This window comes from Apus apus, chromosome 3 (assembly GCF_020740795.1).
Source record: "Apus apus isolate bApuApu2 chromosome 3, bApuApu2.pri.cur, whole genome shotgun sequence".
NCBI lineage: Eukaryota > Metazoa > Chordata > Aves > Apodiformes > Apodidae > Apus > Apus apus.
Window position 1 is genome coordinate 24,425,461 of NC_067284.1, and position 141,140 is coordinate 24,566,600.

At 41.6% G+C, this 141,140-nt stretch overlaps 7 protein-coding genes and 1 long non-coding RNA gene across 24 annotated transcripts; 6 read left to right on the forward strand and 2 right to left on the reverse strand.

Annotated features, from left to right (window-relative positions):
* Positions 1-7,480: 7,480 nt before the first annotated feature.
* FBXO9 (F-box protein 9) lies at positions 7,481-24,489 on the reverse strand. Of its 3 annotated transcripts, XM_051616294.1 has the most exons (14): positions 24,275-24,489; positions 20,143-20,220; positions 18,962-19,120; positions 18,477-18,534; positions 15,597-15,696; positions 15,118-15,248; positions 14,148-14,262; positions 13,351-13,469; positions 12,976-13,066; positions 11,889-11,984; positions 11,036-11,129; positions 10,154-10,308; positions 8,719-8,867; positions 7,481-8,275 (listed from the first exon to the last, which is right to left on the reverse strand). In XM_051616294.1, the coding sequence occupies exons 1-13, from the start codon at positions 24,275-24,277 to the stop codon at positions 8,759-8,761; spliced, it is 1,308 nt and encodes a 435-aa protein (XP_051472254.1). In that variant the 5' UTR covers positions 24,278-24,489; the 3' UTR covers positions 7,481-8,275; positions 8,719-8,758. The 3 variants fall into 3 exon arrangements, with proteins under 3 accessions (XP_051472254.1, XP_051472253.1, XP_051472256.1); XM_051616293.1 differs by having other exon boundaries at positions 7,481-8,867; XM_051616296.1 differs by having other exon boundaries at positions 7,481-8,867; positions 20,143-20,216; positions 24,275-24,464.
* LOC127383403 (uncharacterized) lies at positions 11,984-13,065 on the forward strand. The gene is made up of 2 exons (XR_007889184.1): positions 11,984-12,206; positions 12,452-13,065. It is a non-coding gene; the product is annotated as an uncharacterized LOC127383403 (long non-coding RNA).
* Positions 24,490-25,814: 1,325 nt separating the features above from the next.
* On the forward strand, positions 25,815-51,095 carry CILK1 (ciliogenesis associated kinase 1). Of its 12 annotated transcripts, none has more exons than XM_051614441.1 (14): positions 25,815-25,954; positions 29,290-29,468; positions 31,362-31,416; positions 32,897-33,018; positions 34,434-34,513; positions 36,127-36,259; positions 37,567-37,738; positions 38,293-38,460; positions 40,782-41,078; positions 42,153-42,346; positions 43,242-43,393; positions 44,243-44,371; positions 46,144-46,251; positions 46,687-51,095. In XM_051614441.1, the coding sequence occupies exons 2-14, from the start codon at positions 29,368-29,370 to the stop codon at positions 46,839-46,841; spliced, it is 1,866 nt and encodes a 621-aa protein (XP_051470401.1). In that variant the 5' UTR covers positions 25,815-25,954; positions 29,290-29,367; the 3' UTR covers positions 46,842-51,095. The 12 variants fall into 12 exon arrangements, 10 of the variants coding, with proteins under 10 accessions (XP_051470401.1, XP_051470399.1, XP_051470400.1 ...); XM_051614439.1 differs by lacking the exon at positions 25,815-25,954 and adding an exon at positions 26,312-26,468 and having other exon boundaries at positions 29,211-29,468; XM_051614440.1 differs by lacking the exon at positions 25,815-25,954 and adding an exon at positions 26,312-26,468.
* A 2,053-nt stretch (positions 51,096-53,148) lies between these two features.
* LOC127382141 (glutathione S-transferase 3) lies at positions 53,149-62,402 on the forward strand. Of its 2 annotated transcripts, none has more exons than XM_051613341.1 (7): positions 53,149-53,259; positions 55,567-55,673; positions 56,210-56,261; positions 58,145-58,277; positions 59,794-59,935; positions 61,036-61,167; positions 61,616-62,402. In XM_051613341.1, exons 2-7 carry the CDS (start codon positions 55,587-55,589, stop codon positions 61,757-61,759), a joined length of 690 nt encoding a protein of 229 aa, XP_051469301.1. In that variant the 5' UTR covers positions 53,149-53,259; positions 55,567-55,586; the 3' UTR covers positions 61,760-62,402. The 2 variants fall into 2 exon arrangements, with proteins under 2 accessions (XP_051469301.1, XP_051469300.1); XM_051613340.1 differs by having other exon boundaries at positions 53,151-53,278.
* Positions 62,403-72,925: 10,523 nt separating this feature from the next.
* LOC127382139 (glutathione S-transferase A4-like) lies at positions 72,926-84,910 on the forward strand. The gene is made up of 7 exons (XM_051613337.1): positions 72,926-73,020; positions 77,013-77,119; positions 77,833-77,884; positions 81,873-82,005; positions 82,350-82,491; positions 83,523-83,654; positions 84,603-84,910. Exons 2-7 carry the CDS (start codon positions 77,033-77,035, stop codon positions 84,723-84,725), a joined length of 669 nt encoding a protein of 222 aa, XP_051469297.1. The 5' UTR covers positions 72,926-73,020; positions 77,013-77,032; the 3' UTR covers positions 84,726-84,910.
* A 9,324-nt stretch (positions 84,911-94,234) lies between these two features.
* LOC127382140 (glutathione S-transferase-like) lies at positions 94,235-100,171 on the forward strand. Its single transcript, XM_051613339.1, has 7 exons — positions 94,235-94,325; positions 95,422-95,535; positions 96,308-96,359; positions 97,409-97,541; positions 98,300-98,441; positions 99,313-99,444; positions 99,771-100,171. The coding sequence occupies exons 2-7, from the start codon at positions 95,449-95,451 to the stop codon at positions 99,888-99,890; spliced, it is 666 nt and encodes a 221-aa protein (XP_051469299.1). The 5' UTR covers positions 94,235-94,325; positions 95,422-95,448; the 3' UTR covers positions 99,891-100,171.
* A 996-nt stretch (positions 100,172-101,167) lies between these two features.
* LOC127382534 (glutathione S-transferase-like) lies at positions 101,168-110,992 on the forward strand. 2 transcript variants are annotated; one of them, XM_051614284.1, is made up of 7 exons: positions 101,168-101,247; positions 104,542-104,670; positions 105,673-105,724; positions 105,960-106,092; positions 107,189-107,330; positions 109,638-109,769; positions 110,647-110,992. In XM_051614284.1, exons 2-7 carry the CDS (start codon positions 104,584-104,586, stop codon positions 110,767-110,769), a joined length of 669 nt encoding a protein of 222 aa, XP_051470244.1. In that variant the 5' UTR covers positions 101,168-101,247; positions 104,542-104,583; the 3' UTR covers positions 110,770-110,992. The 2 variants fall into 2 exon arrangements, with proteins under 2 accessions (XP_051470244.1, XP_051470245.1); XM_051614285.1 differs by having other exon boundaries at positions 101,216-101,247; positions 104,564-104,670.
* A 1,626-nt stretch (positions 110,993-112,618) lies between these two features.
* Positions 112,619-121,792, reverse strand: TMEM14A (transmembrane protein 14A). Of its 2 annotated transcripts, none has more exons than XM_051614286.1 (5): positions 121,762-121,792; positions 119,932-120,017; positions 117,978-118,079; positions 114,234-114,321; positions 112,619-113,231 (listed from the first exon to the last, which is right to left on the reverse strand). In XM_051614286.1, the coding sequence occupies exons 2-5, from the start codon at positions 120,005-120,007 to the stop codon at positions 113,192-113,194; spliced, it is 306 nt and encodes a 101-aa protein (XP_051470246.1). In that variant the 5' UTR covers positions 120,008-120,017; positions 121,762-121,792; the 3' UTR covers positions 112,619-113,191. The 2 variants fall into 2 exon arrangements, with proteins under 2 accessions (XP_051470246.1, XP_051470247.1); XM_051614287.1 differs by lacking the exon at positions 121,762-121,792 and adding an exon at positions 120,756-120,809.
* Between the last annotated feature and the right edge of the window lie 19,348 nt (positions 121,793-141,140).

Genomic DNA, 141,140 nt, shown 5'->3' on the forward strand with positions numbered 1-141,140 from the left:
TTTTTTGGACCTGCTCTGGCAGGGGGGTTGGACTCAGTGATCTTCAGAGGTCCCTTCCAATCCCTAATATTCCATGATTCTGTGATTCCCTGCTCTTGCCTATGTGATTTGCTCTTCCCTGGAAAAATAATGCTTTCTCAAAAGGTCCCTCCCAGGCACCAAGGGAGTGCTTTGGTATTTTTAAATGGTTGGCTTCTCAGAAGCCCTATTCCAGTAAGAGAAGCAAATCTCTTTATGCAGCAAGGAGCTTCAAGTTTTTCTAAGCAGATATTTTTAACGCTGTCAGTGGGTTTTTCTTGGCCAACCCATCTTCTCAGGCAGAACATGGCTACTCTCCTCCAAGGCTGATCACTCCTTCATTCTGGGAACATGGTGTCTTGAACTCCAGATTCCTCCTTCACTCTTGTCCTTGCACAGAGTGGATCTACATTTTTTCACACTTACTCCTGGAGATTAATTTTACTTAAAAAAATAATTAAGTACTTCTACCTACTTGATTAAAACCATGGTAGTAAATGGCAGAAATTGTGAAGCTGAAGCTTGGCTTCCTCTGCCACTCTCTCTCATCAATTCTTTGGGGTCTAATAATGCAACATTGTAAAAATCTATTAAAGTACTATAAAGATCATTTGTGACGATATAAAAACTGTAAATAGACATCATCTGGCAGACTTTCTCTCCATGGAGATACTGGCAGTGTCTCTTTCCATCCATCACCTACTTTCATCCATCACACATGTCGGAAATTGGTATTTAGTGAGCACAGACTTGTAGGAACTTGGAGCTACCTCCATGGAGCTCAGTTCCTACACGTGATCTTCTCTACCTAACAATAACATAACTCCTCCTCCAGTTTGTCAGCTAAAGTCCTTCTAGCTGTCTGGCCCTTGCCTGTTCAGGGAATCAAGCCTGCTCCAGGCTTGGGCTTTGGGAAAACTTGAGAGCAAAATGAGAGAAAGTTTAAGCTCACACACATCTTTGTGCAAAGATCACTTCTACTTCTATGTGGGTGGTTTGGGCATAGCTACATTTAGGACTGCCTGGCCCAGTTCTCTTATCATTAATCCTAAATGCCTTTGAGGAGGGCACACAGCCAGGGCCAGGGAGATGGGTCAGCCAGTGTCCTCCCAAGAATGGTCCCAGACTCTTGCACAGCAAGAGAATGAGCCCCACTGTTCGGGCTGTCCCCACAACTGAGTGGCTGCTCTGTCCCCAGGGCAAGAAGTGTAGAAACACATAGTTTGCATCACCATGCTTCAGCCCACCCTGCATTTAGCCATACTAAACGCCTGTCCAAACCAGCAGGTGAAACAGAAGGGCTCCTGAAACACTTGCAGACTCCTGCTTTTATCCACATTTTCAACCTTTCATCACTCTAATACCTCTGTATTTTAGTAGTCTTGAAGTACTATGGCAGGGCAAAGAGCACTGAATTGAAGGAGAGCACAGCAACTGGTTCTCTTAGATCTTTTCAAAAACCTTAACCCAGGCTTGACTGCAAAACTGGTTAACAGTCTTTTCTCTGTTCATATGCCTTAAGTTCAAACTATAGCAAACAATCTTCCAGGCCTGATGAGAAGCAGAAATGCCATTTTAGCATACAATGATCAGGAATGCTGCTGTGCTGAAGCCCAGTGATTGCCAGCTGATCAGCCGTGCATCCCATCGTTCCTGTTTTTCTGTGAACAGTACCCCCATGCTGACCACACACTGGATGATCTGGGTCTGAGAAAAGACTCTTAAGTCCTACAAGAGGAAAGAAGAAAAACTTGATTCACTGTGTTGCACATACCCAGACAAATATTCATCTTATCATCAGACTACTTTTCGTGGTAGTTTTTCAGGTTCTACAGACTTTGGTGGGTTTTATGTGAAATGTTTAAAAAGGCACACTTCTTAAAGGGAGCAAGTTCCAAACAAAACTGCTGGCAACTGTTTTGTTGGCTGCTATGAAAGTTAACCCTCCCCCCCCCAGTCTTCCCACTTTATTACCACTGGGAAATAAAGCTGACTTTAATATCTGTAAGTTTATTTTTCCCAGACTTTACTTTCCAGATCACCATCTGTCTAGACACTGTCAATTACTAATATGTGTACTCAAGGTGAGTTTAAGGGTACTCAATATTTTCTTCTCCTTGTCATTACATTTCCAGGCAGCACTGAACCAACCCACTATATTCACATTTGTCATTTAAGGCAGATGTCACATTATCCAAAATAAATTAAAGATCTTTTCATTGATTTTTACTGAAACCAAAGCACAGAAGTTGTGGAAAGTACCCCGAATTTTAAAGGTCTTCCTGAAGGTTATACAATAGGAACAATCTTTTCCTTGAGGATCCTCCCCACACCCCAAAAAAAGAGTCAATGAGATGCGGGAAGGATTCGGCTGAAATGAGTTGTGAGTTAACACTGCTTGCTATAAGGAGAATACAGAAAAGCTTTTGAGAAACATCAGATTGATTGTATCTACCCCTGTATTAATCTGTACAGGGAACAATTTGGCTGTGCTGGGAAAAGAACAATTACCTTTGGCTTAAATACAGTTTCTGCTAAGTAGCTTCTAGTGCAGTTGGCCCTTTCTGCAGATGCAGGTTACCAAGTACAGGTCAGCCAATCTCAACAGGTGCAGAGCCACCTCTGGGCATCAGGTAGCCCAGAACCAACCATTCTCATTCTGCACACTATGTCAGACACAGTGGCAAAAAGATTAAGCACTGTCTATATTTTGATGGAGCATTGCTGCTCTCTGAGAAGATTACACATCCATTGGGATAGATCAGCTAGGAAAAAAACAACAACCAACCCTTAAAGCCCCTGATACATATAGTCTTAATGAAACCTGACCATAAGAGACCAGTATTTTCAAACATGTTTATTGAATTTCCCTTATAATATTAAGAGATTTGTGCCTTTTCCTCTACACTAAGCCACTGAAACCTATTCCCCACCAGCCCTGAGGTGTCTTAAAAGCAAAGTGCCAGCTGTTTCTGTGACCATAGTTCAAGTCAGGAGGCAAGGACACTGGGCTTTAGGGAAAAGAGTGGAAAAAGTACCAGTATTTTGTACTTATTGTTTTTTTTCTTTAAATGTGCAACTGAGAGCTGATAAAATTTAATGTCCCTATATACAAACATATCTTAATTGGCCAATCCAGGTTAACCAACACTGAAGTGTCAAGTACTAACCGTAAACCAAATTTCTTAGCAGTGTAGGAAGGAGCTTCCTGAACTCCCCTTGCACTGAGACACCACTTAGGAATCCTCCTAAAAATATGAGAAAGGTTTGCTCCTTCTTGCTTCCCAAAGACAGCTGGCAATGCAACATCAGAATCTGGGGGTGACCCACATAGCAGCTAAACACACTTTCAGCTCAGTGGTTCACCTCTGTCCTCTAGATGAGGTGATCCATTCACATCCATGTTTACCAGTTTTATAGGTGTGCTGGGTTTGGCTGGGATAGACTTAATTTTCTTCACAGCAGCTGGTATGGGGCAGTGGTTTGGATTTGTGCTGAAAACAGTGTTGATAACACAGGGATGTTTCAGCTGTTGCTGAGCAGCACTTACACACAGTCAAGGTCAAGGCCTTTTCTGCACCTCGTACCACCCCACCAGCGAGTAGGCTGGGGGTGCACAAGGAGCTGGGAGGGGACAGAGCTGGGAAAACTGACCAAAGGGGTATCCCATACCATTTGACGTCATGCTCAGTTTATAAAGCTGGAGGGGAGGATGTTGAAAGGGATGGTGTTTTTCTTCCCAAGTAATGGATATGTGTGATGGAGCCCTGCTTTCTTGGGGACGGCTGAATACCTGCCTGCTGATGGGAAGTAGTGAATTAATTCTTTGTTTTGCTTTTCTTGTGTGCACAGATTTTGCTTTACCTGTTAAACTGTCTTTATCTCAACCCATGAGTTTTCTCACTTTTACCCTTCTGAGCGGGTGGTCACATGGTGCTTAGTTGCCAGCTGAGGTTAAACCATGACAACAGGGTTTCCAGGGAGACAATTCAGTCTTTCTTATTAAAGCTGTTCTATAACAAATAGATTCATTATACATACTGCAGGACAAGATGACTAACATCTCCCAAAAGCATGTCTGCCTGTCCCTGTCTAGGGCCAATGACCTTGCCCTAGCAAACTTGGACCCTGAATGGAGATGTTTGGAGCAGAATAGGGACTGAGATGATGACTGCTGCTTCGGGAACATACGCCCTCTGAGTGGCAGAGGTTAAGACACAATTCTTCTCAGTGCATCATCCTTTGTCATAACATACAAGGATGTTCCCACTTCACAGATTGGCTGCTTCAGATACCATTTGAAGGCCATCCTCCTAGAGCTTGGGAAGAAAACTCAGGTCTGAAGGCTCCACTCTGAGATTCAGATACTTAAAAATCCCTCTGAAGAACTTGTCCTTTTGCTTATTCCCATTCTGTTGTGTTATTGTGGATGTCTTACTAGTGCAGAAACCTAAGGAGCTGAACCCTTGGCAGGCTAAACATAATGTTAAACTATTGCTTGGTGCATTTTCTCTGTTTTTTTTCTGGAATGTTCTCAAACTTTAAATAAACTGGAGGGAAAAATTGATATACTTAGTACGAAAGAAAACTTCAAACTGTGGCATGCCACCTAATGGCAGAACAGCAACATTGTGTATTGCTACTAGTAAACACGTCAGGAAGCAGCATCCCAAAGCTCTTGCGTATTACCAAGCAGCAACAACCTACTGGATGAGAGATACTTGGGGGGTGGGGGAATCAAATTCCTTTGCAAAAAAATATGTGCAAACTAAACCAGGCAGAACTTTTGTTTTAGCAACTTCTGTTCTAGAACCTTTAGTAATCTCTTACCATCATGGAAATAGAATTAATAAAAATAAATTTACTTCAGGTGTAACTTTATCGTGAAACATGTAGGGGTCACAGTGCTTGTTAATGTATCTTCTTAAGGGAAAACTTGTTCATTCAGAAATAAAATATGTAGAAAAAATGTCCACTCATCTTGGTTTTCCAAGTTAAAGAATAACTTAATTTGGCAGGATTTACTAGTCTTATTTTTCTCAGCTCTGCATAACATCCAGCTATTTCTCATAGAGCACACCAAGGCTAAATTAACATATGTGCTACAGACATCTTCAAAAGATGTCAGGGTACCTGCAGTTGCCAAGATAGGAAGGTTATCAATTCCAAAAGATGCAGGAATATTGTCTTCAGATGCAGTCATGTTTCATTATTTTTTTCTATTCATACTCCTGAGTTCCATAAAAATCAGGCCATACTATAATTTTAACACCTGTCTCTTATTGTCTCGAATGATAGGTACATGTCAGCGTAATGCACTGGGACCCTTTCAAATGGGCTATGCTACCAGAGGTGAAAGCAGTTTTAGCTAAGAGAGAATGCCACTTGTATACATCCAAGAAAGTTCCATTCAGCAACAGCCTCTAGTTGCTCTTCCAAATCCCGTGTTTCAGCCTACTCTTCCAAATCCTGTGTTTCAGCCAACATTGTCTAGGACTTGTGGTTTTAAGAATTCTTGTAAGGACTTGGGAACGATACTCTGGACAAGACAGAGGTAAAGCAAAGCACTAACTATTCCTTTTAAGCAAACAATTATGCAAGTCATTTTACTAAGAAAGCTGCTAGTTTTAGCATAAAGGACAAAGCTTGAATCCAAACTATCAAATGGAAGTTTTTGATTTCCTTTTGATTATGCTATTAATACTAACATATGTAGTATGAATTTCTGAAATCCAAACTGTTTTGCAAATCTATATAAGCTTTTATATTTTTCTCATCTTGAACAGTAGAAAAGACAAAATGGAAAAGCACCTGAATAGTTCAGCCATTTTAACGTCAACAAGAGTTTCCAAATACACTGACACACATTCCAGGGAAATTTTCTTGGATTAAAAAAAATTAGAATGGATTCTATTGTTTTCTTTCTTTAAACAAAAAACCTTGTGTAAACACCATGTGTTTCGGCCCATGGTTACCGAGTGAATCAGGAACTGAACTTAGCAGCTGGGAAGTGTCAATTGCTGGTCCTTTGCTCAGGGCCCTCAATCACACCATCTCCCCATCTACAGCCCAGCATGACACACAAAGGGTTAACTGGTGCTAAACTCCAATTAGACTGAGCCAAATCAGTGTAACATTTGATCATCTGAGCATCCTCCCTCCACACTTCTGCTGTCTTTAATCCAATGCATAGATCTGCAGCCCCAAGAACCATGTTTCTGTCACCTCTTGTAGCCCTCCTTCCATTTTTATGAGTGAATTTGTCCCAGGTCATACAATAAACTATTGGAAAAAAAGGACTGCATGAGGGTATATACCTTATTCTTTTTTTCAAGTTACTGATTCAATTAGTAAAGAGCAATTTCCCAGCAGCAAACTATTTATACCAACTAATGTCTTTATATCGTAATTAAAAGGACAATAATACTAAATTACAAGAACAGAGAGCCTCTAGCAATTAGAGCCTTGGACTACAGAAAATCGCTAGAAGGAATAAAAGAAGAGCAACTAGTCACTCAATCACTTTCTGAAATAAGTACTATTTTAATAGCTACATGTGAACGTACAGGTAACACTATCTGCTGATAAACCATTTCAGAAAATGAAACCTGCTCAACTTCCTTGTATCCCTAAGTGTAGGGCAGCAAGCATATTAATCACAGCTGAGTCTCACAGATAGAAGGCTTACATAATTTTTTCACTGAAAGAGTATTTCATATAGTCTTAAAATAATCACTGCCTGAGATTTCTGTTGAATCAACGTCTCAGTTTAAAACAGGACATTAGCTAGCTTTTCCTACAACCACAGTATATTTCAAACAAATAGCCAAGGTAAGAAAAACAAAAGCTCAGAAGCAGAGAAGTATGAAACGAGCTTGGATTTTAAACACTCTTCTATTACACCCAACTTGGTTACTGGACAAAACTCTATCTAAACAAATAACTGTTATAATCTCCAGGTTCCTGGGACAAAAACTTTTTGACATTTCTCAGCAAACAGAATCAGATATCTATCCTTCATCCTCAGCAAAAGTGTAGGTAACTAACTTCTTTCCATTTGCAGACCTGGCCATATTTCAAAACATGAAGTTTATATTCTAAGCAATTCTTTTTCCCTCCAGCAATGAGAATATAATACACTCCTTACTAAATGTTCTGTTGTATGAAGTAATAGTGCAACTGCAGCCCAAGAACACAGGCCAAAGAAGGGTTGTAGAGGGAGTCTCATTAGACTAGATATAAAAAGCACGTTTCAGATGTACACATCCTAATTCAGAACTCATGTACCTGAAAGCTTCTCTGCTTTTCTCTGATAACCTGTAAGTTGTATAATTAAAAGTCATTAAAAGGCTAATTCTATCTGTTGATCTTGCCTAGCACGTAGTTTATGCATGGTAACCCCTAACTAACCATCTTTAACTGTAGGAAAATATTTATTGGCAAAATAAGAAATTGCAAGGGATTGCATGTTCAAAATAATGATTTATTGATGTATTTTTAATCATGTAGCTCCTTGCAAAGATACACTTTATAAATTATGGAACAAGTATAGTTCTTTCCACAGCTTTCACATTTTATTCCTCAAGTCCAGGTCAGCATTCTGAAATGAGATGCTCAAAGGTAAATTATGCAAAATGGCTTAAAAAAACTACACAAAAAAGCTTCAGCTCTTTCAGAATCCAAGATACATATATAATAAGCAGCATTACAGTGTCTGCACTACACCCCCAAGCGCTATATGCAGAAGAAGCAGCGTACAGTACCTGCACCAGACCTCAAGGTACACTTCATGAGTAGCAGTACACAGCACCTGAACTTCTACAGCAGCCTCAAAATTTATCTTAGTACAACAAATGCTCAAAGGGTTTACAGCTTCTGTAGCAAGGTTAGACGGAGGGTTATAACACATTGCAATCACTTCCAAGTGAGCCCTGCTGACCTGTGCATTCAGAGCTGGCCAATGCACAATCAGTACACACCAGCATTTCCACTGTGCACTGTGACATTTCCTAAGCAGAGACACGTACCTGCAAACTGGTCCTACAGTACAAGAGAACAACTCCATGTGCCTCTCCTGTTTGTGCCCATCCTGTCAAGAAGGCAGGCTGCACTAACTTCTGACAAGATCAAATTACATTTATGACCAATTGATACCACTGCAGTGGCAGGGACGTACCTCTGGGGTTAAATTTTATGCTTCAGGCTTGCTTACCCGTGACAGTTTTTTCTTAAGGTTGATGTTGACAAAATGCCAGATCTTAAAGGCAAACAAAATAGGTTTAATTTAAAGAAAACATTTATTTGAAGTTCTTTTAAGTCACACAGTTTAAAAGATGTAAGACAACTTTCTCCCCTTCATGTTTGAAGCCTTCACCTGAGATTACGCACACTGTCCCATGGACAGCAAGATTCTCCTGTAATTGTTTTTGGACAAACTAGTGTCCAGGCAGATGAAGATCCACATTTTAAGCAAATTTATTTTAAAAAATCTGTTTTAAAACAATCAAACCAAAAGATAAATCTTTGTTATCAAATTCTTGTCACAAAGTAAAGGTGTTTAATACTCAAGAGACTGATCTCAAAACAAAGCCTCAGTCATTCAAAACCAAATAGAATATACCACCTTCCCAACATTCCCCAGAATTTAAAAATGTTCCAAATATATACACATTTATAACTTAAGTGCTTATTAGCTACAACCTTGTATACATGCAAGACTTGTGAGAGGAAAAGGTGTTTCTCAGAGCGGCTTTTCTGAAAATGCAGTAAAACTCTTCACTCGTGCAAAGAACAAAGGGGTGTACATTTTGTCAATGTCGAAAGTAGTAACAGCTGTCTCACCAGTCGATCTGCAAAGAGCATCGTAAGGGTTAAATTACATACCAGTTTCTGTTTAAGTCCCTCAATAATGCAATCACCTTCCACAGTACAATACGTGCACCGAACTACAGCTGGGATGTAAGCGTCTTTCAGGCTGACTTGTTCTGAAAGCATCTGAATGTTGGCCAAATCACACCATATAGAATGTACCTTTATTTCAATATCAAAGAAACCACTTTCCCTTTCCACTCTTACTATTAGCTCCAAGATGTGAAACAGCACAGAATGTCACTCAAGTCACCATATTAATATTCAAGTAAAAAATCCCCTTTCATTTGTTTCACTTAGAACCCTGAATTCAGAACACAGAGTGACAGCAAAAACTTGTATGTTCACAAAACTCTGCAGAGAAGAAACTCAAGTATATCTGAGTATCACTGACAAAAAGCATTTGTCTTGCTAGCTGTGTTTTATACTCATCTGTATTCTTGTTTCAAAAGGACACCATCACACTGACAGGCATAGCAGAACCTGAGCAGTACAGAAACTTCATGCTGAAAAGAATGTCTGTGAGACTACCATTTCTTCATAAAAAAGTACAAAAATATTTGGGTTTATAAAATCAAATTTTCTGTTTATTTTCTGTTTTACTTCAAACCACCAGTAGTTCCTAGATTTTACTGACTTCCAGCATAATAGCTGATCTATGTCCCTATAAAAGCACTGAATACAGAGATTAAGATGACTGGAAAACAATGTCCAACCCACCCCAAATGACAATATCAAACCCCTGGACAGTATCAGGTGAAAGAACCATGGCTCTTGCTTGATTAGCCACCGAAAGAGTTGGTCAAATGCCCATACTTGGCACTGCTGGATTATATAGTTTGTAAGCGTTACAGTTTTCTCATGCTGGAGGCCAACATATCTAGCTTGCACATCCACAGAGGAAAGGAAATATATCTTCATGAATGTATGTTTTCCACACCCCTTTACTAGCACCACACTAAGTCAATTTGACCCTGACTCTGAAATAATTCAAAGACTGTGCATAAATCCTTTAAATGCCTAAAATACTTCAGTTTTGCTACTTAGGAAAATTCCCATACCACTATAAAAAGTTACTAAAATCTTAGGATTTCTTAGAGTAAAAGTTCATTATGATCTATCAAATCAGGACCAGTTACTGTTTTCACGACATTTTGTTAAAGCCTCGCAGGCTTTACATCTTCTGTACTTAGTACTGGACAAATTAATGTCATCTGTGTTTCTACAGTTAACTATCCTTCTTTGCCGTTACTCTCAATTTACTTACTTGTAAGTTATGTGACAAGAATGATGTATCCAGACAAGTTTGTTGAACCTCTGGCGCCCACTGGAGCACAACTGTAGTCCTACATGAAAACTGTGATCTGTTTCTTGTGTAGGGACACGGCGGAAATACCTGTATTTGTGGTAATCAATTGGTTTCTGTACAAAGAGGAAAGAAGTTTCATGACCTACAAAGAACACATTGTACAACTATGCATCCTGAGGCCTAAGTAACTGTCAGGACAGATTATTACACTCTCATATTTAAAAGCAAGTATTGGTATTCCTTGAAAATACATTGATTTAGATGTTAATTATGGAAGAAGTTTTTGCAGAAAGTAAGGTAAGCGTGGAGGACACCATACAAACTATGCAAACTCACTGCAAAGCAAGGTAACAGTTCAAACTCTTCACAACTTTCTCCTGACATTTTGTTAAACAGAAAATCCTGTGATGCAAATAAACGGACCAAATAATTCAGAGTTCAACTAATGAGTACTGCTTATTTAGCTTTACTTAATGCTGTGGAACATAATTGCACACGGTCAAAACTGATCTCAGAAAATGACCCTTCACAATGTTAACAAACTAGCTAATAGCACCACACATGGTGATTAAGTCTAAGGGGAGAACCCTTGCTCAAAAGGGAAGCAGATATTTACCTGCCTTAATAACATTATTATTCCACATTTTGGGGAAAAAGGTAAGATAAATCACCATGAGTATTTATATTCTATTTTTAAACCATTTTAAAAATGACATTTATTTTTTAGTCCTCTGGTGTAAAGGAAATCTTCAGGGGCCTTCAAATGTTCAGTCTGAGGAAAAACTTATTTAAAAAGCCCTCTCCTTAACTATTTTTCATTTATTCTATTTTGCTACTCACGTCTTCCTTTTTCTTTGTTATTACAGCAAATACTTTGGTTTGATTGTCCGTTTCCTGGGAAAGGCGATAATGACCAAGCAAGATTGCATCCGTTCTGGAAGGTTAAGAGGGGGATAGTGTCAGGGACTTAAAAATATTCTGTCTCAAAACATCAATGTACTTAAAACATGAATATCAGGGATGAACAGAAGACTGTGTAACATAATAAAGGAAAAGATTTTTTTATTGCCATTTAGAAAAGTACAAGGCTCACTGAAATCTGAAATGATACCATTTTGGAAGGTTGCTTCTAATTTTCCCAGATAGGACATTAAAGATAAGTTAGTCAGTTTTGCCTAGCTTACTGCTAAATATTTTCAGACATCTGGTGAACTGCTCAAAACCTGTTCTGAAGTTGCAAATGAATTTCTACGTTTTTAACAAGTTTGTGCAAACATAAAAAAAAGAAATCAAACATTAACTCAGACACATCCCATCAAAATCTTCACTTTCCTTCAGTCAAGGAAATGTGAGAAAGCAGTCAATAACAAAATAGTATCTTTAAAACTATTCTAAAACAACCAAGCTAATAGCATGTATTCTTCCATCTTCCTTTAAAAGTTTAAAATCACATAACTCACAAAGGAAATCCAATTACAGTATCAGGACTTTGAAATTAAAGACATCTTTACATAAAGACCATTTTTTGTACTTCTCAGACGATAACTATAAAGATCCATAACACAATATAAATATCATTGTATTTTTACTCATTTTGCTAAGCCAGTATACAGAATCTGAGGCAAACATAGATGGAAATTGCCAGGTAAAAGCAAGATGAAAACTGTAGAGCCAAATATTTTATTTCAACAACCTTGTATTTTTAGTCCGTAAGCGAGGAACTATAGATTGAGGATCTTCAGGAGTTGTTAGCATCATAACTTGACCATCTGGAAAGAATCTCAAATACCTGCAAAAAATATAATTAAACAATATAAACCTAGAAAACATATCATTTTTCAGTTTTGTTGGATTGCTTTTTTGTTGTTTTTTTTCCAGAAAGATACAGCACTCAATATGTAACGGGATTTGAAAACATATTTCTTCACACGTGATGTAACAGAAAAAAGAGATCAGGAATCAAAAGAATTTTGAACATTAAAATATCAAGTTATGAAGAGTTATGACAGAGGTAAGAAGTTCAGGGCAACAAGGCAACCCTGGAATCAAAACTGACTTCACATAAGTTTCTCCATTCCTAGCACTGACTGAAACAAATGCAACAAAATCTTAATTAAAGTACCATACAGAATAGACAATGTCATACAGACTTTTTCAGGTTCCAGGATCTCATCAATTTTTGCAATACTTGGATACCATGCTAATGTTTGTAAGCCTATAGAAATAGCCATGAGATTCAATTATTTCTACTATCAGTTTCCAGGCTCAGAAGGGACAGCAGAATGGAACAATAAATGCTGGGAACAGTGAGATGAAGAACAGCAGAAAACCAGGCTGGGGAAACAAATGTCAGGGTATTTACAGCAAGTTGAGAAAGCCCAGCCTCTTGATTATTTACAATTGGTTACAAATAAGTTAAAAGACAATTCTCGTATAATCACTTATTTTTCCTTTGCTGAAAACAATTTTTTTATCAGAAATGTAAAGCAGAAGTGATCCAGGGAAAGAAATCTGTGGACAAGTATTACTGTTGTCACTGTTTAAGTTTTACCCCCTTGAAATTGTATAACTGAGGACAAAATGTGTTTCTAAGCCCATCTCTAATTACGATAATAAATTCAGTTTCTTAAGACCTATTCTCAGAAAATATACATAATTTTACACACCACAGTAGTTCTACAGAGTTTTACAGAATGATTAATGTCTGTAACATCAAGAGGTGGATTTTAAGAACTTAAGAGAGAGAAACATTTCACTCACTCATTGTACTACAGTTCTACCTGTAATATTCCACTTGGTGCCACGCTCTATAGAAACCATCAAGAGACTGCTCTCCTTGTCGTATGTATTTTGTCTTGCTGATATATACACCTACAGGAAAGGAAAATGTAAGTATACAAAAAAATAATTAAGTACATAAAATATTTAAGATGAAAAAAACATTAATCTAAAACTTTTGAGTTTACTTCTGTTACTTAAATACATGAAAGTTTTTATTTTTGTCCCCCGTAAACTTCTCTTTACAGATGTTTTACAGATTCAAAAGCCCAAACAAAGTAAGATTAGGTCTAAAAATGCCATAAACATCAAACGCACCTGATTGCTTCTGTCATGGTTACATGCAGTAAAAAACTGTTTGCAAAAGTACACCTTACCATCAAATCGAACGCGAGGCCTTTCCAAAAACATTTCCCTCCAAGAGGTATATGGAACAAGTTTATTGCAGCTCCTGCCCCATATTTTCAAACAGACTTGATGCCAGATTTCAGGATCTCTAGTGAAAATGAGAAAAAAGGCAAATCCTGTAACTTGTTTAGCTTTTATATATCAAAGTAACACACTCCATCATTTAGTTTGGATGCAACTGAGATGAACTTTCTTGAAGAACAGGTCATAATTTAAAATTATTGACTAACTGACTTACTCCTGGAGCATTTAAAAGCCACTTCCTCCAGTGAAGTTCAAGAACACAATGCCATTTTCAGCCACAAACAGAACCACAACATTGCAGCACCCTGGCAATGCTCTGTGTGGCCATACGAGGATGACAAGCCAGGAGACATTTTGGAGACATTGCAACTCTAACTTTCAAACAAGGTAGAGCAAGTAAGACTTTCAGCAATAGTTTTTATTACAGTGAAGTCATCTATCTAACATCCCATTTAGTGATGTAGTCAAAAACTGACTGGCACTGAAAGGAGAATAACATGACAACTGCCCTGGGAAGAAAAAGCAGGACATAGTCCTACGTGTAGGATTTAGCAGCCCAAAAGCAAACAAACCAAAACAAAACCAACAAAAAACCCCACCACCTTTCCAATACAGGCTATTTTGCTCTGTAGTTTTATTATCCACCTCTACATACTGTTTACATATGCCTGAGTGTAAAAAAGCCTTTTTTGCTCCCTTAGAGCAGAGAGAAGCTTCAATCTAGATAACTCATCTACAATACCTGGCGCAAATGTAAAATCCCCGACAAACAAGAGATAATTGCTCCAATGATCTTAGGTCTAAGTCACTTGAAACCACCCATCGGAAAATGTACATTAGTACTTCCATAGGCAACACTGCAAAGGGAAACAAAATCTTTGTTAGGTGGTAACCTGTAACTCAATCACTTACTTAAAATTCCTGGTTTGACCATTACTTAAGTTCTGACTTCCCATTAAAAAAATCCTACTTTTTCACATTGTAGCCAGATGCCAGAAAACAAAGGAAAAATATATCTTTAATTTTAAAAGTTGCTATGTATTAGAAAAAAAGTCATGAAAGAACAAAAATCAGGGGTTGAAAGTGCATTATAGTAAGATAATAGGATAGAAGCAGATTTAGACTACAAATATCCACAACTGTAAGGTGTTATACCAAAAAATCCACAAATACATTGCATATCCACAACCCTGCAAAGCAGTATTTTCTTCCAACTGACCTAGCATGTAACACTTACCTCAAAGCATACTGCTTTTGCATGGCAACCTAAATAAGCTCAGGTCAGGTTTAGTATTGGATAGGAGGTCCTAAGAACAACCTATCCACTACAAACAAGTAATATGTCACCCTGTATTTTGTGGTACAGGCCCAGCAATTGAAAATGGTATCACACAGTATTGTTATGATGAAAGACCTTTTCTAATGTAATACAAGATAATGACAGAATCCTCATCAAAGCACCACAAGAACACATAATAATAATTTTCCTAGCATTAGAAGTCCAGTGAGAAAGCCCCTGGAAATTAAGCCAAAATTGTTTCTAACAACTTTCTGGCTCCCTAAGTTTTCCTGGGGCTGCTGAGTCTGTGATTATTGTATTACTGTGATGACCAGGAGGGATCCTTTCCAGCCCACTAACATCTGAAGCTGACAGAATGACTTCAACAGTTTTCACTCTGCTCTGAAGTCTTTTTGTGTTTCTCATCTCCTACCTGAGATATGGGTCTGGCTGACATCCACCTCAGGCTGACAGAGTTTCACTGAAGAATCCTCAAGAGTTAACTGCTGCTGGAAATCTGACAGGAGATCTGCCATTTTGTCATCCTCTGTGTTATCCTCAACACTAGAAAAGTAGGAACACCAACACTATGACATTGGACAAAACACACTAACAGATGTTCTTATCTTGGCATCAATCTGCTGTCTTACCCTCCTTCAATATAGTTGTTACTTGTATGTTTTTAAAGCAATCGCATTTCATCAGATGATAAAACTACTGCAATCCTATCAAATTAATTTAGATTTTAGTGGAACCCACTGGACAGTAACAACCTTCTTTTTTTTTCTCATTTATTTCCAATTTTAGTTTCTTTTGGGATTTGAGAGGTCACTTTTTAGTGACATCACTGAAGAAACAAAATGTCAAGTCTCAGTACCCCTATGCACTTAACTAACAGATTTTCATACTTACCACCTTTTTCCAACTCCGTCTCCATCTGGGGACCGTGTATAGGTGATCTTGAACTCTATGTCAGGTACAAGCTGCATGGCTAGACGATAAAACTTGATGGCTGAAAAGAAAGATTTTTAAAGCTTTCTCAACAAGCCAAAAAGATTTTAGGCATTACATTCAGAAGTAACCATGAGGAATATTAAAGACAATTTGAAAGATTATGCAGCTATTCAGTTAAGTACATACAGTCCTTCAGACATACATAACATTAAAAAGGTGAAAAGGATAAATAAAATATTGGTGTGCTTCTGAAACATAAACACTAGACACAAACCAAGTAAATTTTACTGCCCCAAAATTCTGGGAACTACAGAAGATGCAGAAGCAAGCCACTCAAAATGCTGAGGGTGAGCAACTTGAATGGAGGAAAGAAGCCTTTTCAAAAAGCTATGTAGCAAAGAAAAGATTATCAGGTATGAAGGAAAAACTGACAGATCAGGCTTCTTATAGGATGCAGATAAAGTACTTCTGTCTTTAACACCCCTAAGATGCTACAAACACTGAACAGAGAAGCAGGCCCTGGAATTTCACTGTGGGAATGAGTGATTATTTAGGCTGCAGAATGTCCTTCTTCTGAGTTAACTCTGTGCACCCTTCTTAATTTAAAGTGGATTCATTGTATGTATATTCAGTCTGTTTTAATATCACTATTAAGATCACATATGTATTTATATATCTCTTTGTATTTTCACATCGTGGTACCAAGACCGGAGGGCCGCTCTCCCTCAGCCAAAACCCAAAATAAAATACCAGTGACTTTGGAGCTCAGAATTTGACACACTAATGAGTCTGAGAAGCCTGAGTTTGGGGCAAGTATGTGTCCCTGTTTCCTTGAGTTCACGTGAGGGTCAGTGCCTGACAACTTAGTACCCTTTGTCTGGTGAGTAGGAATACCAGCAGCCAGCTAACAAAGAGATCGGTCTCAGCTTTTGCATTTAATCTTGCAGCAAGGCCTGTACTGTACTTAAACATGAACATGCTGCTGCACATAACTGTCTCACAAGCGTCATGTATCAGCAGATTTCAGCAGCAGGCTGAAATGCTAATTGGATTCTGGTGACCTTGGCCAGGACAGCAGATAAAAAAGTGTGGTCTGAAACCAGATGCCCCAACATGTGCTCAGTAATATCTCTGTGCCTGGTATAGGACCATATCTCTAAGGTCTCACACAGATGTGTAAAAACAGTTTTGTTTTGTTTCCGTAAGCCTCAAATCAAATTCAACTGAAAATTAATTAATTAATATTCATGAAATACAGATGCCTAAAACACTCTTGTGAATGCAACTGTCAGATGCTACTACTTCTCTGCTGCTGTATTCAAACATACAATGAGTACACTCAAACAGATGAAGCTACAGCTTTCATTATACATATAAAATGGCTAAATAGATGGCTTTCCTCATATATTTTTTTTTATTGACATGGAAACTGTTGGTATTAAAGAACCTTCACAATCTAGTGTATGTTTTACTAAATGGTAGATTATATGTTAGATTTAGTTCTGAAATCTTTTTACTGCACATTTACTTCTATACCCAACACATAAAACACCTTAGCCTAAAGTAATTTTGCCCCTTAAAAACATGTACTAAATTAGAAACTGAACCAAATAATTTTATTACCTATTGGGAATTCGTATTTCTCCCAGTTCATTTGAGATCAGGAAAAACAACCAGAAATCCCTTGCAAGGGAAGGAAAACTCCCATGGTGGAGATGAAATTTTTTATTCAATGGGTAGCTGAGGTCAGCAAGGTGGGTGTTGGTCTCCTCTCCCAAGTAAAACGCAATAGAACAAGAGGAAATGGCCTCAAGTTGTGCCAGGGGAGGTTTAAACTGGATATTAAGAAAAACTTTTTTATTACTGAAAGTCTTGTCATGCACTGAATAGGCTGCTCAGGAATGTACTGGTCAATATCCCTGGAGGTATTTAAAAGATGTTTAGATGTGGTGTTTAGGGACATTGTTCAGTGGTGGACTTGGCAGTGCTCGGTTCACAGTTGGACCTGATGACCTTAAAGGTCTTTTCCAAGCAAAATTACCTGATGGTTCTGTATTTTGCACCTGTACTTTTAAGAAAGGTGGCCAAAGCTTCTAGTGAATCAGCAGGATGGCACATACATTCTGTGTTCCTTATTTTTAAAAAAGAAAAAAAAACTCAGTGTTATAACAGAGTCATCAGTTGGTGCCTGGTATCTCCACTACTTATCCAGTTGCAAGAGACCTTAAAGATCATCTAATTTCAACCCTCCTGCATGGGCAGGGACACCTCCCACTAAACCAGGTTGCTCAAAGCCCTGTCCAATCTGACCTTGAACACTTGCAGGGAGGGGGCATCCACAACCTTCCTGAGCTTTCACTTCAGGAATTCTTAAAGAAGCTACCTTAGCATGCTGTGTCAATTAAAAAACAACCACAAAAACTAAACAACACCAAAACAAAAATCAAACAACAAAACATTCCATGGGTTAAGAAGTTCTGTTGAAAGTGGAATTAAGAAACACAGTATATTGCCTTGTCTAATTACTGTTATCAAAGTCACATAAAGAAGCATGCTGTATGAAGAGGCAATCCAGTGCTTCATTCAATTCTTAGACTTCAAAATACTGTCGTTTTGTCTGAAAGTTAGAAATTTTTCCCTTGATTTTAGCTTCATCTGAACCTTAGAACTGTGATATGTTGGTTCCTTTTATAGCACATTTGCTTATCTGAATAAATGAACTCTCAAATTACTATTAGCCTGCACTTTAAGTTCACTTAACAGTGAACAGTCCTGCACCTAAATCAGAGTGTTAGATTCCTCTGCAACAAGGATGTTAATTGTAGACTTCCATATTACCTTCATAAAGGGCCCCATTTTGTTCTTCTTCCACTGCCTTCAGGAAAAGTTCTTTTGCCTGCACAATAAATTACACAGAAGAATTTTTAATTTCCTTTCAATACAAGCATATTGCCACTTGACTTAGAATTACTTTTCATCTTACCTATTGCACCTCATGAAAGAGATGAATAAAATAATTCAATAAATACAGCGAGAAGACATTTCCATGTGCTACAAGCTTTAACTGAAATTCCCACCAATCCATGTTCCTGCTGCTCACCTCTCACTTACAGTCTTTCAGAAAGCAGACTGGCAATGTGATGCAAAGCCAAGCATAAAAACTAGAAAAATCAGTGTAGGATTATGGAAAGCCTTTAGTATGGAGACAACAGGTTAATCACTCCTGTTATTTCTCTAGATTTAATTCAGCATTGGCTTTTAGAATAGTTATACTACAATACTAACACACAAACCCCACAAAAATATAGATCTATTTTTTGTACCTTTTCCTCTTTCGCTATCTCCTGCTTCCCTCTGGCATCTACAGACTTTACTCCAGGTCCTCTTGAAGATGCTCTGCATGGCAGAGGTTCCAACCCACTAGAACTCATACCTGGGGCAAGCTCAAACATCCACTGAGCTCTGAACATCTGCAGCTCTGCCTAAAAAAAAAAGCAAAACAAAACAGATTAATTCTTATTTAGTATCACATATTCAGACAGTACATCTCCTGAGGAGAAATTATAAAATACACAAACACAAAAAAGGAATTTCAAATTATGCTTTATGCCTCCAAGTCTGAAATAGTTTCAGTGAGTTCAGACACAGAGTTAGCAATTGTTTTATAGTGAATTATTAAGAAAGAGTGCACAAGTACTTGTTTAATATCACTCAATAACTTAAGTGCTGTTACCTGGACTGTTCACCATAGAAGAAAAAATGATGTTTCAGGAAGTGGTTGTTAGTACTATGGTTTTGAACTAACACTCCATAAAAAAGTATTCTTTCTAAACATGGTGTTTGTTCTTGTTTATGCAAAGTTATCTTAAAAAAGAAGTTGTTGTTGTTTATGTAAAGTTGTCTTAAAAAATAAGTCAATTTGCTCTTGAAATTAAAATTTAGAAAACCTAATTTTTGTACACAAGCACAGTAAGCTTTATGAAAATCATGGCTGTCATTTGTAAAATATACACATAAAAACTTAATGTTCCTTTCTCTTCTCAAAAGAAAGGACTGTGCTCTGTGAAACAAGACAAGTTGTAATTCTTGCCGTGCATTTTTTTCAGCATCTTTGAAGTTACACTTTACACATCTCTTGCAATCATCACAACTTCTTGGGAGCCAACTACACAGAAATCTAGTATCATAAGAGAACACACTCTGTCAGACTGCTTTTATCAACTTTGTGCTTTAAAATGGAGTGACTCACTGGAGTTTGATCCATACAGAAATTTCTACAGTTCTTCAGAAAAATTCCAAATCTGCCACAATATCTACACAGATCACTGAAGACTGAATGTTGACACTTGGAACACAATGTAAAATTTATCTATTTCACTTTTGGAGGGGCAGATTAAGCATTTGCTAGATCAAAAAATGTGCGGTAACTAAATAAGCATAAGTAATGCAGCTTAAATCACAGCAATGCTGTATTTGTAAAAAAACACCAGCATGAGAGACATACCTGAAGATTTGCTTCACCGGATCTTTCATTGTCATCGGTTCTTACCAAATCAGAGTGACAATCTTCTTCAGCTTCTGCCTAGTAGAAAGCAGCCAGACGTTATTTTAGAGCCTGCAAAAATCCCTCCAGCACATGCACAAAGCACAGCTGTCATGGACACTCAGTAAAAAAAAGAATTAAGCTTACTCCTTTTTTTCCCCATCCTGCCCAGCTACTCCCTGGATCAATCTTAACTGATTATAAAAATTAATCTCAAAATTATTGGTATTGTTTGCACTTCCCTATTGATGTAGTGAAGCTGGGTTCTGCACTTCAGTCACATCAATTCAATACAGATTAGTTATGTATCACTTGAAGGCTCACATGCATCAGCACACTGCCATAATACCTAAATAAATATACTAACCATCTAAGTCAACGCATAAAACCAAAGCTTCAGTATTAAACAGTAGTGTTTGTCATACAAGAAATTAAAATTTAATCACCATAATGTAATTGTAAAGATAACTGGTAGTTTTCATCTGATTAGTATTCACAAAAGCACAAGAAGACTAGTGTTTTAAGTAACAACAGGTACTTGATGAAAATTATGGGACAATGCAGGCAATCTAAAAAACTACATTAAGCTAAACAAGAAGTGCATTGTAAAAGAAAATAAAAAGCTAGCATGAGAGCTTGACAGCTGGCTTTATTTACAGTACTGCTGTGAAACAGGTTAAACAAACAAGACCTTAAATAAGATCTTTAACTAAACAGGGTTTTACATAGCAGTTAGAAGGCTAGTTTAAGAGCAAAACTTAGAAAGACAGAAATAGATTCTCACTGTGAAACATACTGAAATGTATAGAATCTACTCCGAAACATAACTAATTTTGAGCATCAGTGACAAGCTACTACAATGACAACAGCAGCAAGATGCCAGTAAGGGAAAAAAAAACAAAACCCTCAACAAAGATTAAGACATTTGTTATTTGTGTAAAGTTCTTTTTGCAGCTCAAGTTTTTCTACTGTTTTGCAATGAAATTCACATCTATAGTTCTGACAGTACATAATGCAAAGTGGGATTATAAGAAGGTAAACCTGGCATCAAGATTAGCACAGCTATTTACAGAAGTCTAGTTCCCCTACTGTAGACAGTGCTCAAAGACTCCAAGTGACATTCTGTCAAGTGAGATTCTTCCAAGTTCTCATGAAGAAATCTCCATATCCCACACAATCAAAATGCAGAAATCAAAGCATTCTTGTATTAAGAAAAGTTATTAAATGAATATAGCATCTAGAAGTTCATGATCAAACTACAGAATAGTGGCAAACCTGATGGGAAGGCAATGTTAAGCTCTGTCTTGGTTACAAGCACACTCCTGGAGTTCAGTTCCCTACCCAAAAGACTACAAAGTTACCGCCTTGTCATCTGTAAAGGTGCTTTCACAGATGTCTCAGTCAATTTATCTTTACGAATTGATAATGAAGACAGTGTTGGTTGGTTAAACAGATACTGCATCTTCTTCTATGCTTATTTTAAGTCTATACATTTTTAATTTCTTGGTGGGTAACACAGGTAAGCTAGAGTGCTCCAAAACACTAGCAGCATTGAATCTGAGCAAGGAGTAAATAACATTTTCACGGGTTATGATTCCAGAATTTAATTGCAGGCAGTGAATGTCCTGTGAGTTAAAGCAGTCCTATAACATTATTCTAGCATCCAGGGATTACATCCATGGTGGCCAAACAAAGATAGCCTAGAAACAAGCTGGTAATTAAATTCCTGTCTTGTAAGTGCATTAGTGTGGCACTGGGCTGACACAAATAAGGCCTACCACTGCCTGAGCTTCCGGTTTACAGCTGAATTATGTCCAGTCAGCTCTCAGACTGGGCAGAATAAGCCTGGTTTTATCTACAAAATGCAGAGACCAGTAACGTTATTTCTAAACTAAATCAACATGCTATCTTCTTGTGCATAAGGGCACGCCCATTAAAATCTTTAACTCATGGAGTCTGTAAATAAACTAATTTAAGAGTTGAAAATACTTAGAAGGTTATGAAGTGGGCTGAAGTTTATTTATTGTTTCAGTAACCCTGTCAAGAGTCTTAATTTTCCTCCCTTGATCTCTGTTCAACTGCCCTACTTCTCCATTTCTGAGTCAGAGTCAGTCACCATTCTGGACCAAATGCTTCCAAAATGTCATTCAATGCTCTTTAAAACTCAAATGTGCTCTTGATCCAAACAAAAAATACACCATGCTATGAAGTCCACAGCCAACAAGCTGTCAAAAAACATCACGAAGTTGATTGCAACTAAAGTTTTGACTTTCGTCATTACCTACTCCGTAACGAGTGCACGTGTGATCTGAAGTCTCTTGTATCAAAGGTTTGTCTTCTGGCAGCAGCGGCAGCATAAGTGACCATCCCTCTAAATTTACCAGGAAATCAATTCATTCACATTGCTACTGCATGGCTTCCTGGCCTGGAAAACTGATCTCTGCGAACAATCGTTCTGCTACTTATCTACGATTTTGCTACAATAAATGAGTAAACAGAGGTATGGATGAAGTAAGCATCTTCCCTAGCTCATGAGATCACACCTAACGCAGGCTGTAACTTGTAAAAACTGGATCCTTGTCCCCGCTCTGACAACACTTGAATTGCAGTTACAGTTTCTGAAGTTCACAGAACATTGTACTGTAACCATTACTCAGTGGATCAATCTAGCTTGTACATCTTTATACTGTTGGCCCTCCTTCTGGTACAAGTCAGCTGTCATATGGAACAGTGACTTTACCCTGCTTGAAAGTGAGATATCCTTCCTGAGTACTCATCAGCTGAAGTGATTTTCTGTGAGAAAAGCGGTAGCCAGTCAAACCACCAAACAGTCAACCTGTAAAATGTACATATCTGAATTATGACTGCGACCTGTGAAAAGAAGTCAGCTGAGTTGACTGGATTTTTATCTGTTTGCAAAGCTTTAGAAACCATTTGCCAAATGCAAAAACATTTTATTTGCACAGCTTAGTTTAACTGTTTTGCAATCAGTAATTGCATGCTGATTTCCTCAGAGCACAACACTTACTAAACTGTCTGTAATGTCAAGTCCTTTAATAGCTCAGATCTTTGTTTCAGCAAAACAAAGCCAAGATCACCAACACTTCAGAGGTAACTGCCACCACTGAACTGTACAGAACTAAGGACAAGCAAGCATGACATAGCAAAACAGTGACCAACAGTCTATATTCTTCTTGGTTATAAAAGAAAATGAGAAAGTTGCTCCATTTTTCTGTTGCTGTGGTAGAAGCAACACTGTTCAAACCTAAGCTTTAATCATGCCAGCAGTGAGTTTTAAGAGCTGCTGAATTATATTAATGGTTTAACCTAGAACGATCAGGTTCCCGTCACAAATACTTGAATCCATACTGAGGTGCAGTCAGAAAAGCAATACTGAAACAAACAGTGTTTCTGATACCATAGAATGCCAGGTTGGAAGGGACCTTAAGGATCATCTCGTCCAACCCTTCTAGGCAGGAACATGTTTAGATGACATGGCCCAGCACCTTGTCAAGCAGAGTCTTAAAAGTACCCAGTGTGTTAAATTACAAACTCAAACTACATTAGTTGAGTGCGTGGCACAAGGAGCCCTTTAAATTACCAAGTGACTTTAGGCCATGTTTTTTGGAGGCAGAACAAGAAAGAGAGGGCTCGTTCATCTGGAATGACACAGTGATTTGTTCAGGTATGTCTACCGATAGCCAGATCGGTCTTCGATCAAGCAGCCCCACTCCTCAGCACTAAATCCTCTGCCGTATCTCCTCGCGGCGCAGCTATACGGGCTGGGATCGCGGCCAGGACGATCACGACCATTTTCCCGGCGGCGTCACCCCGCGCCCGCGGGCGGACAGCGCCGGGCCGGGCCGGGCAGGGCAGGGCGCGGGGGCCGCTCCTCCCGCCCCCGGGAACACACCCCTCGCCGCCGCCGCTGCCCCCCTCGGCCTGGCCCGGAGGCGGGGAAGGGCTGGGCCGCCCTCCGCCCGCACCTGCGGCGGAACCCCCGACACCTGCCCGCGGGTGCCCGGTGCCTCACCCCGGCCCCGCTCGCCCCAGGCCGCCCGGAGCCGCGCACGGCCGGCCCGGAACCGCTCACCATGCTGCCAACGCTCGGGCGGCGCTGTCCCGTCCCGGGGGTCTCTGCCCCCCCGCTCGGTCCGTGTGTCCTCCCCGCGGGGGGAAATTAGCAGAGTTCTCGGTCGGAGAAGCGCACCACGCAGCGGGAGTAACTGCGGGCCCTGCGTACGGCAGCCATCTTCCCGGCGAGTGAGGGGCCGGCGGGCGGGAGCGGCGGAGACACCCGGCCGGACGAGCCCGCAAGGTCAGAGCGCCGCCTGACGCACGGGCCGCTCTGAGGCGCGGGTGCCCGCCACACGGACTACCCGTCCCAGTGCGCCCCGCGCCCCGCAGCGGCTCTCCGGCTGCAGCCGTGCGGCGCGCTGCCTGCTGGGAAACGTAGTCCCCGGGCGACACCCCGGTGTCGTGGCCGTGCCCTTTCCCGCCCCGCCTGGGAGCAGAGGCTGCTGGGAAGTGTAGTCCTCCTGGGCGGCGATCCCGGCAGACGGCGCTGCCGCTCCAGACCACTTGGCGGGGACGCCGGGGGCTCCGCCGCTGTGTGATTCCCGGCCCAGCAATTCCTCGCTGCCGCTCCGGTACGGGAGCCGAGGGAACGCGGCGATGTCCAGGGCCCCCGGGGCGACCTCCTGGCCCCTCGGCCCTGCCTCTCATCACGGTCTCGGCCGGAGCAGGGCTCCATGCGGGAGCAGCCCTTTCCACCCGGTCAGACCGGGGCCCTTGTTCCTGAGAGACTAAAACGCGGGCGGCTGGTGCTGCGGCTGTACGGATCATAATGTTGCCTAGGTCGCGTGAACGTCCCCCGTCCTTTGCCCATCCATGTCTGTGAACAGGCACTACGTGCCTTTTCTGCGCCTCACCAGGCTTTCTGAAACGGAACTAAAACAACTTCTAACAGCCGTATCACAACGCCTTTTTTTTTTCCAGAAGAAAACTCGGTGTGCGGGTCTTTACGTGTGACCTGTGCCCCGTGCCCTGTCTCCGCAGCCCTGCGCGTTGCAGGACATAGCTGTTTATGGATGTGACATGTAACAGGGATGGCCTAAAGCAGAAATGTCTTTTGAATAAGTGTGCACAGCTTGCACTGGCTTCACGGAGAGGCACCTGTGTCCGTGGGAGGGAATTTAACTTTTTTTTTTTTTTTTCAGTCTAAGAAATATAAATGTTCCAAATTTTAAAAAATGTTCCAAAGACCAGCATCTCTTTAGATGGGGGTGGGGGCAGGATGACATCCAGAAGTGTTTGGAGTTCCTTCACACCGTTTTTAGCAAGCGGATGTCCTGTCGAATCTCGGGGTATTTCACTGTAGGTTTCACTGATGTGAAATCCTCCCGATGGGAGGAGCTGGGTGCTCTACGCTCCTGAACCTCCCTATCAGCTCACCCTCACTGGAAAATGACGCTGAACTTTTACAACGTACATGAAGTAGTCTAAAAAGAAGTTAAGACCTACTGAATCATTATTACAGTCGGATCTGATCATCAGGTGCTCGAGGCCAATTTTTTTGGGTTTCCCTTTTTCTGCTTCCCCTTGCCGTGACCTGACCGTGCCCTGGAGCCAGCAGAGCTCCTGGCTCTCCCGTGGGGAGGGCTCAGGCCCTTCAGCAGCGGCGGAAACCTCGATATTCTCGCCACGTGTCCACAATTTGGTATTTCTGCCTTCCCGTTTTGTTATTTAAACGCCTCTTGTAGGTGCAAGACAGGTCAGTCGTCAGGGCTTTTACTTGATTTATTTGTTTTTAATTACGTTAAACCCCATCTCCGCGGCAGCCCCTCCCGGGGCGGTGGTGCCGGGGCCGCTCCGCCGCCCCCTGCCCGCCCCCGCCCGCTTTCGGGGGGCCACGAAGACCCTCCCTGCGGCTCAGGCCTCGCCAGGGAGGCCCCACCGCTGCCTTCCTCCGGGAGGGACCGGCCGGGCGGCTCTGACGGGCCCCGTCGCCGTGGGGCGGGATCCCCCCGCGGGGCCCCCCGCCGCCGCCGGGCGGAGAGCGCCAGGGGCCGGGGCGGGAGGCGCGACTGGCCGCGCCATGGGCTCGGCGGCCGCCGGCGCCCGGAGCGAGGTCCTGGGCCGCCCTGGGCCGCAGCTCGTCCGGGGCGGCGCGGGCGGCTCCAGAGGGCGGCGGTGGCAGCCGCCGGGGGCAGCGGAGCCCGAGCGCCGCCATTAGGGGCTTCCCATCGGCGTTCGCAGGCCGGGGCTCGGCGGGAGGCGGCAGCGCCGTGAGTAGCGCGGGGATCGCCCGCGGCGGGACCCGCTCCGGCCGCGGGGCAGCGGGGCGGGCGGAGCGGTGTGCGGACAGGCCGAGCGCAGCGGGGCGGGCAGGCGGGGGCCGCCGCGGCGCGGGGGCCGGGCGGGAGCCGCGGCACGGCCTGTGGCGGAGCCTGGCGCAGGGCCCGCCGCTCGGCCCCCGGTGCCCCGGGCCTCCTGCTGCCGAGCCGGGACGCCGCCCCTGCTCCTGCTCCTCGGTTCTCACCGCACGGGGCACCCCCAGAGCCTTCGGCAGCGAACATAAACAGAGGCTGCGGAGATAAGATCCGTCGAGAGCCGCGGCTTTAAACCACGCCTCGCTCTGTGCATCCTGCTAGTAACGCCTTCAGGTCACTGCCAAAGCAGAGAACAAGTGTTAAAAGGCAATTGCTGACTATTTACTGTTAGCGCGTCTCCGCTTCGGCAGAGTGAGCCAGTTTCACTTTCAGTTCCCGGCGCTGCAGCCCTTCAAACGGGAGAGGGTACTTCTTTGGAGCGTACATCAGCAAAGTAGTAAGCTTGAGGTACATTGAGAGTCAGGAAGTAGTCCTGATGCATAAAGCCAGGTTTGCTTTTAAAGGAGCTTTCTTTTCTTTTTAAAGAAAAAATGCTTGTAGGCGAGGTGGATTCAGAATGTGGTGTTACACTGTGGAAAAATAAGGCTTTTATTTTGTTTAGTATCATCACACACTTTTACTCCAAGACAGTTTTGCAGTTTGTATTTAAATCCTCTAACGATATGAATTTGCCTAGATTGTAATGGTAGACTAGAACTTGGACTAGACTGTAGCTCTGCAAACTACTTGTCAGAGATCTGTGCTCTTTTCAGTGATTTCAGTGGGACTGTACCGAGGGGAAGCATTCTGCATGCTAAAGTTTAGTCAGTTCCCATAGCAGAAGCAGTGTTATGCATCTGTTGGTTTGCTGTGGTTATCAAACATAAGGCAAAGATGCTCCTCCAGTCTGCAGTCACAGTCCCCTGGAGAGGGATATGTGAATGGTAAGCCAGGGTCCATGAATTGGAAGCCATCACATCTGCTATGGTTACCTTTTCAGAACTCTTGTCATTAGCAGAGTATGTGCTGAAAAACGCACAAGTCCCATCTGTTTCAGTTTTAAGTTACTGTATAAAATCTTTTAGGATACTAATAAATATTACATTTGCAGACTAGAAGACTATGCAAGGCTTTGTTGATTGAAATTTTTGCCAAGACCTGAATAAAGGCCTGGGTGCCAAGGCTTCTGAGTCGTCACCCAGTCATTGATCAGACGGAGTAACCAAGGCTTTTTTAACTGGATGCAGAATACCACCTAAACATAGCTTTATGTTATGCAGGTGCACAGCCTGAAAACCAGCCAAAAAGAAACTGGTGCTCCAAAGTGCCATTTGTACAGACAGGCTCTGTCTTTTTTGGCAAAAATTACAAAATATGAGATTAGGTCTCTAAGGTCTTCAGTCATGGTTCTCAGTACAATGTGTGTGGAGAGAGATGAGTACTGCTGGAGAGCAGTTCCTCCTGCCTGTCTGAGATAGCACCTAGGATAAGTGTCAGAGACATGCTGGTTCTTTTTCATACATGATGTGTAAAATTGTCCAATGGTATATTAATACGTAATTTCCTAATGTTTGCTTGTTTGTTCCTGTGTCAGTGTTAGTGGGACTAACAAGCTTAGAGGACTTGAAAACAAAGGATTTCCACAGTGTTTTGTATCTACAGGATTGTGGCTCTGCACTGGTGTCAGTTCAGATTTGAAGCAACATAATCCCATTACTTTTAAAATCATAATTTGGCTTTGTGAAATAAGGCACGATGGAGGAGAGATTTAAGGCTGCTACCAAAAAAAGTGTGAAAATGTAGTTTAAATGCAGTTTACAGAAGACAAAACTCATCAGCCATGAATATTGCTGTCCTAGAGTTGGAGAAAAAGAGAATGCAGGGTCCAAACCCTCATTGCAGGGAAGTTCTGTTCTATTACAAATCTATGGCTAATTTACATAGACTAGATCACATTAGTTCTAGACTAACGTGTAGGAAGTACTGTGAACAATTAGACTAAATGAGGGAGTAATAACCTCTTTTGCTTTACTGTCTAGCATTCTGTTGTTCATCCAGTGTCAGGACAAAAGGTCAGATGGATAATCTGATGTAGCCACTACTTCTGGAGACTTATGCATGCTTATGGCTACTGTAGTCAAATGCATTTGGTTTTATCTGACATAAATACAAAAGTCTTCCCCTGAAGACTTTGTTTAAGGGAATACATATCATTATGTCTCTAGTCTAGACCCCGTGGAATGTCAATAAATTGGTTTGTTTTAACTGATGGCAATACAACTTGTGAGATGGTGACTTACATATCTGATAATTTGGCTAGAATAAATTCCCTGGTATCTTACTGTAATTCTCCGTTTCTCTGATAGCAAACTTTTTTCTCCAAGCTATGAGACCTTGTCTTCTGCTTTTAGAGATAATTTCTCTCATTAGGTCTGCCTGCAAGGTTGTTGTAAAGTACCTCTAGCTTTAGTGTCAGAGTGGGTTTGGGGAACATGCCAAGGTATGTCCAGATGTCCAGGCTGGCCCTTCCTTGTGAGAGACCTAGACAAGTGTTTGCATGTAGCTTACAAGGAGTATCTGTTGGAGGAAACTAGAGTCTGCAAACAAGCCATCTCAGAAGGGTACAGAAATAAAACTTACCATGTTCTGTGCTTTCAGACCAAAGGCTAAGTCTTGAAAAAATGATTCCTGCAACTGTTCACACTGTCCTGAGTGCTTTATATTTATGCTGCCACAGAGAGAACTGGGTACACTCGGAGGAGAAGCACAAGAAACACTAAGGACTGAAATGCCTTGCAGCTAAAGTATCCTCATCATGAATAGGTACACAACTATCAGACAGCTTGGTGATGGGACTTACGGCTCTGTCCTCCTAGGGAGAAGCATTGAATCTGGAGAGCTAATAGCCATTAAAAAGTAAGTATTTTCTTTTGTTACTTAACAGTGGATGGTCCTGGGTTTTCCATTCTGGGGTCAGCATCCCTTGGTTATTCTGATGGAGTACTTCACATTCCACACAACATTTTTTTTAAAGTTGTATTGGGGCAGCATGAAAAGCTCAGGTTCCTTATATCCTCCAAAGCCCCAGCAGAAGATAAAGAGGGTGAGATAGGTAGGCTTATTGTAGCAGTGCTTTGCTACTATGTGCAGTCAAACGTGTATTATGTATATTATTTAGAGTATTCTGCAATGCTGCTTTGGAATCTTCAGCCCCTTCCCTGCTGTTTATGTGGAACATACGTTTAATGGTCTGATCTCCAGTGTGGTTAACACTGCAGTCATAATTAACACAGGGGATCTCATTGTCTATTATCTGTATCTTTGTATGCTATTATGTATTGGTCTTTTCAGCTTAAGATTTTCTTAAAATTCCTTGAGAAATCCGCTTGATGTTCACTGCCTCTTTGGCAGTGACCTCAGTTTGTAAATAGCTTAGTTGTCCTAGTTATGGTAAGAGCACAATGCTGTAAAGGGTTGTAGGCACCTTCCTGAAATACCGACCATGACCCAGGGACGTACTCATCAAAAGAGCTTTCAGTACAATGCTGTTTTGTGTGAACAGTCAATAGCTGGCTTTAGCAACGTTACACATCCTCTGTGCTGAGGGTATTTTTCCTGTATCAAACCTTGCCAGAAGCACATTGGATTTTCATTTTGCAATATGATAGAAACTCTGAAGTTTCAGAACAAACCAGAAGATAGGACCCGCTTAGCCTACATGTTAATGCCAATGCATTGTTAGGAGCATAAGTGGCCTGGTGGCTGAACGCACAAGACAGCAACCACAGAAACACTGTTTAAATAAAAAAAGAAATCCAGACCCCTTCACAACATGAAGGGCTTGTAGTTCTTAAAACTATTCTAATTGTAAGAGCAGGTTTCAAACTGGAACCTTACTACAATAATAAGTAATACTGAAATATTATTGAAGTCTGACAAAGACTCAGATCTTCAAAGGGTGCCTAACTCCCTCTGAATCCAGACTCTAAGCAACTGAGTATTTTTGTAAATTTAATATGGGCTCTTAGTTTGTGTGTACCTATGAGCCTTCATCCTCTTGGTCCTAAAGCATAGAGTTATGTGTGAAAGAGCTTAGTTGTAATCAAATTCATATGAACAAATAGGACCATACATTACATGCAGATATTATGTTCAGAGTTATATTCAGGCTTAGGAGAAAACAGATATGCCACACAGTTTGTTTCTGGTAGAGCAGAATTGATTGCAAGCTGGAAAGGAAAGGCAGAATTTGAAAAGCAGTTGGCATGATAGGTGCAACTCACACAGGAGTGAAAAGCATGAGGAGCAGTGGACACTGAAAATGAAGAAATACAACTTAGAGGGGAAAGACATTGCAATTACAGAGAAATCAAAATATAGAGGAGCAAGAAGAATATAATAAAAGTTGAGACCCAGTGAAGTGATTTAATTTGGTCTTCGTTAGACTTGCTTCAAAACTTATCTCAGTTGTTGACAGCTGTCATAACCCTTGTCCTTTTTACAGTTAGACTCTACTCCACCACTTTGGGTGCTGGAAGGAAAAATAGCATGCTCTGACTTGTTGAAGGCTCTGAATTTTTTTTTTGCAGCAAGATAAATATATGAAAAAGGCAATCCTGTGTAATAGTAATGCTTTGAAATTCTGTTAGAGTACACCCTTCTAGAGGCAAAAAGTTTCTTGACAAAGGAGATAACACATCGTATTTTCATGGAAGAACTAAATTGTTAAGATGTAATGAGACTTACAGGTCTAAGACCAGTTGATGTTGACCATGTATTAATTGGGGTTTTTTTGCTCTACTATTGTAGAATGAAGAGAAAGTTTTATTCCTGGGAGGAATGTATGAACCTTCGAGAGGTTAAGGTACTTGTGTCATTGACTTAAAATTAGATGATCCCTGTGACATTTTGGGGTAACATAAAATTCTTTCCACTCGTTTTATCAAAAACTGCCCCCAACATAAGCTGTGACATATGGCATGACAGCCGTATTTCCTGCCTCTGCATATGAATTGGGTATCTGTAGTCTTACAAAAAATCATACTAAAATCCTGTAGTCTTATTAAAAAATCATTTGGTTGTAGACAGATGCTTCTTCCTTTCAGTGAGTGGTGAGTGAGTAAGAGAGCTTTCCCATCTCAAAAACTGAAGTTGATTTGTGTTTCAGCGCTTGAGAACACACACCTGTTGCTCAGTAGTAATCTCTATAATGCTGTTGTTTCTGGGTAGTTGGTTTAGAGACAAACATTTATGATGAAATGCTGACACTAGCAAAGCTTTAGGAGTATGTTCTAAGGACCTCCCTTAGTTTCTAGTCCTTGCTGTCAGTGTTGGAAACATGCAGAAAACCTAGGTCACTTTTCTTACAGTATTGGTACTGTGTTACTACAGCAAGAATGACTGTAGAATACATGGAAAAATCTAAAAAGTAGGGGGATTGAATACGTGGTTTTCTCTGGAATAAAGTTAATTTTCTTCCTGGGTGCTTGTATGGGTCTGTATTTTGGATTTGTAACGTGGATAGTGTTGATAACAGAGGGTTGTTGAGCAGTGCTTGCAGAGCCTCAAGCCTCCACTGTTTCTTATGCTGCCCCACCAGTGAGTAGGCTGAGGTTGGGCAAGAGGCTGGGAGGGGACACAGCCAGGACAGCTGTCCCAAGGGGTGTTCCATACAACATTGTGTTCAACAGTAAAAGCTGGTTTAGGAGGAGGAAGAGGGATGCTCAGAGTTGATGGCATTTGTCTTCCCAAATAACCATTACATGTGATAGAGCCCTGCTTTCCTGGAAATGGCCTAGCACCTGCCTGCTGATGGGAAGCACTGAACAAATTCCTTATTTTGCTTTCCTTGTGTGCACAGCTTTTGCTTTACCTATTAAACTGTCTTTGTCTCAACCCACAGATTTTCTCATTTTCTGCCCTTGAGATTCTCTTCCCCATCCCACTGTGGGGGATGAATGAGCTCAACTGCCCACCAGAGTTAATCCACAATATCAAGGAAGAATTTCCAGGGTTATATTTAGTCCTGGGTCTAACCTGACTATGGCCAGTGCAAGTACAAGGAGAGTGTCAGGAAGTTACTTATGGAGAAAATGCAGTTATTCTGGTGCCTGCTGTGATGTCAGATAGCTGGCTTTCAAACGGACCAAATCATTAAATTGATATGTATGCAGTATATGTATCTGGTAATACTTAGAGATCTGGTCTTTGTTCTGAGCTGCCTGATTATTTAAAATATTGAAGAAATCTTGAAGCCAAGTCTTCAGCATCAGTGGAATAGTGTTTTTTTATTTTTCGTTAGAGTAAGACCCTTGTAAAATCCTGATTGTATTTTCTGTTTCTAGTCTTTGAAGAAATTAAACCATGCCAATGTAGTAAAGCTGAAAGAAGTTATCAGGGAAAATGATCATCTGTATTTTGTGTTTGAATATATGAAGGAAAATCTTTATCAGTTAATGAAAGAAAGGTATGTAACAGCATTACCCAATCCTGATACAAATTAATTACATTGCACAATGTGCTTCTAACATCCGTGTTACTTTTCAAAGGACTTTGGATTGTTTGTGTAGGCTTAGATCACTATGGCTTTAAACTGTGTTTCAGTAGGAGCTGCGGCTGTCACCTTTGAGCATATCCCTAACAGTGTAGTTAGAGTTGTGGCTCTTCCTAAATGAGCTTGGCAGACAAGCAGGGCACTCTTCTGAGAGTTAGGAACCATGGACTTTTAACAGCCCTCATACTGAGGGGGCACTGAACCTAGAACTTCTGATTTCTAGGTAGGTACTCCAACTAGCAGTGTTTTTTCTGTTAGAGTGTGGTATCACCACCTCTTCTGCTATGTGTTCCTCAAATAAATTAATAAAGTATTTAAAACTGTAATCACGAGGAATCAAATTTCAAAATATTCTCTATGGTTTATCTAGGCCTTGAACTGGTTAGGCATTGTATACATCAAACTTTTAAGTATGGGATTTATTTGTTAAAATAAAATATTTGTCTTAGTTAAAATTGCTATTTTTGCTGGAAGGGACTCTAGAGGAAGTATGTAATTAAATAAATGAAAAATAAAACCAAAGAAACAAATATAAAAAGCTGACTCTAGTAGCTGATCTCATTCTGAAATAGGTAATGCTCAGGTTTTTTTGAGAGAGATCAAGCTCAGGAAATCAAATAAAACCCAGGCCATCTTCTTCATTTGCTGTTAGGTTCTTTCGGAATAACATTTTCACTGATTGCTACTCCAACCCATCTCTGCTGTGCTTTGGTGTGCATGGAGGCAGCTGACACACAACTGTTTGATCAGAATCCTCCCTTGATAAGAGCATCTATCATTAAAATGCCTGCCATGACTGATCTTCTCACCTGAGTATTATGAGAGCCTCCTGTTTTCAGTGGTAGCAGATTGTTTTTTCAGATAACAAAAGAGAAAGAAGTAGCACATCAGCAGTTAGGTAATAACTAGGGAAAGTCAAAAGGATGGTTTGTATATGCTCTAGAAGGAAGGCTGGAAAAAACTGTATGAAAAGCCCTAAATTAACATGAACCCTTGCTGTCTTGAGGAGCATGACTTATGACCTGCTAAGATTTGTTCAGTTTGACCGATTTTCTTTTTTTTGTTTGTTTGTTTTTTTACTTTTTTTTTTTTTAATGTCCCACATAATTGTAACATCGTGTCACATAGTCTTAATATTATGTAATATGACAATTCTGCAAATACTGTGTAAATTTTATTGGAGAAATAAACCACGTGAGAGTGTTTTAAATATGTATAGTAGTTTTATTGTCATTGTTATCTTTTATCTTTTGTTCATAAGATAGTATAAGCTAATGTTTGAACTTAATCATTAATATTTATTTCTTCCTTTTTTTTTAATCCCACAGAAACAAACTGTTTCCTGAGTCTACAGTTAGGAATATTATGTATCAGATCCTGCAAGGGCTTGCATTTATCCATAAGCATGGTAGGTTGTGTTTTAGTTGTAAACATTTTGAATGAGAGTGAGATAGTGTCTGTGTAATTTTTTTAATGAGTACACTAACGATGATTTTAGTAAAGGGAATGATCAAAAGAATGGCACTGTATCAGTGATTCAGATTACTGAAAATATCCGTATTTCATAGTTGCTTGGTACTTTAATGTGGAGATTTGCTCAGTTCCTTTTCTGTAGATTTCTACTTTCTCAGACTGGCAGCTGGCCACTTTCTAAGACTCATCTGATCTTAATGGGCACATTTCTTGATAGATTTAAAAGTCCCCTGAGATTGAGAATAAAGGAAAAATTACTCTTTCCTCAAGGTACACACAGATACCTGAGTAAAATGTACTTTCTCTGTAAGATAAAGTAATAAAGTATAAGTGACAAAAAGCTTTCATGACATGGCCTTCCAACTAATTTTTGCAATAATGATAAAAACTGTGACCAGATTCCTGGAAGTGAAAGGCTCATAGGACCAGCAGTTAGTTCACTTGAAGAGCACATTTAACTTAGTTTTGTGGAACATTTTAAAGCTAATGGCTTTGTTCTCTGATCTAATGTGGCTTGAATACTCTTCCAGAAACAGACTAGCAATTCCATTATGTCCCAGTGAGATATAAAATACTTAAAATGAGAGAAAAACCCTACCCCACTTTATGTGCAAAAAATCTAAGCCACCTTGTTTTTTAATAAATTGTTAAGTGGATCACAATCTTCTGGAATACTTTTTACTGCTGTTTAACTTACTATAGCATGTTGGCAAGTCTCTGAACAGGAGGTCATAGAGCTCAAGTAAGGTACTACAGAGAGACCTGTGTTTAGGAGACAGTGGTATCAAATGCCTGCAAGAAAGAAGCAAAAGGACGAGTTTTGCAGACTAAGGGAGGAGGCAAATGTCAGTGATAATATTCTGTGATATTCTAGCCCTCTTCTTTCATCTGTATTGAAAGAGCTCTTGCCAAATGCTCATTTGTGATCAAGTTTTGCTGAATGCAGAGAGCACTGAAAAAATACGCTCAGATCCTCTGTTAGAGAGGGAGATGAGTAGCTAAGTGCTTGCAGATTATGTTCTCAGACTTAAAAAGAAGCTTCAACGTGCAAAAAACCCCTCATGTTTTAATTTGTTTTCAGTTTAAAAGAACTTTTGAAGTAATTTTTGATTTTTTCATTGTAGTTTCCAAAACAGTTGGAATGAAACCAACATTAAAATGGTGCACACTTGAAGTGTCACTTAAAAGGGAGCTTACTGCTCTGAATTGTTATAAGGTAGTCAACTTGTGTGTAATGTTATACACAGTCTGACTGAACAACCGTTATACTGACTAGCTCTGGTGACTTTGAACTGTCTCCCTTTATGACGTCTTCCCTTTATGACGTCTTCCCTTTATGACGTCTTCCCTTTATGACGTCTTCCCTTTATGACGTCTTCCCTTTATGACGTCTTCCCTTTATGACGTCTTCCCTTTATGATGTCATAGAATTTGTTACATATTCAAGCTTCAGCAGTAAGAACTAAAGCATAACAATCCAGGTGGAAAATAAAGGCCGCAGCTGGGGGTGGCATCGCAATACACATCAATATTTCATTTGTATTTTAGGGTTCTTTCACAGAGACTTAAAACCTGAAAACCTCCTTTGCATGGGACCAGAACTGGTGAAAATAGCAGACTTTGGCTTAGCCCGAGAAATCCGATCCAGGCCTCCTTACACTGATTATGTATCTACAAGGTGGTAAGTGCCAGTATTCGCCTATGATCAAGCCTTTAAAGAAGTGAAGTGTTATTTTTGTGCTGAATGCAATACCACTTCCAGTGCCTCCTCTTTATGAAGCTTTTAATTAAGCTTGGCATAATTCAAAAAGCTTCAGTTCATGCAAGACAGTTCACAGATGGCAGGAGCATATGAATGAAGGGGGGAGAAAGGCCAAGGTGACATCATGGTGGGGGTTTGCCACAGGTTGCCTGAGCAGGAAGATAATATAGATGAAGCACCATATAGACAGGTAGGAGCAGCTTCACATTCACAAGCTGTGGTCCTCATGGGAGACTTCAACCACACTGACATCTGTTCGAAGAACAACTCTGCTAAATACAGGCTGGAGGGAGAATTCTCCTTAAGGAAAAGTTCTTGGGGTGGTAGTTGGTGAGAAGCTCGACATGAGCTGCCAGTGTGTGCTGGAGCCCAGAGAGCCAACTGCATCCTGGGCCACATCCAAAGAAGTGTGGCCAGCAGGGTCAGGGAGGTGATTGTGCCCCTCTACTCTGCTCTGGTGAGACCCCACCTGGAGTACTGTGTACAGCTCTGGGGCCGTCAGCACAGGAAAGGCATAGAGCTGTTGGAAAGGGTCCATAGAAGGGCCACCAAGATGATCAAAGGCCTGGAGCACCTCTGCTATGAAGACAGGCTGAGAGAATTGGGGCTGTTCAGCCTGGAGAAGAGAAGGCTCTGGGCTGACCTTATAGCACCTTCCAGTACTTGAAAGGGGCCTACAGGAAAGTTGGGGAGGGGTTTTGTACAGCCTGGTCTAGTGGTAGACTCCCTACTCCCTACTCAGGGCAGGGGATATGGGACTTGATGATCTTTGAGGTCTCTTCCAACCTTCATGATTCTATGATTCTAAGAGGGAGCCTGATATGGCAGGTGGGACATGCTGGGATTGCAGCATGTCAGGAAGGAATAAGACAGATTACAAGAAGCTGTGTATGGTTTAATTCTTCATTGTAGAAAAAAATGCAAGTCATATATAGGATAGGAGAGAATAGGAACTTTTTAAGAGATGCTTGCTCTTAAAAGCAAAGAATGAAGAGTTGAATAATTTAATGTATGAGTCACTGTCCCTGGATGTGTTTAAAAGTCATCTAGATGTGGCACTTGGGAACATGGCTTAGTACTGGACTTAGTAGAGTAGGGTTAATGGTTGGACTCTATGATCTTGAAGGTCTTCTCCAACCTGAGTGATTCTGTGATTCTGTGTAAGTCTGTTTGAATTGCGTTGATTGTTGAGATTTTTTAATATTTTTTTTTTCTCTCTCTTACAGGTACAGGGCCCCTGAAGTCCTTCTGAGATCCACCAGCTATAGTTCTCCAATAGATATTTGGGCTGTTGGTTGTATAATGGCAGAAGTTTACACACTGAGGCCTCTCTTCCCAGGCGCCAGTGAAATAGATACTATATTCAAAATTTGCCAAGTTTTGGGAACGCCAAAGAAGGTAGTTAAAGTGACTTTCCACACTACAGTAGCACTGGAGTTGCTCTACAATACAGAATAGCTCAACAGCAGTAAGCATAAAAATAATCAGTTTTCATGCTCTACTGCTATTGTATGGTGTTGATCTCACATATAGTAAATTAAATTAAAATTTGTTTTCTGTGAAATAAGCATTGTGTAATTATGCTGTAAAACCTGACATTTAGAGGAGGACTAGACCTCTGAACAGCAAACAAAGTAATTGGACTGATTTCATTAGATGGCAGTTTAATTTTCTTTTGCATATTGCTTATAAACCTGTGGTTTAAGAGGCTAGCAACTGGAGTCATGGCAAGACTCCTAATTCCTGTTTCCATTTGTGCTTTTGACTTGGTTGGATGTAAAGCAAGAATTCCCTGTCACCAGATGTTTGAGGTGAAGTTTGCTAGTGAAATCTTTAATATAGTTTAGAGTAAGTTGGACAAAATTTGGTAGGAGAATATATGCTAGTGTACTTTGGCACTATGATATTTTACAGCTGAACTGTCTTTGTGATTGGAAATCTCATTCTTCCAGAACGACTGGCCTGAAGGCTACCAACTTTCAGCCTCCATGAATTTTCGTTGGCCTCAGTGTGTACCTAACAACCTAAAAACCCTCATACCTAATGCTAGCAGTGAAGCGGTGCAACTCATGAGAGACATGCTGCAGTGGGACCCCAAAAAGCGGCCAACAGCTAGTCAGGTTTGGTTTTGTCTTCTCTTTCTCACATCTGCATATGACACTGCCTCTCACTTCAAGACACCTTTTATAGTTAGTCGCTTAACAGTTGCTCAGAGGTGCAGTGCTTGGAAAGGAGAAGAGCAGAAGCAAAGAACAATTTGCAAGACAAAGAGGAGTAGTTAAAAGATAGTAGTCTGTCTTTTCCATGCAATGTCAGCTGTATGGGGTATGTGCTCAATGATTGGGTGTGTGACCACAGGCTAAATACACTTGAATTAAGTATTATGTAGTCACTGTGAATAGCAACAGAGTGAAGGTAGGATGTATGGCTGGAGGTTGTGATGCTGTTCTTTCACTGCCATTGAAATGTGCCACAGAATCACTGAATGGTTGAAGTTGGAAAGGGCTTCTGGAGGTCATGTGCCCTAGGCAGCACCTAGTGCTCAGTCACCCTTAGAATGAAGAGGTTTAGTGATGTTCAGTGGAACATCGTTGTCTCTGGTCCTGTCAATGGGCACTGCTAAAAAGAGCCTGGCTCCGTCTTCTTTTCACTTTCCTTTCTGCTATTTGCATACTTGTAGGTCCCCCTGAACCTTTGCTTCTCCAGGCTGAACAATCCCAGTTTACTTAATCTTTCCTCATATGTGACATGCTCTGGTCCCCTTAATTGTCTTTGTGGCCTTTGCCTGGACTGTCTCTATTGCTGGGCAGCACAAAACTGCACACAGCACTCCATTTGTGGCCTCACTAATGCAGAGCAGAGTGGAAGGATCACCACCCTCCATCCTGCTCATGCAGCCCAGGGCACCATTAGCCTTATTTGCTGCAAGGGCAGTTTATGTTCAACTTGGTGTCTACCAGGTGTCCTTTTCTGCAAAGCTGCTTTCCAGGTTGTTGACCCAAGCATGTACTGGTGCATGGGCTTGCTTCTCCCCAAGGGCAGGGACTTGGTTGTTGAACTTGAGGTTCTTGTCAGCCTGTTTTTCCAGCCTATCAAGGTCCCTCTGAATGGCAGCACAACCCTCTGGTGTATCAGACACTCCTTCCAGTTTTGTGTCATCCGCAAACTTGCTGAGGGTGTGCTCTGCACCGCCATTGACACCATTAATGGAGGTGTTTAATGGTATTTGCTCCAATATTGCCCTTTGGGGTACACCAATACCTACTGGCTTCCAATCAGACTTTGTTCCACTGATCACCACCCTCTGGGCCTGGCTGTTAAGCAGACAGTGGGACTGAGAGCTGGTTTATCCAGCCCAGTCTTGCTCGGGTCGAGCTACTTTATGCAAGGCAGTTTGCTGGGCAGTCTCAGCTCAATTGCCCTGTCTCAGCATCCTATACATAAGCATAACCCAAAGTTGTCAGTATTGCAGAAATAATGGTCTAGTTGATGCTGTTGATGCTAGCCACTGATTGCAGGTATCAGTACTGTAGTGGTAGTAACCAACTAATGAAATGAGCAGGGCACCTTTTGAAAAACAGATGTGATTTTGTGTTCACATCTGACTTGACTTGAATAGGAGCATAGGTGAACTTTTGTGATTATATCAGACATTCAGTAAAAATTGTAGTAAAAAGTTGTAAGGCTTATTGAAGCAGCTAAAAGTAAAATATATTAAGAACTCTCAAACGTAATTGAAAGCAAAAAATATTCACTAAAACTTGGTATTAGGAGCTATTAAGAAATGTTTTACACTAAGGTATAAATATGGTGAGGAATATGAGATTTGAAAGCTTTTTGAAGTGAAATGTCTGGGAAAATGAGTATAACTGAAACAGCAACATGGGCAGAGATTAACTGCCTAAATAAAAACTCCATAATAACCTGTAAGGCAGCATGAAGATATTTTTACCAACAAGTCTTCTAAAAAAGAGGCTAATTTTAATAAGGGTGATATTTCTTTGACTTGATACAGTCTTGAAACTGGAGAATGAAAGAGATGGAATGTCTCTGGGCTTATTCAAGTCTCGATGGCTGAATCTGTGATGTCAGGTGCACATGTGTTTGCAGATGCACTTACACACACACACAGACAGCACATAATGGAACATGCCTCTAGATGCCATCTACCTGGTTAAGTATCTTATCTCTGCAGAACCTTTTCCTTTTGTGGAAGTTCACAAAGGATTTGATATCTTTGTTTCCTTTGAAACTTTTCTACTATTGCAGCATTATTCTGAAGTGAATTATGCTCACTAGAATGTAGTGTTGAGAGATGAGTCTCTGCTGTTGCCCACCCCATAAAAAAAAGGAAATAAATTTTGTATCATCTCATAGAGTTAGGGTAAGTTAAAAACTTTGGTTACTTAAGTTGGATCCTAACATCTTCATTATGTTTTAGGCACTTCGCTATCCGTACTTCCAGGTTGGGCATGCCCTGGGCGTTCAGGAACTGGGGAAACAAAAGGAGTTGCATAATAAATCATCTTTGCATATTAAGCCTGTCCCTCCAGCACAACCCCCTCCGAAATCTCATGCCCGCATTTCATCAAGGCCTGTTCAGCAAAGCCAGCCTTCTCAGCAGTTGGTGTACCCATATAAGACAGACACCTCTGGAATTGAGCACAATAACTACACACAGGAGGACAAGTCTAACCAAGTTCCTCTGCCTGCAATTCACAATAAGGTTCCTCAGCAGGTAAAGGTCCATCTAGTATAAGATACGCTTCCTGATATACAACCTGATTTTTCCTTAATTGTGTTTCTTTTTCTTGTTCTCTTTCAAGGTTCTTATACTGCACTGAAAGAACAGGAAATTGGAATAAAAAATAGTTATAGCTTTATGCAAGAAACTGGAAGTTACTCTGTTGAAATCTAAATCAAATTGCTATAAAAAAAGCAAGTTGATTTCTCATTTCAAAGCCATTTTGTGCTTCACTTTGTTGTAAAGCACCACTTAGGATGACACTGTAATGTCTTACGAGTGAAAAGATTGTACAGTGATCGGAATATTAATGGGATTGATGCCAGAAGGAAAAATATTAAGCTAAATAGTATTGAAGTGACAGGGAGATGGGCTATTGCCTTCGTCCATTTAAGGCATCCAGTTTGTGACTGAGAATAATAATCCCTTTGGGCTTCTGTACTGGCCATGGAAAACAGATTCTTCTTACAGCATAAGAACCTGCCATTTCTCTTGATTATACAAGGAAATGGGATTTATAAGATAGATGACAACAGCAGATAGCATGCATGCTGCTGCTAAAAAATCAGTTTTAAGTAGGATATGTACTGGCCGTGTTCAGAGTTGCACAAGGTTAAAATGTACTGATGAGCTTTAATGGCTGAAGAAACACAAATTTGTACCTATGCTGTCTCACAAGAAAAATACGTTTTATAAAATCTAGCCACAGGTTTGTGGAAACGTGAACATGCCTGCAGCTTTGTACTCCCAGAACGGGTCAAGAAATAAAAATTGAGTGTGAGCTAATTGTCTGGAAGGTGTATTGGGCAACAGAATTGAAACTGAGATCTAAGAGAATTATTCTTGTTAGTGGAAGATACTTCATCACATGACAAAATGCAGAAGATATATAATGTCTACACACTACAGATTGTCTTCTTAGCAACTTTAATGAAAGATTAGGATTCTGTTGTTACAGCTCTACCACCACTATTATTCTTTTGAGATGGGAAAAAAAAAGTCCTCTTTGTACCCTTCACCTGTTTAATGGTCTAAGTGCATGGGTTTGTTTCTTTTCAATCTTTATAGCAGAAAACTTCAGCTGGGACTGAGAATATAAATGGTGAACTTAAACAGAAAACTAGGCGAAGATGGGGACATCTTGCTAGAACAGTGAAGAGTTCTGAGGACTGGGATGACTTGGAAGACCTTGATTTCAGCTCTTCCATCACAAGGATGGACTTGAAAAGCAAGAAGAGGCAGAATGATGAAACTCTTTGTAGGTGAGTTGGTTTCTTTTATGTCCACTTGCTATTTGGTCTTGTTAGGCTTTACCTCTTTTTTCGTAATGTTGCCCTTTATTCTTCCTGTAGATCTAGAAACATACATCCAGGCTGATAAAGGACATGCAGCTTGTCTTTCTCCTGCTTTGCCTTGGCTGCTTATTGAGCACTGAACTTTGAATGAAAATACATTTTTTGATGGACAGTGCACACTTCTATACAGTTGTTCATTTTTCTGCACTGAAAACGATGCTTAGCTGAAGTCTTCCCTAGTTAATCTTTGAATACAAATTTTGTATTTCACATATGAGCTATTTTGACATACTCATAGAATTACAGAATGGTTTGGGTTGGAGGGACCTGAAAAATAATCTAGATCCAACCTGCCATGAGCAGGGACACCTCCCACTAGGCCAGGTTGCTCAAAACTCCATCCAGCCTGACCTTGAACACTTCCAGGGAGGGGACATTCACTGCTTCCCTGGGCAACCTATGCCAGTGTCTCACCACCCTCATAGTGAACAATGTCTTTCTAATGTCTAACCTAAATGTACCCTCTTCCAGTTCAAAGCCAGTTTACAGCCAACAGCATATAAGCTGCTTTGAGTGACTAAGCCACAGTTTCAATGGATCATATGCAGTGAAGAAAAACTTACTGCATGATTTACACAAACTGCGAAAGCAATGTGGAAGGAAAGTAGAAGCCCAAATCTGATTTTCATGGTCAGTTTTATGCCTTCTGGTTCAAAATATTCCCTGTTGTCTGTGTGTTTCTGCTATAGCAAACACAGTATGAGGAAATGATTCCTGGAGACGGGATGAAGAATAGAAGGCCAACTGTGGATAGACATATGCTATAAGAATTGGACTAAGTGTAGCAATTTTTGGGTTGCAGATTTGAAAGCATTTTGGACCTGAAGCCTACAGATCCTGTAGGGTCTGGCAGCAGTGCACCTTCCCACGCAACCTTTCCACAGCAGGACACTCCCACAGTGCGAGTTTCTGCAGCAAAGCAACACTACTTGAGACATTCTAGGTATCTTCCTGGTTAGTAAAAATACTTATTTCTTTTTCTTCCCGTAATTCCAACAGCAGTACTAATTCTAGCAGTCTAGCTGAGATAAATCCTGAAAACAGCTGATTTCAGTGACTTTCAAACTGGACCTCTTCAGTAGAGTAGAGTAGCTAAAAGTTGTGTTACTAGAGGAGATTGTAAAACACATTGATCTCAAGCATGCTTTTTCTTAACCATAAGTTGTGAGCACATCATTGTATGTTAGGTATTCTGCTTAAACATGGCAAGTATATTAAACACAACTAATAGATGACACATGAACTCTACTGCACAATCTGAACTGTTTGCACAATCTGTGGTTTCTATGGTTAGAGTTGGAAGGGACCTTATAGATCATCAAGTTCCAAGTCACCTGCATGGGTAGGGGCACCTGTAGATACACCAAGCAGAAGTACAGAACTATGAGAAGTCTAATCTACCATTATTTACTCTCAGGTTGTCTTGTCACTGTTGGGCTAAAAGCTGTAAAATGCTCTGTCTGATTCGAAGCATGGGTTTCATTTACGTAGCAAGGTTTACTTTCTGTGACTTGAGAATATTTGTGGCCTTGATGTAAGGACCCTTTTCCATTGACATAAGCAGTCACTGATGCTAGTGGAATAGTGACAGTATTATCTTTGCAGGATTAGAGCCTGTGGCTAGTCATAGCATTCCTGTATGAGAGGGTGGGAAGTAACCCAGAGGCATGATAAGAGTGAAAAGGTTTTGGTTAAGTTCACAGAACTGGACACCTACTCTAAGACTGTGCATCAGGTGAAATGAATGCAAGGCTGCATAACAACAGAGATTTCAGTGTGGTAATTTTTGCCTTTTTGCGATAGGAATAAGCACAAGGAATAGCACAGTCTCCACTTCAAACAAAGAGTCTGTTCCATCTAACTCCTGGCCCAGTTCTGGCTTGCTAGGGAAAGCTTCTGGTTTGGGAGGAAGTATTAACAGGATGAATTCAGGTAAGAAGCTGTGCTGAATGCTCTGAGAAAAGATAACAGGTGATTTCTCTGCAATTCCAGACAGCTGCATTTTGAGGTCACCTGTTTCTAATGCATTGTCTGCTCTGAAGATACTTGCTACTGTGTCTGTTCTTCCTGTTGAAACCAGTTAGGAGCACCTTCCTTGGAGATTACCTTAAACTGAAACATAGTAATTTCTTATCATGAATCCTCAAAAGTCTGGTTTGAGATACCACATTCATACAGGGTTGGACAGCTTAATCTGTTCAACCTGAAATATTTGATCTTGCCTTCAGTTTCCCTCATCAACTTTTGTAAGTCATTTTTTCAGGTTTCCGAATTATTTTACCCCAGCTGGAGCATAAATGACTGTCAGAGAGGAGGAAGGTAGTCTAAATTGAAGTAGCCATGCACACCACTCTTGTTATGTGAATAAAGCAAATGAAATCTATAATTTTTCATCACATTTTTTAATTGATGCTGTCTAAAATAGTGAAATAATTGTAGTTTCAAAAAAATACAGACGACAAGCAAAACTCTCCAATTTTTCTTCTTCAGGTTTTTGGGGCATTTGGTATTTCAGGTATTTAATCCCTATTATTTGATCTCAAGTAATTAATTTGTAGATTTTTATGTTAGATTTTACCAGATATTACTTAAACATGTTGATGTTTCTAGATTGTATCTGTGTGTTTCCTCTTTCAGGTTTTCTTGGCTTCTGGTTTTCATGTGATGTTTCAGTTCTGCAATTCAGTATTTGTTTTGCATTTGTTGTTAGGAAAATGTTTGAGAAAATTTCAGTTGAATCTTGACCCAAATAAACATTTTGGGCCTTTAGAAACTCTGGTTTAAAAATAAAAATAAAAACCTTAAAATTCTGAATGTAATTAAATCAGAAAATTGTTCTTTAAAAATTCAAGATGGAAGGATTTTGTAAATGGCTGAACTACATGAGAACCTTTATATACATAGCTCATGTCTCCTTCCTGGCTCTTCTACAGATTTTTGCTTCTTTTGTAGCTGCATAGGATATAATTAGATTTTTTTCCCCTTTTTTACGTACTACCATTTTTCCCCACAATATGCTTTGCCACTGCTCTACTGCTCTAGTATGTTGTAGGCACGTGTGATGGATCTGCTCTGTGCATGCCCACTTGTTTAGTGTCCACCTGTGCGTTGACTCTGGACTGTTTTATTTATAACCTTTTCTGTTCCAGTTTCTATGGCTTATCCTACAGGTCAGTCAGATCTGTTCCTGCTCATCTTAGGGACAAGTTTTGTAGCTGACTTTTCAAATTTGGAATATGAATCTGTCCTGACTTATTAAGCTCTTACTGGCTTCAGTAAGAGCTTTGTTTGTCACCAGAGCCCCAGACTCACTGCAGAGAAATCAAGAGTGAGTATATTAATAGTGCCTAATTGCTGAAAGTCAAACAAAGTAATTCCAACTGAAATGATAATTTTTGAAAGCTTTGAGAAAGCTTGAAAAAGCTGAAATGTCAGGGGGAAACAAAAATAACCCTTCTGAAAGTACAACTTGTACTTGTTTTCCATTAATCTTTAATGCAGTCTGATGCTGACAGTATCCTAAACGCAGGTACACATAGATAGGATCTGTGGATTTGTGGTGTCTTCAATGAAGTTCTTGTTTTCATTAATCCATGATCAGGCTTGATCTTGGATATGACCCATCAGTGCCCAGCTTTGTCATCTGTTGATAACGTGGGACACCTGTTGTGTTGAGCCTGAGTGTTTCTTGCCATTTATTTCAGGGCGCATAGGTGGTCTAACTAGTGGTTGTATCCCTTCATTTCTGAAGAAAGAAGTAGGCTCTGCTGGGCAGAGGGTTCAGTTAGCACCAGTTGTGGATCCGTCCTCTAGTAAGTATAGTACCAAAGTTGTCTTGGTCCCTGGCTCATTACTCTGGTAATGCTGTATATATGCAGCACTGACCTACATATCTTTGTTTTACTTTATATGTAAGTATTTGACTGACTGGAACTACAGTTTGTAACCTTGTGGAACTTCACATGGAGAAGGTTTGGGTTTATTTACTTGATGTGGTTTTATCCACAACATTACTTCAGTGGGACCTAGAGGTGGGTGTGAGAGCTGTCAAATCAATGATATAAATCCTCCTTGTCTGGTAAGGTTTTAGGGATTGGATCCACTGTTGTTTCACATCAGCAGATTCTGTTAAAAAAGGAGGCTTATTTCTTGAAGAATTGAGGATGTGGATCTGCATCCAGTTGCTGTTCAGTGTAGACAGCTACTCACTGAACCTTTATCTTATGCCATTTTCTGTTGTTCCTTAGATTATGCTTCTCTGAAGCCAGTGAGACCCCATCTAGGACGGCCATCATTCAATTCACCCACGAAAAGCACACCAAGGTTAATGCCCCTCCTGCCACCAGCTCAGCCCATCCACGGACGCATTGACTGGGCTGCAAAGTACGGTGCTCACCGGTGACGGGTGCACATACTCTCTGAACCACATTTCCCATGAAATGGTGACTCACATCAGACAATTTGATACTGTTTTATATACCTGTAAATTTAAAAGAAACAGATCTTCTACGAGCGGGACATTTTGAAGGTTTTTTTTTTTTACTTTTATTTGTATTGATTTGGATGCAATCTTGTACCTTTTTGTATAAAATAGTTCCGTTATATAATTGGGTCCAGTTATTTTCATAAATCTGATACATTTTGTATATATGGCTTAGGGGGTTTGGCATTTTTGTATGATAAATTTTTATAACAAACTTTTTTAAAATTTAACTTTTCCATATTAGATTCAACTTTTTTTATAAATGTGAGTAAAAAAAGCAAAGTGGTGCAATATTGCAGTGGAAGAGGAGTACTGAGTAAAGGGCATTCATTAGACATTTTCTGAAGTTTATGTGCTAAATGAGGCTGTATAATTTCAGTGATGCCACATCTTGATGCCACCCTTCTGTTGTCCTATACTCACTTGCTTTGTACTGACATCAAAGGAATGGGTGACTTCACAGTCTACACTCCCCTTTCCAGTCACCGAGAGGCTGCTGAAAGTCAGCTTTTTTAAAAATTTATTTTTGCCTTTAAAAGGTTTTTGTTGGATTGCTCTCCAGCTTTCCAGCTCCATTCTTTTGCCTTTATCAAATGTGGGGAATCTCCTTGTTTGGTGAAGGGTGAATACCCTTCTGTAGATCTGTTTTCTCTTTTGTCCTACTTCAAAGTTGCTTCTTGGCATTGTTCACTATGAAATAGAATGGGGAATGGGGACCTACCTCTTTTCAATTCATTCAAATGATTTCTAAGGAGAAAAATCGGATCCTGTTTCTTCTTATTTTGTTGTTGGGAGTATAAAGTCACAGAATCACAGAATCATTGTGGTTGGAAAGGACGTCTAAGATCACCTCCCCTGTTGACCAGGATTGTTGATAAATGATGGAGAGAGGCTTAGTGAGCTCCCCTGCCTCAAAGGACATACATGCTTTTGCATCACAAGATGTCTTCCTCCTCCTGAACCAGCCCAGGTACAGGAGTCAGGACCTGGAAGTCTTTGTGACTTTCTTTGAAATATACAATGGAAAGACATTTGAACTCTTAAATAAGAAGGCAAAGCTTCGAGTCCTTGAGGATGGCAAGCAAGCAGGTCTAGGTCGTTGGTCTCCAAGAGAGACAAGTTGGCTGTGCTGAGGTTGTCATCAGAATCATTGAGATGGGCAGTGCCTGCAGGACATCTGGGCAGACATTTACTGGTGATAGCTCTTCACATGCCCACACCTGCTTCCAAATCATACTACACCCAAAAGGGAGACGGCTTGGCAAATTTTTCTGGGTGGATCTGGAGGAAATAGGAAGGCTGCCGACACATCCAGTGTTGATCAGCAGACACGAATGGAAGGTGCAGGAATCGGTAAGAGCTCACTGGCTTTGAAGGAATGTGTCTGAGCCTTAGGGCAGAACAAATCACACACCCGTTTCCAGGAGGCCAAGCTGATCCAGGCACTAAGAGACTCGTTCATAGCAACAAACTCAAGGACCTGTATGATAGCAGTGATTTCTCCAGGCATGAGTTTGTGTTGAGTACACACTGAGATATGCTGACAGAGTGAAAGAGCTCAGCCCTCATAATGGAGGTGGTAAAAGATGCAAAGACATATTTCAGTATTAATAATTAGGATGCTGGTTTCTGAGTAACAAAATATGAGTGTCATGCCAACAGCAGAATTTAAGGGTACAATCTCTATGCAGCTGACTTAGTTTTCACAACTGTTTTAAATAACTTTTGGGGAAAAAAAATACAGAGATTAGTCAGTTTAAGTGTACTTCAGTCCTTCTTCACTTTAATGCATCTTCAGTTACGAGGTGAAGAATAAGTCAGCTTCCATAAATTACATCCCAAAGCCCTGTTGGGAAATATGGCACTGTACCTAGTCCTGCTAAAAAAACATTCATTTAGATCACAGCCAGCATCTGTCTGTTCCTGCCCCTCCTTCCACAGAAGGAAGGTAAAACAGTGCAGTGCTGTGGGAGAGTGTCTCTTACAGCTGCACTATGGAACAGCACCACCAGAGGTGAAGTGTGCTGTGAAAATGCATCTTGCTGCAGAAGTGCAGAGAAGTGCTCACCTTCTTGAGCTCATGTTATGAACAGATCAGGCAAATCGTATGAGACTTAAATCCAGTCTAAAGTGATCAGAGCATGTATGGTTCTCAGCATCTAGCCATTTTGAAGGAGCTGAATGGCTGGTGTGTCAGTGAGATCCTCTCTCTGGGATCTTCTGGCTCCTACAAAGGGCAGCCACTGTGGCCTGGAAACTGATAACACACACTGGCCCTTTCAGTACTTCCCATGGAGAACATGTGGGACTTTGAGGAAACTGTACCATAGAGTAGGCTGCTGGAACAGCACTACAGAAGCTGTGATGAGTTGTAGGGTCTCCTTCTCTGGAGACTTTCAAGATCTGTCTGGATGTATTTCTGTGTGACCTGCCCTAGGTGATCCTGCTCTGGTAGGGGGGTGGACTCGATGATTTCCAGAGGCCCCCTCCAACCCCTAGCATTCTGAGATTCTATGATTCTGTTTGCTTTTATGGGCACAATCCACTGTGAGACAGTACAAGACAAAAAGGGAGCAAAAGGATCAATGCATTAAAAAAAACTATGCATGTAAGACTTGTATTTGCCAAGGACATGTTATGTGTCCAACTACTCCGTTATTTGTTTATAGCAAATATTCCAAACCATACCTAACAGCTTCCAAAGCAGTGATGCCAATGCATAGCAATAAAATAAAGCAGCCATTCAGTTTCTAAAGCACGCGCTGATGGTGTCTTTGGGTAAGTGGAAAGGGAAATATGTATATTTGAGTTAGAACTGGAAAGATGTTTCTCTTGGTGGAAATAAATATCTGTATTTATGGCTCTATATAATTTAATTTATTTTATCACTGAATAATTGGTCTCAAGAGGGAATACCCTGAACATATCCTAAGTATTATAGACCTAAGTAGGCAATTTAACTAGACTGTTCCATATACTTAAGTCCTACTGGTGGAAGCAGGAGATAAGTCATGAGAATGGGCTGCTGAGGTGTGGATTCATCCTACCTGACCAAAGGCACCTAAGTGTAAGCTCCTTGTTGTGAACTTTAAAACACTAGTGAGTGAGAATCCTCTCAAGAGAAATTCAGCTCACCTGAGAGCTTGGTAGCCCTCTGGAGACACCTGCATCTCTCCACTAAGGATGGGTACTACTCCATGTATTTAAAGTAATAGAGGATTAATCTGAACCTGGCCTTTAATCTCTCAGCCTTTATCAGTCTTGTAGTGATTTTCTTGACTCAGATTCAGGTTTTGGTCAGTCCAGCCAAAAGATTAGAAAAAGAAGTAGTACTTTTTTGGTCGTATCTCCTCCTTTCCCAAATTAAAGCCTTTACTTTGGAAGAAAAGCTAATAATCTTGATATTCAGAATCACTTCTGCTAGTTTTAACTTAGTGGGACAGAAATTAGCTAAGTATAATGGCAGCATTTGTAGCCTTTACTCAAGCAAATTCCTGCTGAAGTTGAAAAAAGTTCTTTTTAAGTAGAGACTGAGTTGACTGAGCTATATATTTTACTGTGTTGTCTCAGTGTGCAACACAGATAGAGAAAAGGTGTAGATCTTTGTTATAATGAAATCTGGACAAGAGGCATATTTGAGAATTTATCATACGTGACCTACTACTTTGTGTTTTAATATTTAGCAGCATCTTTATGCAAAATGTTTTTTAGAATCCTAATGTTTACATTCTCTCAGGCTTATGCTTAACATGTAATAATTACTGTTGGAAGTAAAGGAGCCTGACAGTGGACTTGTTCCCCTCTGAAATCCAGATTTTGTAATAGCGTTGTGCAAGTGTTGTGATGTTAGCAAAAAACCCACGCCAGAAGACCCAGTTTGATGTTTCTGTATCTAATAAGGCTGTTTATATGAGTAGAATGCTTCATATAGGAGGAGCAAAACGTCTTGAAAGAACGTTTTTGAACTCATGTGGAAGAAGGGGGTAGAATTGTCAGAGTGAATAAAGAAGTAACAGTTCTTGTTCATTCAGTGTTTTTGTTCAAAAATGTTGCAAAGATTGGTTTTGTTCCTACAGTGTCAAGTCTCCTGCCCAGAATAAAGTTACTCTTGAAGAATTATTGACTGAATCTTGATCTTTTACTCAGTTTTTAATAAAAGCACATTCGTTTGGCTTTTGGTTGGTTGGTTGTTTTTTTAGCTGGGGGAGCATGTTAAATAAGCCTTACATTTGGTGCCTTCTTGGAGGGGTGCTGCCTCCTGACAGCTGTGCTCTTTGGCAAGTTCATTGACTTGTGTGATTTGAGTCTAAACCCACAATTTATGAAATATTATGTGAGCTTTGTGTAAAGCTGTGTCATCCCACTCTGGGTTTTGAGGGAGGTGAATCTCTTTTATACCTCAGAAATGCACAAGTGCCATCTGGGCGGCAGTGCGGGGTGAAAAAAGGCACCACGGCATGTGGCTTAGAGGAACCCAAACAAATGCTTTACTAAGAGCTCACTACTTAGATGTCAAGGGCGAGCAATCACAAAGTTGTTGACTCACAATGAGTACTCCTGTAACTGGTGAATGGATCAAACTAGGGGAAATGGCTACGAGTTTGTAACCCTGTAACTCATAGGAAGAAAGGAGAAGAAAGAAAGATAGAAAGATAAGAAGATACAACAGATATATCACCATCCGTCATTCTGTCTAGTAAGGTTTTTTCCAGTGTGCTGTCTGTCTCTGCAGGCTTTCAGCCTAAAGGTCCTGGTCAGGGGGTGGTGGGTCGAAGACTGTGTGGTGTGCTTTCACCCTTTTTATAACGTCCTGTCACCCAGAGCCCACCCTTGGGGTGGCAAGGTACAGTTGAGCGTCTGCACTTGCTGCAGTTTGTTGTTCTAGGGGGTTCTGGGATCCACACCAACAGTCAGACATTTCAGAGAGTTCTGGAATGGGGCTGGGGAGAGAGCTTCTTCCAGGAAGCTCTGGTGGTCAGTATATGCACAGAGCAGCTGCTGGAAATATACCAGTGGCAGCAAGCCAGAGAGCAGCGGGGAGAGTGGGATGAGCTGCCATCCCACCTGCACTGGTCATGCTTGCCTACCACAGGACTCCATCCTGAGTTGTTTGACACGCTACAAGGGATGTTCCATATACCCTTGCAGGTCACCGAACAGTCTCTGGCAAAAAGCTAATAGTTAGGTCCAACTCTGAAACGAACTGCTGTGCTGAACTGAAACAGAAGATGCATAATACCTTGGAAGAAAGATGGGCAGTCAGACTAGATGATCATTGTGGGTCTCTTCCAAGGAAAATATTCTGTTCTGTTCTAGTCTTTTCTCAATGTCTCGTGTCACCTCTCTGCACTGTCTCCCCCCACTTTCAAGGGCAGTAGAAACTAACGACAGTTTGTAGCTTACAAACCCAGCCCTTTTGCTAGCTGTTTGGGTGGGCTTGACATGAGTTATACAGGTGAAAAATACTTTGACAAGTGCAGAGATTCTGGATTGTAACTGGTCCGTCTGTGAAAGGAGCTCTAGGATTTGTATGTGACTGGGGATGGAAGTTGGAGAACTGATGAACTGAGCAAGGGATAGAAAAATTAGTGTTCCCCAGTGAACAAACACACACACACTGGAAGTGTGAGTTAGGGATGTACGAATGGTTGGTGCACAAAACAATGGCAGACTGCCCCATGCAGTGCCTCACTTGGATGTGTCTGCAGTCTTGGAAGCTTGACTACCCTACGTTCTCCTACAAATGGACCTTGAGCTTGTTTGGAGGTTCTAGCAGGGGAGCGCAGCTACCGTATACCCTTGACCGATGAACGGTACGTCTCTATCGGGGAAGGTCGTCCTCTTCGACCGAGCGCGCAGCTTCGGGAGGGACGCACATGGAGCGGTGAGGGAGGAAGGGGACACCCGCCTAGCCAGCCAGATCAGCCGAATCAACCCTGGCGATCAATGGGGTGACAGATGTCGCAGCCAGATCGCCCTCACATCCAGCATGGGTAGCTGCCCGCAGCGCTATATATGGCTCACAGCCCTCACCGCCTCAGCATCACGGTGAATCTCAAAGTCTGCAAATTCAGCAGCAGACAGGTCGGAATTATCTCTCTGCAACTGAAAATGTTTGAAATAATATAATCCAAAGTCTTTACAGTTATTGTTCTTTGTTCCTTTTTTCTCCCAGAAGGCTGTGCGAAATATGCAGAGTAGCGGCTCCCGATTGGGCAGCGCGGGGCCGGGGCTGGTGCCGGCGGGGCTGGTGCCGGGGCTGGTGCCGGGGCTCGCCCGTCGCTCCTCGCTGCTCGCCCGTCGCTGCTGCCCTGCCGGAATCCTCCCCGCTCCCTGTGTGAGTCGTGCCGGGCTCCGTGAGTTTGCTTTTCCCCTCGCCGCCCTCGTGTCCTCTGTCTCGCTTGGCTCTGGGCGGGGGCCGGGGCTGTGCGCTGGGCGTCTGGTCAGGCAGTGACCTCCCTGGTGACAGGCTGCTCGTCCGGGACTTAGCGAGCGCTTGTGCAGGGAGTGTGTGCTCCCGCATTTTTCGTCTCTTGTTCAAGAGCTTGCTCTGTACTGCTCCTTGCTTCCAAGCCCTCCTCCCACCGCCAAGTTCTTAGCATGGTGGCTCCCTGTTTAAGAGCGTGAACCGTTTCTCGTCTTGTGTCCATGAAGAACTTGTCAGGAATGGAAGGGGTGGGAGTTGTCCTGGGAGGCTGCTGCCTGACACTTCGAGTAGGGGACTTTCCCTCCAGGCTGGTGTTACGTGATGCTGGGTAGAAAAGAGCAGCTGCTGCTGGGCCGAGGGCTGCTGAATGCAGGCAGTGAAAACCAGGCTGTGGCGTCTTGGATCTGCAGGACATGCCAGGCACAGCTGGTCTCCTGGACCTGTTCACCAGGGCTTTTCTGGTCTGTGTGGCTAGCATAGGAGTAATGCCTTCTTGCACATTTATTTATGGCCCCTTTGTCTCTGTCTTAACCCAGGTGACCTTCATAAATCACAAGGGCGTAAATTCCCATATTTTTTTCCAAAGCCCCTATTGCTGTTGAAATACCAGGCTGAGGAGAGTGGCCAGCAACCTACCTGTGGCTGCAGCTCCTGGCTGCAGATTGCCACTTTCGCTCCTTCTGGTGAGAAGAGCAGGGAAGAGAGCAGCTCTTTGCCCTTTGCCTGTCCCCCAGTGCTCTTTTTCCTTCAGATTTCAATTCACAAGTTGAACTTTCTCTTCCAGAATTTGTGGCAGGTTCAGTCTTAGGAACCAGAGTGCTACAGCTTGTTGATGCCCCTGTATTTACAGGGGTAAGGTACTCACCTGTTACTTCAAGTTAAAAATCAGCTTTCCCTTTTTTTTTTCCCTGTGAATTTAGCTGTATTACAAGCAACTCTTATTTAATTCTGTTCTTTCTTGTAGTTGACACTGATGCTTTTCTTTAGACTTATTTTCTGATTCTCATGCACCTTTATTAGCAGTATAGCTAGTACTCAGCAATGTTTGAGTTCCCAGTGGCTTACCTAAGAAGAAATGGAGGCCCCTATGCAGGCACGAAGGGCTGAATAGCCTGGCTTGTTTGAATCCCGTGGTTGGATGTAGTCTCATGTTTAGTGTTCTGTTTTCGTGCCTGTTGGCTAACAAGCAGATTGCTCGCTTCATGTGTGCTCAAGGTCTTTCAAAGGACACTCTTTCCCTCACTTATTAAGGAGCTCTTGCAACATTGGGAACTGTAGACTATTGTTTGGGTGCCAAAAACCTCTTTTCCAGGAGTACGTGAACTGTGGATTGGAGCAACAAGAAATCTCACTAGGGAGGTCTGCATATGAAATGCCAGTATGATGAAATTTGATGCTCCTTTGGCTTATGTCTCTACAGTGGAATCCAGTTCCTGCTGAGACATAAACACTAGTCTATTCAAAAAATAACAATTAATAGCCTTGTTTATGAGGCCATTTGAGAGCTAAAATGCTGCTTGCAAAGCATGGTGTGTGTGATCAACTGAGAAGTCTATAAAGTTTTGCTTAGCAACAGGGTTTTTTAATAGAAAGAAATGTGACCAGTAGAAGGATAAGTAGTGCAACAACATGGATCTTTGTATTGTAATTTTAATTATTACAGAAGAAACTGGTCGTTCTTTTGGAGTTTCTACTAGTTCCAGATCACATACCTGGATAACCACAGCTAGAAAGAAAACTGAGAGGCTTTGCAAACACATTCCCATACTTCACTTAAGTATGCGTAGAATTAATGTTTAGATACTTTGGGTATTCTCTGATACAAGTACTGCCAGATTTAAAAATCCTGTCTGTTGTCTCTTCTCTTTGATTGAAACTTGGCTTTCAGTGGTGATTGAGTAACTTTGGTGCTAAAAATTACATTTTCTAAAAGTTTTAAGGATTTCCTTAGTGCTGACTTAATTTGTTTTTCTGTTATCTCCTACTCAGCAACTTGATGCTTAGTTTTCCTGAATTTTAGGGGAATGAAAAGACTATTAAATACTGTGACTTGACTGTGCAGCAGTAAAACCAGATCATTTCAACTGAAACTTGACTGAAATATTTTGTCCAAAATTAGCTAAAATTTTAGTCGTGCGAGTGACCTGAGAACCATTATTCCAGCCACCCTCAGATTTTATCTCATTTTTAACTTGGTATCTTCTATAACCGTTTTAGGTAACAGGAAGTTTGAAGTCATGGCTGGAAAACCAAAACTTTACTACTTTGATGGAAGAGGGAAGATGGAGTCAGTTCGCTGGTTGTTAGCTGCAGCTGGGGTCGAGGTTTGTTGCAGTGGTTTTAACTTCGAGCCGCGCGTTGCTCAGCTTCTCTTGGAGGCAGATCACAGGCTATTAACCAAAGCAGAAAAGGCATCCCAAGACCTAGTAGTAAATGAGCATTGGCTATTCGGTATAGTTAAACACTCTTTAGGCACACAAAGTATGGCTTCGAGTTACACGTCTTCTGAGCAGTGAGATTGTAAACCCATTTCTTGCATAATGCGAGAATGCATAATGCTTAATTAAGCATTTGATTACTGACCCAGAGCTGTTGAGCTGAATGATAGATGTATTCCTGGCATAACAAGTATTATCTGTGCCAAGTAAAGTAGCAACAAACCTACTTTCTGTAGTCTTTCTGTTTTCAGTTGAATGCTCACACAGATTTTATTTTGCCCCCCGCTGGCTGCATCCTCCATATCTGGAATGGAAGGAATCATGATGTATTATTTTCCTTTTATGATGCTTTAAAAGTTTTATCTGTTCCAGAAATGTGAAATGACACTCCTTTCCTCTTCTTTCTCATTCTCTTTTGTCAGTTTGAAGAAGAGTTTTTGGAAACCCGAGAGCAGTATGAGAAGCTCCTGCAAGGTGAGTTCACATGAAACCTCAGGAAAAGTGTGACCAGACTTAGTCTCAGAGAAGACGTGTGAAGAGAAGACTTTGAAGAGAGTGTGGGAGTTTCTTTCCACACAGCGGAGAGGGAGTAAAATGGAGAGCTGTGAACAGCTGCAGATGCTGATTTTTTCCCTGTATGTGAACAAATGCAGTTGAAAACGGGTTGTCTTTCCAACCCAGAGAGTTTCCCAGGCCTTTGAGTTGCTCTGTTCTCCATTTGTCTACATGTCTCACTGTATTCGGTTTGTGTGGCAAGGTTTTGGTAACAGGGGGCTACAGGAGTGGCTTCTGTGAGAAGCTGCTAGACGCTTCCCCCATGGTCTGACAGAGCCAATGCCAGCTCCAAAGCCCCAAGGACCTTCTTCTGGCTGAGGCCAAGCCCATCAGCGATGGTGGTAGCGCCTCTGTGATAACACATTTCAGAAGAGGGAAAGAAAAAAACCTGCACATTTGCAGCCAGAGGAGTGAGAATATGTGAGAGAAACAACTCTGCAGATACTTAGGTCAGTGAAGAAGGAGGGGGAGGAGGTGCTCGAGGTGCCAGAGCAGAGATTCCCCTGCAGTCTGTGCTAAAGGCTGTGGTGAGACAGGCTGCCCCCCTGCAGCCCATGGACGTTAATGGTGGAACAGATATCCACCTGCAGCCCGTGGAGGACCCTGTGCCGGAGCAGGTGGATGCGCCTGAAGGAGGCTATGACCCCATCAGAAGCCTGTGCTGGAGGTCCTGGCAGGACCTGTGGACCCATGGAGAGGGGAGCCTCTGCTGGAGCAGGTTTGCTGGCAGGACTTGTGACCTCGTGGAGGACCCACACTGGAGCAGTCTGTTCCTGAAGGACAGCACCCGGTGGCTGGGACATTTGCTGTAGCAGTTTGTCAAGAACTGCAGCCTGGGGGAAGGACTCGCGTTGGAAAAGCGTGTGGAGGACTGTCTCCTGTGGGAGGGGCCCCACAGTGGAGCAGGGAAGAGTGTGAGGAGTCCCTCCCCTGAGGAGGAAGGAGGGGCAGAAAAAAGGTGTGATGAACTGACCACAACCCCAATTCCCCATCCACCCTGCACTGCTGCGGGGCAGGAGGTAGAGAAAATTGGGAGTAATTTGGACCTGGGAAGAGGGGATGGGTGGGGAGAAGATACATTAAATATTTTGTTTTAGTTCTCATTACCCTCCTCTGATTTGGTTGGTAATAAATTAAACTGATTTCCCCATTGTGGAGTCTGTTTTGCCTGTGACAGTAATTGCTGAGTGGGCCCTTATCTTGGACCCATGAGCTTTTAATTGTATTTTTTCTCCCCTGTCCTGAGGAGGGGAGTGGGGCAGTGATAGAGCAGCTTTGATGGGCACCTGGTGTTCAGCCAGGGTCAACCCACCAGGTCTCACAAACTTAACCTGGGCTTCAGTAACTTGCAGCAATGTACCCTAAAACTTAATTGAATATCCTGATTTAGCTTAGGATACTGGTGGTAAGGGAGAAATTAATGAACTGACATTTGCTTCAACTGTATTTTAAATAATGGAAGAGGATTTTTAAAAATGTATTTAGAATTAGACACTTTTTACTCAGTTGACATGTTTCTTGTGATTGTCTCAATTTTGGCGTAAAAGCTGCTATACACAGTCCTGACTGCAACTTCAGTTATTATTTTTTTTAAAAGCAAGGATATTAATAAAAAATAATTGTATTCTTCAGTTTTATTTGTCTGCACCACTGTAATTTGTTGTTTACATGGAAGAACCCCAGTTTAATATAATGACTACCCATAGCAAGCTCACTATGAAAGTAATGATCTTCTGAAGACAGCAAGATATCTGATGTGAAGTTCCTAGATCCCTTAGAATAATGTGTGTCTTTCCCTTTAGGTGGATTCCTGCTCTTTCAGCAAGTGCCTATGGTGGAGATGGATGGAATGAAGATGGTGCAAACTAGGGCCATCCTCAGCTACATAGCAGCAAAGTACAACCTTTATGGGAAGGACCTGAAGGAGAGAGCCCTGTACTGTAACAGTACTGATCTTAAAATTACTGTAGCAACTTAGATATGTCTAGAATTAATTGCATACTTGCACAGCTAGAAAATTGCCTGTGTTCGTCAGTGATACACAATGTGCAGTGAGCCTGACAGGCCACATTTAGGGGTAAGCCAACTGATTGGTTCTAATTCAATTATTTTCAATAATGTCAATAATTCAATATTTGAGGCAGGAATAAAAGGGCTTTAGTAAAAGATTAATACAGCCTGACACAGGTATTCAAGAGGTGACTGGCACACTTTTGTAAACAGAAAACTTTGGAAAGCAATGGTTAGCGTTTAACTCTTGGCTGCAAAATGAGATCTGTCATTCTGTCTGTGATTACATAATGTTCCACAGCGTGGAAGGTTCATGGTTTAGGTCTTTGGGAGTTGGGGAAAGAACAGCTACAAGCTGTTGAAAAACTTCTGGTTTCACAGGAAATTAAATCCAGGTCTTGATATGTCTGTGAAGGCAATGAAACATGATTGGGCTATCGCAATATGTAGCCTTTAAATGTCTCTTTCCTATAGTTTTTCAAAAGAAGGAAAACTAAAGGTCAACATCAGTAAAAGCATCTAACTTCACAGTAAATTGCCATTAAAGCATGCAAATTATTGGAAGAATTGCCTGAAGCAGGTTCAGTGAAATAAAAAAAAAATCAATATTCACACGGGAGCCTCAGTCACAGCTTATCAGCTTATTTCTGTTGTTAATAGCTTGTATTCCTCTTCTTTCAAACAGATTTCACTTCCATCAAGGTTTAGATTTGGCCTGGAGCCTGTTCCTGCTTTCAGCAAATATAAATGATGTGTATTTTTAAATTTTTGTCTTGGGAGGTGAAAGGAAGCACCAGTGTCTCCAGAAAGGCTTGCTGTGATGAGGTTCAGGTTTAAGTACTTTGGATAGCTGGTCTTCTACAGTGTGCAAGCACAGTTTTGGAAGACCAGATAGATGCAGGCGAGAAGCTGGCAATCCATTAAGGTTTGCAGGATTACGTGATAGCTCCTTATTGGACATAACATGTTTAATCATCACAAAAGATTCTTTTTTTACAAGCTGTCACCTGACAACAAAAACTGCAGTTAGTCTTACTGCACAGCAGGAACTCAAATCTCTTAGGACATAGAATGGTTAGATTACTTTGTTAAATTATTTTACCAGGTACTTTATTCACAGAATCACCTTGATTGGAAAAGACCTTAAAGATTAGTGAGTCCAACCATCCAACTACTCATATTCATGAGGACTTACTTTAAATTTGAGTCTTGCCTATGCTACAAAACCTGATGTCAAAGCTCTGGATAAACAGATAAAAGGGATGATCTGAAGAACTGCTGTAATAATAATGTAGCTAGATTTATATTTTTTTTAACTGCAAAAATAATTTTCATGAGGTGGGTGGAAAATCCAGCTTTTACTATCACAATACAAATCTAAGAAAACTCTGCTTATGAAGGTGCTTTGTTGTTTAAGGTTTTTACTTGCTTTGGTTTAAAGGATTGATATGTATGTTGGAGGAACTGATGACCTTATGAGCTTCATGATGATGTTCCCATTCTTATCAGCTGAGGATAAAGAAAAACAACGTGCTGTTATAGTTCAAAAGGCAACAAGCAGGTATTTCCCAGCATATGAAAAGGTACGTAGGAGAATAATTTCCCTCCATTGTTCTGGAAGGATAACAATGGGAACACTGGGTATTCTACCAAACGCAGATGAAACAGAAAGGTGTCAGAACAGTACTTTAAACAAGGACACCATACTGTCTGCAGGCTGGAGAGAGAAGAGGGAAGTGGGAGGTCAGCTCAGTGTGAGACAAGTTGACTGGGTTAAATGCAGAAGTTCCTAAGTGAGATTTCATGGTCTGAGCAGCATCAGCATTCAGACTGAAGGGTCCAAGGCCCTTTAGCTCAAAACTGTTACAATCCAATGAATGTGTAAACATAGCTATTAAAATAGCAATTTCCTGGTTTTAGGCAAAATGAAACTCTGTAAGTTGCATTGCAAAGGCAGTGCCATTTTAGAATAGCTATTTTTCAGCTTTGTACATCTATACATTTTTTTAACCACAGTAATACCCATCTGTCACTGCTGCTTCTAGTCTGTGGCCTGCTGCATGGGCTGTAGGGATCCTTGCTATTTCTCTGACTGATCCTTTGAGAGATAGGACCCAACGGGTGCTCCCAGTGGAAATTACTGTATACAGACAGGATGACTTGGCAGAAATAGCTGCTTTTCTGTTTTAATGTCTAAAGGGAAGATAGTTTCTTTAATACCATATCTCTTAGAGATGGCTGCCAGAGTTCATTCAGTCCTAGATTCCACTTGTTGTATCCTAGCCCCAGTGCTTCACACTGATTACCTCTCTTTTACATTCTGTATTTTCCCATTGAAGCTGGAGCTACACATAGAGAAATTCAAGATTTATTAGGCTGGAAAGGAGTGAATACCAAGGAGGTGTCTAACCCTGTAGTCCAGAGCATGGGGTTGCCTGGGGCTGTAGGAAGGAAGGGTAATGCTGGGATCCTAGGTTGCTGTTGTGAGGAGTGCTCATAGGTATCCTGTAAAATGATCAATGACTGCAGGCACTGGGCACATGTCCCCCACACTAGTAGTGTCCCTAGATGCATGAAAAAGGTGAAAAGAGGAAGCACTAAGTATTGTCAAAGAGGATGTGCCTGTGAATTTTGAAAACATCAACCCCAGCTGGCTGTTCACATCTGAATGTTTTTCTTCTAGGTTTTGAAAGACCATGGGCAGGACTTTCTTGTTGGCAACCAGTTTAGCTGGGCAGATGTTCATCTTCTTGAAGCCATTTTAATGGTAGAAGAGAAGAAGTCAGATGTGCTGTCAGGATTTCCTCAGTTACAGGTGCCTTACACTAACAATGCACTCATATGGCTGGAAATGTGATAAATGATCTAGATAATATTTTATTTTCTTGAGGAACCCCTGTACAGATCTGAATAAATCCATCCCCCCTCTTTTTTTTTCCTCCTCTCACCAGTTCTGTGATGGCTTTAGCAGAAGATATTTTCTGGATCACTAGAAGTGATTTGAGCAAAGTACACATCTGAAACTACAAATAACTGTTTCCACTTCACCCCATTTCAATACAAGACAGAGGGTTGTTTTATTACTGTTTGAAGTAACAAGGTTGGGGTCAAGGGAAATACAATTAATTCATGGCTAAAACTGTAATTCCTGTCATGCTTCCACGTAAAACTCTTTAAAGGACATTACACAGATCAGTAAAAATGTTTTATCTTGTGTTACTTTCTGTTCTTTAAATACCATGTACTTACTTTTTACCTTTCAGGCATTTAAAACGAGGATAAGCAGCATCCCCACAATCAAGAAATTTCTAGAGCCAGGAAGTCAGAGGAAACCTGTTCCTGATGATAAATATGTGGAGACTGTCAGGAGGGTTCTCCGCATGTATTATGACATAAAAGCAAATTAGTGCCTGGCTGAAGGAATGGCTGTTCTTGGCCTGAGAGAGCTATCACATTGCACATGCATGATTAAACTGCAGAGGGAAGGTGAAGGGGTGTTCAAAAGGAGTTTCAATGGGCAATGTCTCGTGTTCTCTCTTACAAAATACAGTAGGCAGGTATCTTTTGTAACACCATACTACTAGCCTATATTTTCCCTTCATTCTTCTTAAGATTTTTCTGGTAATTTTAAGCAAGTAAAATGGCAGCAAGCATGCTGTCTTCCTGGAGACTTTTTGAAAGAGATGAAAGCAGAAAGGAAGGTGATGTGGGTTGCTGACTAACAATGTCAACTTCTGCTACTTCTGAGACCTTTCTTCTCAGCTCCAGATCAGATTTTTGTATGAGAATTGCTTCAAATTCAGGCCTTTACTGTTCTTAATATCACTGTAGGCAAACAAAACAAGTGGCTTTTAAAGAAAGAAGGAGTGTGTTTCTCTTGCCAGCTCTACTGGAAATTAGTGACTTGTCTGAAATGTCAGCATCATCCCTTTATAACTAAGCTGGACTTTAATTACTGAATTAGGAAACAAAGTGACTGACAAATGGTGGTTTTGTGTAACTGCTGTATTTAGAGTATCTGTTCTAACCAAATAAACTTTTTATGTGTCATGTTGTTGTGTTGTTTCATGAATGAAAGTTGGGACTTGGAAACTTCATTTTTACTTTTCTTAGAGGATAAATTCTTTATACTTGGTATAAGGGGTTAACAATGGGATCCTTGTTAACCCATATGCCTTATGGAAAGGCATTTAATTTGCATTTATAAACCAGAGGAGGGAAATGTGAAGGGAAGGTAGTAAACCATCACACAAATGCTCCTATATAAGGTCTAATATCCACCAAACTAAAAATTTTTTATCTTTTTTTTCCTTTTTTTTTCTAATCTATGGTTTCAGCAGATCCCTTGACAAAGGAATTTCAGATGTTTTAAATCACTTTGATAAATGACATTAAACTTTGAAAAGCTGCTCTGTAGGGGGTTATCTTGCCCCTATTTCCTATATTTCTTATCTGTTATTTATAGCTCTATATTAATTATATAGTTTATAAAGAAAGACTTGTGCTGAATCCCTAATGGTATTGTTCTATTCCTTTTGGCTATGAGTTGAGAAATAAGATGCTGCTTGATCCTGGAATGCAGTGAACATTCATCTCATATTTGATTAATGAGTTCCCCACTTGAGAGTTCATCAGTGTCTCCAGCTTCAAGGTGACTGAAGTTCTCAGCACTACAAATACTTCCCCTAATTGCCAGGAATGCAAGGTCTATATTGACCCACACTGGCTTATCTGTCCCTGCTTTCCTGATGTCAACTGCAATTGCAGTTTAGTCTTTGGTTTAATTTCAGGTGCTTGTATTTTGGTAGGTTGCAGTTAATTCGAATGCAACTTTAGTATTTGGGTGTGCAGCTCTGCAGGTGCAAAAGAAGACCCAGCTATTTCTAGGGATTTTGCAGATCTCCTGCATGCTTCTTGTGCACATCTTCATACCTTGAGTATAGCAACAGTAACCAAAAAAAAATCAAGATGCCAAATTCAGGCAAAACTAGTCAGACCAACCAGCTGGAGGGTTCCTAACACTGCTTACAACAGGCATTTGACAGATTTTCTATGCTTAGTGGAGAGAGAAAAAAATCCCCTGCAAGGGCTATACTTTATTTCTGATTTCTTTACTGTGTACCCTATTCATAGTGAATATTGAGGCTGTGGTTTTACAGCCAACTCTTTTAAGGCCTCTCCACCCACACCATCCTCCCTGCTTTACTTGTCTTACTATTTACAACATAAGCTGAGCTAGTTAAAAATTCCAGACCTTTTATTTTATGGGTGATTTTTTTTACTGGTTCAGACAATTAATCATGGGGTCAGCTAGACTGCTGGTGCCAGCACAAGTTACACAGCAAGAGCAATCAGGTGGGAGCCACAGAGGAGGTATGACCACTTTCTTAATTGCACTCCTTTCAGCTGTGTAGATCAGCTTATGTGATTATAAAACTACTGCCAAAATGTACTGGATACACGAGTACAGCAATTAACATACTCTTACAAAATAACTTTTTAAAAGTGATTTTCACTTAGTGAATCACTTTCCTGATCTCCGAGAGGATCATCCCTATGCTTGCTATACAATATGTGTATCACTACTGCCGTACTCAGGCACAGACATACATAATTTAAAAAATTATATTTGAAGGTAAGAATTATTTTTTTTTACCTCTGTAACATTCACCTTTAAACAACGTCTTCTTTCCTGGCCCATGCTTAACAGCATGCTGTATCTCTGTTCCAGGGCTGTGGGAAAGGTGGCTGCCTGAGGTCATCTTTCTTGACTCACTTATCCTGTTACCTTTCCAGTTTGAAGGAAAATTTCTGTAAAGCAGAGACCAGTCTAGGAAGGCAATATCATCGAATCATAGAATAGTTTGGTTTGGAAGGAATCTTTAAAGTTCATCTTATCAAACTGCCCTGCAGTGAGCAGTGGCATCTTCAACTGAATCAAGTTGCTCAGAGCCCCATCCAATCTGAGCAGGGATGAGGCTTCTACCACCTCTCTGGGCAACCTGTTCCAGTGTCTCACCACCACTCTCATTGTAAAAATTTTCTTCTTTATTTCTAGGCTAAATCTGCCCTCTTCTAGTTTAAAACCAAGATGTCTAACAATCATGAACACCTTATAGCGGATTTTGTTACCTTGTGTCCTACCATGCAAACCAGTGTCCTGTTTTCCCAGCCTGAGGGAATATTAGCTCAAAATGATCAAAGGAGTGTGCATTTAGTGCTTGGGCTCAGGCTGCTAGATGCCATCTTTTTTCCTTCTGTCAGCAGCTGGTGGTGGGGTGACCTTGGTTGGCCGCTAGATGTCCACCCAGCTGTTCTCCCACTGCCCCTCCTCAACAGGACACGAAGAGAAAGTTAAGATGAAAAAGCTTGTGGGTTGAGATAAAAACAGGTAAATAGCATACCAGTTGTCATAATAGGCAAAACAGACTTGATTTGATGACAATCGATTTTCATTTGTTGCCAACTTATATAGAGTTGGATGGTGAGAAACAAAGACAAAAACTTAAGCACCTTCCTCCCACTCCTCTTCTTCCCAGGCTCAACTTCCCTCCTTTGTTCCCGACTCCTCTGTCGCCTTCCCTCCTTCTCCTCTTGGTGTTCACAGGGCTGTTTCTCACAGTTTTTCCCTCACATTCTGGTGTGCAGTGTCTTGCCCCTTCTTACATCTGTTTCCCTGAGGCACCACCACCTTGGCTGAGGGGCTCAGCCATGCTCTCTTTGGAGCTGGCTGGAACAGGCTGTGTTCAGCACCGGGCAGCCCCAGCCCCTCCTCACAGAGACCCCCCTGCAGGCCCTGCTGCCAGTGCTGGGGCACCTGCACCCCCTACAGCAGTAGCTGGTTTTTTATGGAACAAATAACTTTGTTCCTTGGCTGGTTTCCAAATGGTCTGTGGGGATTATTGGGACCTGCTGGTGGCCTTGGAGCTAGTGCTTGTGTGCATTGTCTATTGCTTTGAGGGTCAAGAATGAGGAGTTCCATTTCAGAGGAGGTGTGGAGCCACTGGACATCAGGTCTCTGCCTGGGCATTGCTGGTGGAGAGCAGTTCTTGGTGGCTGCTGGGAGGCTGCACTTGGCACCTGAAATTTGGAGTTGCATTAAACCTCAGTCTTGCTCCTAGGAAAAGCTCTTCTATATCCTATTTCCTGCGGGGGAAAATCTCAGCTGTAGGCTCCATTTCAGCAATGCCAAGAGCTGTAGCTGTGGGGAGTGAATTAAGAGTGAGGTTACTTTTTTCTGTCCCCAGATGGAGCCCTGCTCTTTCAGCAAGTGCCCATGATGGGTGAAGATGGTGCAGACAGCAGCCACCTTCAGCCATACAGCCCGAAAAATACAGCCTCTGTAGGAAGGACCTGAAGGACAGAGCTTGGTACAGTAACTTTAAACCTCTAAGCTCTAGCTGCCTGCTTCTGAACTATGACTACTTTTGTAGTCAACGGGAACAAGTAAGTATTGCCAGACGAAAATTTATCTGTAAGGAGCAGTTAACCTCTTGGCATCTGACTGAAAGCATGTGTGGAGGCCACCTAGGAGTGCAGGGCAGAGACCAGACAAATATTTATACATATCTCCAGTAGTCCCTTCCAGGCTTTGACCTGTAAAACTTCCTTTGTTAGTGTCTGTTGAAATTCCTGATACTGCAGCCTGTGTTTGTTGCCTCTCCCCCCTTTCACTGTGTTCCTCCTCTGAGGAGAGGCTGGTCCTGGTCCCTCTGTAACTACATACAAAATAGGTGAAGACAACAATTAGATTCTTGGCACTTGAGTATTTAACATTTTTATCAAGGGGCTAAAAGGAAAATCAGCACAGTTCACAGTAGATAAAATAAAAACTAGTGACAATAGGGAAGAAAGGCAAAATTCAGTGATCTGAATCAGTATGTGCACTGGGAATGAATAAACAAGATGCATCTAGTGTAGCTAAATTCAGTTTACCTCAATTACCACTGACAGGAGAAGCAGGAACTCAGAGGAATTGAAGCTGAAGGACATGGTGAATAGTTAGACATATGCCACCTCCCAGCATGGCACTGGCATGCAAAAAAGCTAATGTGACCTTGGCATACAGTGGGAATTTTCTAATAGCTTGGTTGTGTAACTCCATGTCCAACTCTGAGATTGACCCGTGAAGTATTTACCTATAGGCATCACTTCTTAATCCTAATGCAGAACTGGGTGCGATTTTCTGGTTATGCTGCAGGTTCCAATGTGTTTATGCTGCTTGCACTACAACTACTGCTTTTCATTTCAGAGCAGTTTCTACACTGCAGCAAAATAATTCAATCTCACACCTGGAAATGTCATCCAAGTGAAGATGGAACAGAAACGTTGTCCTTTCTGGCAAGAGAAAAAGAGCTTCACCTCATCCTTCAGTGTTAGATGCCATAGCTTAGCATATATGACCCCAGCTGTGCCAGCCAACTCGGAAACAGATTAGTCCAAGATCATCCCTCCACTCACTTTCTCAAGGAAGTAACTACCTTATTTAAGTCTTGCTATTATTCAGCAGACAATTTTGCTGTAGAACTTCACTGAAAGGATGATCTGGGAGAGAACTGTTTGTTCTGGATTGCTTTGAAAACCTGCTTTGAAAAATTAATTATGAGAAAGTTTCTTTAAGAGGGGGTGCACAGAGACAGCTTTGAAATGTACAGCGTAACTCTCACACTTTGCAGAGTATTACATTGTATAAGTTCTCACAAAGAAAGTATGCCCACACAACAACAAAAACTGGAGTTTGTGTGCCTTATCTTTAATTAAACAAGCACACTGTTTATTTGTGTAGTGCCATGGCACTTTCTTGCTAATAGTAACAGGTGCTAATATGAAGAGTTGCAGGGCTGGGGCTGGCAAATGCCCGTCTCCAGGATCCACGGGTCATTTTTACCCTACAAAAGAAACAGAGTAAGACTTCACAAGCTGGATAGTGTCATGGTGCTCCTTGAAGCAAGAGGGATGCCTCTGCAAGCCAGTCTGAAGACAAATGTATAGGTTTGGGCCCTAAAGACTGATACGTACTTTCTGCTTGTTCCCGAGTAGGAGATTAGGAATCTCAACTTCAGCAATGAAATATAGCCCCACTAACACTTTTCTAACATGAGTGTATTTAGTGTGTATTACTCATTATAGCATTATTACCTTGTATACAAAGACCATGCAGTTTCAGCATGGCTCTCAAGCACACCAGAGCCTTTTTCAATACCCTTGCTAAGGCAAGGGCAGTTCAGCTCTATGTATACCTGCATTCAGTATGACCTCCCACTGGGCAGGCTGGTGAAAAGAGGCTTATGTATGTGTAAGATGTTGCCTTTGTGATGTGAGCGCTGAGGTCTACAGCTCTGCAAACTAGCTGGGCAAGATGAGCCAGATTCCTATTCCAGTATCAAACTTTCATTGAAAACCTCTCCTTGAGAACAAGGCAACAAAAGCAACTGCAGGTTTGTATCTGGTCCAGTGTACATATGACTAACCACCTATCTTTCTTTCCACTTTTAATATATCCTATACCATACCTACAGTTTCTTCTGATCATTTTTTATTTGCACTTTTTATGGAAATGTAGCAACTGTTGTACATGTGCCATTTTCAAAACTGTCCAGGGATGCAGAAATAAAACCTGAAGTGTAAGTTTAGGTCATGAGTATCTCTACCAAGTCTGTATCAGAGCAAAACTGAGAAAAGTCATTATTTTTTTTAATTCATGTGAACCTTTTTCCTCTTGAATCAATGTTGTTACAATCTTTCATGTCTGTCAAACTTCTGTGGGCAGAAGTCCATCAACTGATTGAAGCTATCTTGGTAGCAGAAGAGGTAATATCTTCCACTGTCTTTGAGTGTCCTTTTCTGCAGATAATTAAATCAAATATTAACAAACCCATATTCATTACAAGTTTTGAGGGACATAAGATAAAATGCTTGGCAGTTTCTTGCTCTCTTACAGAATGCAGAAGTAATCAAGTGAGTATCAGGAAATACAGCCAACAAAGTACAATACAAAGAATAGAAAATTAAAAAGTAGAGCTGAAAAATGCACATTAGAAGTGAATTACAGTCCAATTTGTTTAAGAAATTATTAGATAAATCATTTTTTTATGTGTTTGCTCCCAGTAAGAGAGACAGAGAAGAGCTTTCATCTTCCTTGTCTTATAATAGAAGTGGAATAAGACACTCAATGAAATGACAAGCAGCAAAATACAAGCAAAGAAAGGCAACATTTTCAGACTAAGATGGTGGAAATAATTGTTAGAGGACATCAGTGAGGCCAGGAATTTAAAAGTATGAAAGTGATATCAAGGGTATAATAATAAATGCTGTGAAATCTTGAAAGATATTGAATCTTCAGGGGTTTAGCAGCTCTCTAGTGTTGAAATATTAAATTGTGAAAGGCAGGTTATCCCACTGCTCATCAGTGCATAATTTTATACCTTGCCCTGTAGACTTGTACCATCTGACTTGCACCTACTTTTCTCTGAGGTTGTACCATCTTCTACTAGGAAACTGCTTCCTCCCTTGCCCTCAGCCCTGAGCTGCCACCCAATGAAGTTGACTTCATAGGCTTGTGTTGGCTTGTCGTTAGAACTTTTCACATCCCTTTTATTAGAGATTGCATTGTTTTCAACTTTAGGCTTTAGCAAGATTGTTGCCACAATCAGAAGTTCTTCCAGCCTGGCAGTCAATGAAAGCCACCACCAGATGAAGAAGCTGTAGCAATAACAAACAGATGTTTTTTAACAGGAAATTAGTTTTACTTAAAATTTGATTTTTGCTCTTCTAGATTGGTACAATCTTGCACATGCAACATGAACAAATGAATCTCACGCTGAAAACATAATTAGAGAGCAAGCCAAGTTAGATTTTACAAACTGCTGTATGTTATCTGAAAGAAAGGTAAATCACAAAGTTAGAATGTTGTTGAAGAATGGCTTGAGCAGCAGGACAAGACAGAGAAGTAGAATAATAGAGAATAAGGAAGAACCCTGAAAACTCTGTGTGTATGTTACCATATAGAAGGTGGAGCATGTAAATAGAGCTATCCGATGATATCATGACTACTCAATGAAATCCCTACAAGTAGTTTTGGAAAAGGGTATAAAAGTAACACTGTATATTAAATAAATTGAAGCTTGCTTTATCAATCACATTGATTCTGGACTGCTTGCTTCCCTCGCCACTGGCAGAATGTTACTCATAAACGTCATTAAAACCTGTACATCTTACAGTTTTGAACATGCTACCAGACAGTGAATAAAGAGTATCTTAAAAGTGGGATAGTCATAGATTGTATAACTAATGTGTCACTAATGTTGTTTCATTAAATCTTCCTATGATGACAGATCTCTGTAAGAGGGTTTAAGGGAAGGAGAGAATATTTGCATTATAAATTAGTGCTGAAATCTGTATTAGGGTTATGGAGTCTTATGAAAATTCTGATGAACTCCAGGGAAACATGAACTTCAGTGAAAACAAAACTGTTTTATAAGAGAAGAAATGGACTTGTGGACAATAAAACCTATTTCTTCTTGTCTGAGAAGTGTAAGTAAATCTGGGATTATTTAAAAAGGACCAAAAGAAACAAAATATATTTTACAGGATGAGAGATTATTTTCATTTTTTTAAAATAATCAATTATTTTCTTTCTTTTATTGAAAAAAAAAACAACAACCCTTTTTATAGGGGGAAAAACCCCAAATTGTAATTCAGCTTTATAACTGATCAACATCAGATAAAAATAGGATTGAAATTTCTGCTTTACTTCTTTATACTCTCTTTTTAAAATAAAAAAAAATATATTTAAACCTAAGATTAGATTATTATTAGTCTTATTTATAGCAATGCACATAAACTGAGAGTCTTAAAAAGTTTCACAGCAGACACCAGAGACAAAACAGAGGAAACATGCACAAGTTTCTATCAAAACAGGAAGTTTTTTTCAGATAAAAATTTCGCTATGAAATTTTTACTACTGGGGTTATTTTTCAGATGGTTTTGAAACCTTGATCTTGCCTATCTCATGTCTATATGAATCAGCCTTTTTACCATGTTGAGATGCTTAGATCAATAAACACAAAAGGATCCAAATAATAACAGTCCTTAAACTGTCCTTGCCAGCAGGACAATGGGTGTAAATCAGAAATAACATTACTGTTTTCAGACTTTTCTGTGCATGTGGTCCTGATGAGTGCCAAACAGCTTCTAGAAATATGTGAGGCTCAACACAGGCTTGGTCAACCTGCAATTAGTTTTATATCCTGTCCCCACCTCCGAGACGATGCTGCTGGAAGCTGGAATCAGGCATGGTCCTCCGAGCCAGCTGCTTAAAGGTTTGTGAGGATTGCAGGCAGGTACATTTCAAGAAGACTGAATTTGTCTAACCTACAATGCATATCCACAGGGCACAGTGGGAACCTGACATGCCAGGGCATGGCATATTAAAACTACTTAAAATCTTCCTATGCCCAACCCAAGATCTCTGAAGCGGTACCTGGGCTCCATGCCAGCTGCCTGAATGCTCAGGGGTGTGGGTTAACAAGTTATTTTTAAAAATAAACTTATTTTATTTTCTATTCTAGAGGTTTACAAGACAGCTAGTGAAGTTATAGATAACAGTAACCTCACTGATATATTTAGATACCAAAGGATCTTTATCATTACATTATGAAAGGCTGTGCTGGGGAAAAAAAGAAAAAAAAAAAAAAAGAAAAAAAAAAAAAGAGAAAAAAAAAAGAGAACAAGGGGAAAAGACTTTGTGGCAAACAGGAATGTGTGATATAGGAACAAGAGTCAAAATTGTATGTGGCCACATTCAGCAAATCCAAAACATATCAGAACTCTTCGCTTGACCACTGCTTCCTGAGCCTCAGATCAGAGGCCTCGTCCTCTCCTTCTTTGCCATCAAGCCTGTTGCTGCCATTGGCAACACTTCAGACTGCAGAAGGGGCAAGGAGGCAATGGTTACTTGCATGCTCTTCTGCAGTGTCTGCTCCTGAACCAGCTGTTGCACTCAGGTGCATGCTGACATCAGAGATGTCTTAAAGAAGGAATAGATTAATCTGGATTCAATGCTGCTGTCACGGACAGGGATGAGCAAATGCTCCTTTCTTACTCAGCTATCCCTTCCTGCACATGCTGCACTCCTGCTGTAGGCACAACTATGTTAGTGATTTAGGCATGAGGGGACCATTGGCTGGCACTGCTGCCAGCTAGCATGGTGCAGCATGCAAAGTGATGCCCATCATCCTATGCTGGTCTAAGCTAGAGGTGAGAACCTGTTCCTGTTTCCCAAATCTCATTTCCCATCTGCTATGCCATCCTTGTGTCTGTCCACATCCACTTTCAGTTTTGGTATTTTCACCTGACATGTAGATAGGAAAGCTGAAATGGTTACTTTTCATGGGAACAAGGTAGAAAAAATACAGTTTATTTGATCTCTGAGTATTAGCCACGTACACTCAATTTCCAAAATTAATGCTATTCCATTAAGACATGGGATGAATTGTGACTAAGAAAGCCAACCATATCCTGGGCTGCATCAAAAGAAGTGTGACCAGTAGGTCGAGGAAGGTGATTCTCCCCCTCTGCTCTCATGAGACCCCCACCTGGAGTACTGTGTCCAGTTCGGGGGATCCCAGAGAGCTGTTGGAGTGAGTCCAGAGAAGGGTCATAAAGATGGTCAGAGGGTTGGAGCATCTCTGCTATGAAGATAGGCTGAGATAGTTGGGGTTATTCAGCCTAGAGAAGAAAAGGCTCCAGGGAGACCTTATCACAGCCTTCCAATACCTGAAGGGGATACAGGAAAACTGGGGAGAGACTTTTTACAGGGGCACATAGTGATAGGACAAGGGGTAATGGCTTTAAACGGGAAGAGGGTAGATTTAGGCTAGATATTAGGAAGAAATTCTTCATTATGGGGGTGGTGAGACACTGGAACAGGTTGCCCAACAAGTTCTGAATGTCCCCTTCCCAGAAGTGTTCAAGGCCAGGTTGGATGGGCTTGGGGCAACCTGGTCTAGTGGGAGGTGTCCCTGCCCATGGTGCAGGGACTGGAATTAGGTGATCTTTAAGGTCCCTTCCAACCCAAACCATTCTATGATTCTGTGATTCTAAACTGCTCATCTATTTTTATGCCAAGTTATCACTATGTAAGTTTAATACTGGCAAATTGTATTTCAAAGTAATTAAGCATTGTTATCCCATACTTTGGGTATCTTTCCTGTGGTGTACAGCAGTGAAAGCAAGAACCTGGCTTACTGTCAAATAGTGAAGTAAGCCTGGAAATTTCAGTGTTTAGTCTTTAAATGGTTACTATTACCCTAAATGTGATCTAGAAAAAAATCTATAACATTCTCAGTGTTTTAAAGTGTCTTGCAGTTACATTTGGGTAAAATACCCCAATAATTCCAAGACAGCTGCTTGAATAGATGGCTACCTTAGAAACTTTGAGGCTGGCCACATGGTATAGTCAAATCAACAAACTGAAAAAGCAAGACAGTCTTTGCCTTGGATGGCAATTTTCAGACACCTACGTCTTTAATCTGAGCAGTGGCAGTTTAACAGCAATGAGAGATCTTCTCTCTAATTGGGTATTGCTGGAAACTCCCCCAAGCTCTGAAGTTTAAACACTCCCTGGGAACCCGAGTGTGTTGGGTGGAGGCTGAGTTAAGGCCAGAAGGTAAGTACTAACATGTGTGTTGTCTTTTCTGGAAGTGTTGGAGTGACTGTTTATTAGAGGATCTGCTGGGGTCCTGCAAATTGCTTGAACTCTTTAGTTCATTTGCCAGGTAGATTAAGCATGGCTCAATAGTTACTCACCACCTGGAAGCTGCAGGAGAGAGAAAGCCAGAGAAAGAAGGTTTTTAACCAGGAAATGTGTCCTGCAGTGCAGTTCAGAGCTGAGCAAGGCAACTGTGAAACTGCTGATGGGACAAAGCGCAAGGAAGCAAAGGTACAAGCCTCCAGCACTGTGGTTTCTCCTGGGTTTGTGCAGGCAAGATGGCCTGTTTGGTACACTGGACTCTGCTCCCAGCTCTGTGGCTCAAGGGCATTTCACACTGAATGTTGCCAAATATTCTGCAAGGCTAAAGGAACGCATATGAAGCACAGCTACTTGACTGTAGTATAAATTCCTGGTGTGAACAGGTTCCCCAGCAGGGTCTGGACTAGTGCAGCAGTCCCAAACGTCCTGGATGGTGATGCATTTTTGTTATGGGAGTCTGGTTTTCCTTAGGTAAAATAGGAAGGTTTTTCATATGTGCTCTCCATATTCCCTAGGAGTCTTTGGTTATTTCATACCTTTTCCAAGACTCAGTTTCTTCAGCAGGAACAGTCAAACCTATCTTTTCAGGTGTGAGTAACACCAGTTCAGACCATTGGACTGCTTGTAAGCCTGGTGGTTCATACAGCTGTCATGCTGTGGCTTTAGTGGCAATATCTGTTAGATTACTTCTTATCTCTTCTTTTGTCCTTTTGGGGTGTGAGCTGGCTGACAGATGATAGCAAGTTTCTCTGGCAATTGTATACCTTTTAACAGCTCAGTAATTTGAGAGGAAATTGTTATTTTCTTTTCATGGAAGTTCTAAACTCATGCAGCTTCCATAACTGCCCAGTAGCATGTCATAGTCCACATGCATATTGAGGGTCAGCATAAATGTTTACAGTGTTTTCTTTGGCCAGCTGACAATGCAATTAATACAATTCATTTGGCTGCTTGTGCAATCAGCTTCAGACTGAGTGGTGAAGCCTCCACTTTTTCATTCATGGTAGTTATTGAATAACCTGTAACCTGGTTGCCACCCAGATGACATGTGGACCTGCCAACAAGTAGTTCCAGACTGGGATTTAGAAACAGTGTGTCTGCTAAATCATCTTGAGTCTTTTCAGCTTCACGGGTGGTTACTACACAGTTGTGATGTGGAGTTCTTTCCCCAGGTGAAGGGAGTAGAACAGCAGGGTTCAGTGTGCTAATTACAGTCTCAGAGACTATTCCTGCCCTTCCTGTACAAAGAAGGTTAATGTTCTACCCTGGTCTGCCAGTCCTGGTGCAAGTGCAACTTGGTTCAAGAGCTCAAATATCTTTACCTTGTCTGCTGTCCAGTGGGTGGGTTCTTCAGCATCTTAAGCAATAATCTGTAGCAGTGGTTTTGCCATTTCCTTGAAAGGAGCCATCCAGGGGTGAAAGCTCCTAAAAAGGTTTGCATTTGGTTTTAGTGACAGGTTGGTGAAGACTTTGAATGGTTTTAATATGGTTTTCAGATAAATGCTGCTCCTCTTGTTGGAGAATGTAACACAAACATTCTACACTTCTGTTACAAAAATTGTAACTTATGTTGAAAGGCCTGATGGTCCTTTGCAGCTAAGACAAACAGTAAAGAATGGGTGATATCTATGCAAAATTCCTTGGCTTCTAAGAAGTCACCAAAATATTATATAAACACAACATCCTGCAAACCTTTTCCTAAAATTTTATAAAAATATTGCAGGTCTGAGTCAAGTCCTGAGGGTGCTTTGTCTACGTTAGCTGTACCTTTTCCCAAATAAATCCAAAAAGCCATTGAGAGTCTGGGTGAGTGGATGTAGAAAAAGTTGCCCTCTCTCCAGTAAGTTGAGGGTTCTATATGCCCAACTTTAGGAAATCTCAGGTGTCAGCAACCAAACAGAGCATTCAGGGCAAGTCTCAGGTCCAGACCCAGGCACTGAAATGTAGCTGGCTGTATGTGAGCTGTATGTGTCAGGTTGCTGCGTAGTCAATGGAGATACAGTCAGTTCATCTAAAGATTGAAGAGAACTTGCCAAAAACCAGGGTGTGTTTTTTGCTGTGTCATAAGCTTCAGGTGATTAAAATCCAATTACAGCTGACCGTTATTCTTGATGAAAATTTTAAAAGCTGATTACAGGTTGTTGTTCTCTATTTGTCATTGTTATTTGCACACAATCTAATGCCATCTAGAATTTCTTGTTTGTGTAACAGGATGAAATGATATCTAAGGCTTTTAACTCCCTCTGCTTTTGTTCTGCAAACAATAGATTAAATTTAATATTCTTTCTATTGCAGTCTTTGGCTTTTTTAGTTAACAAAGTCTTATTTATGTAAAATTTCTGCACATTGCAAGTTGGGGCAATGTGTGTTGAAATGATATGGATGCAATGCACCTGAGAAGTATGATAATGAAAGAGGCATTAGTTAGCTGTTGTGAACTACATAGATAAATTGCACTGCCATATAGTCAGTTGCACAACATGCAGAAACTAATAAAACATCTGTTTCAGAGGCAAAACATTGTAACTAGCAACAGCTATTCAGCTTTAAACTGGATTATAATTTTTTTATGTACTTGGATGATGATGTCTAAATTAACCAAAATATCCCTCTTTATGGCAGGAATGTGACTTGACTCTTATCAGAGTTATCAAGGAAGAATTCTCAGTCTGATCTTTAAAATAAAGTTTTGGCAAAATATGTTGCAATACACTTACAAAGCACTGTGATTTAAAGAAAACACATCACTACAGCTTAGTGAACCTGCTTTGAATGGGAAATGTTGATGCAAAGTGTGACAGAAGTAATGTTGTAGTTTGGGCTTTTAGCTCCTAGAAAACTGGGGTTGTCTGTAAAATTATGTTCTTAAATCAGGCACTCTGGTTCCTGAGCCATTAGGACACAATGAGGACACCAATTTAAAAACTTTTTTTTCTGCCAATCATTCATGTATGATACTAATATCTTTGTGAAGGGGGAATGCTAGTCCCATTGTTTTTAATAATTAGGGCAATGAAGCACAGGGAAATTAATGGATTTGCTAGCACTTGTACTCAAGAGTCAGCACAAATAGTCCAGCTGGTTGTCCCTAGCTATGACACAGCTCAATACAGAGGCACTGTCTCTGCCACACTGTTGCTCATGGTGCAGGGAGAGATGCTGTTACAACAAGCTTCACACACCCTCTGAGGTGCCAGTGCCCTGAGCACGCAGTCCCCAGCCTGCTGGGGGATACTTCTGGGGGCATCTGAAGCCAATGCAGCCAGGTTCCGGAACAGACTTTGAGGGACACTTCAAGGCTGCCTTAAGCAGCAAGGAAACAGGCTGTAGCCATTCAATAGGACCACCAAGTTCCCCTCAGCCTGTTTAGGGGAATAAATGAATGATGAACAATTCACTTGCTGGTACTTGAGGAAAGAAGTGAATGGCAGCTGAAGCTGCAAAATGGCTCTGACATCTGGCAAACAATTGCTGGACATATGCAGCCTATGAGTAAAACATATTTTTCTTTCCACCTTTTCAATGAAGATGATGGCAATGAGGGTGAGTAACTTCCCTGAAGATGTGGTAGGGTTTTCAGTGGTTTAGTGGCTTTGTATAATTGTCTTAAAAAGGCACCAAGGTTTCCCCTGTAGCTCGGGACTCATACCACTTGTTTAAACATGTCTGGTTTTGCTTATATTGATAACAAACCTCCCTAGCAGCCATGGAGAAGGCTTTGCAGATCAGCATGTCTTTCCTTTCATAGTGCAAGCTGCCCAGTGTCACTGGTCCACTTCTCATTTTATTCTAAACTAGATGAAGTTTAAACTTGGACAGAGGGTGAACAAAATGGCTCTCTCTCAGCCAAAAGTAATTGTACTTACTCTAGTTTTATTAGATGATGTTTCCTGCTTAATATTTTTCAGGGAAGCAGGAGCTCAGAAGCATGTCGGGGAAGCCCAGGCTTACCTACTTGGATGGAAGGGGGCGGATGGAGTCCATACGATGGCTGTTGGCAGCAGCTGGTGTGGAGGTTAGTTGACACTCCATACAGTGTTTCAGACTGGTGTTTACAACTGGCCTCAGTAACAGTTAATTTAATGTGCACAGGGAAGGTAAATAACTGCACGAAGGTGGCTAAATTCATTTGACAAGTAACTACTTTGTTCAGTGGCTAATATTTGGTATGCAAATTCAACAGAGCTTGGAGTTTATTAGAGCTAGCCCCTGAATAAATTAATCATAGTGGGTCAAAATAGGGATTTATTTAAAGGCCATTAGTTAATTTGAGTTTTCTAGATGAGCAAAACCATCTTAACTCATTCTTACTTAGTTTGCAGTTATAATATGTAAAAAAAAAAAAAAAAAACAACAAAAAACAAGAGCGTGTTGTTGACTTACATGCCCTGGGATGGGGTTAGAAATAGTTAATTAGTTTGTGCTTCCCTTGGCACTGGCTGCAACCTGCCTTCCTCCTGCAAATTGTCTGTTCTCTGTTTCTATCTGCACTTCGGTTATTTCTGAATCAGGGCCCTGAGGCAGAAGTGGGCAGGCCCTTCTGCTCCTCTGCAGCTGTGAGAATGTGTGTGGTATCCTCGGGACATCTGTGGCCAAACAGCACAGCTGAAGATCTGGCCCATTCCCTTTTGCTTGGACTGGCCATTCTGTGCATGGTTGTGTGCATTGACTTACAGAAGAGAAGTGTTAAAATACAGCAATGTAACACTATTCTCTTTCCTTTTCCAGTTTGAAGAAGTTTATCTGGAAACTAGAGAGCAATATGAAAAGTTAATCAAAGGTAAGAATCCTGATGCCTGAGGCACAGTCCTTCAAAAAGTCACTCCAATTTATCTCAGTTTGTCGTTTAAAATTAGTTTAATTAAACAAGTGCAATCTTCTAAATGCACAGCTGGAATACCAAAATACTGATTTTGAGTAACCTATTCTTTCCAATGTCAAACAACTCCTATAAGTTAAAAGCCATAGCTTCTGTGACTGTGTTTATTGTAACACATACAGGGGTAGCAGACATTCCTGTACAATACAGCTTTATTATCTATTATGTTGAAATGTTAGCCTGCTTCTGGCACGTTTTTCATCCAGGGCAAACAGCACTCCTCAAAGCAATTCATAGGCATCATCTGGGAGTTGTTCCAGGCCAAGCGCCATTTCCAAGATGTCATTTAGATGTGACCACCATGCTCTACAGGAAGAGAAAGCTGAATAGAGTGAATGTGGCCAGTCTGTGCCAGCTGGCCTGAGCTGTTGTTGACTAGTATTGATGTACCTGTACATCCATTCTGAACCGTAAGTCAGATAAGCCTCTAAATGAAAGGCTGGCATGGCACCAAAATCCCAAGGAAAGGCAGTTTTCCGTTGCACTTGGCTCTGTGTGAACACACTAGTGATAGTCTTAAGCAGGATAAGCCTGAGCCATGAAGCTTCCCTCAGTTAAAAAAAGAAGCCAGCAGGGAAACCTGTGGAAAGTCTGACATGGTCACAGCAGCAAGCCACAAAGGCTTCATGCAACCCTGGGAGTGAGACCAGTTCCCTAACACCAGTGCATACTCTCAACCTCTGCCCTTGGTATTTGCCCCCATGAAATCCAGCAGTGAGCCCCTCTGCACTCCTCCTGGAAGGAGGAGACCTTTCTGCTGTGGTTGGGAGGACACTGGGGCTGTGAGGAGCACTGCAGAGTGCACCTGCCCTGCAGAAACTTCACAGCAGGCTGAGCTTGCCAAGACATACTAAGAGACTTGAAAGAGGACTTGGCTGCATTCTGGCTGTTTGCTCAGAAAGGAAAAGCTGTTTTTAAAGAAATTCTGGCAGGAAAACAAAAATGAACAAGAATAGGTATCAAGGTCAGAATTAAATTTGCAGGTCGAGCTGGCTGAGAACCTGACAATGTGGAAGGACAGAGCAAAGACACCAGTTATAGCTCTAAATGTGATAGCTCAGGTAGTGAAAGCTCAAATGTGAATTTCCTTCACAAGACTAATTAATACAGAGTGGTACAATCCTGGATACAGTGTCCAAGCTTATCCATATCAGAGAGAAGAATTAAATGGTTATGAAAAGGATAGGGAAGTCTTATAAAGAAGATCAAGGACATTTAGGGAAGCTTTATAAGGAAGATCAAGGACTTTTATGTATATGTGTTGTGCTTAAGAAGGTAAGAACACAAAGAAAAAGGTGGGGTTTAATATAATAGATTGAAGAAAGACTAATTAGTTAGTCATCCTGAGAAAGAGACCCTTGGAATGCTGCCAGCTGTGCAAGACAGGACTGAACACAAACAATGCCACATTACCTCTATTTTTTTCCTTCCCACATCAACATGCTTTTTGCCAAGGTATCCTGTGTTTAGACACCACCACGTTGTAAGAACAGCCCAGGTGTGCCTTTTTTGGCCCGTACCAGCTCATGATCTTCTAAGCAATGACTCAGCAGTGTCTGAGATGAAACCTGAGTCAGGGGCTGTTCCCAAAAGGCAGCTTGCAGGCAGACAGCTGTTCTGGAGGCTGAGAGAGTTAAATAGCATCTTCCTGGCCAGACCTGTACCTGTTGACCTGAGAGTCTGTGCAGCCACAGGTTGCCTTAGTTGCTACCTGGATGTCAACAAGCTCTGTTGGGTCGGTGACAAATAGTAGATCTATTGGTTGCTTTTAATGTATGCTCCACAGGCCACCTTCCAACAGCACAATCCAATCCAAAAAATTACTCACAAACTGCTTTTAATTCTACATATATGTGACATGCAGTGGTTATGTGAAGTAGTTCTTGCTGCAAAGCAGGGAGAACTAGTCTGCTGCTGGTTGTAAGAGAAATATTTCTTTTCTGTAGGTAAGAAACAGTGCATTCAGTTTGCTCATGTTTGCTGCATCACTTTTTGTCAAGGGTCAGAAAGTCACATTTTATTTTTCGCTTTGTGTCTTCTTGCTGAAAAATATCCCTGCAGAGCTGTTAGTTTTCCCGTTCTACTGTGGTTCTTCTAGGTAGATACCAAGTCATATTTCTTCCTTAAGCTGCAGAGATGTGTTCTGACATGAAGACACATGATCTTCCTGTGAATGTTTGGAAGAAACAAACAGGCTATTCCTTGCTGTTGAGAACTATTCTTTTAATTTAAACTGGGAATTATTAATACTACTAGCAAAGTATTTTAACAGCTCTGTGGAGAAAAAAGCAAACAGACATGCCTGGCAAAATGAACCCTTATACCCAAAAGAAGGATAGAGTGAATGGATTAAAATTGAGCAATTAAAATAAATAATTGAATTTCAGCAATGCAAAGCGGCAGCTGCCTAATTGAATTTGGATTGTTGCTGTGATTTTAACAAGGCAGGATTGCTCTCTGGATGCCCTTAATGTGTAAATGAAGGACGGAGTATCTCCAAAGACAGTGAATTAGTCCAGCAGAAAACTGGTTTAAAAAACAGTGACTTTGCTATGCTGAATCTCTGTCAGCTTAGTTCTCAGAGCTGCCTCACTGAAGGCTCAGATGAGTGCTCCTACCAGCACCAGGAGAAACCAGGGCTACAAAGATGCATCCAAATAGGCTTAAATTGTTGCAGAATGGCACTGAGGATAGGCCTGCAGTGAAAATTGCTTAAGCTCCTGTCCCTGAAGTGACTGCATAAAGGTTACTTAAACAGCCACTGCTGTCATCATCCTTGCTTCTAATACAATAACTTCACGATGTCTGAAGTGCCCTGACCTCTTCCTTTATCCCAGTAGTTCTGTTTTGCTGCCATATACCCACTCATTCTTTCTACTCATGTGTATATGTCCATGACAAGGAACTAATCTGCATTCAAAATAACTGGATTTTTTAAGTTTGGATTTAACACAGAACTTTATTCTCCTCTGATCCCTTGGGTAGAAAGTGCAGGTTGACGCTTTTCCTGCCAGCATGAAGCTGGCTCTAGAAGTGCAAAGGAGCAGGCAGTGCCAGCTCCCATCAGCCAGTGAAGCTCTGGCAGTGCTGTAAAGTAAGGGGCTCAGTTGCACTGTGAGGACCTATCTACAAAACTGTGATACAGACTAGCTAATATCTGATGTTTCCCACAACGTTAGTTTACTGCATGGAGTTTTACAGTTATGGTAAGACTTGGATGATCTCCTATGCTGCAAAATCATAAAATCATAGAATGATAGAATGGTTAAGGTTGGAAGGGACCTTAAAGATCATCAGGTTCCAACCTCCCTGCTAGGGGCAGGGACACCTCACACTAGACCAGGCTGCACAAAGCCTGGCCTTGAACACCTCCAGGGAGGGGTCTTCCACAACCTTGCTGGGCAACCTATTCCAGTGCCTTACTACCCTCATGATGAAGAATTTCTTCCTGATGTCTAACCTAAATCTCCCCTCTTTCAGTTTAAAACCATTACACTTTGTCCTATCACTACCCTCTCTAGTGAAAAGCCCCTCCCCAGCTTTCCTGTAGTCCCTTCAGGTACTGGAAGGCTGCTATAAGGTCTTCCTGGAGCCTTTTCTTCTCTAGGCTGAACAGCCCCAACTCTCTCTGTCTTCATAGCAGAAGTGCCCCAGCCCTCTGATCATCTTTGTGGCCCTTCTCTGGACCCCCTCCAAAAGCTCCACGTCTCTCCTGTGCTGAGGGCTCCAGAGCTGTACACACTACTCCAGGTGGGGTCTTGCCAGAGCAGAGTAGAGGGGCAGAATCACCTCCCTTGCTCTGCTGGTCATAATATCTGTGTTCAGTCTCTCCTGTAAACCTAGCAGTCTATGAGGTACTAACAAGCTTTCCCCCAATTTTTCACCCTAGATGGACACCTGATGTTCCATCAAGTGCCGCTGGTTGAGATGGATGGAATGAAGCTGGTGCAGACCAGAGCCATCATGAGCTACATAGCAGGGAAATACAATCTCCATGGGAAAGACTTGAAGGAGAGAGCCCTGTACTGTAACACCTTCTTTCACTTAATGAGCAATCTGCTATTTGATAGCTGCATTATATATAACAAATTCAATCCTGTAAATCTAGTATAAAGGCATGAAAAGGCCTAACACAATAAAAAGCAAGAGTTCTAGCTTTTGCTTATCTTTTAGCCACCTCTTCGAAATGTTGCTGAACATAAACAGGCTTTTAAGCCTTTTAAAAGATTTAGTTTTAGTTTATTTTTAGTTTTGGCTTTGAAAATTGGTGGTGGTGATACAAAATTCTGGTAAGTTGCCTTAATGAATTGGAAAACAGATGAAATAATTTCCGTGCTCTTTTCTACTGTCTTCCCCCCACCAACAGGATTGACATGTATGTGGAAGGAATAACAGATCTGATGCAAATGATTTTGGTGTTTCCTTTCTCTCCACCTGAGGCAAAAGAGAAAAATCTTGACTCACTTAAGGACAGGGCAATTAACAGATATTTCCCAGTCTTTGAAAAGGTAAGTGACAGTTCAGATATATCTATAAAACTTGTATTTACAATTACCAAACATTTCCCTCAAAATACAAACATGTTTGTAGTGCAGGTCAGTTCCAAATCCTCAGCTTTCTTGGCTCTCAAAGAAGGGGAAATAAGGCAGCACGTTTTCTCTGTTTGTTGACTTGTGTTGTCAGGGCGATGGTATTTGAACACCTACAAAGCAAACAAAGCAAAATGTCCTCAGCTATAAACCAAAACTTTTCACTAAAGTAGAAGTGAGGATGTATGATTCCTTTTTTACTTGACGGGGTAGTTCCCCACTTAAATTTGTTTAAAGCATATCTCTCTGACATACTTTATTTTAGTTGGAATAGTTTTTGTTAGAAGAATGCAAAAATCCCTTGCAAATAAATCGGAGAGATTAGGAATACTTTAGTGAAACAACAGTTAAGAGATTTCTGCACATCCCACTTCTGAAAACAACAAACCAAACCCATATGACTCAGACATCTGGCAACTTTCTCACTTTTGAAACATTGATCTAGTTTTGATGGAAAACTATAATAAAGGCTGAACATCTGAGAGGTTCTTATGACTATGATAACTTATTCTAAAAGGAGGGATTTTTCTTTGGTTAGCTATTGTAATGCTGTGTTTCTAAGTTTGCTTCCTGGTATTGATATTGTACATAACTGAAATACCTAAATGCCGATTTTATAAATTCTCCAAGTTACTCTTGAGTTCTTCCATTATCCCAGTTTCTAGTTCTGTGACTCTTACTAGTCTACTTAAGTACATGGTTTTGTCCCTGTTCCCAGTGCCTATCACCATTCATCATTACTGAGGGACCAAAGTTGGTAGTCTGTGTACTACAACAGTTTGGTTTCTTTTCCCAAAAATAATTGAGTGATTTATTCTCACAGCTTCCAGCTGAAAGCTCCACCCTGAAATTTCAGATATAATTGCTATTGAGCTGTGCTGTGAGGCTTAGCTGCCAGGCCTCCTATGTCCAATTCTCATTTGTAACCCATGCTCTCTTTTATTCTATAGGTTTTGAAACAACATGGCCAAGACTTTCTTGTGGGCAACAAAATGAGCTGGGCAGATGTTCAGCTAATTGAAGCTATATTAGCAGTGGAGGAGAAAATACCTGCTGTGCTGTCGGGGTTTCCTCAGTTGCAGGTAATTTTGTTACTGAGCATGCCTGTATTCAGGAGCAAGACAGCAATCCTGAAGTGAGCATCTCTTCATGCTATGTAAATCAGGAGTGTGGGCTCTTTGGGGAAATGTCACAGTTGTGTACTTGCTTAACATCAAGCACAAGAGTAAACTGATTCAGTTGACTTGTTACAAGACACAGGTGCTCCTGATTAACCCTGTTCAGGTATGCCTGTTCCTCTCTCAGTAGTATATGCCTCCTTAATAGAAATAAATTATTGTCATTCCAAGGGAATTGCTGATCTAAGCTGTCCTGTTCTCATTTTCCTGCTTCCTGCCAGTAGATGCTATCTAGTATCAGATAACAAAGGAAGTCTATGATACAGGTTGACACCATAGAATAAGACAGCATGTGACATTTTTCTGTACTGGCTGTTATTACAATTTTGGGATCCCAATAACTTCACTTCACTTATTCCTTCTACAGTATGAGTAGAAACTCAAGCCTTAGCATTAAGCCACAGTTCAACATTAAACTCGATACAACTGAGGATGAATTCTCTGCCTTTGTGCCATATACAAAGTCTGAAACTAGCAGAAGGGAAACACTCCAACTGGGAGACTTGACCAGAAATCAGAAGCCTCCAGGCATGCAGCATGCTCTGGAGAGAAAGGTCATGAGCTGGGTTAGTGTATTTGTACCTTCAAAATTATCCCCTGGAGCTCCTGGATACCGAAGTTGTGACTTCGGTTTCTTTCAGATCTATTATGTGCTCCATTGTTGCCTTCACTGGTAAAAACAGGCTTTTTGCAGCAGATGGATCCTCCTGTTCGACAGAAGGAGAGAACACGGATCTGAATGAATGTTAGGAACTTTTCTAGCAGCAGGGGGAAGCAGTTGTTCTCTGCAAGGAGCACAGTTTGCTCCTGGAGTAGTGGGAATTTCTCTCTTACACTGTTTTTGTTTTTTAGGCTTTTAAAAAAAGAATGAGCAATGTTCCTACAATTAAGAAGTTCCTGCAACCTGGCAGCCCAAGGAAACCCCCGCCAGATGAACGTTACGTAGCAACTGTGAAGAGGGTGTTCAAGATGTAAATGCTTTCTTACCTTCTGTGAGACCCAAAATACTGAATCACTCACTTGCCCCAAAAGAACCCAAACCAAAGGAAGTAGGAAGCTCAGTAAATGAGTATCACTGTAGTTAAAAACAACATTGAAAAAAACAAAACAAAACAAAATCATAACAAAAATAAAGCATTCTTATTACTTTGGCAATGTAACAGCAGATTTGTTTATTGATAACAAATACTTGACAAAACAAGAAAACAAAGGAGTATGGAAGCAAAGAGATATTTGTAAGGTAGGGAAGTTTTCCATTGGAAAAAAGGCCAATGCAATTCTAGTACTGTCAGAATATGACCTGTTGAAGAAGATGGTTTCTGGATGAAAATAGACTTCAGAATAAGAGCTATGGAAGAGATCCACTGAATCACTTATCCTTTAAAGACGTAGACTGGTTTCAAGAGCAATTTTTGTAAGTACTCAAATTATTTTTACAGTATTGTGTGAGAGAAACTTCTACATTAGTATTAGTTTAATCTGCTTTTAGCAAAGCCAAATCTCCTTGGTTTCTTACAGTTTCCATCTTGACTAGGAAACATCTCTTACAATGTTTCATTATTTTCTTCATCTACCTTTTAAAATGTGATTATTCCAGGCACCCCAGTTCATTGTGCCCAGTGCAGTGGAGGCTGTGCACCTCTTCATGTGATGAACCTCTTCAAAGTGCGGGGAGGGCAAAGCCACATTCTGAAACAGATGGTCACTCAGCTTCAATACTTGTTCATGCTTCTTTCTGTGTATGTCTGCCATTCTGGGGGATTCTCAGCTCCTTCCTAGCCCAAGTTCTGGACACCAATGACAAGCTACATCTTTGTCCCAGTAAAATAAGAAGCATCTGGTTCTGTTCCCTGGCCCCAGCATGGACTGAGGCTGGGAGCAGTCTGGGCAAGAGCAGTGGGCATGGGCCAACAACCCCTGAGAGAGCTGCTGTCAGTTCGGTAATACAGGTGTCATCTTCCGTGCCCTGGAGCTGCCTGGTGTTTCATGTGATCTTTGGAGAACTCTAGAGAGCAAAACCTGGGCCTGAGTTGCCACTTTGCAATGTGAAATGCTGCTGATTTGGTGGCACAGTGGGGCACAACCTGCCCTTGTGGCAACGTGGTGCGACCACTGACACCAAGGCTCTCAAAGCTCCTCCCAGCCAAGCCTGTCTGCAAGGGTGGAGGCAATTCACAAATTTAACTCTGGCAGGTAAGTTGTCTAATCATTTAGTGAGTTATGCTCATTATCCCTGTCCCAAAAACCTATTTAAGATTTCTTGGAAAGTGTCTTTGGTCCAGTGTGACTAATGGAGAATGTGCCACCCAAGAGACTCCCAGACCTGACGTCAGGGTCAGCTCGGGCTGAAGGGAGGAATGGGCCTGCATTGCCTTCACTGCTCCAAATCCTGGGCTACTCAGCACAGTGGTGGTAGCCATTGCAGCTGGCATGAGCACCTTGCTCCACAAGACTGGCAGCCTTATTTGGTGGTGACTACCTATCCCGCTGGGAGTCACGGAAAGGTCTTCTCTGGAGATAGCTCCTCCCGTAGCCAGTGTGCCAGCAGGTGGATCCGTGCTGACCTGCCTCACCCTCACCAGGTGCTCTGAGCAGTGACCCCCAGGTGTGTGATACCAGCCTGCTTTGGTCCTCCTCACCGCTGCTCCTTTGTCTCCTCCTGCCTCCCTCGTGAGGGAAAGCAGCGGGTCTCAAGCAGTTGCTGGAAGAAGTTGCTTGTTCTGTAAAATCCAGAAGGCGGGCGGGTACCCGGACTCCCTCGTCACCAGCTGGCGATGCCAGGGCCGGCTGCCCCCGGGGCCACCGCTGCCACCGGGCGCCCCTGCGCGGCCCCGGCCCCGCGGGGAGCCCGCCTCCCCCGGCGGGGCAGGGCAGCACAGCCCCGTGCCGGCCCTGCTGGGCCACGGGGCGGACCCGAGCCTGGCGCTGCCGTTGCTGCGAGCGTTGCCTGGGCACACGCCCGCCAAAGGTCAAAACGTAGCCAGTGTAACCGTCCGTAAATCAAGGGCTGAGGGTGAAGTAACCGGACTTTTTAAGATTTCTGCAGAGCTTTCCTGGCAAAACTGGGTAGTTTGCTCCGCGGGTCAGTGTTTTCAGACCTCGCCCATGACCTCACAAGCATTCCCGGTGCGCAGGAACGAAGGGGGGGCCGGGACCCGGGGCCCGAGCCCGAGCGGCCAGCCGGGGCCGCAGGGGAGCCGCCACCGCGGTAGGAGCGGCGGGAGCCGGGAGAAGGCTGCTGCGGTGCGCCTGGGGCGGGCCCGGGCCTGGGGGGGGCTCCGTCCTGCGGTACAGGGGGGTTCTGAATCCTGCCTAACCCAGGGGCTTTCTACGACGAAGTGGCTACATCAGTTGACCAGGGAAAAGCAGTGGATGTCATCTGTCTGGACTTCTGCAAGGCCTTTGACACGGTCCCCCACATCCTTCTCACTAAGTTGGAGAGATATGGGTTTGTTGGATGGACTGTTCAGTGGATAAGGAACTGGCTAGATGGTCACATCCAGAGGGTAGTGGTCAATGGCTCTAAGTCCAGATGGAAAACAGTGACAAGTGGTGTCCCTCAGGGGCCAGTGCTGGACCCACTGTTGTTTAATGTCTTCATTAACGTTATTGACGGTGGCATTGAGAGCACCCTCAGCAAGTTTGCTGATGACACCAAGCTGGGTGGTGCGGTCGATATGCCAGAGGGATGGGATGCCATCCAGAGGGACCTGGACAAGCTGGAGAAGTAGGCCCGGGTGAACCTCATGAGGTTCAACAAGGCCAAGTGCAGGGTCCTGCACCTGGGCTGAGGTAACCCAAGATATGAATACAGGCTGGGGGAGGTCACGCTTGAGAGCAGCCCTGTGGAAAAAGACCTACAGGTACTAGTGGATCAAAAGCTGGACATGAGCCACCCATGTGCAGTTGCAGCCCAGAAGGCCAAGTCCATCCTGGACTGATCAAAAGAAGTGTGGCCAGCAGATTGAGAGAGGTGATTCTGCCCCTCTGCTCTGCCCTGGCGAGACCTCACCTAGAATATTGCATCCAGCTCTGGTGCCCCCAGCACAAGAAAGATGTGGACCTGTTGGAACATGTCCAGAGAAGGGCCATGAAAATGATCCGAGGGCTGGAGCACCTCTCTTATGAGGACAGGCTGAGGGAGTTGGGGTTGTTCAGTCTGAAAAAGAGAAGGCTCCGGGGGGACCTCACAGTGGCCTTTCAGTACCTGAAGGGGGCCTACAGGAAAGGTGGGGAGGGTCTTTTTACAGGGGCTGGCAGTGAGAGGACAAGGGGTAACGGTTTTAAGCTGAAAGAAGAGAGATTTAGGTTAGAGATCAGGCGTAAATTCATCAGTGTGAGGGTGGTGAGACACTGGAACAGGCTGCCCAGAGATGTTGTGGGGGCTCCATCTCTGGAGGTGTTCAAGGGCAGCTTGGATGGGGCTCTGAGCAGCCTGTTCTAGTGGGAGGTGTCCCTGCCCATGCAGGGGAGTTGGAACTCAATGATCTTTAAGGTCCCTTCCAACTCAAAAAAATTCTGTGATGCTGTGAAGCATTTTGGAAGAAGCACACAACCTGTTTTGCAGAGTCAGTCAAGCAGAGACAGTTTATTCCTACAGCTGTAGGACAGAACACAGAGCAACAGAGGTGCAGCCTCTGTTGATTTTACATCAAAAGTACTGGGGCTTATATACATTTACAGCAGGCAAAAGTTGCCTTGTGGAGGGGCTTGATGTAGTGCACCGTGTGCATATAAAGAAACTTTGTTACAGCAGATGTCAGTAACCAAATCTGATGCTTAATATCGCCATGAAAAAATGTAGGAAAAAGAAAGGAAATTAGAAAGAAGTATTGGAAAGTGAACCTGGTAGGAAGCAAATGGAAAAATGAACTTCATTTCAGGTTGCTTACTCTCCAGCATTCCCCTGTGTCTCTCTCACACAACAGACTGCAAAGGACAATTAATTAATTATTTCTGTTAGAATGCAACTTGATAAAGTGGAGTTTTTAACTATATATGCTCTTCATTTTGTCAGAGGCAAATTATCTTTTACTACTATAGCTGATAAACTGTAGCATTTTGGCTATAACCTGCAAATGCTGAAGCTCATCTTTGTTCATCTAAGGCTAAGTGCTCTAAGCATAAATAGAACTGAAGTAGAAAATACCCTTATGTGAGATATTCACAAATGTGTATAATGTAGGGGTCTACTGTAAAAACTTTACTGTTACTTTTGTAACCAGGATTAAAAAAAAATGGTCCTTTACTGCTCTCAAGCCTTTAGGCAAGCTGAACAAGAGAGTGAATCTTCTGAAAATAAGGGTGCTGGATAAATGCTAGCGTACCCTGTTTGCAGCTTAATTCAGTAAGAGGTATGAAAATTGTTTAAAAGCAATTGCATTTCCCGCTGATTTAGGACATATATTGGCTTAAACTGTAGAGACAGAGAGCACAAGCAGTTCAACAAGCCACATGTCATGTTCCAGGCTCTCTGAAGCAAGAGGGAGGGAGGTAACTGTCAGAAGAGGGCAGATAAATACAGGCTTCTGGTACTTGGTGTCTAAGTCTGCCTTTCCATGCCCACCTGGGGTTTCAAAACACTGTGCTCCCACTCTTAAATTCTGAGCAGCTGCTGGAGGAACAGGTAGCAGAGTTAAGTGGCTGGCATCTCTCACTCTAAGACAGTGAGGACCTGAAAGCCAAATGTTGCAATGATCAATGCACCTTCACATTAGGCCATGAGTGACCTTAGAGTGGACTCATACTGGTTTGTATCATGTTATTCCTTTAGTTGGCTTGGAGGGATACTTGCAAAGGAAGTTAATCCCTTTACCCTGATTCTGAAATAATTACTAGTAGTATTCTAAGAAACGCTTGAATTTCTATAAATATTAGCAGCCTTTCTGTGCTGGCTGACGGAAAGCTGGAGAAAGAAGAAGATGCTAAAACTAAGGTTTTCCGGTGTGAAATGCTCTGGAGGTCCTGCTATTGCCTGCCTGTTGCTGGCATGCTACCGTTTATTCTTACATCCTACTGTGTTCGTGGGGAGAGAATCACATTGAGAAGGGAGAAAGGTCCAGGGGCTGGAAGTGTGGAGAGGAAAATAGGAAATAATCATGGGTAAGTGAGACAGTTTTGGAATTTGCCAAGAATACACAAACTAAGATTACAGATAAAGCAGGAGACAGAGAAAGGGATCCAACTAGAGGGAGGGCTCTAAAAGCAACAGTGAGCAGATTAACATACCATTTACAACTCTCTGTTTGTCTGCCTCACAGGGAAATGGCAGGATCTGCTGATGTTAGCCAAAGAAAGATGGTCACTAATTTTCACTGAATGTCATTGTTTTTGTTTTGCTTAGACAAATTCTCACATTTGTTATTGAAACTGCCAGTAAGAAACCAACAGCAAAAATGCATCATGGTAAAAAATAAATAAATCAGGCTCAGCAGAACTGAGAATGCTTGCCAGCTTCTAGGTTAGAAGAGCCTCTTGCTCTTCAAAACGTTTGGGAAAACACCTAATGCCCTTCACATACCTGAAGCCAAGAGTTAAGTCAGCATGGCGGTCACTATAGAAAAGGACATTTTCTTTCTTTTAATTTCCCTTTACTCTCTGCAAGGCTATCTTGCAGTTAGATGGCACATTGACCCTGCTGGGTTTGGAGGTTGTAATTCAGTGTGGAGAAATGTTTTGTGGGACATAATGTGTGAGCTACAGTTTTCAAGTGTGCTGAACACAGGCAGTGCCAGTTTGACAAAATCTTTGTTTTAAACAACATGAAGCACTGGAGTTGTACTCTATTTCTGCAGCAAGGTAGGGCTGGGCATTTCCCAGCAGGTCTCATGAGGCACAGCTGAGGCTTCCTTCTCTCCAGCCCCTGTATCTCCTCCTGATAAAATAAAGGCACCACAGTTTGTATGTGCATCTGTTTTCCTTGCAAGTATGTTTTAATTATTGGCTCATAATTTTGAACATAGCTTCAACTCAAATTATCATAATTCTGATACAGTTTATATATAAAGTTCACAAAGCCTGATGACACAAAACATTTCCCAGTGATTTGTCAAGGAATCAGTATCATGTCTGTAAAAAACATAAAAAATATATTTATACCTTATTGTTTTAAAATAAGAGGCTAAATGTAAACAAGTTGGTGGACAACAGCAGCAGCTGGGATGAATATTCACTCCAACTTATTAGGGTATCTTTGACAGTTCCCCCAATTTTAAATCTTGGGTGGTCAGTTTGAATGTAGAAATACTTGATAACAGATGCCTTCAGGCAGACAAGATACAAATGACATTTCTATCGCATTTTCCAAAATACTTGTCATGGTTTGACTGCTTAAACCAGAACAATACTTTACAAGCTCAGTGAAGTGATATTATAAAAAATCCTGTTAAGAGGCAGATTGTACTGTGTTTTTCTCTTTTATTTAGGCTAGTAACTGTGTTCAAGAAGAAATGTCAGTGTTGTGATCATCCACTGGAGAATTCTACTCCTCTCCTCTAACCATGAGGAAAAGTTGAAGGGACTTGCTTAATCTACACTTTTAACTGCCTCAGTTGAGACAGCATCCATCTACCTTTTGAGTGCATACTGCTGGCTTTGGTTTGGATATCTGTAGCTCACCTGCATGGTGAGGGACTCCTCCTACTTGAATTTAGACCTATTTAAAGAAGACTAGACAGCTAGACTAGAGGTAGGTGTCTACAAAGTTATGTAAGATGAGTTTTCCCAGGTTGTCTACACTGTGTTAACTGTCATGATTGAACTCATGTTTTCTTACCTTGCAGTCAGACGTCAATTCCTTGTAGTAGTCAGTAGACCTGGGATATCTCCTAGAGTTTCTCTTGGCCAGGCCTACAAATCATTAATCCAGCCAAGCTACCTAAGAGTGAGTTTGCAGTTGTGAAACACTGACAGACACACCTTGGTGCACTTGTCTATGCAGGGAAACCTTCAATATCCCACATGATCCTAGATTCTGAATCAAGTTTGTCTATCCAATGGTGCTGGAAATGCTGCTTCTAGCAGCAGACTTTGATCTTCTACTCTTAAAAAAGCTTTTGCTAACAGCAAAGGTCAGCACTCCCAGAAGCCTAGAGAGGAAAGCAGTCATTTCTCAGGCAAGTAAATAAAACATTCTTATGCAGATTTCTGTTTCATTATAAAATATGAACAAATTATTTTGTGCTGGATGTTAACAGAAAACGAAATGTGGGCAGCTTGTGCATCTACAGTGGTACCAAGAATGGGCTTTTGCTGCACTTTGCAGAGACCCCCAGAGCTCTCCATGACACCCCTGCAGGTCTGTGGCATGTGTCACAGCAGCTGGAGGCCAGCAGATGTCCTGGAACAGGCACAGTGATGTGAACACCTCTGTGTAGGTGACTGAGCCCTGCTGCAGACTTTCAGAAGTTGGAAAGAAGAACCTCCCAGAATGTTAGAGGGGGAAAGAGCAAAATAAGAAAGTAAAGAGCCCAAACCAGTAGGAGGAGGTTATAGGCTGTGCTGTCAGTGAGGAGTCCCCTTCTGTGAAGGCTGGCTCTCCTCATGCCATATAGGGTACAGAGTGTTCAGCTTTGGAACTAGGCACCTCCTAAAATACAGGACATTGCAGTGGTGACCACTTTGATGCCTTGTCCTTCTGTGGTTCTAGCTCTAAACAAATAATTAAGCTTATTTTATTGTCAAGCATTTAATACATTGGTATAATAAACACCAGTGGTGGAGACTGATGGGATGAGGATAATTTTCAGCTTCATAGCAGCAAAATGTGTCTACAGGAAGGGCCTGAAGAAGAGAGCCCCCTATGCTGTAGCAACTGGTTTTTTGTTTTGTTTTGTTTTTATGGACTACAATTCATGCAACTTTCCTGTGTAATATGACAATAATATCCCTGCTCGGTTATGTTCAAGGTGATTCAGCAAGTTTTTATACAGCATGTTGACCTTGCATGCAGGTCATGTTTACAACAATATTAACCAGCTAGATTAGCCAGGCAGGATCTTGCATGTGGGTTTATGCTTTATTGATTCTTAAAAGTCAACATAGTTATCAGAAGAAGCAGTCAGGAGTGCAGAGGGCAGTTTGTCTTCTGATGCTGCTCTTCATTCAGTGTCTCCTACAGTTGCCTTTGGTGTGCATTTTCACCAGGGTCAAATTCAGGGAAACATTTTTGACAGAAACAGAAGAAAACTTTCCATGTCCAGGAATGAGATTCAGCAGAAAAAATGTCCTGAAGGAGTATTCCCTGTCACTAGGGAAGGAAGCTTATGACAGATTCAAGATTAAATTGTTGATGAGACTTACATAGAGCAGCAATCTGTTAAAAGTTAAGAAAGATGAAATATTAAAATTTTGATTGTTATAGTATGTTTTTAAAATCATGGGAGCTTTGCAGCCACTCTGAACATCAAACCTTAGACTTGGTCAGGAACTTATAGAGCTGTCAGTGCTCCCAGCAGAGACAGGTCATGCTGCGAGGGACTGGAAATGGCTCTGCAGATCCTGGCTCTCATGTTTTCTTCCCTACAGTGAGCTTAAATACCACAGCCTGAACTGGCATTTGCATTTGGCAGCTCAAGAGAACTACAGATATCTCATTAAGTCATTCAGAGAGAAAATCAGGAAGGCAAAAGCCCAGTTAAAGCTCGACTTGGCCAATGACATAAGAGACAACAAAAAAGTTTTTACAAATGTATCAACAAAAAAAAAAGAGCCAGGGAGAATCTCCATCCCTTACTGGATGCCAGGGGGAACACTGCAACCAAGGATGAGGAAAAGGCTGAGATACTTAATGCTTTCTTTGCCTCTGTTTTTAATAGTCAGACCAGCTACCCTCAGGGTGTTCAGCCTTCTGAGCCGGATAATAAGGATGGAGAGCAGATCAAGCCCCACCATAATCCAGAAGGAAGTAGTTAACGATTTGGTTCTGCACCTGGATATGTACAAGTCTATGGGGCCAGATGGGATTCACCCTAGAGTACTGAGGGAGCAGGCAGGGAAGCTCACCAAGGGAGGTGGTTGAGTCACCGTCCTTCGAGGTATTCAAGAAAGTTGTAGATAAGGTACTTCAGGGCATGCTCCAGTGTCCGAGGTTGTAGTATTTTGGGTTTTGTTTGTTTGTTTGGTGGGTGGTTTTTTGGTGGGATATGTGTTTGTGTGTTGGTTTGTTCTTGTCTGTTTGTATTTGTTTTGTTTCAGGTTTTTTTGTGTTGATGGTTGGACTTGGTGATCTCAGAGGTCCTTTCCAACCATGATGTATCTGTGATTCTGATTGTTTTTAACTAACAGGTTGCCAAACAAAGACAATAGGAAGCAGACAATTTTCTGCTGGTACAGATGTTACCAATGATCTTGACCTCTTGTGAATTGTACATTTGTACACAGTCAGCACTAGTCAGGGATTTATTTCCTGTAGGTGAGAAGTGACTAAACAGATGTAATTGGTTTTATCTTTTTAACAAATAGGAGCTTCCCATTAGCAGAGAACTATTTGCAGTTCTCTTTGTAGGAGGGGCTAGAGGCTACAAAATCTTAGGGTAAAGCTACTGAGAGCTTAGAGTGAGTTACACTGTGTACAAGGTAAGTTTTCTGGATTTTGGACATGCATAGGGAATTAATGTACTTAAAACTAACTAGTCGATGGGATTTATGGATTAAATACTTGTATATACTTGTTAATACTTTCTTTACTAACATGGTTATCAAATGTTAATTTACTAATCAACTGTTTTCTGGGTCTACAGATTCAAGGAAAAGAAACGTAGGTCTCAGAAGTGTAATGTGTTTCCTCTCACCCCCTTCTTCCTATTGTAGAGAAGATGACAAGCTATTTACAAGGGGAATATGGGGTGTTTTAGCCATTTGTTTTTGCTGCACTTAATACTTCAGCTTCATTGTTGACACAGTGTTAATAACTGGGAAGCTAGTGTTAACTAGGCACTGTCTACGTGTTTGTTTCTGATGTGCACATACTGGTTCTGACTGGGGGGATGACAGCCTGTTTGGAAACTCTTGTTGCTTTAAATTCCAGCAGAGCTGGAATTGCACTGAGCAGGTATTGCACTTTGGCTCTATCTGTGGTAAAGGCAAATCTAAACTTACCAGACACAACATTAAATTCCATGTCTTCAGGTGCTTGCCTAAAGAAATGAAAGCAGGGAGTGCTGTAAATGACATTGAATACTTCTAATGGGGGAAAAGAAATCCTTCCTGTTACTTTAGAAAGCAGCATAATGGCTGCTGGAGAAAGCACAAAGATTGCTGAATTTATGTTGCGTATCTGATTAAACAGTAAACTGTGTCCTGAGATAATGCTAAAGTAAACAGTGCAGTCTATCTTGCACACCCTGCCTTTTGGTCAGAGCAGAATGCTTTGCGATGCAAATGAGTTTTGATTTGCTTGTTCTCTAACATGAGCAAACTGCTCTCAATACAGAGTTCTACTTAACTCAACTGCACAAATGAAAGACAACTTAAGGCAAAAGGATATGATGCAGTCTCTCAATATACTCTTTCACCTCCTCTACTAAATTGGTGAGAGTCTTGGATGATAAATCATTGGTTTCAAGATAAATCATTGGTTTCAAACAAGACAACTTTGAACAATGCTTGAGAACAGAGACTCAAAACCAGCACTCTGAATATTTATTTTGCAAAATGTGCTTCTTTATTCCAGATACTAGGAAATCAGACACGTAGAAACATGTCTGGAAAACCCAAGCTGCACTACTTCAATGGACGAGGCCGAATGGAATCAATACGGTGGCTACTAGCAGCAGCCGGGGTTGAGGTGTGCCTCTGTTTTTTATACTAAGAACATGTGACAAATACATCTTTTTACTGTTACTTATAAAAAATGTGACTGACCAGCAGTTTCAAGTTCTGTATTTAGTGCCTTGCTGACCAAGCTAATGATGACCTCAAGCTTACCCTAAGCAAGGCGGCAAGTTCCCATTTCACTTCCAAGTATAATTTTTCAAGCCCACTGGTAGCACCATAAATTCCTCTCCCCTGTAGCTAGTGAAAGAAAAAAGTTAAAACCACAGCAACAGAACCTGGCTTCTTATCTTCTGACCCAAGGAATTGAGCACCTTCGATTCTGAAGACCTCCAGTTAAATCTCAATATCCAAAATAGCAAGCATTTTTTATGGTTACTACAATGTAGCTTACCCCAGAAGATAATGTCTATAACAAAACATAGTGACCGGTTTCATCTCTAGCAGTTTCTGATATTGGAGTGGAGAGGGAGTGTGGGGATCTGTGTTTCAAGAGCTGGGAGGTTTTGTCATGGTTTTACTCAGCAGACAGGTGTTTGTGCCTTTCAGTCACCTCAGCTTTAGCCAAAATCTTACCTGCACAAAAATATGAATCACATATGAGAGAGAAGAAGCTGTGGCAGAGGCAAAATAAGTTTTTAAAGATATCACTTCCAAATCTGATTTCTATTTTTAAAAAATAGTATGCCCCAAAACACAGCTCTATGCCCTCATTTTCTCATGCAAAGCAAAAGCTAAAACATGTAGTGACAACACAACTTCTATTCTGTGCTTCCTTCCTGCAGTTTGAAGAATGCTTTATGGAAACAAAGGATGATTTCGCAAAGTTACAGAAGAGTGAGTGTCCTTCACTTGTTAATAATTGTAATTATTTGTCTTAGAACGGCTACTAAGACTTACATCTCTTAAAAAGAAAATCTAGGCCAGACTGTACGTGAGGTTATCACAGATGCACACTGCAGTGTGTTAGATGGTATCATTCATCCAGTTCACTTGGCTTTTCAAAGAAGTCTGAGCTAGGGTTAGCATTTGTAGTCCGGCTCTTCTTTAGGAATAATTACTTGATCTCTCTGCCATCTGCTAGCTTCAATAAGTATTTTGAAACACAAGCATAAATGAAAATATGTCCTTAATCTGCATGATCACTTTACAGCGGATACAAAGATGGATGTAGCTGATCAGTTATCTGAGTCAAGAAATGTGATTCCATAAAGCAAATACTCTGTCTCACTTCTCTGATCGGTTCTTGGAGGTGTTTTGACCTCTTCCTTGCTAGAAAAATGCTTCTGCAGACTTTTAAGCAGTTTACACGGCTACAGTCTCACATGAAGTGATATTTGGCTCTTGCAGGAATCTCATGAAACCTCATTGCTGCCTGCTTCACACCCATTCAGATGTGTGGCATTGTATAAAGTCAATATGGTTGTCACAAAGATATGATCTGTGTTTATAGTCACATTATATATTGACAAGCTCTTAAATAGTGTAGATTTCCATAATAGTTACCAAAGCATGAGAGAAACTGTCTCATTATGAGTCAGATCTTTCAGTTCTTCTCATATGTATTAACCTCCATGAAAATAATCTGAGTTAGGGTCATGCAGTGCTGGATTTGTCTTTTTCAGTGTATGCTTAAATCTCTGCATTTGGGTGCTTCTTCAGATTTGAAGAAACTTCAAGAAGCTGATTGCTGTAATATTATGCTATTAACATGTCACTAAGAAATGGTTCTTGGCTTGAGAGTAAGCTTTTTTCCACACTCCATTTGAGAGTGAGGAAAGCTGCCACAAATAAAAATAATATGGATGGTTACTTTGCCAAACACCCACTAATGGTTCTCACTGAGAGGATGGAATGTCTTCTTGTCTTTGTCCCCATTTTCCTAGGTGGATCCCTGCTGTTTCAGCAAGTGCCAATGGTGGAGATTGACGGAATGAAGATGGTGCAGTCTAGAGCCATTTGCAACTATATAGCAGGAAAATACAACCTCTATGGGAAGGACCTGAAGGAGAGAGCCCTGTACTGTAACAGTTCCACCTTTAGACTTCAGTTCATGTAACACAGGGGGTGATACTGCAGCTTTTCATGTAGCAGGTGTTGACCATGACTGCATGTGATGTTTACAACAGCAATAACCAGCTACATTAGATAGGTAGCACGATGCAAGGGAGTCCATAAAGATTAAAAGTCAATACAGTTAGAGGAGAGCGGTCAGTAGAGCAGAGAGCAGACTATCTCACTGATGCTACTTTTTGTTTTCAGTTGTCAGCAACAGGCATTTTTACCACATCAAATTCAGGGAAATGTCTTTGGAAACAAAAAGACTCTTTCTAATAATCAGGAATTAGAATTAATAGCTGGTTATTAAAGGACAGGGCTCTTAGGGCACATGATTTGGCATGAAATATTTTTAAAGGCTTCAAGTTAATTAACACAGGTAAAGACATTTCAAGATATTTGTTAGAAATCATATAGACCCACTGGTTAGCTTACCATGTCAGATCAGATTTTTAACACAAGTCTGGATGACACGCACTGCCAATTTTGTACTCAGGTTGAAAAAAACCTACTACAGGCAAGTATCACCCTTAGTGAAAAATGGTACAAGTTTGGGTTAGGCATTTTGTACTTGTCTTTCATCCATGCTTCTCCCCCTGCCTCCCTCACTCCCCAAAACTGCTGCACTCTGTGGGAAACTGCTCCAAGATATGCCAGTGGCTACTGTGCTATTCAGACCTGCTGTGTTTGAATTGACCAACTGGATCTATTATTTTCAGAATTGATATGTATGTGGAAGCAATACTAGATCTGAATGAGTTAATAATGACCCATCCTTTACAACCAGCGGATAAGAAGGAGCAACATTTTGCTACTATTGTGAACAAGGCCACAAACAGATACTTCCCAGTCTATGAGAAGGTATGTGGCAAAGATTAACTGTGGTAGCTTACTTAATATTTTTTTCCTGAAACTCCATCCTGGATTTACACAAACAATTTTTATTAGAGGAAAACAGAGAAGAAAAATTACCACTAAAATTTAAGTGTTATGGTGGGGCTGGGACAGGGATGGAGACAGAACAGTACAGAGGGGACAGAAGGCACTACAAATCTGTGACAGATGCAGAGCTGCAAAAACTCAGAACCCACTGAGCTCCCCAGATGTCACATTTCAGTCTGTATGATGTTTCAAACAAAAGATACTATAGCACCAGCTATTATGTAAAGTTTCCTCCTGAAGTGCGGAACCCCCTGTACCATACATGCTGCTTAAAACAGTACAGCTCCTTTTGTAACAGAAGGGAGCACAGATTAGCTGGGTGTCAAGATCGTGAGACACAGGTTACACATGGAGAGCTCCTGATGCAATACTTCCCAAACTGAAGAGGAAACAGGTGAAAAGTAAAGGAGCTGCCCATGATTTGAAAGAGTTTGATATGCTCTTACTATACCCTAGGCTGAAATTAAGCCACTTGTAAATTTTGTATAGGCATTTACAGTGATGATTGAATCCCATTAAGCTTAGCCTTCAAAACAGTAGCACTGATGACATGAGCTACAGAAGTGAAGGCAAGAGGAATACAGCTGAGCTGCCAGAAAGAAATGGAGAAGAGAATGGACTTATAAATTATGCCTAGGATGACAGTACAGTCAGATAATTTGTTTGTAGTACAGATTTTCTTACTGCATTTCCATCTTTCTGTGCCGGGTATGATCTTGCTTTGAATATATGAAATCACACAGAGGAAGAAAAAAAAAATCACGTCTGCTTCTGGTTCTCTTGTTTTCAGGTTTTGAAAGACCATGGACAAGACTTTCTTGTTGGCAACCAGCTTAGCAGGGCAGATGTGCAATTACTTGAGACCCTTTTAACAGCAGAAGAATGCAAGCCTGACATACTTGACAAGTTTCCTCTACTGCAGGTAATCAAATGGACAGTTTTAATGGCAAATGAATCAAAGGAGGACCACTGATTTAAACTGGCTGAGAAATATGGGAGTGTGGGAGTGTGAGGGAAAAAAATGAAAGACAAAATAAAAATCAAATATCCCAAGTAATTTAGCGAGCCTCAAATACTGATGGTTATTGATGCCTTCTGTCACTACAGCCACAAAAGCACAATAGGGTGAAACATAGATTTTTCTGCAGGATCAACTCAACATGTTACTTTTAGAGCCTGGATAACATCTAAATGTCTGACAGTTACCGTGGTTATTAAGCATAATGCTGTTTTGGTTTTCTTTTCTAGAGTTTTAAAGCAAGAATAAGCAATATCCCCACAATAAAGAAATTCCTGCAGCCTGGCAGCCAGAGGAAACCACCACTACAAGAAAAAGATTTACCCAGAGTGATGGCAATTTTCTACTGAGCAGCGACCTAAACCCACAGAAGCTGTATTTCATTGCCTTTGTGTTTGCTGACAGTGGCAGAATGAAAATGATAAAAATAGCAAAAAGGTTTTTGATCTCTCTTTCCTTCAGCTACAGCACTGGTTTTAGCCTACTGCAAATACCTCCAAGCTAAATGTCCACGAGCATAGCAGCAGATGGAACAGGTCACTGAGTTAGGGGGCACTCTGCGCACAACACAGGATGTCTTCTATTACCTAAGAGATTACCTGAAATAAAGTCTTACTACTGACATTCAAAACCAGTTTGTTCAATGACTTCTTGCTGCTACTGATACACCTAAGGGCTCAACTGGTTCTGTTTTTCTGGCATTCCCCAGAGTTGCTGGAAAATGAAAAGAGCTCAGCCCAAACAGGGGGAAGACATACCTGTTCTGGGAAACACCAGGCAAACCCTGCATGTTCTGGTCTGATGGGGATGACAGGTTTGGATTCAACTATTCTTTGAACTTAATTCAGATTACGCTGGGACCGGAGTTCCTACTGCACTTTTGTTTTGTCACTAGACATTTAAACTCTTGTACTGTAGCAGCTAAAAGCACTTTGCAGACTTGACTGAGAGGTAAATGCTTGCTACCAACTGTAAAGTTGACAACTTATTGTTTGAGGAAGGAGGAGTCAGATTGGTGTGAAACCTTGAAACGTAGGACTTCATGTTGACTTTTGTCACTTCATATTAAACGCAGTTAAATATAAGTTGTAGGTAAGTTATACATTATAATCATTTAAATCAAGCTCTACTGCTGAGAGGCTAACAAGACAGCTGAACATATAAATACTATTTCAACACTAAATCAACCAAATCTAGTATTGAAATACAACAGCTAGTGCTCTAAAACCAACCAATGTGCTATTATTGGCAGTTTTGACCTGGGCAATTTCAGAGCACTAAAACTCTTGCTGACACCAATCGTTTCTTTGTAAGAAATGCCATGAGGTTGGAACCAGGTTTTCCCATCAAGAAAGGTTCTTGTTGAACTTCGATGACGGTCGGACTCGGTGATCCCAAGGGTCTTTTCCAACCGCAGTAGTTCTGTGATTCGGGCAGCACTTGCAGCTGCCGATAGCTGTCAGAACCAAGAGCCAGAAACTTTGGCCGTGGCTGCCAGCCCCCTACCGTGCCAGCTCCCCTCCGTACCCAGGAGATCGTAGGGGCCACCGCGGGGAGCCGCGCAGCCCCCGGGGCGGACGGGGCGGGGCGGGCGGTGGGCAGGCCGCACGGCGCGGCGCGGAGGGGAGGCGCGGTGGGGCGCGGAGGGCAGAGCGCGGGGAGCTGCGGGGGCAGAGGGTTCTGCTGGTGCTGCGGCCCGTGCGGAGGGTACGGGCGGCGGGCTGGGGGTTCGCTGCGGGATCGGCGGCCCCGTGGGGTGCAGGGAGGGGGGTGGGAAAGCGGCGCCCCCCCTTGTGCGCTTCTGGTGCGAGGCGGGGCGGGGGGCAGCGGGGCGCGGGGGGAGCAGCTGCCGCCGTGGCTGGTGGGGAGCGGGTCGGCCTGCCGCCCCCGCTGCCCCGGGCACCGGCGGGTCTCCTCCGTGGCTCGGCGGAGCCGCCGGAGCGTCTTTCCCGGCGCGGCCAGGTGTGGAGGGAGGGCTGGGCTGGGCTGCGCTGCCTGCCCTCTCCAAGCCACCCGTGCGGGGGCAAGGAGTTTGCCTGCGGGGGCTGGGGGGGCCAGCCGGGGCCCCTGCCCGGAGGGCGAAAGTCGAGATGCGCGGCGGACCGGTCTGAGTTCAGGAACATGTTGGAGCGTCTTGCGGCGCTGCTCGAGGGTGCGTGTCCTGGAGCTGCTCCGCATTCCCTCTCCTGCAGCAGGGACCCGCTCCCGGGAGGGGTGGGTGAGCACAGAGCGGGTTTGTGCCTGGCTCTGGGTAGGACCAGCAGGGAACCTGAAGAGGAGTTGCTGTTTGGAGCTAGAGTGTTAAAATCTCTAAGGTTTTTCGCCTCGTTCAGACTCTCCTGCTAGGTCGAGGGGTGGAAGGAACACTTTTTGAATCCAGGTTTGGCCTGGGTACCGGTAGAAGCCACACGCTGGTGAGGCATTACAGTCTTAAGAAGGTGATGGACTTGAGAGCCAGGCAGGGTCAGTGCAGTGCGGGCCTGTGCTGTAAGGTCATTCTGCTTGAGCAGCCCGGTGTGAGCTGTGTTCAGGAAAGAAAGTGGTGCAGAGGAGTATTTTGGAGTCCACATCCAATAGGAAGAAAGTTTGAGATCTTACAGAAGATTATGAGCTTGCTGTTAAAGTCACTTACTTGTTTCTCACTGGAAGGCTGATGCCTGAATGGTTTTGGACAAAATAGTATGATTTTTTAAAACACAGCAATCGCAGTGGTAGCTGTCAATTTGGCAACTGCCTGGCTGAGATCCAAGGCACTAGAACATCAAGAAAGCCTGTGATTTCTTTTCAGGTCCACTATTGCTAATTCAAGAAAGAGAATTTACCAACTTTGCTACTCTTTCATGATTCATTGCTTTACTAAGGGATTGCAGAGCAGTAACAGAGTCACCAAAGTACTTTGCAACCGTAAGTAGGCATTCAGCCTGAACCCCAAAGTCAGTCATTAACTGGTGCAGTTCCAAGAAAATGTGAGCTTTTTCTTTCCTGCACAGAAAGTCTCAACCCTTGGCTGTCCCCACAAGGAACTGTCACGGACAGGTTATGTTGGTACCTGGACTTTTTTCCACTGATACTTGCTATGCTCTTCAGCTTTCCCAGCTGTTAGGAGTGGACCACTGAGTTGACACTGGCATGCAGGGCTCTGGCTGGGCTGGTTTTTATCGCCTCTACTTCTGGGAGAGATCCAGGGAGGTCTGCTCTTCCTCCTTACGCTAGGCTGTCCTTGTAGTGTGTTCCCTTGCCTTGATCCCGCATGCTGTAGGTTAGAGTGCTTGTCTAGCCCGTGAGGGAGAGCCCAAGTGCAGTTCTCCTCTCTGATGGAGCTGAGACTGTCATCTGCTTCCTGAGCACCAGGGAATGAAGTATTTTTGAAATATGAAAGGCTGAGAGCTCTTGGTGTAGTTACTCACATGCTGAGGGAAGTAGAAATGGAGTGCAGGTCATGATCTTCTGTGTGTAGGGCCTAGTCGGGTAGCTGTGATAAGGCATCTCTCTAGATGCCTGGTTTATGCACCTTCTTGCTGTTCAGGTATCACGGCTCAGCAGCTCTAGACTAGATGCCAGCTCTGAGCTGCTAACACATAACCAAGTCTTGATTAAAACCCACATATTTATGTATCTTGATAACTTTGTTGCAAGAGACTGATGTGTCTGGGGATACAGGAGGCGTTGTCAGGGCTAGGTGCAAGCTGGGCAGCAGTTTTGAAGACCTTTATTTTGGACTGAGGTAGCAGGTTTCCCCTGTGAGTCCTGCCCTAGTAGAGCAGTGGCTGTTTGGAATAGGCCCTATTGAAGATACTACCCAACACAAAGGACTTCAGTGGATAAGGTCAGGGATGCAGTCTCCCCTCTCACTATTCTTCTGTTTGTTTATGCCTCCTAATTGATGCCCTTGGCATTATTGCCAAAGTTTTCACTCTATGGCCTAGTTAGGTACTGTGAAGTCTATGGAAGAATAACTAAGCCTGCCTGTAAAGAGATAAAACCTTGGCTTAACAATGAAGTACTTTGCTAGTCTGTGACTGTCTTCTTGTTAAATCTGCTTTATTCTTCTGGGACCCATTAGTGATAAGAGTATAGTGTTAGCTTTATTTCCAGCACCAGTGCACCAGTGCAGCACCAGACCATCTCACATCAGCTGCTCGTTCATACTATGGCATGTGACTGCCCTTCTTAGTGAAATTTGAAAGGATGAAGTGTTTCATCCCTCTGCCATCATCCGGTGGGCTGACTTCAGCCCCCTGCTGCTGGGGGCCTTGACCAGGCCTTATCTGCCAAGCAGCAGTCATGGTTTCATTTGTTTGGTTTTTATTTTAAATTTAAGTTTTATGGGCAAATAGGATATCAATCCCTGTTAAACTGTTGTTTCTAAGATTGGAATGGGTCTTCAGTTGGTCCACATTGTCTATAATGGATATATTGTGATTTGGCTAATAGTAAGGAAGTCAGGAGGCCTTGTAAATTTGTATGCAGGAATATATATTGCTGTTCTAAGCTCTTACTTGTAAAGACACAGAAGCATGGGGCTCTGAGATGTCATCATGAGAGAGGTGAAAATAACGCTGGTGTCTCTGGGTTGGTGTTCTTGTGAAGCAGTTCATTTGACATAGTGCATTTTCAAGTCTGGTATGACATGGTGTCACAAAACCCAATACCTACTGAATAGGTTAGAACACTACAAGGTTAAAAGTTTACTTGTTCAGAAATACTCTGCAATTCCGTTTTGTTGTAAAGCTTGCTTGAGATCTTAAAGCTGTATTAGTATTTTTAAAACTCACGTATATGTTTTACTAGAGGCTTTTTACACTTGGGTATAATTATTTTTTTAATTGCTAGTAGTGTGTACTTTTCATTTTTTTTTCCACTAATCCACACGAAACTTGGTTGACTCAAGCCCAAGTATCCAGGTCTTGATTGCCCTTCTACTCTCACATTCATTCAACTGTATTTAGTAGTTTGGAGTGGAACATTTTAAATGCCAATTTTAAACATGCTTGCTTTAAGGTCATCATCTTGAATCTATCAGGAAGCAAGAACTCTGAAATCATGGCAGGGAAACCCAAGCTGCACTACAACAACGGAAGGGGGAGGATGGAGTCGATCCGATGGCTGTTAGCAGCAGCTGGAGTTGAGGTTTGTACCTTTTTTTATAAGGTGATCAGATTAATCTGTGATTACAGTAAGTATTCTTTGGAAATGTTTCCCAATTACATCCATGCTTAGAGATACGCACAACATAACAAACACTTAGATTAGTGATATGCTTTCTCATGTTGTATTTATTTGATGTATTTGTCAAGCAACAGTTGCCCAGTAAAAGGATTTTAACATGCAAAGAGAATTTTTAAGTGTCATTTTTGAAACATAGTTTAAGCTGAGGACATCTTAAATTGTTGCTACAGATCAAAACTGACTTTTCCTGAATGCTCGTTACTTCTGTGTCTCATGACTGTTCCTAGCTGAAAGACCATGCATACCACATGAAAAAACCTCAGAACTTTAGAAAGTGCTTTCCCTTCTTGGGTGGACCTGAGTAGGATAAATCAGCAAAGCTGCCCTGAAGGCAATAGATTAACATCTGGTGAAAACCATCCTAAGGCATCTTAATTTCTATGTGCAGTTTTTGCCTTAATACAGTGCTTTGAAGTTATTTTCTCAGAAACTCTTTATACTACATTGGAAACAAAAGGGTTTTCTGATGGTGCTGGGGAAACAGATCTTGCCCTCATTCAAATGTCATCCTCATGTAAAATAAAATGCCAGCAGGGGGAAAGAGGGAGATATGCTCTGTAACACAGGCATAATTTATTAAAAATGTCTCAACATTTCACGTGGCATCAGCTGTTTTTAAGCGAGTGATTTGGTGTCTGTCAATTGTTAAGCAAGTAGACTGGTCGTTACAATAAAAGAAGCTTTTTTTAAAAAGTAAAGCACTGTACCTTACTGTGGGGCTGGGAACACTATAGTCCTGGGCTATTTGCTGGAGCAGGGATGAAGAATAGGAGTAGGGGGTCAACAGAATCACAAGAAGTATGGTGAGTAGTGTGGAGATCTGGAGTCTAACTTCCAGACTTCCTTGCACTTCCCTGTTCCCTTTGGAGTGACGCAGGCTTGTTTTCTCTCTTTGCTTTTCAGTTTGAGGAACAATTCATAGAAACGAAGGAAGACTTAGAAAAATTATGCAATGGTGAGTCTGTAAACTGTACCCTAAACACAAATTTACACCAGTGTAACAAAAGGACAGCAGGTGAGATTTTTGAAAGACGATACAACCCGTAAAGAGAAGATTTGAGAGATCTGCTTTCTTGCAAATGCCTTTGCTCCTCAGAATTGAAAATGTCCTGATGTGTTACCAGGTCTCTTGCTCAGATTCAGCAGAGTACTGCAGCAGTCTGAGTAGTTTACTTCTTTTTCTTCCCCAGATGGAGTCCTGATGTTCCAGCAAGTGCCCATGGTAGAGATTGATGGGATGAAGATGGTGCAGACTAAAGCCATCCTGAGCTACATAGCAGCCAAGTACAACCTCTATGGAAAAGACCTGAAGGAGAGAGCCTGGTATGGTAACAGTGCATACTGTCCTTGCTAATGCTCTTCCATGATTTTAAATTTTTATGAGAAGAATATTGCTGTAAAATATCTGCATGTGAAGGTGCATATTCATCTGCCAGTACCTTGTCTCCTCAGATCCAGGGACTGGGTGAATAGGCTTTGTGATTTAATAATGATTGTTAATTGTCAGCATCAGCAGAGAATGTTGTGGCCACCTTCAGGTGCATTTGATTTCACATAGATCAGAAGTGCAATATGTTTCTGGGCAACTGCAGGACCGTAAAATGGTAATAAAGGCTAGGTATGCCTTTTTTTTGTTTTCTCTTTAAACTGGAAAACCGTAGGAAAAACTACAGCTGCCTGCCTGCAAAAAAAAAAAAAAAAAAAAAAAAAAAAAAAAGTGTCTATAAGTGTTCTGATTTCCTTTTTTCAAAATATAAAGAATCTTTCATATCTGATTTTTTAAGACATGTTCAGTGTCTGAATGCTACTGAAAGTTAAACTGATATTTTCCTAAGACTACTATGTAAGCTGTGGATACTTTCCATTGTCATAATTAAAGGACTAATGCGAAACAAAACAATCCTTGTTTACTAAAAAAAAGTAATGTAAAAGTTCCAGCAGGTGCCTAACACAACTGACTACCACTTACTGTAAAGGGCTTATTCTGTCGTAATAGCAGGGCAACTCCAGAGATTGTGGAGATTATTATGGACTGGCATGTCTGAACTGGCAATTGGCAGCCATTTGTGGCTGGGATTCCTTCATGAGAAGACCTCAAACAAATTTTAATTATTTTTTTCCTCTAGTGTGGTTTGCATATGTGCTCTTTTCTCCCACAGCACAGATGAATAGGTTTTCAATGGAAAACAGTGGGAGCTCCAGTTTAAATAGATTAGTTGCAGACTCTCTGCTCCTGTTCATAAAAATCTGTGCTTTGAAAAACACTGACCTGGAATCAAAATGGAGGAACAAGAAAACAAACTAGTGTCTTATGTTACACTCACTAATAAGCATTTTACTCAGTGATCACTTCAGCATTATATTTCAGGAAAATAATAAAAATGGAACATTCAAATGATAAATGTAATTTTTGTTTCAGGATTGATATGTATGTGGAGGGAACAACAGACTTAATGAGAATGATGATTAACCTCCCTTTTCACCCAGCTGACACAAAAGAAGAGAATCTTGCCTTAATCATTGAACGAGCTACAAATAGGTACTTTCCTGTTTATGAAAAGGTAAGTGATACATCATCAGTAGTCCAAGAAGAGGGTAAAGTGGGGTACAGGTTCCCCTCCACCCCACTTCCCTGACCCCCCACCCCAACTTCCCAAAAGGCAAGTGACAGTACAGCTCTGGAACTGTATGATGGAGACAGTATTTATCAATGTGAAAAGAGTGCCACAAAATAATATTCAACTGGTTTCAATACTTAATATCTTTGGTGTCTTCTTAAGGCTATGCAAAGAGCAGATCCTACTTTTTAAACCCAGCTTAGTGGCTGATAGCTCCTGGCATTTTGCTTAAATGCAACATTGAAACACCTGTGCCAGTCTTCAGAACTTATTGCCTGAAAGTCTATATACTCTTGCAGTTCAATGTTAAATCTAGTTGTGCTTTATAGTTAAGGACCTAATCCTGAGATCTTTCGCAAACCCATTGCTTTAATTATTATACTTACAGACTATTACTGTCTTTTTCTGAAGTAGCATTTGAGTGTCCTTGGATGTGCACAAAGAGGCTCTGCAAACACAATGTATCTAGCTTAAAAGCATATAGCAATTACATACTGGTTAGCATGCACTGAAGAGCCTCTAATGAGCTGAGGGAAGGCATTGGTATAGTTGCCACCCCCATAGAGCCCATGAAGAGCTCTTCTTCGCTAGGTGAGAGTTGGTCAGGAGGTGGCAGGCTGTTCTTTGCTTCTGCCTGGAACATAGCCTGGGTGTTACCAAGCTGCCACTTTCTATTGACTTGCTGTCTGTTGTGTTGTTTTGTTTTTTCTCTTCAGGATATTTTAAGTTTTTGTTGTTGTTGTTAATATTTTTCTGTTTGAATTGAGCCAGCTGTGATCTTCATGTCACTGTCCTACTGCTGTTGGTAACTGTACCTTCTATGGTTGGACTACAACAGGCTTTCTCACAGCACTTTCTGAGAATGTAGCAGTCTCCTCAGAAGTCTGTGCCAAGGGTGCAAAGCTGTGTTGCTTCAAAGCTGAGCTGGGTTTCTAGCTTGAATTTTTGGTTCACGGGCAGCCATGTCCATTAAAAAAATACAGGACTTGGTGCAATTTCATGAACCTCTTCATCAGAGCCTTAAATTGCACAAGAAAAAAACACAGAGGCTGCTGTGTGAAAAAAGAAAATTGTCCATAAACAACTTAAGCTAGCACTCCTGTAATCGGAGTTCATATAGGTCCATTGCCATATCAATGGAAGGATGTGCTGAGGGAGATTGGTTGCACAGATTAATCTTTCAGAGATTTGAACTCTGATAACATAAGTATTTAAGTTATTAAAAAATAAAAAAGCACATTTGGGCAACAGTATTGTCTGAACCTGTGTCCAGGTGGCATAAACTACTGTTATGATATGTTTTAGTGTGTATGGTCACCGGGGGAAAGTCTTTAAAATAATTCTTGATCCCTTAGGCTAAAGGTACTGCTAAACTTTGCCATTATTTTTAGTCTAGATAATTTTGTTAGAATGATTATTCATTTTCCTTCTGTACGAGATGTTGAAGTTGTACATTGATTCATCTTGGCAGGATTTGCAGTCCATATATCATGCAATCCTAGTAGAAAATATCCCTAGCTGTGAGTATTCACTTTACACACTCAGCTGCCAGGTAGAGCAGCAAAATGTAATATAAAGCACTGCAGGAAAACCAGTTCTGATGCTCTGTTGGGAGTTTCCATATAGCTTTGACAGAGAAGCTGTGGTGGACCTTCTTAGAGCAGTATAGGAAGTAATTACATGAAGGTATCAGTCTGACAGAGTAACAACTGTCAGACGTTACTGCCTCTTACAGTAAAATTAGTAGATGGGACTGGAGAAGGAATCAGCTTCTGAAGTCACGGACTGCTCCTTCCATATAGGATGAAAGGTGGAAAAGCTATGTTCCTTCATTCTTGGCCCTTTTCAAACTATATTCAGCAATCTTAAATTTTGCTGAAACACCTGGGAATTCACATGGCTTTTTTTCTTTTTTTGCCAAGGTACACTACAGCTAAATTGTCCTGACTACCTCTTACAGTTACTTTAGTCCTGTTTCTTTTCTATGATTTAAGCCTTCCTTGTGGAACTGAACTTGATGCAGTTACCTGGTACAGTAGGTTAGAGTGAGTGAGAGGTCTGTGCTCACTGCAACATGAGTTCTGATTTAGTTTTTTGTTCTGAGAATACCTGTCACTTTCTAACTTTATAGGTTCTTGCGTGGATTTGCTCTGCAGTGTATTTTTGTAGAAATCTGTCTGTAATTAAATATCTAGATAAAATTGCTACATCCTATATTACTTTTTTTTTTAATTTGTATGTATTTTGTAGGCCTTAAAAGACCATGGGCATGATTATCTTGTTGGCGACAAATTAAGTTGGGCAGACATCCATCTGCTGGAAGCCATTTTAATGGCAGAAGAATGTAAGCCTGATATACTGTCTGCATTCCCTCTGCTGCAGGTTAGTAATAATCTGATCTCAATATGGAATGTAACATACAAACGCCACTGCCCAGATTTTAAAGTTAATTGATCTTTAAATCTTTTGAACCATCGTGCTATGTTGCTGACAGTTCTTGTCTATGTCTGTTGACTACAACAGCCTGAACACACATGCACTGCCTTGACTCCAGGGCTGCTGGGTGCTCACCCTTCTCCAGCTCTACTTTTCCTAGCTGTTTTCAGCTGGCAGTAAGTCACTTACTGACTCTACCAGTTTGGTCCTATCACTGGTACTTTCATGTCTTCAAACACAGTGATGAGCACCATGAGAGGAAGGCTGTGGCCTGTTGTCTCTGCAGTTCTGTCCTTCTGTTTTTGCTAGCAACATTATATTTTGAAGAAATCATATACAAGAGCTGTTAAGTTTCTTATGTCATCTTACATGGTGCTTTTCACTGAGGTAATCCTGTCCTTGCCTCTTTTCTTTTTTGCCCAATTATATCTGCAGGATTCAGATGATGGTTTTTGCTCTCCTATCTCCCCTCTCTCCCCTCTCTCCTCTCCTCTCTCCCACCTTTACCAGATGACTCTTAACTCTTTAATATTACTTTCTCCCACCTCCATCTGGGAAACTAAGGTAAACTTTATAGCACCAGCATTGCAGATCAGAATATTCACACCTGTATTTTCCAAAAAGATTAATAGGTTGTAGGTGTGGTTTTGCTTTACTTTTAATGGAAAATGCTGAGTGCTGAGCTGGCTACAGGGGGCTACTACCTTTCTTTGTTTGATAAGCATGTCTGAGAAGTAAAAATACAAGTCACCTGATTTTTAAGCTATAAAGGATAGAATTACAATTTCCTAACTCTCACTGGCTGTACTGCTGCTTCTTACAGGCTTTTAAAGGAAGAACAAGCAACATTCCAACAATAAAAAAATTCTTGCAGCCTGGCAGCCAGAGGAAGCCACGAACAAATGAGAAGACTGTTGCTATTGTGAGGAAAATATACAATTTCTAATCATGTGGCTGCTGAAGATAACACAACTGTAGTATAGTACCAGAACTGTGCCTTGTAAGTGTAACCTGCATAGATCTTCTATAGCTTGACTAATATAAACTGTCACATGGCAATCCTTGAAACAGAATATACTTTTAAATTAGAGTAAAAGGCTCATTTGGACCTGTTGAGTCCAGAAAGTTTCATGGAGCAGCTGTATGAAATAAAATATGCTGATACTTTGTTTTTGTTTAATTACAGTATGTACCTGGTAGGGTAAAATGTTAAAATGTTTACACTGTAGCTTGCAGAGTACTGTTGAAAGCCCCACACCCCTTATAAAATGCAGGAGGGAAGGGCCACTCCATAAAAATGGGGAAGTAATTTAAAATCAGGCCTAGAAACTCTTAGTTTTTCTCTAGGTGGTCTCTTAGAGCAAAGTTCACTGTCCCCCTGATGTATTTCACTGCTGTCTCTGTACTTGAGGAGCAGCAGTTTAAGAGACTTTTTTCTTTTTTAAATTAAAACTCATGATCCTCTTAAGTTTATGGGCAAAAGTAAGAAGCTCTTTTAATCCCCATATGAATCTCTTAGAAATGATTTTGTTCACTGAAAGATCAAAGTACACGTTTAATTAGTCTGATGTGGTTTTCATCCATTGCAACTACCTGTTCCCTTGGTCTTCTTTTTTGCTTGCTTGGTTACAGGAAAATGCCACTTGATTGTTGGGGTTTGTTTTGGTTTGTTTTTTTGCTGAACCATCACAGAGTCTGGCACAGGACATCATCACCTTTGCATTTGGGGAGTCCTCAGTCCCATAGGGGTATGTTGGACTTGTTGAGAACACTCCTTGTTTGGGCTGCTCAGGAATTTCAGCAAAAGCTTCAGGATTACAGTTGGGCTTGGAGGCAAGTTCCATCCCCCTCCCCCCATGGAGTAATTTGGAGAATGCAAAGAAGGCTCAACTCTGGACATGCTCAAAAATATACAATCTTACTGCATTTAATCTTGTCTACAGTGCAAATCTCCAAATAGGTAGTGGTCACCCAAGTCTGTTATGGTACATGGCAGTTCAGTTCCTCTAATTTGCCTTGTTGAAGTTCTACTTCAGGATTAAGTGTATTGCATTTTACATGTCCACGTGTTCATCCCAATCTGAAATCCATAACACACCAGCTCAATCACCTGTAAACCTGGTGAGACCTGGAGATGACTGATAACATTTCCTAGCAAAAGATTCTAGAGCTGGAGGCTGTGGTTTGGGGTTGGTGGGGGATTTTTTGCCACTTTATTTTTTTTTTTTTTTGGTCAGTTGTTCCTTAGACATCTCAGCTGCTCACAACCCCTTGTCACCACCAAAAATAATAAGCTTGGTATTCCACCAATGGATTTGTGCAGCACTGAAGTCTGATATATGATAGGCTTTAGAAGAAACCTCTGTACGAAAAGAAGGACAAGAAGCAAAACATCTTTTTCTTCAATAGTGCACTCGCCTGTATTCAGTTTCCTAATGATTTGGCTGCACATCCCTGTGCACTGGAAGATAGGCTCAGCCACACTTTCAGACCCAGGAAAAAATTATTTTCTGTGCAAACCAAAGCCAACTTCAATCCCTGATAAGTTATGACTGGATACTCTGCTTATGGAGAGGATTTCAGCAAGATAATCTGTATAAGACCACAATGGCAAACCTGTTAAAGTGTACTGAGACAGATCCTATTTGTGCAAGATGGTGGTGAACCTTCCTCAACTGTGGTTCATGCCAGTAGGAATGCACAGGGTGGTCCATGTTTTAAACCGGTGCGAGTACACAGCAGATCATCAGAATCTTGACAAAGTAGCTCACTAGTCTGCTTAAAAAACAGAGAAGTTTTCAACATTTGATGGTTTATTTGAACACTGATTATAGTTTTTACATTTAGAACCAATGGAATGAGATTTGTGTGTCTGAAAGAACACTGGGTTTTTCCTTCTCCTACAGGACCGTACCTTTATTGATTAGTAACTGACAGTATGATTTGAACTCATTCCTTAATCTAGGAAGCTACACAATTATGCTTCAATACAATGTAGCATTTTAGCATAAACCTGTATTTATATATATATTCTCTCAGATACACAGTGCAAGACTAAGTCAATGTCCTGGGGTGCTCAGCATCCCTGACAGGCATCAAACTTGTAGAGAAAGATGCCTTCAGTTAACAGACTGCTTAAACAGAAGTAGACCAAAATAAATCCTCAACAAAACATTTTAGTTTTTTTAAAAAAGCTTGCAAAATACCATCAAATGTCAATGATCAAATTACAGGTACAGATCTTTTACAGAACAGGTAACTGCAACGTAAGACTTGTGTTCAAACTTGTCTTTCAAGTGTGGAGAGCTTGCCTGGTTTCTTCGGTGGGCACGACAGTCGTAATTTGGGTCTTGGGCTACTAAATTCTCCTACAGCAGCATAAAAACAAGCCTCAAAATCATCAAAAGGCTGCAAATAAAATCAGAACAAGAAACATCAATATGGTTGTGCATGAGCAAAAAGAGAGCAAAACCAGTGCAAGTCATCATTGCATAACAACACACTCATAAATAGCTGACCCTATGGCCTTTAGTAAGACATCTTTCAAAATGTCTACATCTACAGCCTCAGTGTCTGCTGAAACACACACACTCCACCTAGGCTTGGAAAGCAATCCACAATGCAAAGACATTTTCCAGTTTAAGTTCCAATTCTTAAATTTTGCATCCTGACAATTTGCATCTGATTTTTTTTCCTCCCTGTATATAGAGTAAAAGAGTTGATGGTGCTCTATTAAATCTGGTAACAACAAAGCAAAGAGTTATTGTTCCTTCAGAAGATGGAGATTCTGACATACAGTTGAAAAGTGTTTTGTGTTACAGACTCACTGGGAAAAAAAAAAAGTTTCAACTTACTCAACAATTTCAAAATAATAAGTATAGAAAATTATGTTTTCCAGAATGCCAAAATAAACAGCAGCAATAAAGCAATCAGAATGATCAGAAACATCATAATTTGCAGTAAGTTCTTAGGTCAGGTAAAAAATACCCTACTTGTCAAAGGTGCTGAGCTTCCAGTAGTTTTGAATGCAGCACTTCTAAACCAAAGTGTTGGTCCTTTTTAAGATGACTGCTGTATGAAATTAGATGACTAATTTTATGCATATGGGCTTGAAAACACTGAGGCTTATGTCAGGTTCTTCCAAGAGCCTTATCAATATGCATGAATATTTAATTGCACATATCTCTTTTCTTTGCTGAGAAAGTCACTCCATATCAGATGTATCTGCCTAGTGTGATGAAAAAGCTGTTCACTGGAAACAGGACTGGGACCTCCAAAGTAATTTCACTTAAACTGTGCAGTTTCTGGATGATGGTAACTTCCATTGATATTGGCTTGAATCAGACGTCAAACGGCAACTATTTGAAAATCAGTAAAATCTTTACATTAAGATCCTCAATGTATGTTTACCTCAGGCATGCTACTAGTCCGGCTGGCATTAATTTCTTGGACCTCTTGAACCTCATTCCCATTATAATGGTCAAAAGAAAAGCTGAAACTGTAAAAGACAATTCAAGATATTTATGTTCTCACTTCTCCCAGTGGACCATTAAGGAACATGGAGAATTATCAACGGTCATTGCTATGTTTTGCTATGAAGTGCAATTTAATAAAACATTAGATCAGAGATAGGGTCTGTAAAAACATTCTTGCTTTTCCAAAATACACTGCTATGATTTCTTTCAGTGACAAATATGGTTTCCAGGAGCAAGGGAATGCTAAGCCCTATTTCACAGACACTAAATTTGTCAGACAGTGAATTCTACTCCCCCATGTCTACATTCATGGGGGTACAAATAAAGTAGGAAGAATCTTCATCATAACTGTGACACACATGCTGAATTGCAGGAATAGTGTCTTATAAATCCCACCAGATTATTGCAGCAGTTTTCTTACTAACTAATCAAGGAGTCAGAGCGTCCACCTTTATCTGTTTTCTTTTTAGGATGCGAGTTCTTTAGTTGCTGAGCCTCAAAAACTAGATTGGAAGGCTTGCCGCTTGTTTTTGCTACAGAATATAGCTGCCAACATCTTCACCATGACCACAATTTCCTTTGCTTGTTACGCTACGAGGCAACTTGTCTGTGGCAAGAGGTGGGCAGCCCAAGAGGGCAAGCAGCAGAGAACAAACATCATGAAAAGAATTGCATGTTCCTCCTGGAGCAGTTTTACCTAAAAATGTGGGTAGCAATGAACTGATCAGGCATGGGGATTTCATTAGGGCTGCAAAGCACTACATAAACGAGAAGATTAATGAGAACACATAAAACTCTGCAAAGATAGCTAGTTTCATTTAAAGAACTGTCACCTGAAATGCTTCCTAGAAGTGGGCAGAGAGGCAGTACTTCTCATGGGCAGCTGGGCTTTATTACCCTTGCAGCCAAAGTAATGGGAGTTAAACAAATCTCTTCCTGTTTCTATGGAGCAGTTAAACCACCTTGATAATCCTCTTCAACTTCTACTGTCTACTCTTGTGGACAGTTCTGTGCTCACAGGTGTCAAGGATTAGTTTTAAACTTCTGACAGTTTCTGACAGCATCTTACGAAACACTACTATGTGCACTCATTAAAGATACCCTGCACAAAAACTATTATGCTCCATTATCCATTGCTCTTATTTTCTGGTTCCATAGCCTTGATCCTCTCAGGAATGTCTGAGGAGCAGTCTGTAAGCATCTTAGCAGAGCCCTGAGTGTATTTACAATTCATTACAAGCTACAAAGCATGTGCACTTTGTAATATTTTTTTCCAGTTACTAGTATCTGGCTTTTCACATGTGCCACTGAGATTTTAAGACACTCAACTTTTATACTTGATTTTCAAAAGTGCCAGATATTCACTGTTCCACCTTAAATCAGTCAAATAAATTCAATAAATCAAGCCAAATTTAATTCAGTAAGTCAGATTCAGATCGAAATCTCAATAAATCAGGTGCAACGACTTGCACTCTGAATAGAACTGACTATTGCATACTGAAGTCTGAATTTCTACATCTACTCCAAACATGTAAAATTGCAATAAAGTATTCAAGAAAGTGCAGAGTTAATTTCAGGGGGAGTCGGAAAATGCCTGAAAGAATAATGTATAAAAGAACCAAGGAAATCTGCTGGGGGTACCTGAATGCCAAATATTCTTTGTATGTAGAACAAGTTCCAAGGACCCTACTATGAAGGCCTTGTACTAAAACTCTACCTACATTACTGTAGGAGACTTTTGTGTAGGTGATAAATACTATAGGTAATTACGACTTTGGAGGCACTTAAATTCCTTTTTTCATTTGTGTTCTAATTGATTTTGACACTTTGGCAGGTTAGGCACACATGAAAATATTCTGATTTTCTACAAAAGAAATCCCATTTATTACAAAGAAGCTCTTATTCTGAAAGGAGCAGATACAGTAGCCACCAAAGGTTTTTAAGGTGTGGACCTGTAGATGTTTCTAAGGTGTGTCTAATTCTCCCTTTCTCTTTAAGTCTTGCCACTGAGTTCTTTATTCATTTGAGGTATCTATGTTTATAGAAGCCAGAAGACACTGTCTTGCAGACTGAGATACATCAGCCTGGAAGAGATTAAAACCAGCCTCAACAGTTGGCACTGGCAGAGGACTTAGTATGAATACTTCCTAACTCACTTCAGGCAAAAATTTCTAGCTGGTTGAAACCACCTTGTTTTCATTCAGCAGAGGTGGGTGTTGAAAAGGTCACCCATTCATAGCCAAGGTTAAATATAGGTTTAGGTTTTAAGCAATCAGAACATCACTTCATAAACATTCTGAACTCAGACTGCTTTAAAAAGTCTTTCTTCTTTTAACTCTAGATGACAAGAACTTTCTAAGGCAGGTGTAGCGAACTGTATCTTACCAGTATTGCTAGAATTTCTATTAAATCAGTAGCACATATTTCTCCAGATGAAAGAAAGTCCTCACATGCCTACAGCTACATGAAATGCACAATGCTGGTATCAAGAAGCAGAGTAGTGGAAATTCTGTATTAGTCCTTTCAAAACCAGAGAATCAGGAAACAGGCAACATTTACTAAGTTTTAATTAGTCTTCTCTTCCACAAATTCTGTATCCAAATTAAGAGATTTAATTGACCCACAAAAGTACAATACTGTCTGCTACTTAAAAGCATATCACATGGAATGATTATAAATTTACATACACTTAAGGCTGTGTCTTCCTTCCAAAAAAGGGGTTTTTTAAACAGTGGGATAACTTAAATCTGAGCAAGCTTATGAGGGCAAAACGGGAATATCCAATTTTAAGCCATCTAGGAGCAGCTCATATATGCCATTACCACCTTTACTAAAGAACCCAGTTGGTATGAATATATTTTGCTAACAATGCTATTTAACACTTTTTGAAATGGAAGTTTTTACAACTGTGGCTAGTGTAAAGCACAAAGCCAGCACGAACACTATACCACACATTCTAACTAGGTTCAGAAAACACAAGTGTGTACTCACACAATCTGGATTAAATGCATTTTAAATGCAATTCATCAAGTGAAAGCAGAGTCATCTTTGCTAACACCATGAGTGAGACAATCTCCAAACAACTCTTGTTGCAAATCAGTTGTATGAGGTTAATAGCCCCCTTAGAGACTGCATGTAGTTCCTTGCCTCCATGAGGGTTTCATGGCACACTAATTAACATTACAATTATTGCATTGTTTGTATCCTGTCTGTCTTAGCAGCAAAGTAAAAACACCAAGTCAAACTATTTGTTTCACTGGGAGCTGAGGATACACTCCATTAGGCAAGACTGAATCCCACGCCTACTTTACTTCTAAAATTACATTCTAATCTGCAGCTCTTATGATCTTATTCCAGTACTCTCCTATGTTTCTCAGCTGGATTTCACAGTATTCACACTGTTGGGTAACCATCTAATAAAAGGAGGAGCTGCCAGGTGGGAACTCACACCTGCTGGCTTTGTGTGAATGATCTGCCATACCTTGCAAACAGTTCCACTTATAAACTCAGGAATTTGCAAGCTAAGTTCAAGTGTCTAACTCTACTTAAAAAGTAACATTTAAACCAAAGCGATGCTCAAGATTTAATATTAAAGAAACTTTTACATGCAATTCAGGAAACTGCTTGGTTTTGTTGTTGCTGGTTTTGGGTTTTTTGTTTACTGTAGTAGAACACTTACACAACGATATCTTCACATTTCTTGGATCACGTGTTATGCAGTAAGCTCCATAACCAGCCACAGAGCCAAAAGTGAGACCAGCAGCTAAAGAGATTTTACTACCTGCAACAAATAATTCAAGAGTTATTTTTCAATACAATGTCTTCAAGCTGAATCTTCACACAGTAGTTCTCACTCTACACAGTTATCATCTAAATATTTTAAGAACAGAACCCATTTTGCCATGGAGCAGCTAGCTCACCTCATGTGAACAGAAAAGCAGTAATTCTGTAACTGGGTCATTCTCTTGCACAGCATTAGGGGCAAAGCTGACCAAATTAGAGGGGGATGAGGATCTAGTAATACTTGCAATTTGGGAAAAATAATCTTTGAAGCACAAACCTAAATTTTCTCTACCCTATGTAACTTAGAAGCATTTCTGTAACTTTTCTGGACTATCTGTTGATTTTAACTCTTATCTTCCAGCACTTGAGAGTCCCCAGAAATGGTAGAAATGTGTCAACATATATATATTCACACATACAACACACACACACACACACATATATATGGTAGATTTGATAACAGATGTAGTCATAAGCCTTTCAGTCTGACATCATGCCAGGACCAAGAAATGGTATCACTAACATCACATTCAATTAACAAAGGATTTTAAAAGAGTTAAAATAACTAGATGGCAATGAAGTTGAAAATACGTTTTTTTAAAGGTAACTCAGCATCTTCTTGTAGTTTGTAAATCCCAGAGTTTCACTGATATAAATATTCAGGTTTCTGAATAGGCATTTGACTCGGTACTATATGTTAAAAGTGTGGAATCAGCACAGCAGGCATTATCTGGATTAAGCCAATCCCAAAACGTTTACAAAGGAGAATCCAGATCCCCAGATGTTATTTAGCTCACAGTCCTGTTATATTGACTATTCTTAATTGAAAAAGTCAAGCAAACAAATTTTTGTAAATAATATATTGTTGTTGTTGTTGTTGTTGTTGTTGTTGTTAATAATAATAATAATAATAATAATAATAATAATAATAATAATAATCCAGATTTGCCACAAGGACTGACAAACTATTAAAGGGTGACAAGAACCAGCAGATGGGGCAGTGTCAGTGAGTGCAGCTGCATACAAACAAAACAGTACCACGAGTGTTTTCAGAAAGTCAGACATAAAGGCATGTCTTTAAGATCAAAGCATGGGCATGCTGCGCGGGGAAGCAGCCACCCTAAATCACGGGCACAGGGAGGGATAATGGCCACAACGGAGGAGAGCGACGCGCTGCTGGGACGTGCACTTCATGGGCGAGGCAGAGAGCAGCGGCACCGAGATCCCGCCGGGATGCTGCCCTCGGCTCGGGCAGGGCGCTGCCGGCGGGGAAGGGCTGCAGGCACTACCGAAACAGGGAAAACGCGCTTGGTAGTACGTGAGAACCTAAAACCCGTCGGATTATCTTGGAGTGAAAATGCACAATTCTAACAGCACGAGATGCTTAACCACCAGATCAGCATACAAAGGTAACAGGGTTTGTTTCCTGTGTGCATCTGGAAATCTCAAAATCAAGACAGGATGATTCCCTAGAAGACAAAAAAATTAGCAAAGATAATCTGCTGTTCTCAACATGGGAATGATTAAAGGAAATGAGAAGACCCAAAATACACTGAAGGTCAACTACAACATGACAGCCCTTTTTTTGCCCTAAAAACAAACTCATCAGTTAGATGAACAGAAAAAAGTGCCCACTTAACTGCTTAAGTAGACCCAAGTATATCTCATGACACTCAGCTCATTTTTAGCAGCGTAGGATGGATTTAAGATGCAATGTGTTTGTTTTAGCCAACTTTTTGTGTCTCACCTCGATTTGTTTTGGGTTGTTTTGTTTTTGTTTTTTTTTACAAAGCTGAGCAGAGAGGAAACTCAAATGCTTCATTTCCAAATCCTGCTGTCCCAGTATTTACCTTTACGAGTGTATCCCACAACACCTCCGACAGCCAGCAGTGCAGCATAGGCAAAACCAACCCAGTCAATAGCCATGGTCTCAACTCTGTAGAAGAAAACACATTGCAACTGAAGACAAGGTTCCTCTCTCCCCTGGTAAGAAAATATCATTGCTTAATGTGTTCTAGGTAACACTATGCTCTCATAAGTCGTGTTTGACTACTTTGTCAAAACATTCAAAAGGTGAAGGTGTGTCTATTGGCTATTGTATAATATTTTCACTAACTGCTGCCCTTCCCTACTCCTCAGTATTTCCATTAGGGGAAATTGGGTGGTTTTGGGATGTATGTGGAATGCATTTTTCTCAGTAAAAAAAACATGTATGCAAGCTGTCTTCATTTAGTCAGCTGTTCTGTCACTTGCTGACCACTTCCACCTGAGAAGCAGGCTTGGGAACAGGAAAGGAGACCCTTGGGTTGAAACAGAAACAGATTTAATAATATAATAATAAACCCGCATATCAATACCAATACGAAATACACAAAGTTATACTCATCAAACATTATGAGCACCACAGCTTCAGCAGAAGTGTGATGGTCACCACAAATGGGAGACCCAGAGGGATGGGCAGGACCCTTCGGAGATGGTGACCATTGAGGAAAGAGACCCATCCCCAGCAAACCTTCCAATTTATGAGTGTGACATTTGTGGAATACTTCTGTTGGCCAGCCTGGATCAGCTGCCCTAGCTTTCCCTCCTGGCTAACTCTAAACTGCTAAAGACCTCAATCACTGTGGAAACCCACAGACCACAGCTATCCGTGAACTAAAACGAAGTGTCTTACCAACTCTGTTCTCACGGGATTGGGTGCTGCAGTCTTCTCAAAAATGCAGCTTTCCTGAACAGAAAATTGATTCTATGATTCTCTCCCAGAGAAACCAGAGCACAGCAAAAAGCCTGACACCACCCATGGCATCAGTTTTGTTGCTCTTGTGCCACAGGGCTGATCTGGGCATATGCTATGGACACATACAGGTCTCCTGAGCACACAGATTAGTGCACTTACAACCAGGCTGTACTTGGTTTACTGCATGAGCAATGTCACAGGCCCTGCAATGCCAGGCAAAACCAGGAGTTTTCAGAGTCTATCCAGTGTTTCCAGACAAAGACCTAGGCTGTCTCCGAGATGCTATACATACAGAAGCTTTACCCTCTGTCTATGCCCTTCGTATTACCTTTAGATTTTGATGCATTGTCCAAATATAGGCTTCTCTCCTCCAAAAAGCAGTTAAATTGCTGTTGTAATACCAGTCCCTGCTTCCCTGGGTGTGCTTTGTAAGGGCACGATACACCTCGCCCCTCCTCTCCATTTGAGTATATACTTAATCATTAAGTGCATCCTTCTTCTTTTTACCTGACCGGGTGCCCCCTTGGTGACCGAGTTAGAGGGGTGGCAGGAAAGCAAAGTGCACGCGCTCATCACTTTATGCCAAACCTTTAATATTAAAGCGAGAAAACGCAAAGGCAGCGCCCCCCGCCGCCCGCTGTAACCCCCTCACGAAGACGGGTGGTTTAAGGGGGCCACGGCGCCCCTGAAAACGAAGCCTCTACAGGTCGGGGCCAGGATCAAAGCTCGGCCTTTGACCGGCCCGGCCTTCGCTCTCCCCGCACCTCCCGCGCCGCAGCCCGGCTCTCCCCGCCTCCCCCGCCGCAGCCTCGCACTCGCTGCCCCCGCCGCAGCCCCGCAGCGCAGCCCCGGCCGCCAGGCAGGCGGGCGCAGCGGGGAGACCCACCGCCCCCCCGGGGCCCCCCGCTCGCAGCCGCCCCCGCCGCGCTCGGCCCCGCCGTACCTCGTCCCGCCGCCCCGCCCCGCCGCCCTCCGACCCGCCCTGGTCCCGCCTCTCCCGCCTTCGGGCGGCGCTGCGGGGCCTGCGCCCTCGTCCGCCTGAGGCCTCCGCGCTGCCCCTTCCCTGGCTGCTGCTCCTCGGCGGAGGGAAGGAGGGCGCCGAGCCCGGCCCGGGCCCGCTTCCACTCGCGGATCAGTTTGTGCGGGGCAGCGGCGCCGGGCTGGGGCCGGGGACGAGCCCGGGTCGGCGGGGCTGTGCACCCGGGTTGTCGCGGCGTCTCGGCCCAGCCCGGGGCTCGGCGTCTCCCGCCTCTTCAGCCTCTCCTCCTCCTGCCCTCGGGCGGCTCCTCCGCGTGGGCTCCACAGGCCGTGGAAAGATCGAAGGCTTGTTTTAGCCTTTTAAGCCTAAAAACGCCCCGCCCAGCGATACTGGGGACGGAAGAACTCGTGAATGAGGAGTCATGTCCCCAGAGCCACTTGTCCCCCAAGGGCGCACGTCCCTCGCAGACTAGGGCAGGGGCAAGAGTCTCCGGCTGGGGCGAGGGCCTCCTGCCAGCACCAGGGCCTCCTGCCAGCACCAGGGTCTCCCTCCTGCCAGCACCAGGGTCTCCCTCCTGCCAGCACCAGGGCCTCCTGCCAGCACCAGGGTCTCCCTCCTGCCAGCACCACCCCAGGGACACCCGCGACCCCGCGCCAGGCGCCCCTTGCCACGCCTGGCCCACCGGCTGCCCCGTCATCCTCCGTGCTGCATCCCAAGAGACAGGCACTAGAAGCTACTTCACGTGGCTATCTTGAGACGTCGATTCCTTGTCTGCAAGCCCTCTTTGCTGGAGCTATGCTACTACCAGCTGTGTTTTGCCTTACTTTAAAATGTTACCCTCCTCAGTGTTTCTAAAGTTCTCTTTCAAGTGAGCTGTTCTTGACCAGCATGGGACGTGTCCTTCAGCAGTAATTCAGTGGTGCCTGCCTGTGACATTCCCCACGCTTCCCTTGTTCCCAGGAACAGGCTGAGCCTAACCATGGCCACAACAGGGAGAGACACACAATGCCTCATGATGGGACTTGGATACCTGCCTTCTTCAGGGGTCATTTGAACATCCCTGCCAAAATCCTGTGTTTCCTTTAGATTTCTTTGCTTAAAGGTGTGGGAGGTTTCCGCTCCAAAGAGCTTGCTGGAAAGTGAATCAGTATTCTCATTAGGGTTAACGTATTTAATTTCCACTCCTAATGTTCCATTTGTTTTTTCTGTTAGCATTTTAACTGCTGTGGCACAAACCCACTCCATGTGAGCTGTCCAAGTCTCCCTGCTCGGTGGAAAACAGAACTACTCTCCTTATCTCACCAGTGTCTGTGGGAAGGAAGACTGAAGGTACAGCAATTTTGGAAAACAAACACAGGACACTTGAGGGCAGGACAGCTCCAAAATGCAAACAAAAATCAGATTCATAAGCTGAAATCCAGAAATCTTGGATTTCTTTATGAAGTGTTCTGAAACTTGTGGATCTTTAATAGCACAGTAAAATAAACAGTGGATTAAACAGAGCAAAACCATACAATTCTATTTGAGAGGGCTCCAAGATGGAACGAATACAGTGTCTTTTGGCACCTCCAGGATAACGACTAGTTGTGGTTACTTATTCAATGATACTTCTCACTAAAGTAGACTGGATAACCCTAAAGTCATGGCTAAATTAAAATTCATGTAATTATATGCTGCTTGTTACATTCCCTTCAATTTTCAATTATGAAAAGTATTGGTTATTGTTTTCTCTAAGCTGTTACTTAAACAGTTGTCTGATGTGAAATGGTTCCTGTATTTTACAGCACAGGTGGTCGCCCAGGTGAGGTTTTTAATGGGAAGGAAATTCAGTAAGTTAGTTTGTTGGTAGCATGATAAATCACATCCCTCAGTGCTGACAGTGAGGTGTAACAGAGCTAGCAGCAAGGCCAGTGTTAATGTTGCTAAGCGGTTTCTATTCTAGTTTTCAGTTGTTCAGAACTGCCACTCCGAGCTAAAGTTTCCCGTTCCGTGTCCTCTTCCAGCTGTTTTATTTTAGCTTGTTTTGGTTGTTTTGTTTTGTATTATGATTTGTTTTCCTCGTTTTTGGAAAGTTCCATTTACAAGGACTGAGCCAACTACAAGGATGAGTTTAGGGGAGAATGCAAGGTCTTGTCCATTATAAACATAACCATTTCACTGAACAGCCCCTAGCATCTCTCTGGTTTGGAAAAACAGCCTTCAAATTGGATAAGTAAATTGCTTTAGTTTCAGGGATATATTTCTCCATCCCTGTGAAAATAAGACATGAAGAGAAGATGGGTTAAAAAATGCTGAGTGGAGGCTTCTTAAAAATGTACAGCCCAGTCCCCAGGAAGTTCCATGTGTGTTGAGCATGTGTGACCTTTTTTAGGCCCATCTGCATTCATATCTGCAAGTATGTTCTCTCCCTGGTGAAAGGCTGAGTTTGTACCTTGTGTGGCTAGTGTTCTGTATAAAACAAGAAGCCTTTAAGGGGCTTGGGCTGAAATGTAATGCAGCCTAATCTCCCTCTGCTTCAAAATGTTTGCTCAGGCTACCAGTTATTAGAGAGGGTGTTGGCAGGATGAACCATGTAGAAGACCTGTAAGATGTGTGTGGGTTTTGTTGATCTTCCTTTATTAACACTAAAGGCTACTTGTTGTAGTGAGCCCCAAGGAAGAGTTAATGCTAAGTGCTGTCTCGGAACCTAATGTGATACCAGAAGGGATCTGTAGAATGGAAGAGTGCCTCTGAAATACCAGAGACAGAAGAAAAGGTCCTGAGGGGGGGAAAAAGGAGCAACTAAGCACCCTGAGACAGCTGTAATTCTGCAACTTTTTTTTTGTGCAAAAGATTGTTCTCTTAATGAGATGGGACTAATATAAGTAAAATGTATTTTTAAAAATGCAGATTCAGAGGCTTCAGTTTTAATAATCTGTAGTTAAATAAAGAAGTAGTTTATCCTGTTCTTGGTACAGAGAGGTGGCTGTTAGAAATGCTCTATGCTTTCACATGTATGGGCATATACTCACCTGTATGTAAGCACTGAGAAGGAAAGTGGTGTTAAAATAACAGAAGGTTGTTTTAAAAGGCTGAGGAGACTGTTCTAGAGCCTCCTTGGACTGCATTTACAGGTCATTACTCATCAGTTCTGAAGTGTCAGTTCCTGAAAAATGTAGTATAAAAGTTTAGATCCAGAATAATCCCTGGTAATTCAATGAAGTGGTAAAAAGCAAAGGTACTGCTCTTTGTAATAATAATGAAGGAATCTGGCAGAGCATACATGTTAATAAAAAGCCACACAAACTAAGGTCCTTTCTATGAACTAAATAAATATGATCATGGACTGAAGTCTGCAAAGGAAAAAGAGTTAGGTTCTTGCACAGTGGTTTCACAGGAGGTGGTGCTCAATTCAACAGCTCACTGCTGCCAAAAGAGCCTCTTCATTTCCAATTCTGCTTTCCAGTCTCTTACTTTGTGCAGTAATTAATGGTTGTTGCTTCTTCTCTCCCAGTCCTCAATGGCTGAGTCAACTCAGGTTCCTAACATAACTGGGCAGAAAAAATAGGTTGGGGTTTTGTTTGTTTGTAGTGGGTGTTTTCTGGTTTTTGTTTGTTTGTTTGTTTGTTTTTAATTGGTTCAGGGCACAAAGAAAGAGCTGGGACTGCATGACCAGGTGGGAGGTTAGGGAGATCCTCTGCAGGGGTCAGTGAGAAACAGTTGAATAACCTGAAGATGCATATTTCCTGACTTTTCAGGGAACTTTGCCTGTGAGAAAGCATTATGGGATGGCATCAACTGAAATTCTTGGTTAATTCAGTGAATGCAGCTCAGGATTATGGTTGTTTAGTGGTATCTCAGGAATCTCCCCAGATGCTGAGTCCAACAAACTAGTATTTCTGGAAGCTAGCAAGCACTGAAATAAGGTACCTGCCCACAGAAACCTACCCTTGGGCCCTGGGAGCTGACAATATCTATTTTTACTGTGAAGAGACAATATCCATGATTTTACTGTGAGGTCTCCAGCAAAATTAGGTTCTAGCTCCATTTAACATTGTAGAGATTAATGGGAACAAAATGCAAGAATGTGATCATGATAGGCAGTGATCTGGGAGAACATATGTAAAATGGTTTCTACCCACCAGACATGGTCCAAGGGCTGTAGTGGATGTTAAGAGTGAGGGATTAAACTGCCTTGGGTTCTGATCACTAGTGATTTGAGTTTCCTAGCGGAGTTCTCAAAAGCTGATAGACTCCATTCTCTGAAGAAATGGAGGTTTTTCTCTTCCGTATCTTAGGAGTCCTTGGTCTAAATAAAACCAGATTTGGACCACTAACTGTGCTCTGCTTCCAAGATATCCCAAATTTCCCATCTTTCTTAATAAGTATGTGGATTTTAAAGTGATTCAGGAAGTCAGAGTGAAATCCTGAGGGATTTCTGAGACATTTGAAGTGGCTTGTTTATCCTTGTGTGATGTTTTCAGCTGATTGAAAACAACACATGAAGATGAAAGTTTCTTGGGATGGAGGAGGGATTTTTTTGGCTTTGTATATTTTCAGACCCTTTCTCTAATATTCTATGATAGACATCAGATTTCTGATACCTCTCCCCCCTGTGTGCTTGGTACAGAGAGGTCTGCTCACAGCTGCACACACAGAGACAAGAGTTTTTCAGACAACAGCTCACTGAAGGACAGAGGCACAGGATCTATTACCCTCTCCAAATTCTCAGATACACTGAGGCATATCTAAAACCTGTTTATCTCAGGGTTCTCTCATCTCAGTGAAACTGATGCTTAGTTCACTGTATTGTACCCTGTTGAGAAAACATGCAGTTTTAGGACAATCTACATAGTATTAGCACTTAGAAAGGGACCCTTAGAGAAACTATAGCCTTCCTGGTGTTGTATTTTTCCCCTTGGATCCTTTTGCTCTGTCTGCACAGAACTTGGTCCCAAGATTTTGTAAGCTATCATAGAATTTCCCCCCCAGGATATCGTTTCTGCTTTGGATATGCTACTCAAGAGTCTTCTGCTGGAAAACATCTAGTGCAGTTGAAGGAGAGTGCCAGATTAGATAGACTATTAGGCATGAATCCCAACCTTTATTTGTATGAGTATTCCTTCTGCCTTTAGATAATCACATTAACATCAGGAGTATTGCTTACACAAGTACTACTGAGAAAAAGTGGTGAATGGGCTTGAGCCCTCAGAGCAATTGTCTTATTCCAGCACTTTCGCAATGAGATTCTGACCTTATTTCCTCTTCAAAGCTCATTAGAGTTGGGACAACCAATAAAGAGGATCACCCACTACTCAGCATCCTCCAGTAATGTTTACCAGCCCATCTGAACAGTTTAGACCTATCAGAAGTAACATTTTTAACGGTTCAGATGTTGTTTTCCTTCCCCTTCCAAAGCTCATCCTGCTCTTTGATACATGATGGTGCATTGGACAGTACTGTTTCATGCTTGGTTGATTATGGGACCAGATCTTTGGTGTAGGCTGAGGGATTTTTTGCTGTTCCTCAGCGTAGATGAACAAGAAACTTTCCAACCATATGGTAAAGGAACCCCTGGTGGGTGTAAGGCTGGTAAATCATGGTAGTTATTGTCAGGCAGCGTGGGTTAGGATGTGTCTCCTGCCAGGCCAGCCTGGAGGAACACAGCTCAGCGAGACCTCATGGAAATCACCTTAATAACAGCAGTGACCTAATTTGAAAAAAGGGTGAAAACCTATCTTCATTTTTTTGTGTCTGATAATACCCAAAGGTATACCCACTGTGAATGCAAAGGGAGGATCACAAACATCAAATGATAGGAAGTGTTTACACATCTACTTTTATGTGCAATTAATCCAGCTTGGAAAAAATGCAATCTTTTTTATTTGTACACCTGAAAGGAGAAGCCACGTTAAAGCACTTACACAGATCAGCCCCCAAAAATGAAAATGTGAGAAAAAAAATGCTAACACTAAAACTTAAACTCCACATTTCAAGCCAAACATCTATGAAGAAAGCAGTATTCCCTGGAAAATTAACATTCTGGTGATCTTTCTAACCACAGAGTTACACTCATTATGGTAAAGCTGTAATTACAGCACTGTGAATACAATGCCATGGACAATGGCCTGTCAGTGTTTTTCCACTATGAACCCTCATGTGTGGTTTGGAATTTTGTGAAACACAATTATCTTTGGCTGGGATATCCAGCTACAGTCTCAGCCCAGAAATAGATTTGTTTCTTTCTTTCTTTTACCACCTTGTTCAAAGTTTGTTGTTTGGTAAGCGCGAGAATCTTCCCCGAGTGCCTGCTTATGGCCTGTCTCTACTGTGAGGATGCGTGGAGGAGAGTTTGCAGTAGTTCATCAATGCTGGGCCATGTTCAAGGCTGTGAGGCTGTCACAATGTCCACACTCTGGACCAAACAGCCTATGTTTGTATTAGAGCTGTCTGGGAAAGTCAGGACAGCAGGGTTATAGCAAGTTAGCACTGGCTAGCATATCCAGGCATGCACAGCAAAACATGCTTTAGAGAATACTAGAGGATGTTATTACAGCAATGGAAGGAGGGAGAATTGGCCAGGCCAGTTAAAGGGGTAAAATTAAAAAGATTTGTCTGTCTTACAGGAAAGGGAAATTCTAAATTGATGTTACAAAAAAAGCTTAAAAACCCTCTAGGGTTATTGAAACTCTGCAACATGCAAAAAACACTTGTACAGTTAGGATTTTATTCTTTAGTGGGGCTAAGTTAAGGCTCTTCTCTGTCAGACTGTGGTAATTGAGATCCAAATCTTAGCCCAGTTTTCATAGACAACTCAAAGGGAAAATACAGTGCAAACAGTGAGTGCTGATCCCCAAATTGAAGTGTAACAGCAAGTTCAGTTACAAATGCTAGCCGTGTAGAAACAGGTCTGAAATAACCATATGTGTAATGTCTTTCTTCAAAGTAATTATTTTGAGACAGATATTGTATGTGCTTAAGGGATCTCACCTGTGTTTAGATGTGATTCACCAAACATGAATTTATTCTTTACATTAATTTATTCAGTCTCAGTGCTCTGGAAGAAAACCTTGTGCTACAGAGATCTCTGGTTGCTTCAGCAACTCACTAGGTGTTGCAGGGGAAAAATGCTGCGTTTGCAGTTTATTGCTTTATTGACAGTATGTAATTAATCAGCAGTCAGTGAACTATACTGATACTATAATACACAGGCAAACCATACTAGAGATTTCTAAACAGTCTTATGTAACTAATCCCAAAGCCTTCTTGGTGTACACATGCACACACAGGGAGAAACACAGGGGGGGACAGACACATGGAGTTGTATGCCCCCCTCACTTGTGGGCAGTATGGGTTACAAAAACAAACCCCTCATTCCCAAAGATTGCGGGTCTCCCTGTTTACATATGCCTCCTGCTGGAGATGTGAATTGTCTACCTTTATGGGGACCCCTGCAGCTCCCTACAAATTGTTGGCTGAACCATGTGTCCTTGAAAAAGCTGTTTCTTCTCCAAGGTCTCTCCCTCCTGTTAAGGGTTTTCATGCATCTTTTATACTTCTTTTCAGCCTATATCCTGCTTTGTGTCAAGTCTCTGTGTAATTCCCCAGTAACTGTTTAGTCTGGCTGATGGCCCTCTTCTGTAACATGATCAGTGTGGGCTAATGTTGACCAGGCATTTTGGTGTATTTGATCCACACACACACATATACAACCTTTGAACACATCTTTATCTTCACAGGTGACATTATCCAGACCATTTATCAAGGGAGAAGGTTGCGCATCCCTGCCAGGTCAGTCATGAGGGAGAACCATCCTTGGGAGGCAGATGGGCCATGGGAGCAGGAGAGCAAGTGACATGACAAAGTAGCTGCCCGCAGCCATGTGGCTGACAATACTCAAACTAAAGAGGGTTGTGATATTTGGGATGCATCCCACCTGCTTGAAGGTAATGATAAGAGGCCAAGCAGACCTATTTCCAAACTCTCTTCAGGCTCCAAAATCAAAAAATAAAATCAACAGTTGCTTTACTAAATGTCTTCTGAACACCTACTATGATTCTCAATAAAGGGATCATAAATGGGACAGAAGCAGCAAATGGGATCACTGGAAAAATTCTGCAGAGAGGCCATCTGGGCCTGGTGCTTTAGTGGATGGTGTGGAATTTACATTTAATGCTCCCACAGTTTACATTTCCAAGGTGACAAGAACATTTGAATCATTTCATTTTTTTGATATTTTACATAAAATTAAGAGCTATGATTGGAACTGGAACTTGGAGACAGGAAATAACCAGACTGTGTACAATGTGGTAAAAGGCTAACAAATGCCACATGTTACATGATTTAGTACAAATGCCAGTTATGGATGTGGTTTGTCAGCAGTTGGCTCAGGTTTTGTGATTGCTGGCCAGTAGCTTAACTGATGATTTGATCTACAGCACAATCCTCAACTTCTGGGAATGGAAGAGAGTAGCATTGGTAATTTAATGTATTAAGTGTACACAGAACTCTTAGCTTCTTGAAAGGATACAGATAAGTTCTGAGCTCTTAATGTAACAGATGAATGGCCTTTTCTCTCAACACAGCCTGATTTATGGTGGCATATCGGGGCAGGAGGATAGAGCTATGGGACTGCCATTGTTTCAATATGTCTTCAGGTGGCGTTTTTGAGTTGTATATAGACATGCAAGAAAAAATCTGTGTCTGACTACAAATACAGCTGCTAAGTACAGCACTGCTCTTACCTCTGAGTCAATCTTTAATCACTGTTCTTGGCGTATCAGTGCTGGGCCATAGGGGAGGGCCATCTGTCAGAGGTAATTGAAAATGGAGGCACTGGCCATCTGTAGGTATTTAAGGTGTCCTGACATTTTTTACAAGCTGAAGGATAATCCAGTGTTATAATTTATAGTGTGTCTACCTCTTATACTCAATGCATTTCAAGGAGGTAAAGTATTCTTGGTCTTTTGTCTTTCACTTCTGTTGCCTCTCTGTTTATGTCACAAACTTGTTTCCCCCATCTCAGAAGTTCACAGTTGGCTGAAACCTCCCCTGTAAATCTTTGTAAGTTTGAGGTTTTTTTCAAAAGATTTGCTACGTAAATTGCAGGTCACTGTTAATGCTGGAGCTAAAATGCAAGCAGAAGCTTTCCCTAAAGCTTTAGGATTTTGAGTAGGCTAAAATGGAATTAATATCTAGTTTCTACTTTGCAAAAGTCAACGAATACTATATTTCCTTGCTTTCTCTTATCCAAATGGTGTAAATCATTTGGCAAATGCAAATGCCAGCTCTGTTCCAGAGAAAACATGTACAGATGTGTACAGGTACTGTGCCTGCCAACTGCCTGTATATGCACATCTATATCTGGTTAACAGTAAATAGTAGTGTACACTATTTGTAGGATCAAACTCTTGATTCCATTAAGAAATTAAGGAAGAGTTTAAATGGTTACTTTACATGTTGAACAGTTGAATTTTACATACACATATCTATTTAAGCATTTATTGAGTGGGTCTCTGTGAAGGAAACCAGCGCTGTCACATGCTAAGCATGCACACACACACAAAGTTTGACTTCTTCCAGAAAAAAAAAATAAAAAAGAAAAGAACAGTTATTTGGATGTTTTTGTTAAGTATCTTTCTAATCCATGGATTCAAATACTTTGCATGTACAGAGCTCACGTGGAGAGAAAGATACAGAGAATTTTTAATAAAAATGCAGTCCCAGAAGGACATGAAGTACACTGCTTTGAAATACAAAGCCAGAACTTTATTATCAAAGCTAAGCAAATTTTATGAACACGTTCAGGGTGTTGTTATGGTAAGTGAAGGAAGTCTGTGAAGCTGCTTGGAGTTGTTAGAAACAGAGAATAAAAAGTAAAACACATTTACATTTCAGCGGATGGTTGGCAGAAATCAGAACAGCATCCATTTTTCTGAGCAGGATCTGCATGCATGCAGACTACAGAGAGATGAGACTAGTATCTCTTGAATCTCCTGAATATGAGAAAATACTTCTTTACTCTCAGGGTAACAGAGCACTGGGACAGGCTGCCCAGGGAGGTAGTGGGGTCTCCATCCCTGGAGATATTAAAAACCTGGCTGGATGTGTTCCTGTGTAATCTGCTCTGGGGGATCCTTCTCTAGCAAGGGGATTGGACTAGATCATCTCCAGAGGTCCCTTCCAGCCCCTACCATTCTGTGATTCTGTGATAATGGCCTGTTTGCTGCTCGGCCTTGTGCTCTTCGTAGGCAGAGACTGCATCAGCATTAGGGAATGGGGAGATGGGTATGGGATGCAATATGGAGCGCAGAGCGACTGAGTATGAAAGCTATGTATTTGTGTCCCAGGGAGGCAAGGCAAGGAATATGCAAGGATATTCCAACCTTTCCGCATGGCATCCTCCTCTGCCATTTTCTCTTCATACAGAAGTCCCAGGAGAAGAGTGGAGGATATGGGAGTTGCTGAGTAGGGGAAATGGAGACTTGCCTATGGCATAGTCAGCCTCAGCACCTCAGAGTAATGGTGGTTTTGGGCTCTGCAGCATGCTTGAGCTGTAATGCTTTGCACAGCTGCATGAAGCAGTGTCTTCTGGACTAGGAGAGCTGTGACCAGTGCAGCCTGTACATTTTTGGAGCTGGAAGCTGGCAGCTGGCTATAATGCTTGGCCACCCCAAGAGCCTGCCTCTAGAGGCTTGTAATGACCTGCCATAAAACATCTATGAAAGACTTACTCTTCCTTAGAGTGGAAGTGTTCTTTAAGGCAACACCACCAGAGACCCAAGATTTAGACCAAATGGTTTTGCTTTCCAGCAGAAAAAAAATAAAAATAATTCTTTCTGGATTTTAGTGATACTTTCCCTCCCTGAGGAACCTTTTATGGTGGGAATGACTGTGTGGACCCTGTGTTAGAATAATTAGTCTGACACCAACTAGCTATCAAACTTGTCACTAGAGTATTTGAGCAATTCTTGGGTGCAATATTGCCCCACAGAAGCTACTGCTGTATGTCACATTCCTGCTGCTGTTCACTGGCACAAAGGAAGGGAACTTGCACTTTTCTTTTTTAGGGTTGTTTTGAAGGCTTTTATAAAGGGAGGAGGTAAACTTGCTTCAGAGCCTCCAACCACAGACTATACAAAATGCTTGTATTTCCAGCATGGACATGGTGTTCCTAATCAGATTCACACTTTTAATACTACAGCTAGGTTATCTCTAGGTCATCACCATCTTTTGGGACCGTGTCTAACCTCAGCCCAGTTTATTAAAAGTTCAAGTGATCTGAATTCCCTTTTTGTCGCTTTGCGTAGAGCAACATTTTATCTGCTTCTGATGACTGGTTTTGTGAGGGGACGAATAAGGAAGAAATTCTCATTCTCGTTTATGATTTCAGCCTCTTTTTGGGAAAAGTTTCGGTGCACCCACATATAAATGTAACACAAGGTTCTTCCTTCCTATTTTTGAAGCTGTTCATGTATTTTATGGAAGACGGATGTTAGTAGCACAGAACAGTGTGGTTGTTATCTATTATACCATGATGTATTTACTGAGAAAATTTTAATAAATAAACCACAGACTTGAACCTCTGATCCCTTCTAAACCAGCCTATTCCCATGGGGGGTTCAGGAGTTTTTATGGACGGATACTGTGTTCTCATGAGAATTTTATTAGAGCTCATAGATTTTAGACTGACTAGCAAGAGAATTTATGAGGTTACATGGGAACTATCACATCTTTCATTCCAACACCCTATGAGTTTATGAAATGAACCCTTCCTTAAACTGTGTTATTAAATGGAAGAGTTTTAATGCAACTTTAATTAAGTATCTAATGTTATCAATGATTTCTCATCAGTCAGCACAGCTGGTTAATTTTACAGCTTTTCAGTTTTCAATTATTCTGGGTTAGAGAGTTGGGTAAAGGGGTTTTGCTAGAAATTGAAAAAAGGCAAGGGAGGGGAGGTCACGAGTACTAAGTGCATCAAAGAACTCCTGTCAAGATGGATAACGGGAAGGGCGAATATTGTCTGCTGTGTATTTGCTTAGCCTCCATTCTATTTACTCTCTTGAATGCTCTCTAAAATTCCTCTTGCTGTTTTGTTTAAATTTAGAACAATGTTGAAGTTCTGTAGCTGCTCATTATCCCACTTGAAATGTAACTTAAAATGTTATTTTGCATCATGTAGTTCAGCTGGAAAGCTGCCCAAGCCCAGATTTGAGGTCTGTGGTAGTGAACTACAGAGGAAGTGGTCTAAGTAAGACTCCCTTCTGGGGATATTCCAACATTTCATTACATTGTGTGTACTAATGAGTAGAGCAAAGGACTGAGAGCCAGGAAGGGCAGAGTTTTAATCAAATGACTCATGGTATGGCCTTCAGCGAAATACGTGACCTTGTAATTCAGCCATCTTAGCTATAACAGTGGGTAAAAATAGGGGTTCAGTGTAGGGTTCAGGCAGATACACAAATGTGCCTGCTTCAGCTGTGTTCATGGTCTGCAGTTTTTTTCCTCCAGTTTTGGAATAGACAACATAGGAAGACAGATGATCTCCTTTCAGTTACTCTAGAGAAGTTCAAATCAATGTTGACATGTATTCTTCCTTGAACAAGAGCTTTTGAAACTGTCAGATAGAGGTCAGTCTTTTGCTCAGTCTGATTAATCTGTGAGCAATCAAATTTGTTGGTCATGGTGGTGATCAGGTGTCAAAGAGACTAGGCACAGGGAGGATGAGGGCACACATGGTGTGTGAGTGGGTTCAAGTCAGGTGTGCTTCTAGTGCAGTTTGCCCAACCAGCTAGAGCTGGCAGACTATCAAGGCTGCACAGTTTGGGATACTGGAGCCCAAAAAAATGTACTTTAATTGGTACATGAATATTCCAAGTGGAATGGCCATTGTCCTGACAAACTGTGGTTTAAGATGTCACAAGCCTTGTTTTAAGTCAAGAGTAGATCTTGGTACTTAACCATCTCTGATCTAGTTAAGAGGAGCCTGCTTCTGCTGCCACCCTCCTGCAGCTTGAGCTACATGTGTTAGTCCTTGCAGCTGTTTCAGATCACAGCCCCAGAACTCCACTTGGGGAGCTTCGGGCTCTCAGCAGTGTGTGGAAGCATTCACTTGTCCCTGAGATTCTTTTGGATGGAAAGTGCCATACAGAAGTATCAAGAAGAACTACCTATCCTATTTTTATATATTTTAGGCCCTAAAAAGGGGATGACACTGGTTGACTTTACCAAATTTGGAACCATCCCTTTTATTTCAGTCCCACATTACACATCTGCCTGACTAGCCTTCAGAAATGGGAGGAAGAAAACCTGGTGGGATCAGCTTTCATCCTTAAAGCCCTGTTGTGATGGCAAAGCACAAGGATGGATGTAGCAGAACTGTGTTTTTATGATGATTGTTCAAGCATAGGGAAGACATAATAAATGTGTCTCATGTCTCTAATCTTTACTATCTCAGGGCAGGAAGGAATGGGCAAGCTAGATACTGTAAATCAATTGATCTGTGTATTTTCAGATGTTTATGCAGAACAGGTTGACTAAGCCTTGTACTTCAGAGAGAAAGTATCCCTGAGCTAACATTTCACTGATCCTGTGAGGATTAAAATAGGAGGAAATAGCATACAAACAGGGCTACAAATCATTGAAGTTATTAAATAAGAAAAAAGCACTAGGTTAGCTTAAAACCAACCTGGAAAGGCTTTGTTGAAGTTATCAAGGCTAACCACATAGCCAGATATAATTTTTGGACTGACTTTTTGTATCTTATGTACTTGTATGAATTTGTTTCTTTTCTGTTTGACATTTCACGTTCACTGGATTTTTTCTTTTTCTGTTTTGGTTCATGTGAGCACAGCATTTTGGAGTTGGATTCCTCATTTTTACAGCACTTAAGAAGAAAACAGTTTCAATTTCCATAACACTAGATCAGAAAAAGCCATGAAGGTTCATGGAACTTATGAACTGAAATCCTGGCACTTTCAGTGGTAGTTACATGCTTTTGAACATCTCCATAATAAATAATAACCCTATGGGTTATTTCCATCTCCTTCAAGATTTGCATCATACCCCGCTTGGTTCTTTGTGCAGTGCCTAGCCATTCCTATTACATAAAACTTACTCAACATAAACAAGGACCAATCAATCAAAATCCAGATACTTTTCTTGTCAAAACATGTTCCTATAAAAAAAAAAAAAAAATATATATATATAGTCCATGGTCCTTGGTATAATGTCAGGCCTCTGATGGGTTAATGAAAATATTCTAGTTGTCTTTTATTCTTTAACAGGAACTTCTTGTTTGTCTCTTTTTATCAGCCCATAGCATAACATGAACAAACAATGACGCTTATTTTGTATCTCTGAATGACCATGAGGTTCTGATTGGAATACATTGCAAACAATGCCATAAACTGTTAGGAATGGATGAACAACAGTTTTATTGGGGATATTTGCTGCCTCTGGCACATAAAAAATCATTCCCCTCATTAAAAGATAGTTATCACCAGTTATCTGTATCCTCCTCCTGGCAGCCTTGCAGAGGTAGTGGCTCTGTATCTAGAACTGCCCTACTTTGTGCTCTGAACAGTTATTTCAGGCTCTAGTGACTGTGTGTTTCCACAAACATCTGGCCTGTGAAGTGTGCCCACTGACACAGAGGCGTGCTTTTATTACCCTGTTCAGGTTGTCATCCTGCCTTGCTGTCTGTTTGCCAGCCCTGCCTCTGCCAGCTTCTTAGGCTTCTTCAACCAGTACTGCAAAACACAGACTTTACTAATGATTGTTTAGTATTTTAAAGTTAGTTTTACATGTAGGAAGATAGATTTTATTGCTGTGACCTGGTCAGGAATTCTGGTTGCAACTTGTTCTTCCAAGTTTTCACTGTTTTAGATATTTTTTAGTAAGAAATTATTTGACCTTTGTTCCTTCTGTCAGTGACGAATCTCTGTGCTAGTCTAAGATTCTGGTGCCCTGTATTTCTGCCAGCAGGAAAGGCACTGTTTTTTCCCTACTCATCCACAAGGAAGAAAAAAAGCTGAGGACTTTCTCGTTAGCAAAGTTCACGCGGAGAGAAGGGATGATCTGAGCATCCTTTTAGTGTGGAAGACTTCAAGTTAAAAAAGAAAAATTGAGGAACCTGTAAAAGAATGTTTTCTAATGATGTGTCTTCCAATTGAAGTTTGGATTAAAAGAGTGGGAGAAGGCACCTCCTTTTATTGAGCTAATTGATGTTGTGGAAGAGCACAGAAATGTTTTGGAAATACTATCCAGCCATTTTGCCTTCACAGCCAAAGAAGGAAAACCCAAGGGAACTGTTGCCTTCCTAATTGTGGAAAAGTGCAAGAGTGCAACTCAAACATGATTTTCCATCTTCATTTTAATTGTGCATTATAGTTTAAGCTTATTTCCATAGTGTGCAAAACAGTAGAGAAATTTGAACTCTAGGTCATGAAAGAAATACACACAGATATTTGCCGAAAGTGTCCTCATTGGGTGTTGTTTCAGAGTGTCACATTTTTAAATTTCCCGTCCTTAGGACAATTACTTTGTAGAAAGTCCTTTTCATAAAATGTGCTTAAAGTTTGTGAAATGTTCATTAGGTAGGTTTAAAAATACAGTGTGAGAAAACCTGTTTCTACTGGCACTGCCAAGTTATTAATCTGTCTTTTCAGAGATATTTTTGTTGGCATTTTCATCTATGTTTGGCCTCATTTTTAATGGACTTTTAACTGCTAAATAACAGTTATCTGGGACACAAGGATAAAAAGTAGTTAAAGTTCCTCAGAGCTAAGAAGAATAGACAGAAGTACCACTCAGCATTTTACATAGTAAGCTGTGGAACAATGAGCTATAATTATCTCCTGTTAAAAACAACAAAATAAGAAATATGCCAGCTTAGGTTTGAAGTTGGCAGCAGTTCAAAAGTTTGAGAGAATGAGAAATTGTGGAAATTTACCACCTTATTTTTCCCTTCATGCCTCTTCTAGATGAGGTGTTTTTTTGGTTGTGTGCAGATGCTCAACATTTATTTGCTCTAGAAGCTCCATCTTCCATCCCCTCATCATTTACACTGGTAGCTTGAAGCCAATAAGAGGCTCAAGAAAATGTCAGTTGTTGTTATTCTGGACACCAGGCAAAACACCTTTCAGCCTAAGTTAGTAGTTACATAAAATTCAAATAGACTCAAGCAAATGGTCAGGCAGACAGTTTAACAACAAACGAGACTTGTTCATGAGTGTATAAAAGCATTGTGAAAGATTTTATGGTGGCCAAAAGTGCAAGTAGATTCAAGAAGAGATTAGATGAGTTAATGGAAGATATATTCATTTGTACACAGGGATTTGGATGAAACTTTCACCTCAGGAAGTTCCTAAATGGCTATTTGCTGGAGATCAAGAGGGCATGTCAGGAGAAAGTTCAGCCTACATATGGCCTTGGTTGTGCCCCTGTGCATGTGCTGCTGTCCACCATAGAGGAGAGTCCTGTGCTGGATGGACATCGGCCAGTTTGACAATTCTCATTACTCCCTCACCAGTAGTGACCATATCCTGGTCCTGCTTCCTCATGAGGGTGGATGAAATGGACAGGTAAAGGAGGAGACACCACAAGTTTTGAAGGTAAAGGAAGACGTGTGAGAGAAAGGCATGGAATTAGGAGACCACACTTGTTATTGACCTGGGGCTGCTGGATCACTCCAGACTGGCAATTACTGTCTTTTTGTGCCATATTATTACCATCTATAAAATCTGTCTTTTTAAATCTTCTGTGGGGGTTATTAGCTTTAAAATAATTAAAATGAAGCACAGGAGGTACCATCTGAACATAAGGAAACACTTTCACTGGGAAGGTGACTGAGCACTGGCACAGATGGCCCAGAGAGGTTGGGGAGTCTTCATCCTAGGAAATATTCAAAAGGCAGCTGGAATATCTCCTGGGCAACCGGCTGTAGGTCACCCTGCTTGAGCAGGCATGTTGGACCAGATGGGCATCAGAGGTCCCTTCAAACCTCAAACACTAATCCTGTGATTCTGTGAAATAGAAATGTTAGTAAATATTACATATAATTAAAATATCAAACTATTGAGCCTGTGGGAGGTTCAGCAATGTGCTTGAGAAAGAAGAGGAGCCACTCCCGGCTTAAAGAGAGTTTTTAGACATGTTTTTTTGACATGACTAATGTTGCAGCCCTCTACATTGTCTTGCACTCTAGTTGGATGCTTCTTGAGGTACATGTGGGTAAAATCATAGCTGCCATTCACCAATATTTTCTTTAAAATGTCTCAGCAGGGCAGAATACTCCTATGCAAGTATACTAGATGACTATATGACCACCTTATGTTCTGAGACAAGTGCTGTGTTTACAGAACCGTATCTTCTCCAGCACACTGGGCACATGGGTACTTTCACTATCTATGTTTTGTCACCAACTTCCATATTTGGAGCTTTGTCTTTGTTCAGCTTTGATGCATTTATCTGGGCAGATGCCCTCAGCTGAGCTCACAAACACAGCTGTAACGATACAACATGAATTTTACCCCAGGGAGAAAACAGAAGTGTGTGGTGTGTAGGTGACAGGTCTACAGCTGTGGTCTCCTGGGTTTACTCCTGTCCCTGACAGCTGCTTTATGCTTGTGCATAAACACCTTTGTGTATGCTTTGTGCTGCAAACACCTTGACTAGCCATTGCAGTGGCACCCAAGCCATGAGTGCAGTGTTGCTAATTTATCTTCCTTACTACATGAGTTTTGCAGTCTCAGTACACAGAGTTACTCTGGTGGCTTCTAAAACCCAGGTATAAACAGATACCTTTGTATTACACTGCAGTCCTTACAGCTGCCATCCCCAGGTGTGCACACAGCATGCCCTGCCTGCAGGCCAGGGTGGGCCTTACAGAACAGCAACACTGCTTTGCAGTTGGAAGAGTATACAGCAATGCTGGCTGGTCCAAAATCACTAGACAGGGAGACAAAGGTACTATTTATTGTTACTCATTAACAGAACGAATCCCTGAAACATTGCGACTTTCCATTGTCCTTTGTGGAAGATTTTCCATTGCCAGTTAACCTTCTAATTTTATTCTTCCCTAAGCAGCAAGGGTCAGGAAGATAAGAGATCACTTTTATCTTAGGCTTTATCTCAAAGCATATAAAATGAATACCTTGGATACTAAGGCACAGAGACTTAAGTCCAGACAAAAAGAAGATACAGACAAGATTTAGATGTGTCTCTGTGAAGTTGCAATTCTGAAAACTATTCTTCCTTTGCCCCTAAATTTGGAAGATTCCAGAGGATTGTAGCTTTATTCATTTCAAAGCATTGCCTATATACAGGCAGATATACATGTATGTACCTACAAACACACACACACACATATATATGTAGAGAGAGATAAAGTGATACGTATGTGAAGACCTGACAAACTTGAGCAGTTTTGCATTTGGCTCGTGAAGAGTGGGAGCGGAAAGCAAGGGTCCCTTCCAAGTCAGCTCATGGTGTTCCCTGGCATGGAGTGAGCTTCCCACAGCAAAGATAAGTAGTTGTTCTGTCCTTGAGAAACTCCTGTATTTTACACAGCCACATTAGAATTAGTTGGAATTTGTATATTCTATGTGGAAAGTATCCAACTTATTTTAAAGCAAAGTTTCATCCTTAAGCCTTTTTCATTTTTTAAGATTTATGGGCATATGTTGGGCAGCACTCTGATGACAGTCTAACAAGTCAATGTATAGGCAAAGAGGGCAGAGGAGAGTTTGAGTTAAAACACAGTTTTTCTGTGTGTTTGACCTCATGCTGAGCTGTAGTATTTTGTTTCTTGCTTTAATCTTCACTTGGTATCTCACTTGTTATTGTAACTTTGACTAATTTCTCTCTCTCTTTTCTTTCTTTGTGCTTTCTGCATATAAATACAAAAAGCACAGCAGTAAGCATTAAAAACAGCAAGATCAGAATGACTTCAGTTGACTTACAGCAGGGATGAATTTTCTCCTTTGCCATAGGCCGAGCAAAGGAGAGAGAAGATGAGAGGAACGGATTTCTTTAGCATAATCAGATGCAGACTTCTCACATGCACGCAGCTTTTAAATCATCAAGGCCACACTGTTTATCTGTCCACTCTTTGTCTGTTGCTCTCATTACTGATGCTTTGATTTACTTGAGACATACTTCATGTCATGCTGAAATGACTGAAGAATGGTTTTCTTGGTGCAATTCATTCATTAGGAAATCAATACTAGAGGCTCAATTCTCTTGTTTTGGAAAGCAGAAGTGAATCTTCAACAAAACGGCACAATAGCATTATGAACTTACCTGGCAGCAGCAGTTTCCCAACTTGAAATGAACAGCAGCAGTGAATTAGGCCCTGAAGT

Coding starts and splice junctions, on each gene's coding strand:
- FBXO9 (XM_051616294.1), bottom strand. Junction 10,309..11,035: donor TAACAAAGAAAAAGGAAGAC/GTGAGTAGCAAA, acceptor CTCTTTGTACAG/AAACCAATTGATTACCACAA. Junction 8,868..10,153: donor TCTTGTCACATAACTTACAA/GTAAGTAAATTG, acceptor TGCTCTTTGCAG/ATCGACTGGTGAGACAGCTG.
- CILK1 (XM_051614441.1), top strand. CDS start 29,368: ATGAATAGGTACACAACTATCAGACAGCTTGGTGATGGGACTTACGGC. Junction 34,514..36,126: donor TGCATTTATCCATAAGCATG/GTAGGTTGTGTT, acceptor TTTGTATTTTAG/GGTTCTTTCACAGAGACTTA. Junction 42,347..43,241: donor AATGATGAAACTCTTTGTAG/GTGAGTTGGTTT, acceptor TTTGGGTTGCAG/ATTTGAAAGCATTTTGGACC.
- LOC127382141 (XM_051613341.1), top strand. CDS start 55,587: ATGGCTGGAAAACCAAAACTTTACTACTTTGATGGAAGAGGGAAGATG. Junction 59,936..61,035: donor ATTTCCCAGCATATGAAAAG/GTACGTAGGAGA, acceptor TTTTTCTTCTAG/GTTTTGAAAGACCATGGGCA. Junction 61,168..61,615: donor CAGGATTTCCTCAGTTACAG/GTGCCTTACACT, acceptor TTTACCTTTCAG/GCATTTAAAACGAGGATAAG.
- LOC127382139 (XM_051613337.1), top strand. CDS start 77,033: ATGTCGGGGAAGCCCAGGCTTACCTACTTGGATGGAAGGGGGCGGATG. Junction 77,120..77,832: donor TGGCAGCAGCTGGTGTGGAG/GTTAGTTGACAC, acceptor TTCCTTTTCCAG/TTTGAAGAAGTTTATCTGGA. Junction 83,655..84,602: donor CGGGGTTTCCTCAGTTGCAG/GTAATTTTGTTA, acceptor TTTGTTTTTTAG/GCTTTTAAAAAAAGAATGAG.
- LOC127382140 (XM_051613339.1), top strand. CDS start 95,449: ATGTCTGGAAAACCCAAGCTGCACTACTTCAATGGACGAGGCCGAATG. Junction 95,536..96,307: donor TAGCAGCAGCCGGGGTTGAG/GTGTGCCTCTGT, acceptor TCCTTCCTGCAG/TTTGAAGAATGCTTTATGGA. Junction 98,442..99,312: donor ACTTCCCAGTCTATGAGAAG/GTATGTGGCAAA, acceptor TCTTGTTTTCAG/GTTTTGAAAGACCATGGACA.
- LOC127382534 (XM_051614284.1), top strand. CDS start 104,584: ATGGCAGGGAAACCCAAGCTGCACTACAACAACGGAAGGGGGAGGATG. Junction 104,671..105,672: donor TAGCAGCAGCTGGAGTTGAG/GTTTGTACCTTT, acceptor TTTGCTTTTCAG/TTTGAGGAACAATTCATAGA. Junction 106,093..107,188: donor GACCTGAAGGAGAGAGCCTG/GTATGGTAACAG, acceptor TTTTTGTTTCAG/GATTGATATGTATGTGGAGG.
- TMEM14A (XM_051614286.1), bottom strand. CDS start 120,007: ATGGCTATTGACTGGGTTGGTTTTGCCTATGCTGCACTGCTGGCTGTC. Junction 118,080..119,931: donor TGTGGGATACACTCGTAAAG/GTAAATACTGGG, acceptor TATTTGTTGCAG/GTAGTAAAATCTCTTTAGCT. Junction 114,322..117,977: donor AAATGTGAAGATATCGTTGT/GTAAGTGTTCTA, acceptor TGTCTTTTACAG/TTTCAGCTTTTCTTTTGACC.